Here is a 126,949-nt window from a genome sequence, read left to right as displayed (position 1 = left end):
GCGGCCATAGCCGCCACCATTTGCATACGCCTTTTTTTTTTTAACCCAATCGTTTTAGGCTACGTAAAAACTTACATAGCCTATCACGTGGGTGTAAAAAAAAACACCTGCAAATGGCGGCGGCGGCAGCCAGTCGGAAGACCAGCCGCTGCCGCCAGAGCCGCCACCGCCCAGAAGATCCGCCCCAGGTAAGTCTCATCCCGGGGGGACCGGGGGGCAGGCTGTTCCGCCACAGATTTCGGGGGGCCGAATGCACTGGCATTCAGCCTCCCCGAGATCCGTGGCGGAATTCTCTGCCATCCCTATGAAAATGTCGTATGTCAAAAGGTGAGAATAACGTGGCCGTATCTGCCTGTTCCCTCCATAGGACTGTAATCAGACGGAGAGGAAGAGTGAGGCCGTGTGTGCTGGCACCATCTTCACCATCCTTCCCATTCAAGGGAACGTCTCTAAAAGGGAATCTGTTCTGTACGCATAGGCTTTCCCCAGTGACTGAGATCTTCGAATGTGCAAGTTTCTCATTCATGGAGGGAGAGCTATGCACATCTCACAAGCTCCACATTACGTACATTCCCGCCTGGTGTGTGGCCGGTGGGGGGAGAAGTATGTGCGCTTCCCCTCTATGTTATTTCAATCTCATGAAGGGAACACTCAAATATGCTCTATATATGCCTTTGAAATGTTGTTTCCAGAACAGGTCATTTGCTTAGATATTAATTACTTGCGCTTTTAAGGGAGCAATCCTATAGCCACTAGACACTGTCTAGAGGGCTGTAGGATATGCTCATTTCTGGGAACCGACCTCGGAGCCCGTGCTCTGAGGTCGGTTCCCGGAAAACCAATCGCCCCCTTTGTCTGCGCTGACTTGGAGGCAGCGTGGAGAAGCCCCGTCCTCCATGCTCGGAAGAGGAGTGCGGAGCGACTGCAAAGGGGCATTCCAGGGCAGGAAGAGCGGCGCTGCACATACAACACATCCAATGTGTCGTATGGCAGCTTCCTCTCCTGGTCGGCCCCCCCGCCACTAGATAGCCAAAAACGGCTGTCTAGCGGAAAATAGCAAGGCAGGAGAGGCGCGGAGGGAATGATCCCCCCCATGCCTCTCCTGCCTTGATTTGGATAGGCGGTCGCCTCCAAGGTCGGAGGCAGCCGCCTATCTAGTTAGGATTGCACCCTAAATGTGCTTTTTCTAATACAGGCATTTGGTGAGATCCGAGGGACTGCAACCCCTGTAATAGCCAAGACCTTGTTACACCATGTCTCTAAAGGCCAAAATAGACCCGACCTGGGGGATCCATAATCAAATCTCTCCATGATTTAATTATAAAGTCACCTGTGCTGGAAAAGTGAATTATGTCCTCCATTTTTCCGTGCTGAGCTAATATATAAGCATGATACAGGCACCTGTACTTTTCTCCCACTGTAAGTAAAAGATCCAGAAAATGGGTGGAGGTGGGAGAGAGGACAGGACACATGTAAACTAATGCAAACTATTCTCTACAGTTAAAATTCCCAAGGAGAAATGAAGAATGCCACTCATTCAGATGCCCCATCCCTTTAATGTACAGTAGCAATTACTCTTCTGACCATATTTCTATTTAGTAGTCACTGTGCCCACATACTATAGAAATTTATAAAGGTAAGAACATAAGAGCCCTCCTGGATCAAATCAAAGGCCTATTCAGTCCAGCAACTATATTTCCCAGGGCCCATTTCCTGATTTTGCCCATCTAGCAGTGGTGCTTCAGAGGGGGAGGGAAAGAGGCTAGGGTGGCTAGCAGAAACATCATATGGCCGATGCCCGTCTCCTCCCCGCCCCCAGGAACACCTTTTCCAGTCTCTGCACTCCATTTCTGAGTGTGGAGATGTAGCCAGAATCACACTGGATACGAGGGGGAGGGGAGTGCAGTTTCTGAGCTCCAAGGCTGGAGCCCTGTTTTCAACCACGGAGCCAGAGCCCAGAAACCGAACAATTCTATGTCCCCGCAGATGCTGTCCAGGGAACATAGGATTGCTCCCTTAAGGGGAGCAACCCTAACCCTACGCATGTTTAGACAGAAAAAAGTCCTACAACACCCAACATTCCCCATGTTTGCCAGACTTTTTTCTGTCTAAACATGCATTGTATTGCACCCTAAACTGGTGACCATCACATCTTGTGGTAACAAATGCCATTGACTCTGCATCCTGAACAGTATCAACTGTGCTTTTTGCATGTTATTGGTTATTTGGCCTCACTGACTCAATGTGGGGATGGATTTATAGTGCTGAGGATAACAATACATGTATCTGATGAAGTGGGTTCTAGTCCATGACAGTTTATGTCACAATTAATCTGTAATTGTGGCACCTTAAACACTCTAATTTCATGGTGAAATTGGTACTTCGTTGCTTTTATCAGTCATTGTCTTTAACAATGGGATCTGGCTGCAATTTGCAAGCTGCCTTCTAAAATCAAGTACTAGACATGCTATGAATTTTTTTTGTTATTTGTTATTTTATTCAAACACATTTAGAGAAATGAATTCAAGCACTTTTGCGAGAGAGTTAGTGCTGTGGCATGTATTACTAGAAATCCTCAAATATCCTTCAGAAATGACTAGGAAGTAAATGTAAAAAAATAACCTGAATTTTAGCTCTGGGGTAAACCTGGACAGTTTGCAGCTCTTAAAAAACTGCATGGCTAAGGCCAGTTCAGATAATACTATAAATACACATATCATGCGGACAATGAAGAACATGGAGAGTAGAAAACGTCTCTGCCAGTGCCATACACTTCTAGACTGTCCATGCAAACAAACTAAATTTGTGAACGTGAATTTCAAACAGTATGTGCCACATGGAAGAGTTTTGAACAGGAGACATGCAGGTGAGTTGGGGGGGTGGGAGTAACATACGAATTTACCCTAAGGCTGTGGTTCCCAAATTGACCCTCTTGAAGGGGATGCAAAATAATTGGAGAGAGTAATTTCATTGAAGTTCGATGGAGTGGATCCTGGAGCCACAGACCTTTTGCTGTTGCAGCCACCAAAACTGTTATTTATGCTAACCACAGAAGTTGCAGAAAGTCACATGGGAGCTCCTGGCAACATCTTTTCTTGCTTCTTTGCTGGGCTGCAAGACAGATTAAGGAGGCTGTTGATGCCCTCTTCTCATGCCAGGGTAGGATTAATGCCCCAATCTACAGATCCTTACACATATAGCAGTGGCCACGCACCAATTCTGTACGTTTGCCTTGCAAATAGATGGCTGCCAGTGCTTTGGGGAATTTAGGAAATAGAAGAACTTTAGAAAGGGTAGGGGCAGGGGATGGGACAAGTTGAAAAAAAGTAAGACACATTGTACTATTCCTTTCATTTTGCTAGCTGGGAGTCTGAGAGCTCCATCTAAAAGGAAGTGTTTGCCCATATGGACTCAAAAACTACATCTGATTGTAGTGAAACTTTCAGGATTTGTTGTACCTCTGTCTGGGATGGTTATAGGCATAGTGAAAATGTTGTCTGCTATCAGGTGACAAATTTGCAAGGACAAAACTATACTCCTTCAAAATCTGCAGGTATACCACAGCAGGCTATTCTGTTTAGGATGCAAATGGATGCAAAGGTGCATCCCATTAAGGAGCTGAAATGATCAGATAGATACAGCGGGTGGGAGGGAGCAAGTTGTTCCGGTAAGAAGAATGTTGGCAGCTGATGTGGTGGGAGGCGGAGAGAAGGAAGACCGGAGAAGAAGGGAGTCATGGCTGACAGGGAAACTCAAGACAGTCTTCAGGAGATTAAGAACAAAGCGTGTTAATTATAATTACTTTAAATGTGTCTGTGATGTTGAAGCCTGCAGTACCACATTCAGTCATTACATGGCAGACTTAACCAGGAGATAGTTTTGCAGTTAGTTGGTTCATACAGTTTGAACCCAGGAGGAAATAGTTTGAGGGAAAGAGTTATATGCCTGCCCCCTCTCCTCTTCTGCTGGGCAGCGCCCCCCCTCCAGGAATGGACAGACCCCCTCCCTCAAAGGGCTATGGGGGTCACCATGGCAGAGGCTGGGCCTAGGGGCCAGGGCAGGCACAATGTGTCCAACTGGCAACTGCGTAGGTTTGCTAGAAGACTTCAGTGTATCAACATAATGGCTACTCCCACCTGTGCGAAGCTGGGTCCATTTGCTAGTCATAGAATAAAATTGGCTGATTCTGGCAGAATTTTGAGACAAGGCTGGAACATTATGGCATTTTGTTGAGCTTCAGATGAGATGAGAATCCATTACAATGAAGAATGCTGGCTTTGCGAACCTAAGAAATGGTGCATTCTTTGTAGTCAGCATCCCTCAGCATACAGGTTTCACTTTTGTTTGTTCCATTCATTTCAAATAGCTTGATGCTCTCATGCTTGACTGAGCATCAAATACCACCAAGCTGAAACCTTCACAGCTGATGCTGACATCTGGATGGGGCATGAACCTATGAAACATCACATAATGTAATCATAGAAATGTTTTCCTGTTTCATGTGAGCATCTGTAGTTTATTCAATAGTATAATAATTAGTAATAATAATTTCCTTGGCACTTTTAATGCACAAAATGCATTACATCCCTTATGACTCTTTGTGTAAGGATGATGATGAAAATGTTTCAATAGAATTAAACTTGGCAATGAGCATATAAAAACAAATGATCATGGGAAAAACTGCACATAAAAAGGGGAATTGGAGACAGATGTAATACTGATGCAAGGAACTTTAAAGCAAAAATGGGGAGAATTGGAGTGTTTGGTACTGAAATAAAAATATTTATAGTGGGCAAATCAGAAACATGGTGAACAGTGGGAATCCATTGGTAATGGTTATCTTTGGATCTATAGATAACTATAACATCCATAGAAAGTACATGGATAGAACGAGGGAGGATATTGTATAGGCCAATAGGGATACAGAAAGAAAATACTTGACACACAGCATAAATAATTTGCGATATTACGTCACCCTGAGATTCTAATGATAAAGGGTGGGATACAAATGTTTTCTTGATTCCCCTTCATGGATCACTGCCTTGTTGTGGCGAAGGGGCTTGCGTAACTCAGTGAAGCCATAAGCTATGCTGTGCAGGGCCACCCAAGACGGACAGGTCATGGCAGAGAGTTCTGACAAAATGTGGTCCACTGGAGAAGGAAGTGGCAACCCACTCCAGTATTCTTGCCAAGAAAACCCCATGGAACGTATCACAAGGATAAAAGATATGATGCCGGAAGATGAGCCCCTCAGGTCGGAAGGTGTCCAATATGCTACTGGGGAAGAGCAGAGGGTATTTCCAAGTAGCGCCAGAAAAAGTGAAGCGGCTGGGCCAAAGTCGAAAGGACACTCAGCTGCGGATGTGTCGGATGGTGAAAAGAAAATCCGATGCTGTGAAGAACAATATTGTTTAGGAACCTGGAATGTCAGATCAATGAATCAAGGTAAGCTGGATGTGGTCACACATGAGATGGCAAGATTGAACATCGACATCTTGGGAATCAGAGAACTAAAATGGACAGGCATGGGTGAATTTAATTCAGGTGACCATCATATCTACTATTGTGGGCAAGAATCCCTTAGAAGAAATGGAGTAGCACTCATAGTCAACAAAAGGGTGGGAAAAGCAGTACTGGGGTACAATCTTAAAAATGATAGAATTATCTCAGTACGAATCCAAGGCAAACCATTCAACATCACAGTAATTCAAGTCTATGCCCCAACCACTGATGCCGAAGAAGCTGAGGTTGATCGGTTCTATGAAGACCTACAACACCTTCTAGAACTAACACCAAAAAAAAGATGTCCTCTTCATCATAGGGGATTGGAATGCTAAAGTAGGAAGTCAAGAAATCACCGGGATAACAGGCAGGCATGGCCTTGGTGTACAAAATGAAGCAGGACAAAAGCTAATAGAGTTTTGCCAAGAGAACACGCTGATCATAGCAAACACTCTTTTCCAACAGCACAAGAGACGACTCTACACATGGACATCACCAGATGGTCAATATCGAAATCAGATTGATTATGTCCTTTGCAGCCAAAGATGGAGAAGCTCCATACAGTCAGTCAAAACAAGACCTGGAGCTGACTGTGGCTCAGATCATGAGCTGCTTCTTGCAAAATATCGGCTTAAATTGAAGAACGTAAGGAAAACCACTAAACCATTCAGGTATGACCTAAATCATATCCCTTATGAATATACAGTGGAGGTGAGGAATAGATTTAAGGGATTAGACCTGATAGACAGAGTGCCTGAGGAACTATGGACGGAGGTCCGTAACATTGTTCAGGAGGCAGCAATGAAATCCATCCCAAACAAAAAGAAATGCAAGAAAGCCAAGTGGCTGTCTGATGAGGCTTTACAAGTAGCTGACGAAAGAAGGGAAGCGAAAAGCAAGGGAGAAAGGGGAAGATATATCCAACTGAATACAGAGTTCCAGAGAATAGCAAGGAGAGACAAGAAGGCCTTCTTAAATGAACAATGCAAAGAAATCAAGGAAAACAACAGAATGGGAAAGACTAGAGAGCTCTTCAAGAAAATTGGAGATCTCAAGGGAACGTTTTGTGCAAAGACGGGCATGATAAAGGACAAAGAAGGCAGGGACCTAACAGAAGCAGATGAGATTAAGAAGAGGTGGAAAGAATACACAGAAGAACTATACAGGAAAGATCTGAATGTCCCTGATAGCCATGATAGTGCGGTCACTGAACTCAAGCTGGACATCCTAGAGAGTGAAGTCAAGTGGGCCTTAGGAAGCATTAGTAACAACAAAGCTAGCGGAGATGACAGTATTCCAGCTGAGCTATTTAAAATCCTAAAAGATGATGCTGTTAAAGTGCTGCATTCAATATGCCAACAAATTTGGAACACTCAACAATGGCCGCAAGACTGGAAAAGGTCAGTTTACATTCCAATTCCAAAGAAGGGCAACGCCAAAGAGTGTTCAAACTACCGCACAATTGTGCTCATTTCACATGCCAGCAAGGTGATGCTCAAAATCCTACAAGCTAGGCTTCAGCAGTATGCGAACCGAGAACTACCGGAAGTACAAGCTGGGTTTCGAAGAGGCAGAGGAACTAGAGATGAAATCGCCAACATTCGCTGCATCATGGAGAAAGCAAGAGAATTCCAGAAAAACGTCTATTTCTGCTTCATTGACTACGCTAAAGCCTTTGATTGCGTGGATCACAACAAACTGTGGCAAATTCTTAAAGAAATGGGAGTACCAGACCACCTTACCTGTCTCCTGAGAAACCTGTACGAGGGTCAAGAAGCAACAGTAAGAACCAGACATGGAACAACCGAGTGGTTCCAAATTGGGAAAGGAGTATGACAAGGCTGCATATTGTCACCCTGCTTATTTAACTTATATGCAGAGTACATCATGAGAAATTCTGGGTTGGATGAATCAGAGGTCGGAATTAAGATTGCTGGGAGAATTATCAACAACCTCCGATAGGCAGACGATACCACCCTAATGGCAGAAAGCGAAGAGGATCTAAAGAGCCTCTTGTTGAGGGTGAAAGAGGAGAGTGCAAAAGCTGGTTTGAAACTCAACATTAAAAAAACGAAGATCATGGCATCTGGCCCTATCACTTCCTGGCATATAGAAGGGGAAGAAATGGAAGCAGTGACAGATTTTACTTTCTTGGGCTCCAAGATCACCGCAGACGGTGCCTGTAGCCATGAAATTAAAAGACGCTTGCTCCTTGGGAGGAAAGCTATGGCAAACCTAGACAGCAAAGTAAGAAGCAGAGACATCACCTTGCCGACAAAGGTCCGTCTAATCAAAGCTATGGTTTTCCCAGTAGTAATGTATGGCTGTGAGAGCTGGACTATCAGGAAGGCTGAGCGCCGAAGAATGGATGCTTTCGAACTGTGGTGCTGGAGAAGACTCTTACGAGTCCCCTGGACTGCAAGGAGGTCAAATCAGTCCATCCTAAAGGAAATCAACCCTGAGTGCTCATTGGAAGGACAATTACTGAAGCTGAAGCTCCAATATTTTGGCTACCTAATGCGAAGAGAAAACTCTCTGGAAAAGACCCCGATGCTGGGAAAGACTGAAGGCAAAAGGAGAAGGGGACGGCAGAGGATGAGATGGCTAGATAGCATCACCAATGCAATGAATATGAACTTGAGCACGCTCCGGGAGAGAGCACAGGACAGGAAGGCCTGGCGTGCTATGGTCCATGGGGTCACGAAGAGTCGGACACGACTGAACGACTGAACAACAACAACAACACCACAAATGTTTTAAATAAATAAATGAAATGTGGCGATGGCCTCCTACATGGCTTTAAAGGGAGATTATGCAAATTCAGAGATAATAGTTCTATTGATAGTTATTAGCTGTGTCATGGATCCTCCATGTTCAGATGCAGTGTACTTCTGGATACTTGTTACCACAGGAGTGGCTGCTGCCTTCATGCCCTGCTCATGGGCGTCCTTGAGGCATATGGCTGGCTGGCCACTGTTGGAAACAGTACCATAGATCCTCAACCTGATCCAGTATTGCAGCCCTGTTCTCATTCATCCTTACAACAAAGTTATTCATGTTCACTGAAGTAAGGTTAAAGATTCTTATTTTTAAAGAGAGGAAGTAATGGAGTCTGAGAGAGAGTGGCTTTTCACTCATTTTCTAGTTTTCTTGTGAATAAATGATACACTATCTACTACCTTATTGTCAATGCAATTAGGAACCTCTGTTTTCTTTTTCCAGAGGGGTAGCTGTGTTGCATCAAAAACAAAAAAAGAGTCTTGTGGCACCTTAAAGACTGAGAAATATATTCTGGCATAAGCTTTCATGGACACTTGCATTTTGCATTTCAATTCCATCTAACAACATAGTTTATATCTCTGTTCTCCCCACCCCTCCCAAGCCAGCATGTGTATATAAATCTGCCAATTTGCATCTGATGAAGTGGACTGTGTCCATGAAAGCTTATGCTAGAATACATTTGTTAGTCTTTAAGGTGCCACAATGCCCCATTGTTTCTATTTTCTTGTCCTTTAATCCAGGGCCCTGAAATTATCTAATTCTAACAGATGTTATTAAAGTGTGAAAGTCAGTTCAGTTTAGTTACTGTGCAGAACCAGGATAAAAGTTAAAGATAAAAGTTAAAAGAAACAGCCAGTACAAAGTCCACACACAGCTCCTGCAGCTGTGTAGGCTTGACTGGATCAATTTTGTTTTCCTGAAGAGATCAGGGGCTGGAGGTTTACAATGGGAATAGAAAATTCCATGTCCTTTTAAGAACGTTGGTGTCACATAAATAGCAAAGGAACGCAAGTGTCTCCTTCTGTGTACAGCAGAGTTGGGGAACATGTGGTCCTTCAGATGTTGCTGGACTGCAACTGTCATCAGCCCTAGCCAACATAAGATGGCCACCAATGGTGAAGGGTGATGGGAGTTACAGTCCAACATCTGGAAGGCCACGCAGTCTTCATTCCTGGTGTGCAGGAAACAAATCCATTAATTACCACCAACATGCAAGTTAACAGTAAAAATATTGTACAGTGTCAAGAAGAAGGAGTGAGGGAGACAGGAGCAGGCAAAGGGAGCATCAGGGCCTGCTCCAGCAGGACTCTCTCCCCCAGGACTAACTGGCATCCATGGCCCTGTGGGGTAAGAAGAAGGAGTGAGGGAGCCAGGAGCCAGCAAAGAGAGTATCAGGGCCTGCTCCAGTTGGACTGCCCCTCCTTTGAGAGATGAGAGGGGGAAGCAGGGCCATCCTACCAGCCCTGCTGAAAGTCTACTTAATTCCACCCCCCTTCCCTTCTTATCCCCTTTTCCATGTCTGTCATGTCTTTTTTAGATTGTAAGCCTGAGGACAGGACTGTCTTCTTTGCTCATTGATTTTAAGCTGCTCAGGGAGCATTTTTGGCTGAGGAGCCAGATAAAAATGTTAATTGATTGATTGATTGATCTGATTGGCCTCTGAGAACTTAGCAAAGGGACACACACAAAGCCCTGAAAAATTAGGCCCAGGGAAAGAGTAGATCCACATACTTTGCTGTATGTCAAAGCAAACATTGAAAACCCTTAATTGCAGCAATAAGAAAATGCTTGGTTGAGTGTTGCATACACAAGGGTGTTTCACAAGAACCTCCCTGCAGATGAAATGGTTTGTTTAGAGCCTTTGTCTTGATGCAATTCAAGAGGATGACGACATTTCATCTCTAAAAATGAGTGCTCTGGTTTGTTTAACTCTGTGTGTGAGAGAGATCGATTCTGAAATGGGAATCAGCAGCAGCTAGGACACCATTAATGAATGGTTCAGATCTTTTCAGAAATGTCTACTTCATTTACAATAAAGGGAGGAGGAAAAACAGGCAGTTCTATTATTCAATTGTGGGTTTTTGGTTTACTTTGGGGGGAAAGAAGTTTTGAATTGCCCATTCAAAACTTCATATAACACCTTTAAAACTGCATACTAATTATATATATATAATCTGAAAAGCCTAATTTTCATGCTACGTTTTCCAAATTAAAATAACCTCAAAAGGCAAGACTGTAAAAAAAAGAGAGAAAGGATTGTATATTAGATTATTTGTGGCATTTGGTTAACTTTAAAAAATTCTGCCAGTTAAATCATCAGCTGCAAAACAAAGACATCTGTTGTTAAGATCAACATATCAGCAGCAATTTAAATAAGCACAGTGTTTTAAACAAATGGATTAATTCCGAATGGAGTTTTGTGCTCTGTAATTTAGTGGGCTGGAGGAAATCACATCCTTTATTTTTTGCACAATATCTGAATTTGAGCTGATTGCTTGTAAAAATGCATAATGGTATTTTGCCCAGTTTGTTTTTATGCATTTAGTAGATGCAAGTTTAAATGCCATCATTTTTATAATGTTATGGCCAATGACTGAGACAAATACACTGAACTGAAGTAAATGCCATAACAAAAAGGGAAGATAACAATTGTACTGTATTTCATGTCCATTCCAGCAGGCAGACAGCCTAGGCAAAACTTGCTAAAAAAATGGGGAGGGGGAAGGCCCACCCAATAATTTCCAAGAGAGAACCTCCTTTATTCCTCAGGGGTTTGCAAGACCAAGCTTGGCATTTTGAACTTCATGTCATTTGCATCTCCTCCTTTCTTCAGATGCAATTCTCCCTTGTCCCCTCTGTTGTGCTCCTGTGCAGTGTCTGACAACAGCTATTAGGGATGATAGGATGGAGCAATTACATCCAAGTTATCTCAAGAATAAGCTGATGAGACATCCTGTAAGCCATACTCATACCATGAGTAAGCATTAATAATATTGCTGACACTGATGAACTGAAGTTAAATGAGGCCACACAAAACAAAGATGCAAGGCAAGGCTAAACGCAAACCAAGACCCTGATGCTGGGAAAGATTGAAGGCAAAAGGAGAAGAGGATGGCAGAGGGTGAGATGGCTAGATAGCATCACCGATGCAATGAATATGAACTTGAGTACACTCCGGGAGAGAGTGGAGGACAGGAAGGCCTGGCGTGCTATGGTCCATGGGGTCACGAAGAGTCGGGCACGACTTAACGACTGAACAACAAACACAAACCAGGGCACACTCCAGGAAACCTGATTTTCCGTGCCAGATCTCAGAGCTTGAAAATAAAATAAAAAGAGTGCTATTGAGCATGTGCAGAGTGCTCACTTTTTCCCTCCACCTGAGTAACCATAACCAGCATTTGCATATCTTGGGTAAGGCAGCAGAACTTCCATATTAAAGAAAACAACAAGCCTGGGCAGCAGTACTTCTATTTTCACTCATTGAGGCCTAACGATGTAGAAGTATGCATTTCTGGAAAACTGAAATTATTTAAGGTTGTTTGTGTTCCTCACACAAAATCATCCCTCTCTTAACTGGAAGATCCACTGTAGCATAACTTGCTGTGAGCTCCACCATCTGAAGAGAGTTCCTAAACTGTTTCTGAAAAGAATGAAACCTTTTATTTTTTAAGCGTCCCACAGCTCAGAAACAAGATCAGGGCCAGTACAAGCATCTACCATACCAGGGCATCTGCCAGGACCTCAGCACTCTTGTAGGGACCACCACTGTTGCCTGCCTGAGGCCTTCCCCTTTTCTTTTCTTTTTCAGCCCAGTGGTCTGCTCAACATCAGCCAGCTCTCACAGCATTCCAGTAATGTGGAATTGGCTGCAACTTGACTAAGAATCATTCTGTACAATATGATGAACATTTAGTTAGAATAATTTCTATCACTTTATAAATATAATCTAATTTTCATTGTAACTTCCTTCCAGGTAAGTTTTCTTAATTCCTCAGCCCTAGTCTTACACACCAGGATGCATTACATAATGTGTGCCGGTTTAACTAATTTGTGGATCTGGGCTTCAGTTTTCTTCAACACAGGTTCTCAAACGCTGTAGTAAGCCTCTGTTGTCTGAGGCTCTGATTACCAATGGTGGTGTGTATCAAAACCTGCTTCCTGTGTGTCACATGGAATTACAGCTTTCCTGATTTCCATCTAGGACAGTGTGTGCAGGATTAATGATGAAAAATGACATTGGATCTTTTAAAGCCTTACAAGAAAAGGAAAATTATCCCTTCTACTCAAGAAGTCAAGTCTGCAGGCATGCCTAATTAGCCTTGTGAGTTTGGAATCAAGGATATGCTTAACAGAACACAGACATCTCTCTTTACAGCAGTAATTTTATGGGAGTATAACTCAAAGTCTCCTTTCTACTTTACTGGGCCCTTAGGTCCTTTTTGTGAAAAGCTTTGGTCAGATTAAGGGAAAGATGCCAGAATTTCTGACAAAAGTTTGGCAACACTCCCCACACACATGCTACAGCTGTCCTTGTTTGCCAGGTACAGCCCCTATTTTCTGCTCTTTCCTTCAGGATGTCTATTAGTGAAACCTCTGATTGGAGACTGGGTGCATGTTTTCTTTAGCATACATGCATTATGCAAATACATGTGCATGAAAATTGAAGTGCCCTGCAGTTCACAGCTTGCCTTTTCACACAGCAGCTGCTATGGCGTGTGCGTTTGTGTAACTATAATTTTTATATATTTCAGTAGAACAAAATAAATATTGTAAAAATATAAATTGTGTTTCCTTGGGCCAATCTACATGGGGTGTTTATTCTGGTTCTACTGCGTCCCCAAGATGATAGTGTCAGATGACACAGAGCCTTCTCAGTTGCAGACATGCTTTTTCAAGCTTTAAAAACCGTGTTATTACAAACTCATTTTGTGATGGACTTTCCCGTCACGGCACCTTGAGTGCTGTTTGAGTGTTTGTGTGACCTGAACTTCCTTCAGTGCAGGCTGGGGGAGAGCAGCTCTGATTAATGGGATGGAAAGTGGTGTGCATCATTAAAGGGTGGGCCTGAACGAGCGTAAGATGCAAGAGCAGATGTTTGCAGAACATGTCTACTTGGAAGTAGCTCCTCCATTGTGAGTGGAGGGGGAGCCTGTTGATTCAAAGCTGTGCACCTACAAACAAGTGTAGCTAAGAAAGGGTGGAAGCACTTAATTGAGCCTGTGCAGGTGAGGGGGGGAACCTCTTGGCTGGGCAGTTAATATACACAAAAGACAACATGCTAGTCGCTCTGTGCTCTCTGCGCTCAGCACCTCTTGTGTTCCTGCTCATTCTGCTCAGTTTCTGGGCAGTGGTGGCTGCCTGCCTCATAAATGTGTGTATGTGCGGTTTTTCACACATACGTTTTTTTACTCTTAAGTCCTCCACTTCACTTCATTGAAGACCTGAGGGAGGAGGGGAGGGGGAGCAAGCTCATTAGCTCACTGGACTCATTGGCTGTCCCACACCTATGCAATTGATGACATTCATTTCTACTTGCGGGACTCCACCCACCCAACCCTGAACTAATGCAGCTTCAGTTTCTGTTTGCCCTGCAAAAGCAGGTCTTCTCTGGAGGAATACAGTGCTTTACTGGGTTGCATGTGCTGCAAAAAGAGCTAATTTGTTTCAGTGGAAATCCTGATTTTGCCCAAATCGCCTCAGAAAGATCTCCATTTAGATTGGCCCCTTGTCTTGTCTAATTTTTCCATGAAGTCATTTAGTTAGTGGTATCAGTTCATTACGTACAAGATTTCACTGGCTACACCAGAAAGATTTTTCAGTTCCTAGTGGAGCATATGGGGAGGAGCTGTAGCTCAGTGGCAGAGCACCTGCTTTGCAGAAAGGTCCCAGGTTCCTGAAACGCTGGAGATAGCGGGAGTCGGTGTCAATGATACTGGGATTAGATGGACCAATTGTCAGACACAGTATAAGGCAGCTTCCTATGTTTTTATTAATTAAAGCAATAAAAGCGTACCAGGTTTCAGTAAAATGGTAATGTATTGATATACCTTGTATTACTCTGCTGTGGTGCGTTAGCTATTCTGACAATGCTATCAACCATATTTTGCAAGCCAAACTTGAATTGTGAAGCTCAAATGAAACTTCCAATGCTGTACAATTTCAAAGCAGCCTTCCATTAGCATGAAGATGATGACTTCGTTATGACTTAGTGGCTATTAGAGATGTGCACTGCCTGCCCACTTAATCGAACCCCAATTCAGTGCTTTGGAAAATGGCCCACTTTTGCTCAGGCTGATTCGGATTCCCCTCCCCCCCCCCCCACACACACACACACTCTGCCCTGGTGATTGCCATTCCTGTGCACTACTGGGTTATGTGTGTTCCAATCTAGCGGTATCACAACTCTTACTGGTGGGAGCGGCTTCAAAGCTTTAGTGTTTTGCAAACATTTTTCCCCACCTTGTCCTGACCTCAAGTGGAAGGCAGGATAAGCAGGATGGAAATCCGTGGGTTTCCAGCATGCATTCCCTCTCTGCCTATGACTAGGGTGGCTGGTTAGCCCATGTTATCAAGCTATTTTTTTAATGTTCATCTACAGCTGCTCAGCTGTGAATAACCACACCATCTTTATTGCATACGCATTTACCAGACATGTTTTTTTTTTAAAAAAGCAACCTGAAACGGCAGTATGACCTCCTACATCTCCCACAATTGCAGCACTATACTGTGGCTTGTGGCATGAGCTTGCACTATAAACACACGTGACTTTTCAGACTCCTCCCACAATCACAACACTATACATCGGTATGTCGCACTTCACCATGTTATAAACACAGCGGATACCGCGCAGCATTTGTTAACGTGTGACCACATGGCCACAATTGCATTTGAAAAAAACAGCAGCACAGTGGTGCTTCAGAAATGAACTGTAGGCATGCACGACAGATCCTAACAGACACCTTTGCGTCAAAGGCTATGCCCAGCTCAAAAACAATATTCAGTAGATGCGATCTTCCGTCTTGTTATGGAAGCAGGAATGTATGCCACATTCTTTGCATGTACCTTGTTCCTTAGTGCTGTTTTCCTTGTGATCCCAAATTTAAGCAAAATTAACTGCTTTGCTAAAATATTCTCAGCTAAATTAAATAAAATCTGGAATTTTATTTGTATATAAGACCTATATAAGAAATGCATGCACATCCAGTTGAGGGATAAGATTCCTTGGATTTGAATTGTGTGTTTTTTCTGCATACTGTGAACAAGTCTTCTGCTCTACAATCCCTCTTAATTTAATTTTACATCACTGCAAATTGCTGTTTCCAGGTTTATATCATATTATGAGCTCCACAAAAAATGTAATATTTGTCCTATTATGTACACAAATCTCATTACTGGGCTTTTTCTTCCATCTCACAAACATCAGAGATCATTTTATTCTGAATATTATATTACCAGGCTGCTTATGGCACATTTAAAAATGCTTAGAAGTTGAGTCACACTGGGTTGGGTCAGACTACATTAATTGAACTCAGGTCTCATTAAAATCAATGGTTCAAGTTGGTCACTGCTTAACTTATATCCCATTGAATTCAATGAGAACTAAGTATAACGGTCTGGATCTAACCTGTTGCGTTTTAAAATGAGTAACTTCTCATTAGTGCTTTATCCAATTAAAGAAATCTTTGTTCACAGTGCAATCCTATATCTACTCAGAAGCAGGTCCCATTGAGTTCAATGGGGCTTACTCCCAGGTAAGTGGGTATAGGATTGCAGCCTTAATAACTTTCACTGATTACTCAATTAATTGAGTAAGCATGGCCTCAGTTGTCCATGCTCTGGTAACCGCCAGGTTAGACTACTGTAATATGCTACACATGGAGCTGCCTTTGAAAACAGTGCCTTCTAAATTACTAAGGAGGGCTGTGTGCTATGATCATACTAAGCCTGTGGTTTGCCAGCTGCACTGACCCCCAGTTTGTTTTCATGTGTCCTGCTTATGGTGGCACAGGGACAAAGTTCTAGGGATTTAGTCAGGGTGAATTCCAAAGGCAAGGTCAATAGGTAGTTCAAGGTTCAAACATACAGAAGTCCAGAAAAGGGCAAAGGCAAAAGGCAATCCAAAGTCCAAATGCAGGAAGTTCCACAACAGAACTAGGTTATCAGAGGGAAAACACAGTATGTATATAGGAGCTGGTGTACAGATTATTATTCCAGCACTCTGTGCCTAAATGGAAGGATTTAGAGGCATTAGAGCTCCACCCAGAGTTCAGCCATAGGCCATTAGTGCCACCGGAGGACTGGTCTACTCATGAGCACACCTCTACTCATGAGGAGTCCCTATCCTATGGAGGGCAGTTTTGCATCTGGTAGCCAACGGAGCCTGCCCTGTTAGGCATCTGTGCTCCCTGGGGCTTGGTGGCTGCTCAGCATTTGCCTCTGGGTCCCAGAGGGGGCTAAGCATGTCTTGGAATGGAATGCGGATGTGGGGTGGGAGAGAAATCTTCTTGCCAATTATGTTGTTGTTGTTGTTGTTGTTCAGTCGTGTCCGACGCTTCGTGACCCCATGGACCATAGCACGCCAGGCCTTCCTGTCCTGCGCTCTCTCCCGGAGCGTGCTCAAGTTCATATTCATTGCATCCGTGATGCTATCTAGCCATCTCATCCTCTGCCGTCCCCTTCTCCTTTTGCCTTCAGTCTTTCCCAGCATCAGGGTCTTTTCCAGGGAGTTTTCTCTTCGTATTAGGTGGCCAAAATATTGGAGCTTCAGCTTCATTATCTGTCCTTCCAATGAGCACTCAGGGTTGATTTCCTTTAGGATGGACTGATTTGACCTCCTTGCAGTCCAGGGGACTCCTAAGAGTCTTCTCCAGCACCACAGTTCGAAAGCATCAATTCTTCGGCGCTCAGCCTTCCTGATAGTCCAGCTCTCACAGCCATACATTACTACTGGGAAAACCATAGCTTTGATTAGACGGACCTTTGTCGGCAAGGTGATGTCTCTGCTTCTTACTTTGCTGTCTAAGTTTGCCATAGCTTTCCTCCCAAGGAGCAAGCGTCTTTTAATTTCATGGCTACAGTCACCGTCTGCGGTGATCTTGGAGCCCAAGAAAGTAAAATCTGTCACTGCTTCCATTTCTTCCCCTTCTATATGCCAGGAAGTGATGGGGCCAGATGCCATGATCTTCGTTTTTTTAATGTTGAGTTTCAAACCAGCTTTTGCACTCTCCTCTTTCACCCTCAACAAGAGGCTCTTTAGATCCTCTTCGCTTTCTGCCATTAGGGTGGTATCGTCTGCATATCGGAGGTTGTTGATAATTCTCCCAGCAATCTTAATTCCGACCTCTGATTCATCCAACCCGGCATTTCTCATGATGTATTCTGCATATAAGTTAAATAAGCAGGGTGACAATATGTGTACACAAGCACAAACCAGCTTGTAGCAGTTACCATTATGTTATCTGTTGGAAAGCATCGGGCAGTAAGGCAGCCTGAAGGCTCTGCCATTAGTAGAGAATCCACTAGGCTTGCCAAAAAATACCAGGCTTAGCAAATATCTCCTCTCCCACGCACACCAAATATTCTTCCAATCCTACTGTTTTGCATTGTTAACTGCTATATTTAACTGAGTTATGTATAGCAGCATTTATGAACCCATACTGAGAAGATATAACCTCTCCATCCACATTAGTAAGATGTGGCTTAGAGCAGCCTTCCCCAACCTGTTGCGATCCAGATGTGTTGAGCTACATGGTCCTGCTGGCTGGGATGATGGGATTTGTAGTACAGTGCATCTGGAGGGTGTTGGATTGGGGAAGGTTGGTTTAGAGTGAAAATAAGTGGCAACTGCCACAAGATGCCACAACGTGGAATGCTCCTATTCAGGGTTCCAGTCAGCCATGCCATCTTCCAGAACACTCAGGGTTCACCTAATCCTGTGATAGCTCCCTTTTGTGCCTGGGTGGTGCCATTTTGGCTACATAAGGATCAGCACTCTGAGAATGAGTTTGATCTTAGTATGTATGTATCTATATATTCCAAGTGGGACCTGCAAGACAACGTACCAGCATGGAATGCTACTGTTCAGGACTCCATTCCAATCCTTCCCATGCCTTTTCCTTGTCCCCCAATTCCCCACTAAGCATGCTTAGGCCTCATTGGACTGGTTTTTTTGGGGGGGGGGGGTCCTAAAGCTTTTTCTTCTTTTTCACTTCAGCAAACGTTGGAGTTTGCTGAGCTGTCCCGTTTGTGCGTGGGTGGTGCTGTTCCGGCATCCTAAGCAACAGCCGTCACAGAGTTGGGTATCAGACAGAGCAGAAATTATATGTGCTGGACCACAACAGCCCACACCAACTTCCCCCAACTTGGTGCCCTTCAGATGTGTTGGACTACACATCCCAGAGATGCTAGGCACTGGAGGGCACCGGGTTGGGGAAGGCTTCCCGCAAACTATTCTGCAAAAATCACATCCAGGTCTTTCTGTGAAGGGCTTGGGGGTTTGTAGTAGTTAGACAAACTACTATATCCCAGCCTCGAAGCCTGATGGCTATGTGCTACCTCCAGCATGAGAGGCAGTATGCCTCTTATCTATCTATCTATCTATACCAGTTGCTGCGGAACATGGGCGAAAGGGCACTCACGTTCTACTTGCGAGCTCCACACGGCAGCTGCTTGGCCACTATGGCACAGAACGCTACACTAGATGGGCCCTTGGTCTGATCCAGTACGGCTTTTCTTTCACCCCGCTGCATCGAGCACAGCCGGGAACGAGCAGAGCAGCGCCTCGCCCGCACATTTCCTTTAAGAACAGGGCGGCTTTCGCTTTCGATCTCTTCTGTTTCCCACCACGGGGCGGGGCCCCGTCTAGAATAAACGGTGCTAGGACGGCAAGGGCGTGATAAACGCTTATATATTACAGCAACGTCGCCCGCATTGCCTTACGCCTGCAATGCATAATTTGCGGCCTGCCTTCTGCCTGGCGACAACTTGCTCTCCAAGGACCGAGCGAGGCGGAAAAAGACGTGATTGGTCCCGAAGCCCGCACCACTCGGTCGCACTCAAGTGGTCGTCGGCGCCGGAGCTCTCGCGGCGGGGAACGCAACTCGGAGCCTGGGAAGCGCCCGAGGCGGGGATCTCTCTGGGAAGGCAAAGCCTCGGTCGTGGCTCCTGTCGCCGCTGCAGCTTTTCCCTCGGCTGCTGGAGGATGACGAGGGCGCCGCGGCGCTCCTTTCCCACCTGCTGGGTGGCTCTGCTGCTCGGCGCCGTCCTGTGCTGCTGCGCGCACCCGGCGGCCTCTTCAGGTAAGAGAGCTGGCACGCGGCCACGCGCTTGCCCCGGGACCGAGCCCACCCGATGGGAGCGGGGCTGGGCCGCCCTGAGCCCCCGGTGAGGCGCGCCCAGTGGGGAAGGAGCAGTCCGGTGTTGGCAAGTGCCTGTCAGCGACTGCGCACCCCTGTGGGTTAGGAAAGCGCAGGCTTGGAAGCTTGCGCCGTGGTGGTGTACATTGGGAAGCGGAAGGAGGGGGATCCGCGTGTAAAGTTGGGGGGGTGTTACGGGTGGTTGCTGGGGAGGTGGAGGGAAGCTGCTTCGCGGGAAGGCTTGTGGCGGGTGAGGTGCAGGTTTCAGAGGGCGGGAGTTTTGATGGAGAAACCAACTCCTTTCGCAGAAGAACCGAAAAGCCCCTAAGAAGTATTTCCATGGTGGGTGGAATTTCCTTGAAGGAATCTCTGGTGAGCAGAAAGCTGAATTATGTATTTATTACGTTTCTATACCGCCCAATAGCCAAAGTTCTCAGGGCGGTCCGCCCTCCCCCCAATGCCCTTTCCCACAGAGCGCAGGACAGGGCTCAGACTTTTTCCCCTCTCACTTTCATGTTCCGTATGAGAAGAGAAGTTTGGAGCTGTGACTTGACAGAATGTTTAGCTCCGGAACTTGTTTCCGTACCAGGGCTCGACCCAGAAGCCCGCGAAGTAGTGATAAACGCGAGGACATGTGCAAAGTACCTTTCCCCTGAGAACTGCGTAAAGACTGCCAGTCTTGAGCACTTGGACCGAGCTCTCCTTTCCACCACCAGGGCAGTCTGGAGTTAGATCCAGCGGCGCTTCCTATCCCTTAGCAGCCGCAGAGTAGGCAGGGCAGCCAAGGGCTACCTTTCGGTTTTTATTCTGGGCTGTTGCATAATGCATTGCAAAATACATTTTCACACCCCTTTCTCCAAGAGTCGGTTGGTTATACGCTTTGCAAAGCCACTGTAATGGAAAACCTTGCACAGCATGATTCGGGGGCCAAAAGGTTGGCTAGTCTCCAGTTCCCACTCAGTTTAATGTAAAGAAAGGAGTGCAGTCCGTGGGCGGGAAGCAAGGGAATTCCACAAACGACTGAGCTATAATAGAAAAGCTGGGTGGGAAGAGGCCAGAGCCAGGTTGATTGCTTTGTTTCCCTCCAGGTAACAAGGAATTGGCTTGAGGTAGGCTTGAGGCTTCCCCCAGTTCCGCCTATGTGCTTTTTGAAACACTTCAACAGGCACGACTTCCCTCTCATCGCTATATTTCCATGTTACAAATGGCTGGTGCAGCTGTTAATTTCTACCTGTAGAGCAGTGATTAAAGCCAGTAGCAAGGAAGAGTCTTGTGACACCCACAAAAGCTTATGCCAGAATACATTTGTTAGTGTTTTAGTGGTATTATACCCACATTATACTGATCAGGACAGTACAATCCATGAAAGTGAATGTTGTGCAAAAAACTTAGTAAATTGTTAACTCTTTCTTGCCTTATCTCACACCTGCCCCCATCTCCAGTGTAGTGGTGCAGCACAGCACAAGCTTCGGAGGAAGCTGCTGTCTGGGCATACTGTGGGGGAATGGGGAGGCATTTGTTTAATTTTTCAAGTAAGAACAAGTGGCCAACTCAGCATTAGGAAAGGAGCAAATGTGGTGGTAAAAACAGATTATAGCCAGCCTTGGCAGTGTTAGGACATGTCCCCATGAAGTTTTTACCAGTGCTGAGATGTGTTGATTAATCAGATCTCAGTATAAGCCATAAGGTAGCCCTACCATCTGATGCATTTAAAGAATGATGTTGCAGTGGAGTCTAGGCTCCCAGGATCAAAGTACCAAGACTTTTTGATTAGCAGGGGTGATGATACCCTCTGCTAAACCCACCCCCACCCTTTCCCTGTTCATTCTGAATTTAGCAGTAATCCTCATGATAGCAGGGGAGTGCAGGCTGAATGGATTTTCCCAGCAGCAGTGTTTTGTTCCTTGTTGTAATGCAAAGTATTTTGGGATGGCTTAGTCTTGAATGGGCAGTTAAGACCCATTACCTTCACAAAAGACCTGCTCCTGGTGGAGATGAAAACTGCTAGAACTGGTTTGTTGATATAGATCAAGACAGCTGCCTGCATTTTGGGGCTCTCCATGGGGGCTGTCACGATGAGCACCTGCTGTTCAAAACTTACCACTACACCACTGGTAAAGGACAATGCATAGCCTGGCACCTGGAGGCTGTTTTCTACTTTGGGACTAGCAATAAAGCCCTGGATCTGTAGTGAGTGAAACTTGTTTGTAGACATGCCCCAAGAGCTTATTTTATTTTTTAAGAATTAGTTTTGCAAGAGTTATGGTTCTTGGATATAATATGTTGCCACTAGTGATTATAGAACTAAGTAGTTTAATGATGAGGTTAATAAGTTTAATAATGCTAAATAAAGTACCTGAAAAATTCAGGTGCGAAAATACTTGGTAGAAACTTGCCAAGCCAGTCATTAAACTGGCTCACTCCCAATTCCAGAGCCAACAATACAGCCTGGTAGCAAAAGAAGTTGCTTGAAGTTATCATGAGTTTCCCCTACGTTAAAATTTAGGGACCTTTGAAAATCTCCAGGAACGCTTCCTCTGAGAGGGTGAAAAATACTTTGCAGGGTTGCAGCTAGGCTGTACTTCAGGGCCAGCTCCCAGTACATGGAGCTCATTGCCACAATTTGTTCAGGTTTCCTTCTGTCTGTAACTGTCATTTCCAGATGCTTTGCAGCCAGAGCCCCCAGCCACATCCTGATAAGAAAGAGGACGACTAGTTGCTTATTTCTTTCTGGCAGGAAGTGACTGGTGCAATCTGGTAGAACAGGTGCAGCCTGGTGGGAAAGGAAGAATGATTAGAGAAAGAAACAAACAAAGGAGGGCAGCTATGTTGGTAGTTCTTGCACACATATACCCAAATAAACCCCGCAAAGAGATGTTGTGATGCCACAACTCTGTCTATCGAGGAACAACCCAAGGCTTGAAATTATAACTCATAAATCTTACCCACAGACAGATCTGTGTTTGCCAGAATCAATTCCCACATTTGCAGAAAACATGCTTCTCCTAACATACATACCTAACAATTCTCATATTGAAAAAAGATTTGTATCTATTACAGGCTTTTTCCAGTGAACTTAAGTGAAGTGGTACTCAGTTACAGATAAGAAAGACAGTCTGGTTAATAACAGGGTTGCTTTGCTCTGCTTCTCTTCTGCATTGAAGCTGTTAAGACTGGCAAAAGCTTTGATCCCCCTGCTGCTGGAGATATGCCCCAGGTGTCTCTCCTGGCTCAAGGCTGGCAACACGGGTATGACAGCTGCCATAGCAGCAAGCTGTGTCATACTGCACGGTGTTAGGCAGCTATGTGTAAAACCCTTGCAGCATCTCCTCTAGCCTTAAAAGTGACTGGCTCTTAAAAGATGAGAAGCAAGAATGAGGGACTAGCACATGCATGTAACATCTGTAGGACCACATAGCTCTACCTCCATTGCAGGCAAAAATTTGGGGTGCTTCCAAATGGAAAGCTTCTGGTGCTGCTAGTCAAAAGAAATTGTGCAACTACCACAAAAGAAGTGGTGGGAAGACATGAGAGAGTTACAAATGGGAGGCAACAATATCTGGGCACCCTGTAAAATTCCAAGTTTGAAGCACAATAAAAGCCTAGTCTAGAAGCACTCAATCTCAGGCAGAGGCCAACCAGATGATGATGATACTTTGGATTTATATAGCAATTCTCCTGACAGTTCAATGCACTTCTGATAAATTATCTTGCTAATCCTTGCAACAGCCCTGTTGGATAGATCTGTATTATATTATCTCCATGTTGCAGAAGAGTGAGTGAGAATGAGTTCACCTAATGTTCATGGTTCAGGTAAGAGGTTCAGGTTTAGCTGGGAACTTATTGGCTCACACCTCACGGTTTTAACTACTACTCCAGCTCGCAAATGCCCAGAAAAGCTTGCCAACCGGCCATCACCTGATTTTTTTTCCCCCAGCATTCAGTAATTAGTATACTGTGTATATGTGAAGTTAGGATTTTGTTTTATTGTCCTTATATGTATCCCTTGCCATTCTTTACATTGAATCTAATCTTCTGCTGTTCAGTCATCCATTTTGAAGTAATCCTTCTGGAGTTCTTTAGCTTGCTAAGAATTTCAACATTCTCAACAATCTGTTATCATTCCTAACTCCAGATCCGTTATGACTAAGTTAAACAACAAAGATTGTAATAGAGATCCTTGTGAGCTCCGCTATTTATATCCATCCAGTAATTGTGAAAGGGGTTGCTTTATCCTTGTCCTTTGCTTCTGGTAATGAGGTATCAAATCCATAAGAGGACATAAACAACGAAGAGTCTTGTGGCACCTTAAAGACTAACAAATTTATTCTGGCATGAGCTTGAAGTGCACAGTGTTCACTTTAAGTTGCCACATACTGTTGTTTTTACTGCAACAGACTAACATGGCTATCCCTCTGGAAATAAGAGGAGCTGTTCATCTACCCCATGACTTCTAAGTTTCTTTAGGTTTGTGGTGAGGAACTTCTCAAAAGCTTTTTAAAAATACACAGTAAAGACCTTTCTTGCCACTGTTGGCTTAGTTTACTATTTAAATGCTTGCCTAGGGGCAGGTGCTGAGCCCCTCCTCCAAGTGTAAATTGCATGGTGGAATAAAGGTGTTTCCTTTCTTTACTAGACCAGAACTTGTTGGCATATTAGTATGCAAGCTTTCATGCCATACAGAACTCTTCACCTGACAAACTGAGTGAAGTGATACTCTCCAGTTTGCAGTTATCATTTCATGAGTTCATGGCTGAGATGAGATGGTAGCAGGGGACTTCCTGGCTCATACAACTCACAATTTATACTTTGTCTTTAGACTTACTACTGAGGTGAAGCTGGCAAAGTCTACCATGTTTCCATATTTAGTGTAACCCTGAAAAATCCAGTGTATTCCTGATATTTACCGGCATTTTGATCACTACATAACAGCCATGAGCAACTAAGTTGGGTTGGTTTTTCCAGCTCTGATGTAAACTGCTCAAATGACAACCAAGAACTGGACTGTCTCTGTTTACCCTGAGCGGTTCTTTTTCCAGAAAATCATGAGGTTCCAATGCATTTGAAGGCAGAGGCAGTTTCTAGGTTCCTCTGCTGACATCAGCAGTAATAAAAAGAAGCCCATTGTGACTGAAATTGGATCAGGTCCTTACTGTCTGCCAGAAGTAGTCTACCAGCAGAATAAAGAGTTGTCATGTCAAATAGGGTTAACACAGCCCTTGCTTGTTTAACATTTTACATCTGGGAGCGCTGAGTGGTTCAAATGGTGCTGAACTACAGTTAGTTAATCAATTCTTGGCTTGCTAATTCTGTGTAGGCCATAAATGGTAAATGCTTCTATAACAGGATTAAACCTCATGGGATGGAATCAAAAGGACTCAGGATGTGCTTGGTGCTACCCCTAGGCTAGGGTTAGTTATAGCTACAAGTGAATTTCTATTGGACTTCAGTTTCAGGGAACAACAGGGGTGAAGAGATTCTTATGTTCCAGAGGAAACTGCACTCCTTAAAATAAATCAGTATTTGTCTTTGTTTACATGAATGTCTTTTTCAGAATGCATTGCCAGCTGCTTTATTGCAGGTCTTAAATCTTTTTACAGTTTTTATCTTTTTGTATTTCCTTTATTTAATATTAATGGAGTATGGCATTATATTATACACAATGTCACGGATAATATTTTAATCAATTTCTGGCTGTTTCAAAAGGGCATTTAGTTTGCAGAAGGTTTTTAAACTAATGCCCTCATCCATTGCAAAATAGAAGCTGTTATATGAAGGCTTTATTGCTGCAATGCTCCAGTACAAAGAAAAAATGCAGATATTTGAAGGGCCACCATATATAAACCAAACATAAAGCTAAGAGAATAATTGCATTTCTAATGAAACAGCTGAACTCTAGGCCAGGGAACTCTTTCAAATCCCATGCCTTTCTGGCAAGTTAGACGAATGCTGACCATTATTATACCCACGCTCAGAATTATCTATGAAAGGTTGTATGGGGGTATAGTTTATTTATTTATTCGAGTGTTCAACAACCTGCTCCAGCACTGGGTGACAATCAAATGGAACTTGAATAGGATGTTTCTGCTAAATGCATTAAACATAGCACAATTGTTTTCTTCCAGCAAATTGCTAGAGGCATGACTCCAGGGAATATGCCATGAATGGGCTGCAACTGCACAAACATGCTTTTCTCTAGCAAGAACCTTTATATACAAAACACAAGCATTCAGGCTCATAAAAGTCTGAATAAATATTTCAAGTCCCAGTTAACGTGCTATTTTTGATGGTTTCAAATAAGGTCCTGTTTGTGTTCCATAGATTTCTTTAACAGGACAATTAACATTATTAATACAACACTGTGGGGGGTTTTTTACAAAAATTTTTTTTACCAATCAAAGCATGTAACAGACTCCCATTTTCACACACCACAAAAGAGAGTTCATTTCAATATAGGGGACCATTTCCATGGAATTTGATAGATGAAGATGTCATCTGGGGCAGTTTTTTCCTGTGCAAGTTTGACAAAAACCGAAATCTTAGCATAGGGTTCTTAGATTTGTGCATCATAATAGTAACTTCCATTCCAAAGAGGATTCCTGGTGCAATCTGGGATACATTCATGAGGATCTGAAGTTACCTTAGAGTCTACAGCATATACTCAGAGATGCTTCTGTAGACTATTATAAACAGTGTCTTTTATGTAGCATCAAAAGTGGGTTAATTGATGGAGGGAGCAATCCTATGGCTACTAGACAGCCATAAGATATCTTGTTTTCCCGGAACTGAGCTTCCCCCGCTTCTGTGCTGCCTCAGAGGCAGCGCGGAACAGCCCCATCCTCCACACTCACAAGAGGAGTGTGGAGTGGCCGAAAGGGGGCATGTCTGGGGGCATTCCGAGGCAGGTGGGCAGAAATGCCTGTACGACACATCCAATGTGTCATATAGCAGCCTCCTCCCCCGCTCAGCCCGCACGCGGCTAGACAGCTGCAATCGGCTGTCTAGCTGAAAATGCAGGACAGGAGAAACGCAGAGGGAACTATCCCCTCCATGCTTCTCCTGCCCTGTTTTGGATAGGCTGTCTCCTCCGAGTTCGGAGGCGGACACCTATCTGGATAGGATTGTGCCCTTAAGCTCTAGAAAGGCTAGTTTATGGAACTGTGTAACTTACCAGTTTGTGCTAAATTAAAACGTTTCCCACTTAATGTTAAGTTGGAGTGGGGGTGGTGGATCGGGCTTTAAAAAAATAATTAAAAGTTCTGATAATTATATAACATGTACAGATACAGTCTTTCTAACCCATATATTTTATTCCGATAAACAATGAAAGGATACCATTTCACAGGAAAAATAGATTCCATATGCTTCGTCCATTTCTTTGCTGGGTCACATTTATCGTTTTATCCTGGGTCAGGCTTAAATAACAAATTTACCTTACACTGCAATCTAGCAGTAAAATCTACTGGCTTTGGTGGAACTTGCTTCGAAGTTATTTGTTCAGGATTACATCCTAATGAACTCGATGAGATTTAATAAATTGAGGCTCAATCCAGGCAAGACAGAAGTCTGCCCAGGTGACTGGTGTTCAACCTCTCCCTAAAGGATCAGGTTGCACTCCCCTTAAAGGATCAGGTTCACAGTTTGGGGGTGCCATTTGATTCAACATTGTCATTAAAAGCATTGGATACTACTTCATGTCCTGGTAATCTCTTTGGATTACTGCAGTGTTGTTATACATGGAGCTGCCATTGGAAACAATCCTGAAACTTCAGCTATTTCAGAATAGGACTGCAAGATTATTCAAGGGGACTGGGCAATTTCAACATAGTACACCAGTGCATTATGATCTGCACTAGCTCTCAGTCAGTTTTGGGGCCCAATTCAAAGTGCTGCTTTTTATTTTCAGAGCCCTTAATGGCTTGAGACCAGGTTTTCTGAATGATCATCTTCTCTGAATGCCCCTGCCAAGTAATGTGCAACTGGTGGCTACTGGGGAAAGTGTATTTTTGGTGGTGACATCCCAGTTATGGAACAGGTTCCCCAGAGAGGCTCACCTGGTATCTTTCTTACACTCTTTTTGGTGTCAGGTTTTTAAAAAAATTATGAACTTCTAATCACTATATTTTAGATCTGTTGTGTTGTTGATTTACTGATATCTTGTTGCATCTTAATGTTTTATTACTGTAAGCTGTACAGAGAACACTGTTTTGGGTGGCATACAAATGCTGTAAATAAATAGAAATCCTTACAGTCGTTTAGGAAGGTGTTCTGTCGCAGAAGACCTTTGACCACGATACCCTACTGATAGTATTTTCCAGTAAGCATTCTGTAATATGTTTCTGCTATAATTGTGTCTCACTGCAAATCACAGAAGAAAAATACCAAAGCATATGCCTCTTTCTATGCAGATAATAATGCCTTCGCCATCCGTCATGAAGAAGCCAACAAGTGCATCCAAGTTAAAAACCACCAGGTAATAGCAGGAGACTGCCAAGAGACGAAAGAGACCTTATGGACATGGGTCTCCCAACATCGACTGTTTAATTTGGGATCCCAAAAGTGCCTTGGACTAGATAGCACCAAATCCCAGAATTCCTTGAAAATGGTGAATTGTGACGCAGACCTTCTTACACTGTGGTGGCGATGTGGTGATGCCGCAATACTTACCGAATCTGAGAAGAAGCTGACTTTAAAGAATGGGGTTGTAACTACAAGCATTAACGCTTCCGATATCTGGCGGAGAAGCAATTCCAGTGATTTTATTTGTAAACTTCCATACCATGGTATGTATTTTATTTCTGTCATTTATTTTATTGGGAGAAAGAAGGGATTTGAACATGGGTTTTATTTAGTAAATATATAGGTAAATACTGACTTGCCAGGAGTTCAGAATTAAGGGTGGCTTCACAAATTACACAATTCAAACTGAGTTTGCCATCAAGTGGTCATTAAACAGTGAGCTGCAGCCATTCACAGCTCATTGATAAGTATATGCACATTTGGAAATGTGTTTTTTGCATTCATGTTTCATTTTTAAGTGTACACTTAAATGAATGCTCCTAGGCATTCATCTAACAAATGCAATGTGTGAAGTGACATGGAATCTAAAGAACAAAGTGATATAGATGATGATAATGATGATGTTGTGCTGGGATCCAGATGGTCCTGTGGATGTACACCTAATGGAATGTTGTTTCAGAGCAAGAATACAGAACGTTGTTGGGCTGGGGAGCCAGAGTGCCTCCCCAAGGCTCTCTGTGAGCCAGATGATGTCAGTGTGGCCCTGCCCACTGATATCATCACTTGCCCATTTTCACTGACTTCGTGTCTCCCTCTTAGCATGAAGAAAGGCACTCAGTCAGTGCTGAGCATCCTAGGAAGCTGACAGGAACTTGCAAGTTCTGCTTCCTAGGATGCTCCAGAGACATTCTATGTACAAGGCATCTCTGGCAGGAAGTATAGACCTGTTCCTAGGACATTTTTTCCTTTTTTTCGGCAGCTGTGGATGCTGGGGATCTGGGGGCTGCCAGACAAGGTTTGGAGGACCATACTTTTTGCGCCCCGGATTAGTTTAATGGCTGCATGTGGCCTGCAAGTAGTTCCTTGTCACTGACTTATAAGAATGTTGATTTGACAAGTGGTTAACTAGTGGCCTGGTTCAGACATTATAAAAGAACAAGCTGCTCAAGCATTTCACTCTTCTCCTTCATGTGTGATGGGAAGACATTTAAAGGTTTTTCTTTGGGTTTTGAATAAATTATAGCTACCTGTACTGTCCAAACTCAGTACCGACCACTGTACTGTGAATATTCTAACTGTGGCTAGTTCCAACGGAAGAGGATCAAACCATAGTTTCAGATGATTATTTTATTAAACCATTGTTTCAGATCCTGGTTTATAATAAACCACGTTCCTAAGTTGGGCCCTAATGGGAAACTGCAGGTTATTCAAAACTAAAAGGGAACGTGTTCAGTCTCTTATCCTGATGTACAGAGGAGACGTAAAAAGGCGGGGGAGAGCCTAAGGTTCAGTGTGACCTGTTCTCATAACTCTAAACTATAGCTTGTTCTAAGTTTTATATTTTAAGATACAGTCCTATGCCTATCCAGACAGAAAAAAATGCTGGGACTTGTAAGGTCTAAACTTGCATAGGATTGCATCCTTAGAATAAAAGATCCAGCATGATGGAATGGGAAGTTTGCTGTCAGGCTTGGATATAGAAAAAAAAATACCTGGGTTTTAACCTACAACCATGAAGCTTAGGTGGCAGTCTGTGTCTCGCCTAAACCTATTTCATAGGATTGTTGTGAGGCTAAACACTCCTAAAATGCAGGATACAAATATAATTATTTCCTGCTGATACAGATGTCCATCTTGCAACAGATGTGCCCAGCATATTGGAAAGGATCAAGTCAATAGGTCTCTTTTTTTCCCTACCTCTATGATTTTACATGCCCTCTCCCCCTGGCCCCAGTTATCTCAAGAAGGCCAACAATTGTGTAGCAACTTGTAGTTCCTCATTTGTCAGGCCAAGTGTTTGGGTAACATGTATTTTACCCATCCACCCTTAAATGGCCCCTAGGGCCAAGTGATTCAGATGTCCCTGGCGGGCAGGGCTCATCCAAACCTAGATGGAGGAATGCAGGAAGCTCCCTTTTTTCAGCTTCTTCCTCTGCTGGCTGTGGCAGTCACAGAAGTGTCCTCTAGGTGCCTTGAGCGCCATTTTGGGTGGTACTGTGGGCTGTACGTTTAACTAATAAATAAAATAAATAGTATGTTTAGAAGTGAGTGTAGTTTCATGAAATCTGAGAAACAATTACTAGATTTGGCATGCTGATCAATTTATTGGTCAAATATTGACCACCTATTTTTTGACTTGAGGTAAAATATTTCAAGAATGCTTATGAGTTGGATACAAAATTTGCCTCCTGTGGATGGAAGGGCTCCTTCCGTCCACTGCTGTCTTCTGATCCAGTGGAACATTGCTACTGGCGGAATGGGGAGGAGGCAATTTTTGCTGATTCACCCTCCCTCTGAAGTCCCCATGCCCCTCAAAAATCTGCTCTGTGGGGTTTGGACCCTCTGGAACAGTAAGAGAAATGGCACTGGGGTCCATGGGGGGCGGGGGGGGTCTGCAAAAATTACCTTTCCCCTTCCTCAGAGAGAGTTCTGAGCCGAACTCCGCTCCGGTGATGTTACCACCAATTGATGGAACCAACCCACTGGGAGCTTACTATTTTAATGTCATGATGGTTCCATTTGTTACCAAAGACTGCTTACCAGCACTCTTGCAAACTCTCCCGCCACCTGAGGCAAGAAAGCACACTTATGTCTGCTGGCTGCCATTGCCGCCACTGCTCCCTTTCACCCTCTGTGTCTGTTTCCCTCCTCCTCCCCACCGCCTTCTGGCCTGTCCAGTCAGTCTCCCTCTCCCCCCCATGTATCCACCTCCCTACCTACTATATTACTGCCACCACTACCCGCTCTGCAGAGCAGCTGAGCTCTCTGAAGAGCCACAACGGCTGGAAAAGCAGCCAGCTTTCCAGTGCAGCTTTTCAGACAGGTGGCCACATCCAGCTGTCTGGCTTGAGGGGTTCTTCCACAGACCCATGCATTGTAGGAGGGGGTGTCATTGGAGATTGCCTGTAATTGTTGTGAACTGCCCAGAGAGCTTCAGCTATTGGGCAATATAGAAATGTAATAAATAAATACAATAATAATTACTGTGGTAGTGGCGCTAGCAGCAGCAGCAAAGGGAGAGAGCCTGGTGGTGGCAGGTCCTCCTGGTGAGGTGGGGGGATAAGCCTGTAATTTGCCCCTCCACCGCCTGAGGCAAGGTTTCACCACACTTCATGGGAGGGCCAGCCCTGCAGTTTACCATCTAATCCTGCAGCAGTTGAGTACAAACCTGCGTACTTTGTATAACCACAGGCATCACCGAGCCGGAACACAACCAGTCATCAATGGTGCAGTGTAGGGTGTTGGACTCGGAAAACCCAAGTTCAAATACTGTCTGAGCTTTGGAATTTAGTAGGTGACATTGGGTCAGTATACCACCCTGGGCATCTTGGGGTAGGGCTGAATAAAAATGTAATAAAATAAATACTGTGTTACAATTCTTTCTAAAGTTACTGGGTTAGATCCAGACTAAATGATGATTTAGTCATGACTAAAACAAGTCCTTCTGATTTATTAAATGGAACTAAAGCATGACTAACTTAGTTTGGATCCAACCCAGTGTTATGGTTTCATAATAACAGCTGTCCACTATTGGTTTTAAGTAGCATATGTATTAAACCTGTTGATAATGATCATGTTTGTGTCCTCATAACATTAATGCTTTAAGAATAGTTAATTCAGACGGCTGACATAATCTTTTTTGACAAGTCACATACCCAACTCTCATGTTAGCTCATATCAGTTTTATAGATGAGGAGCTGGTAATCTGAGAAAAGGTGGCTTGCACAAGGTCACAGATGGCTGATCTAGGATTTCAAGTGAAGCTTCCCAGACCCAATTGCAACACTCTGGGCTCTGCACCACATTTGTGAGGCTTGCTCCTGGTATTAGATCCTAGTAATGGTTATTTTAATAAGAAATTAATTATCGCTTCAGTCCTGTACCGATTTACCTGAGAGTAAGCCCACTGAACTCAATGGGACTTGCTTCTGAATTGCAAGGTGCAGATTGCAAAGCAGGCCAGTAGATTCTCAGGAATGACAGAAGCTTCATGGGAGAAAGAAAAATAAAACAGCATGCTTGTTCCATCGTTCAACTGCTACTGTGGTTTTTTAATTACACGCCGTGTTTTATTTCTAACGCTGTGCTTCCTAAAAGAAAAGAAACAGGCAAAACCTGTCCTGTAAAACCAGAAGGACCAGAAATGAAAGTACCATAATTACTAGGTTTTATGCTCTTATCAGACCCCAACCCACCTCATGAATTAGTACCCATGAAATAGGTGTTAGGGAGTCTTGTCAGTTCCTTTTTATCTGGGCTTTCTATATGACTGGTTGCACGGAAAGCACTCGTAGTTACATTACATGTTACAAGACAGAGTCTTCATGAATTTGTGGTTCTCACTGAGGAAAACATTGGACATGTCTGAACAAATAAATCAAGGCAGCTTTTGTCTTTTTCTCTGGTTGCTGTGGTGAAACTTGGTTGATGTGGTTCACGTCACGCAGCTCTTTCTAAGCATATTTATCTTTGTGTGTTTATGTAACTAGGAAGAATTAATGCCTAAATGTGCTTGTTTTGCTGTTCCTTTCCTGTTCTTTTTTTTCCCTTTTGTATCATGTCTATTAGATAGTTCCTGCTCATGGGCGTTCAGTGTTGTTTTTAATCTCTGTACATCTAAATTTAGGCAATTTATAAATTAATAATTCCTAGTGAATCCAAAAGGGCTGCTGTTTTATAGAGTTGTGCTGGCTGACATTAACCAGACCACTTCAGGGTATTTATTTATTTATTTATTTCTATACTGCTGAATAGCTGAAGCTCTGGGCAGTTAGCAAAAATGTGTATCTATAATGGCTTGATCCCCACTGACTACAGTGAAACTGTTAGACTGATCCTATAGTTCCACTTTAATGGCAGCCCTTCCGTGAGCAAATACTTTTTAAAAAATAAGTACCCTCAAACCTAAAATAGTAGTGATGAATTGCCATACAGTTATACATATATTTCTGCAAAAATCGTCTGAAGGTTCTCATTGAGGGGGTTGGACTCAATGGTCTTATAGGCCCCTTCCAACCCTACTATTCTATGACTACTGTTCTATGAAGGAGAGAGAGCCTTTCTTTGCCTCCTAGAAAGAAATCAAAACCAGTCAAAGGGGCTGAAACAGGTAGTTGCTAGTTTTGCAAGCCAGAGGTTACATAGCACAGAATTCTTGATGGGTCCGCAAACCGAAATAAGTAGTGCTGAGCTGTTATACAATTCCACGTATATTTTCTGCAAAAATCCCCTCAAGGAAAGCCTTTCTTTGCTTCATAGAACAAGTAAAACTGGCACACTGGCCACGTTTGCATTCCTGTTGAGCTAGATTGAAACAACTGGAAAAGTTTATGTGGTTGAAAAAGAGGCAATCTCTTTTCATCAGCTTGGCTGTTCTCCCTTATCAGTTACATTCACTTTGAGGTTACTCCTTTCCTCTTCATGGCAAGGCATATTTTCAGTTTCAATTTTAAACAAATATGCTGTCTGATTTTGTTTTACTGCATTGTTTTGATTTTTTTAAACAGAGGAAATATAGGCAAATAAACAAATATATACAAAAATACATTTCCACCAACCAAAGAACTTGTCTGGTTTGCCTAGGATGGAAACAGTTTTGAGCTAACAGCTGGATTTTATATTTCAAATCAACAATTGATTTGTTCAACAGTTGTTTGAGGCTTTCTTCTCCCCAGTGGTCTGAGGGGGTACTGAAACCATCACATCACCTGGCAAAGCCCAGTTTGAATGTCTGCAGACCCTACTCCATATCATCTTACTTATTTATTTACAATATTTATATATCGCTTCACATCCAAAGATTTTGGAGTGGTGAACAACAAAGATAAAAGAATAAAACACTATGTTAAAACAATTGCAACATTTTAAAAGAAACATCAAACCTTAAGACTCTGACTGTGCAGATATGCTGACAACATTCTCTTTCTCCTCCACTGTACCTACTAACCTACTTTTTGTAATATCTTGCCTGATGATCTGAAGATCTCCAAAACTTGAACATTTTTTGTGATCTGTGAGTTGGCCTAATAAAAGTATTGCGCTATATGGATTTTGAAATAAATGAGATTCGTCTGTGAATGGCATACAAGCAGCCCCCTTGTGCTAGAACTGTTGCCAGCTATTCTTGTTGTTTCCACCACAGAAACCCACATTGCGGTAAACAACAATAGGGTAGCACTTTCCAGTAGTTGCACAGCTATGCATTACTTAGCACTACAGCTGTGTTGAAAGCTTGATACGTCAGAAAGTCATGAAACTGCTCCAGGAAGGAAGGTCATATGAACAGTGGAGTCCTGGAATTACTGGCAGATAAGCTTTAAGAGGATAACCTTTAAGAGTGGTTTTCACTATCATAGCTAAAGCCTGTTCCTTTTTCTTTCAAGCAGGGCAGAGTCCCCTTACCAAGGAGATCCCGTAGCCCAGAGATAGGCATCAGGGAGCCTGTGGGCACCAGTGTGCCCTCAGACACCTTTCTTGGCACCTACCAAAGGGCCCTAGCTGCCCTACTTTTTATTGTTTATTTTTTAATAACAAAAATCCTTACTGGCAGCTGGGATCGCTTCAAAGCAAAGTGAGAGCCCCTAGTTGCTCCCATCTTCTTTTCCATGAATGCCTCTCAGCCTCACATGGGGCTCAAAGACTTTCTTAGGAAATGAAGATTGAGGATGGCTGCAGGTCAGTGCTTTCCTCTGCAGTGCTCTGATTTTGTGGTGGTGCCCAGGACGGTTTCTCAAATTACCAAATGTGCCCCCAGGCCCTCAAAAGGTTGCCTAACCTCTGCCCTAGCCTGAATGCTTGGTCTCAGGAAAGCCCTCTTCTGGGCTTGTGGCAATTTCTCCTTAATGCTTCCAATCCAAATATCTGCAAGGAGTAATTGTTGTGAACTGCCCAGAGGGCTTCAGCTATTGGATAGTATAGAAATGTAATAAATAAATAAACTCTAGCACTGCAGCACCACATGAATACCAAAGTACATCAGCTGCAGTTCTAGCACTGCCTGCTGCTATTACTACCAGCTATGCTTTCGCACAAGTCCAAGGGCAACTCTGTGCTGGATTATATCCATTTTAAAAACTGAAAATATGCCTTGCCAGGAAGAGGAGGGGAATGACCTCAAAGCCACTGGGGTTGATAAGGGAGATCAGCCAAGCTGATGAAAAGAGATTGCCTCTTTTTTTTCAAGCCCTTAAACTTCTCCAGTTGTTCCAATCCAGCTCAAAAGGAATGCAAATGTGGCTAGCGTGCCAGTTTTACTTATTCTCTGAAGCAAAGAAAGGCTGACCTTGAGGGGATTTTTGCAGAAAATATATGTGGAATTGTATGACAGCTCAGCACTACTTATTTCGGTTTGAGGACCATTCAAGAGTTCTGTGTTGTGTAATCCTTGGCTTGAGCAAATCTTACTGTATTATATGTTTGTTCATTTTAAATGTTTACAGGCCACCCTTAAGGGTAAATGCCCTTTCAAGGTGGTTTCCAAAATTAAACACCAGTGACAAATGAAATTTCTCATAATACAAACAATAATAAGAAAAAAACAAAAAACATCAAGCCTGCAGAATACTAAAATCCAATAAAACCATCAGCAGTCCAATAAAACCCATCTCATGAAAAGCCACAGAAAATAAATGGGTCTTTAATGCTTTTCTAAAAGCCTGTAATGACGGGGCCTGATGAACCCCACCTGGTAATGCATTCAGCATATTGCCCAAAAGGTTCTATTAGTTTCTACATTTCGCTGTAACACAGAGAACCATTCTGTCCAATGCATAGTTTGATAAAGCAACATAAATTAGTTTGTGTTGTAGTTCAACCATCCGTGCATACAGAGAGAACTCAGTAAAGCTAAATCTTTTCCCAAAATATTATGTCATGCTACTGTATGGTTAAAGTTATACATATTGCATAGATGATGGCTTGCAGTTGTTAAGTTTTTACTTCCAAATGACCCAAAGGATATTTTTAGTATTGCTTGATTTTACCATGCTTATATATTCCGATATAATTTTCCAAATATTAAATACATTTCTGACTGTTTTTCTCCAGAGATTTATACCAGGGATGGGAATTCCAATGGAAAGCCATGTGAGCTCCCTTTCCTGATGAATAAGACATGGCATCATGACTGCATACGCAATGAAATATTCAAGGATGGTGAAGGGTGTTCAACAACATCTAATTTCAATCGAGACGGAAAATGGGGTATCTGCTTAAAACCAGGCAAGTAGCATCCTAAAACAGCATCTTGATAAATTTATTTGAATATACTATTTATTTTTTGCATTGCATAGGCAGAAATTGGATGAGCAGGATTTCACATCTACTAATAGATTTAAGATTATGAATATAATGCTCTTGTAGTTCTTCATTGTACAGAGGTAATCTTGGTCAGTAGAGCTGACCTGGGATTTGGGGTTCAGCCTGTATTGGGTGGGGTAGCACTCCCCTTGAAAACATAGGCTTGTAGTTTGGAGGTTCTTCTGGACCTGGCTTTGACTTTGGATGCCCAGTTCTCAGCGGTGGCGAGGAGTGCCTGTGCCCAGCTGAGCTTCGTGCACCAACTACACCCAGTCCTGAAGAATGCAGATCAGGCTAGAGTGACTCATGCCTTAGTTACATCATGTCTGAATTGTTGTAATGTGCTCTGCATAGGACTATTTGAAGAATATTTGGAAACTACAATTGGTCCAGAATGCATCAGCCCAGTTATTAATAGGGAGCACGATGAAACAGTAGCACTGGCTTCCAATCCCTTTACGGGTACAATTCAAAGTTCTGGTGATGTTTTTAAAAGCTCTGAATGATTTAGGACCAGAGTATTTGAAGGGTCGCCTTCTCCCATACAAACCTGCCCACCTACTGAGACCATCTTCGGAGGCCCTCTTGTGTGTCCCAACAACCTCTAGTATAGCTGGGACTAGGGAGAGAGCCTTGTTGGTGGCTGCACCTAGGCTTTGGAATTTCCTTCCAAGAGAGGCTTGTCTCGCTTCCTCACAAATGGGTAGTGGTGGGCTCTCCATTGCTGGAGCTATTCAAGCGGACTATACAGCCTTCTGTCAGATGTTTTAAACTGGATTCCTGAACTGAGCAGAGGGTTGGACTCAATGGCCTAAATGGCCCCTTCCAACTCTATGGATGACCTTCCAAACATTGGTGAAGACCTTTTTTAGGAAGGCCTTGTGTATGTAATTTTAACTGGTTGTTTTAATATTGTTAATATTTTAAATATTTTTGATTGCTGTTGCATTGTGCATATTTTTGATGGCTGTTGCGTCTGCGTCTGCTTCTGGTTTTGTGTTTTAGGTTATGTTACTGGGATAGATGGTTTTAATTGATAAATTATTTGTTGAGCCACCTAAATAAGGCAGGATATAAATGTTTTGAAAGAAAGAACCTAAGAAGACTTCTAGTTTATGGTATAAAAGATATTAGGAAAAAATGCCATGATGTAGGGCCTGGTTCACTTGTACTGCATGTGGAGATGTGAAGGCTGAGGAGAAAGAACAGAAAAATTCAGGGAAAAACTCCCCCCCTGGACCATTTTTGGGTTTTTTTCTGTAAAATGAGACAAATTGAACAGAAATATTTTCTTTAAGAATTTAAGACCAAGTATTTATATATTGTTACCCAGCCTTTCCTGCCTCCAAAATGTTTTCTAAAAACTATTTAATAAGAACATTTCTTTAAGACCAGAGATGTAAATTTTCTGGAAATAATGAAACCATGGGAAAAATACATTTTTTAATCCTCTCTGTAAGATTCCCAACATAGCAGGTTCTTTCATTCCTTATTAAAAGTATTGATCTGAAGTATATTTTACCGATAGACCTTTATACTCAGTTTCCCAACATCTGAGTACAGTCACCATTGTGCATTCTTGACAGTAAATGTGCATTCTTGACAGCTTGGTTTTTGTTCTATAGAGTCCTGTGCTTCTGATGCTATAGCAGTCATTTAATGTAGTTCTAATCTATTCAGACAATAATTACAAATTTACTGAGTTTCCTTTTAAAATTTTAAAATATAATGATAATTTTATGAGCAAACTAAATTATACCTAAAATAACTAGGAGCAGAAAGACTGTTTTATATTCCAAAAGCAGCCCTCCCCAACCTGGGGCCCTCCGGATGTTTCGGACCACAGTGTCCAGCATTCCAATTTTTCTGGAAAAAAAACAAGGGCAGCGGTTCCTTGGCCTCAAAATTTTACATCTCTGCATGCATGCACACATGTGTGTTCACTAGTGGGACTGGGGGGGCAGAAAAAATCAGGCTTAGTAGATCCCAGTTTTTGCCCTCACCCCTGGAAACACAAGCACATTTGAAGACAACACTAGGAATGACTGTTGACGCGTCCCATATCCCCCTCCACTTGTCTTGTATTTGCATGGCACAGGGGGAGGATGCTGGGTGGAGATATAGGAGGTGAACATGGGCATCCTATTCACTGCAGTGCCTTGTGCTACCAGTTCATGAACCCATTCTCTCATGTTGAGGGATGGGGTGTTAGGAAAAACATAGATGTATTGAGCCCTGTGGGACTTCTCAACTGTGCCTGCATGAAACCCAGGTTTTTAAATGATATATTTGCCTTCACCAGAGGAAGGTTGTCAAAATACATGGGAGCATGATGCAGATTCTGGAAGCTGCTACCAGGTAAATACACAGGCTCCACGTTCTTGGAAAGAAGCATATGTCTCCTGTCAGAGGCAAGGTGGAGATTTGCTGAGCATCACCAGTGCATCTGAGTTACGCTACTTTCAAGGTAGGTTTGACTGTGTATAGTGAATTCCTGAAGAAAGCTGGCATTGACCTATAAGCAATAAGAAACCTTGACAATAGGAGTAGTTTCAAGGTAATTTCTAGTGCCTATCTCCCATGGAAAAAGAGAATGTCTTGCATATAGTAGAAGCTCTCTGTTCTATAGACCTGAGTTATTCAAAATGCCCGCTACCCAAATTTACTTCATTACCACTGAAGACAAAGATGCCCACAGGATCCTCTGGACCCCGATCGTGTTCTTAGTTTTTCCTCCTTTCGCTTTTCACCACCTTACCACTGTATGCCCTCTAATATGTACTTGTCATGGTTCTTCAACTGTGCTGAATTTCACATTATGAATAATCAACCATTTCCTCTCCCTCAGTAGCTGGAAAATGTAGACTCCTTTTGAAGAACCCCATAACAAGCTCTCAAGGCCAACCTAGATCTAAGGGTGTGAGGGTTCTGCATAATCCTGTCTGACAAACAGGGGCAGGCAGAATTCTGTGCAGAGAATGTTAAGCTTTGCTGATTACAGGAGTCAGTATTGCATAGTAAATAAAGTGTTAGACTTTGGTTTAGGGGAATTGGGTTTGGTCTAGGAGATTTGGGTTCTCAGGTTCCTATTCAGCTATATTTAGTGAGCTTGAACAAATGACTATCCCTCAAGCACAGTTCACTATTAGTAAAATGAAAAGTATGAAAGTTAAAATCGTATATACATTGTCAATAATCTGCAGATTTTTATCTCTCTTTCTGGATGGCTAGTTCAGAACCTTATTGAATGTTCAGATTCGTTCATAGGTGAACAACCCTACTTATCCAAACTGTCCCCTCCCCAATTCATTCAGGTAGATCAAGGTATATAGTAGTCAACCTTCTACAGAACTGTGTTGAAGCCTGAATTAAAAATAATGCTTTGTAGATACAAACATTCTGCATAATCCATGTTAGGCAGGGATTAAGGGAGGATTTTTATGTGTGGTTTTGGTTTTATTTTCATCTGGGTGGTGCTTCTCTCGGGTGCATGTCCAAGCAGGTTAAATGTGCTTATTTTCAGTAAACCATCTACATATACCACATTACCTGCTTTTCAAAGAGCACTTCACAGACTCAAATAAGACCAAAATTGTACAAGGATTTACCCTTGGTGTGTATTTGCCAAAAAATGGATCTTTGATTATTGTGACAGTGTCAAATTCCTCTTTTGTAATTAGAATTCTGCAACTTGTAAGGTTCCATTTTCTTACAGTGCAATCCTGTGCATGTCTACTCAGAAGTAAGCCCCATGCAATTCAATGGGACTTGCTCCCAGGGTCTGTGTGTGTGATAGGATTGCAGCCTTAATCTCTTGTCTTTATGTATTTTGTCTCTGGGGAAGAGGCAGGCTTTTTCCAACAGCTAGTATGTCGCAAATGTCTAATGACATTTTTGGGAGTCTCACTAGCAACTATTATATAGTACCTGTGACATCAATACTGACAATCAGTGCAGCTCTCCTCCATACTTAAGTTCTTTTGTGAACTTTTTCAAAAGTTTTTTTTTTTTTTTTTCATTGTTCTTAATTTAGATGCTACGTGCTCATATGCTGTGCTATATGACTGCTGGAGTACTTTGAAAGGGGCAAACACCAGCAGGGCTATAAACCATCCCCATATTATTTCCTGCCATTTTCTTGACTAGTTTTTGTTAGGCTATGTGCTCCCCTGCTTCCAATTTACAAAAAATGTAGCAAACACACGTTAGCACCTTTCCCCCCCAAACAAGAGTACATCCTATTATGTGGTAATGGGATTGCTAGTGCTGGATTGGGGATAACACAAATATATTGAATTCCTTATCTAAAGACCCTATGGGCAAGTTCTGAAGTGTGAAGGACAGCAAGGTTTTATCAAGGATATATATTTTTTTACTTCATAATATACAAATTAAACATAAAATATCTATATTACTGTTGATTTGCAATAATGAACTAGAAACCACAGGCACATTAGTCCGGAGCGATAGACCATTGATCCAAGCATGGCAAACAAGACTAAAGATAATGAGTAGTATCCAAGTGTGCCTTAGCCCTATTGACATTGCACTAGTGTAAACCAATGCTTGTGCAACATAACTAGCACTTGCTAGGGCAAAGGAAAACAGCTATTTGCCGCTGAATTTCATCAGCAAATTGCCACTTTTCCCCATTGCCCTAGCAAGTGCTAGTTACATTGTGTAAGCATTGGTATGCAGTAGCGCAGTGTCATTAGCATTAGTGCTGGGGCACAGTTGGATGCTGCCCACTTAAAGGATATTAGTTCAGCATTAATCTCAACAATTCTTAGCATGTGGACTTGCCCTTCATGCAAATGTAATGTGGGTATTACTAAATTCAAGATGAGAATGAGCTTTTAAAAAAGAACCATTTTAATATGAAAAAACCAAGAGAAGTAAGCTTCCAAAGTAAACATATGAACTATCACCTCTCCTACCACCATATCTCAGTCCCCACACAGCTCTCACAAACAACTGGTATCGGTCACCATAATTCAGCTGTTGTCTTCAACCAGACAGGAGGTTTTATGGGAAGCAGCAGTAGCTTAGGTAAGCCTTGTGCTTCCTACAGAGGCATTCCTATCTGTATTAATATAAAGATATGGAAATTCAAAATGCAGTATACATTTCTAGTGGTAACAAAAGGTAAAAAACAGGATTCTTCAACAACTTGAACAGATATATGTACAAACTCCAATTTGTACATATTTACAAATTACGTGTTTAAAATCGTCCTTTCCAGAGCAATGTTAAAACATTGATTTATCTCTCATTAATATTTGCATTAGCCCGGATCTGTGGCAATGAGCATGATATTCTATCCCCATTTAATGGATGTGAAGGGCAGTAACCTTCCTGCTGGTGTGGATAGCCTCTCTGTGTCATGCTGCTGTTTGCAATATTCATTTTAAATGGCATTGAGTTGGCACTCCAGCATCATTGTAGCATGACAGGCACTGTTAACATTTTTAAAAGATTTAACTTCATGAAATTATGTCAGAACGGAGAAATTGCATCACTTATCACTTGAGATTTCACAGGCACTGTCTAATAAATTCACGTGACATTCTTGTACAACCACATTCCACACAGCACTCATAACACCTATGGAAATACTGGGTGTATTTTCCCAGTGCCAAAATATTGGCGTTTGGATTCTAAAAACATAATATCTCAAGCAAGGGAAAGCAACCTTGAAATAAGATATTTGGATTGAGTATAGCAGATAATTCACAACTTGTGATTTTGTTTGAAAACATATGATTATATTGACATCTGATATTTTAACCCTCTAGCTAAAGATGACATTGCAGACATGTTTTGGATTGGATTAAACCAAATGGATAATTTTGGAGGCTGGCAGTGGTCAGATCATACACCACTGAACTTCCTTAGCTGGAGTCCAGGTAACTGTATTTGTCAGTCATGTAGTGCGATCCTATGCATGTGTACTCAGAAGTCCCGCTGGGTTCACTGGGGCTTTCTCCCAGGAAAGTGTGCATAGGATTGCAGTCTTATTAAATAATTTTTCATAACACATGATCTAGAACACTATATTAAATCTTCTATGGAGCGTACAGTTTTGGAGCCATTTTATAAAAGAGGGAAGAAACAACCATGATATGCACTTCAGCTCTTCCTTCTGAGTCCTGTAATTAGGTGAACCTATGATTTTATACTTTATTATTTTAAATGTCTTTATTCTTCTACAGAGATGGAAGATTCATCCCCACTAGATGGAACTGGCTGTGTAGCTATGAATGCTGACAATGGTTACTGGAAGAGTTATGCTTGTGAAACTGTACTTCCTTATGTCTGCGAGAAACAATTCAACAGTACTGAGTTGGAGTTTCCAGGTAAATTGGGATTGGGTTGGGTTTCTGGCAGGTAGTTACATAGGAAAATAGCATAATATTTACAGCCGTTGTTGCTGTTGTCTGTCACTATTAAGTAACGGCTGCCTTCTTCAAGCAAAGTTAGCTATGAGAGCTTGTTTGCAAGAACAATAGCATTCCAAAATGTCCTCAGCAAAACCAACGAAGACCCAAACCCTTACAAATGTTCTTCACAGTAGAAGATAATGAGATGCAAAGAGTAGGAGGAGAGTGCAAAAATAGTTAATTTTGTCCAGCCATAAAATCAGAGGAAAGGTTTTACGGGATTTTCAAAATTGCCAAAGAGTGGGATCCTATTCACAATTACTTGAAAATAAGTTCAAGAGAGTTTGCTCCCTAGCAAGTATGCCTGGGATTGCAGTTTGCACATTTACCTGGCAGTAAGTCTGATTGTATTCAGTGGGATCTTTTCTTTCTTTTTCTTTATTACATTTCTGTATTGCCCAATAGCTGAAGCTCTCTGGGCGGGTCACAACAATTAAAGCCATAAAGTACAAGACAATGAAATACAATATAAAAGTTTAAAACTACAGTATAAAAATAATAACCAAATAGAAGCTAGCAGCAATCCAAAGATTTAAAACACAATACCAGATATAAAGCAGAAACTGAAAAACTGAAATTATTTATTAAATATGTGTAGGATCAGGCTGCATGAATACCTCTTGGGTTGGGATTCATTGTTTGTGTTAATGCAAGATAGAAAGCTGATCTTGGGCAGTGCGAGGGGTAGCATTTTTAAAGAGAATATACATTCTTGCCAGCATTGGTGTAAGTGGAGGGAGGAAGGAAGACAGACAGACAGACAGAAAACCAGATTTAAGCTTCACTTGTGAAAACAGGATGACAGTGCTTCTGTGCCAACCGGGGGGGGGGGGGCACAATCTTCCATTCACCCATTCAGTGCACCTAAACCCTCCAGTCCATACACTTCAGCCTGCACGGCCCTCTTTCCAGTCTTGGTTAAGAGCAAAAGTGGAGACTGCAGTGTATGTACTGCCCCTAAAATCCAAGGTCTGATGTTAAACATGATTCATCCTGCACTACTTTATGCCTTATTTTTAAAATGCATTCCAATGTGGGTGCAAAAGCAGATTCTGACCTGCCTTCTACCCGGGCAGACTATTTCTCCATCTAGCCCAGTATTGTCTAATCTGACTGGTGGCAGCTCTCCAAAGTCTCCGGCACAGGTCTTTTATGGCCCTTTTAACTAGAGATACCAGGGTTCAAACCTGGGACTTTCTGAGTGCTCTGCCGCTGAGCTGTGGCCCTCCCCTACTGTACGGTCAGGTTTGTGCCATGCTCTAGTTTACCTTTGTTTAGAAATTGTGATTTTTATGCCACCGCCGCCACCACCCAGTGTAGATTGCCCAGCAAATAATTCACGTATTCTCTTTATTCTCAGGAGTTCAGAACTATGCAGAGACCCAGTGTGAATCTGACTGGTATCCTAACAATGGATTTTGCTATATGCCAATGAGCACCTCTGCTTCCTGGAAAGATGCAGATCACTCATGCAGTACAAGTGACAGTAACCTAATCAGCATACATTCCTTAGCAGATGTTGAGTTAGTTGTTACAAAATTCCACAATGGTAAGTTTGGCTAAACATGGGCATGAGTAGTCCTCTACATTTTTTGGCCTAAGCGTCTCTCTAAATTTATGGCTGAGTAACGTAGTGGAAATTTGGTTTAGATTAGTGACTGTTACTGTTTTGTCCATGGCCAGGTTTTTTACCATTCAGGATGACGGACTTGACAATAAAAAAAATTAATACATGATTCAGCCAGGGTAAAATGCACTGTGCTGGCTACATCCCTTTAAATCTCACTGTAACTATGAGAAGTCTTAGAATTTTTCAGTACATTCTAGGGGGAAAGTGTTCTTATTTGATTACATGACTGATGGTTCTAGTGTCTTGTTCAATTTTCTGTATTGCTTTTTGAATTGCTTGAAATTCTGCTGTTAAATATAGAAACAAAAGACAAAGTGTGGACAGGGTTCATCAGTGAGGATGTTCCTGCCTTGTTTAAGTGGTCAGATGGTTCCAAAGTGGTGTTTACTTACTGGGATCAGAATGAGCCAAAAATTCCTTCCAACAGCACTTCCAACTGTGTAGCCTATTCAGGAAAGGTAAGGAGCTTCCGTGTTCGTTTGTTGACTTTTATAATTAACTGCTTTTGGAAAGTGCCTTTAAGAATAGGAAATAAAGCATGTGAATTGCTTTATCATATATAAGTAACTTGTTCTTACTTATGGAGGAGGACATAGTCACAGTGCAATCTTAAACATGTTTACTAAGAAATAAGGCCCTCTGATTTCAGTGGAACTTACTCCCATGTAAATGTGCATAGGATTGCAGAATTAAATGCTAGCAGTTTTCCAATCCAGAAAAGATAGACGACAGTTTCCACAACTGCATTTTATTGTAGTAGCAGAGAATAATAATAAACTTCAGAATAAACACACAGGGCCTATCATGTGTGCTCGCTCTCGCGCTCTCTCGCTCTCTCTCTCTCTCTCTCTCACACACACACACACACACACACACACCTGTCTCACACAGCTATCTGTCAGTTTTGGTGAGGCAGCAGTTTTCCCATCTAGCATGTGGTTTTTGTAACGCATGGTAGATGAAAAGGAGGTGCCAAGGTGCATGAGCAACAGTGGTTCATTGGGACTTTCATACCCACATTGAGCAGGGTAGAAATCCTCCTTAGAGGAGCAGGAAATGGTAAAAGCTGAGCATTGCCAAAATTGGTCATCATTATATTATAGACCGAGTGATTTAATGAAAGGTCAACTTAAAAAAATAGTCTTGAGGATTTCTAAAAAAATACCCTGCTTTCTTCTCTTAATAGTTGGGTCGATGGACAATCCTACCTTGTGATGATAAACTTAAATATGTGTGCATGAAAAGGGGAAAGGTTGTGGATGAACCAAAATCTGTTAAAGATTGTCCTTCAAATGGGGTAAGGATATAGCAATAATTCTATTTTAAACGAATCTTGGCGGTTTTATTTAAAATGCTTTGCTACTGTCTGCCCAACATTTTTGCCATTTGGAATTTCAGATTCAGTAATAATAAATACAAAACATAGCCTAGAATTATTTGGAATTCTGATATTTTAAATAAAAGATTAAACACCTGTCTTTTTTCTAGTGTCTGAAAGGATGCTTCTGCATTTTAATATCCAAATTGACTAATTTCTGAATGTAACCATGTTTAATTTCACCATTCTTTCTCTGTAAAAATGTAATGGGGGTAGCTGTGTTAGCACATAACAGTAAACAGGGATCCCTGGCTTATCCTGACTTACTGTGACTGAGCAGTGTGTTAGTTCACACAGCCTGTCCACTCTTGCTTTGCTCCTCTCTTTGCGCAAGTGGGTAAAACTAACCAGGAAAGGAAAGCTTATTGTCACATCCGAACCCAAGATTCTAGTTCCCTGATCCCAAGCAAGCCAGGAGCAAGCACACTCCTTATTCGAAGTAAGCCAGAAATCCTGGTTTATCATTATATGTGAATGTGGTAATTGAACAGGACATGATGCATTTACCTATGAGTAAAAGAGTATCATTGTCTAAACTAGGAATGGAAGAAGCATGGAGACTTTTGTTACAAGATTGAAAAGAATGAAGTATCATTTGGAAAAATATGCAATCTCACTATAACAAACAGGTATTGCGTAGTGTTGTACTTTGTATGAATTAAACATATGATTGGTGTGCAAGCGATAAGACTGATTTGCAAAGCATGAAGTATTTCCTACATGTATGAATGTAAAAAAAAAAAACCTATATCTTTGTGAAGTAAAGTGTTCATTCCCTTTAAGTTAGGTGTATTCATGCATTTGATGAGGATAGTTACTCATTAACATTGAAGTCTTGACTCTTACAGATTTGAACAAGAATTCATAAACAGTTTGATTAGCAAGCATAGCAAAGTTGAAGAAAAGTACTTCTGGACTGGTTTGCAAGATATCAACTCTTCAGGAGAGTATAGCTGGGGAAGTGTCACTGGAAATAATGAAATGCTAACATATGCAAACTGGGGTAATTTTCAACCAGGTAAAATCTTGAAATTAGTGAGGTTTCGCAATATAACCTTGAACAATTTTGAGTTTCTGAAAACATATAGTTAATGTGGATATATTTTAAAATCAACATTCCAGACCTGCGTGGAGGATGTGTGGCTATGTCAAGTGGAAAGAATCTTGGAAAGTGGGAAGTCAAGAACTGCAAAACATTTAAAGCTTACTCTATTTGCAAGAAATATATTGGACCAAAAAGGCAACCAGACATACCACCTAAAGTCACTGACCCTTGTCCTGAAGGGTGGCACAGTGGATCAGGTCTTGCCTGTTATAAGGTAGTATATCATTCCTATTAAACGTCCTAATTGATCTAGCTTAATTTATTGAGCACACACACATGCAATAACAGTATTCATGTTCTTGTACTATGTATTTAAAAACTGAAGAACATCCTAATATCTCTCTTTTTCTTAATTTTTTTCCTGGTCGAAGTTTTCGTTACATCACATTATTTGATAATGTAATCAGTTTTTTTTCTAAAATTGTATTTATTTAGTTATTCAGTGACTGATCAACCTCTGAGCAAAGACACTGGCTTGGATCCTGAGTTGCCCTTCTGTGCATGGAAAGCATCCTTCCATTTCCATAATGGTCTTTGACCCAGCTCCTGCTGGTGTGTGGAGGGAAAGGAGATTTTTACTGATTGTCGATTACCCTTGCAGCCCACCACGCAGCCTCCCACATATTTCCAGAGGACCCCTAACCCTCTGGAGCAGATTTTCAGGGGGCTGCAAGGGGTAGGGGAAATCGGCAAAAATTTTGCCTCCCCCCCCCTTGCATCAGTGGGAGCATTCTGTGAGTGGAATAATGCTCATGGGATCTTGGAATCCAAGCCAAAGAAATGCAAGATGCTTTCTTAGCTAACTGTTTTTGTGAATAAGACAGAACGGAATGAAATGTTTGCATATAACCAGACTGAGTGGGCTTATTGGCCCATCAAATAGCTTTAAAAGAGAAGGCACAAAAACTGAAAATCGATAATGGGTTGAATCAGATTTTTTGTTTTCTTTTATGAAGTTCTTTCATCAGGAAAGAGTGTTGAGAACCAGAACATGGGAAGAAGCAGAGAGATTTTGTGAGGCTCTTGGAGGACATCTTCCTAGTTTTAGCCACTTGGATGAAATGAAGGAACTCCATAAGATACTGAGAGAAATCATCAGGTAATATTCTTGGGATGCTGATATTCTGGTGGAAATCAGTTGATGTCCAAATCTACCTTCATATTTTTATGTCAGTAATGCAACGTTTGTGATAAGGAATCTGAAATAGTGCCAAATTTCTTAAAATACCTGGTGGCCAAATAAGTGGCCTTAAATCATATTCTGCAAGGGAGGAAAATGTCAAAATGCCTGTCAACGCCCCCTTGTACTTTGGCTATGGGAAGAGGGAGGAAAGGGATCCATTATGTCCAGATCTATGCCTGGGTTCTAAGGGACTGCATTGTTAGTTCACCATGTCCATGGGGCATTTGAATTGTGCTTCTTAAAGAGCAACTTTTTCTACCATATGTCAGACCACTTTTAAAACGAGGGGGATTTTCAAAAGTCCTACTGAGTAATAGGGATGTTAGAGAATTCCGCCACGGATCCCAGGGAGGCCAAATTCCAGTGAATTCAGCCCCCTGGAATCCGTGGCAGAACGGAGCAACCCGCCCCACCACCCCACAAAAGCCCTGCGAAATAGAGCCTACCTGGCTGCGGCGGTGGCTCTGGCGGTGGCTCCGGCTGCTGCCGGGCTGTTGCGGCCGCAAGTGGTGGCCGTCGTAGCGGCCGCCATTTGCGTCCCTACGCTGGCCTGTGATAGGCTACGTATATATTTACGTAACCTATCACGGCTAAAGCAGGGGCACAAATGGCCCCTACACAACAGCCCGGCAGTGGTTGGAGGCCCCGCTGCGGGTTGGCCCGGCCGGCGGCTCTGCGGACTGGCCGCAGAGTGGAGCCGGCCATGCAGGATTCCCGGGGGGAGGGAGGAACGGATCGCCTCCCCCCCATCGAGGATTCTGGGGGGAGGAACGGATCTCCTCCCCCCATCTGCGGAGCCAGGTAAGCGGGGGTTTGTACACCCCCACTGAGTAACAACTAAACAATAGGATAACTAAACAAACAGGGATAAACACATCCAGCTAACCTAACTGGATCTCTTTTATCCAGATCTCTTACATGAGCAATATTTTACTATCATTAGTCCTGCTCTCTCACCCAGTTCTCCAATTCCAGCAGCTCTGACTCTTTCCTCTAGGACTCTGGGTGGGCTGGTTTGCTTGCATTGTGCAATTTCAATTACTTTTTGAAACAATGGATATTTGTTTGTTTAATCAGTGTGTGGGGGGGGGGGCGTGGAGAGAGAGATGGGGTGGAGAGAGAGTGCGCTACAAGGTGCTCCCTTCAAATTTTTTGGAAGGCTCTATGGCAGTGTCAGCTAATATCCACAGACTGTACACCTTTCAAAATCTTTATGGCAATAGGTAGTCTTGTCAAATTCATCTGTTCTGTCTTTCAGAACAGATACGTTCTTGCCTAGAATGGGTATAATACACAAATAAGCAAAAATATATTCCTATTTCGGTGTTCATAATTCTTGAGATTATGACCATGTAGGTTATGTTAGTAAAATTTCAGAGGAAATGTGCTTTTACTGTATTTTAATATAACTACCTTCATTAGAATTTTGAATTTGCATTGCTGCTATCGATAGAAAATAGAGTAACAAAAGAGTTTTTTACAAAACTAAACAAATATTAACATAAACATAATAACATAATATTAACAAAAGTTTTAATATGTCGTAAAAGTAAACGGTTTTGAATTAATATCTATTTCAAAGCTGAGCCCTGTGCAGATGTTCAAATCGTGTGTGAGGTAAGGAACTGAGACTGCAATGCCCTCCACCATGGCATGTGCACCATCTCATTTTGCAGTTATGTAGATTTGACTTTTGAAGAGAGACCTACATGCCTAGACCCCAGTGTATGTAGGCCAAATCCACACAACCATTATGCCTCCATTTTGTAATATTCTAAGGAATATGCATTGTAGTCTGGAAATGTCAATTCGAATACAGCTCAATGGGAAGCTCAGTAGACCAATACAATAACTATTAACCACCATACTAACGATTTGGAAGTCTGACGGGGTTATTGTCTTCTATGATGATAGCGATCAAATACTCAAGGATTAAAATTTTAGAGTAATTGTGCTGAAAAATGCCCTTGCATTGAAGTGCTCTCTTATTTACAGTGATGACAGATGGATCTGGGTTGGACTAAATAAGAGGAATCCAGAATCTCTAGGATCATGGCAGTGGAGCGACAGTAAACCTGTAAGTTAAATTGTTGACAACACCAGTAACAGAACCTCAAATCCTAGTTGGGAGAATTTGGGTGGGGTGTGAAAGAAATTGGACAAATTTTTAAAAGCCTATTTCACACATGCAAAATATTCTTACAAGCATGGCAGTCCATGGGTTAATTAACCCAGGATTGCCTTTTATGTGTGAACCGGGTCTTAGCTGTTTTTGCTGCTACAGACTAATGCGGCTACCTTTCTGGATATTCTTAACATGCTTTGTCAGTGGAAATATTTTTTAAAATCTAACCCCCTTGCCATTTACTGTTGCTTTGTACAAAAAGTAATGGAGGCCCAGAAGGAATTATTTTGTTTAGAAATAATCTAGTATTTCTTACACGTGCAGGTGCTCCAAGGAACATGTGGAAGTTCCTATCCACAGGAACTGCTTCAGTCATTTCATGGGAGGAAACAGATCTACAGGCACATACAGTTTTGCTCTGTAAAATAAATGGGGCTCCCATATTTATGGGAGCCTTACACGTTCATAGGAGTTCATATGGCGCTCCGGATGATAATCAGCGTCTAATTTTAACTATATAGCAGAATGTGATCTTTCACTTCTTCAGCAAAGGACTATGTTAATATGCATTTTTGGAATATAGACTTTTGGTGCAATCCACCAAAGCACAATTCTACTAATGGTGATTGGGGGATATGATCTCCCCTGCTCAAAATTCTGACATTATATAGCGAGGCCACTAGGGTACTGCAGCTGTTGTTGCTACAACTTGGTAATTCATATGAATAAAATACAAGTATGTAATAATCTGTACATCTCTTTTATCTCTTTTCTTTGTGTAGGTGTCTACTGTTGTTATGCCCCCTGATTTTAGAGAAGATGACTATGACACTAGAGACTGTGCAGCTGTCAAGGTGCATTGTAACACTTTTGATAATTAAGGCTTCAGTGCCATTTTTCTGGTATAAAGGTGGGGTACAAATTAAATAAATAAGGCTACAATCCTATAGACACTTATCTAAGAATAAGTCACGTTGAAGTCAATGGGGCTAATTCCTGAGTAGACATGCATAGGATTATACTGTAACTTCTAAATAGAATTATGTGGAAGTACTTTGCTTTAATGAATTCAACTCCATTGATATATTACATTTAGAATAATTGCTGCAACTTTGTCAATGTGAAGTGCCATTTTTGGATTACCAGTAAGTAAAACTTAAGACGTTTTTGGTTTACTAGTAAGTTGTCAGTGAATTCTCCCAATTCTTACTACCATGGACATGCTACAGTACACTCAGTGAAAAGCAGCATCCTCTTTTTTCCAACTAGTATTTTATTTCTAAAAATATAAAATAAAAAATTAGTATTAACAGTGCAAAGGAATTATACAAAAAAATAGAATTTGATAACCATATACACAGCCCTGTTCGGGCATTACTGTACCCACTTAACCTTACCATTACGCACAGCACGTCACTCCCACCACAGGCATCCACACATATAGCGCATATATGTAAACCGCCCAGAGAGCTTCGGCAATGGGGCAGCATATAAATGTAATAAATAATATAATATGTCTGAAAAGGGGAGGCCCATGCACATACAGTTACAAGTGTACAGGCCTCCACATAAGCCCAAGCCCCAATAGTTCATATATAATTATTATACACATATGTACACATATATATTATGTATATATGCATGGATATATGTATGTATGTATTGTTAAAACATAAATAATGTTGACATCCTGTAAAATTTACTTCGGAGTAAAAATACTTAGGATTGCACTTAACAGTGTATTTCTATACATTTCTGCTCAGAGGTAAACCCTGTTGAGTTTAAGGGAGTTAATCCAAGTTAAGTGTGTATAGGATTGTAGCCTACGTATGTTTTACTTGTAAAGATTTGTGCTTTATCTTGCCAAAACTCAATAAATGGTTATTATCCTAACAAAAAAAGATATTCTGGTGAAAAACAACTTCTGGAGAAGCTAATTGTCAGGAGAAAAGAGGAGGTAAAAGGGTGCTTAATGCTTGTCAATTTTCTGCTTCAACACCATCTCTCCCTCCCCCCCCCCACCCCCCAAACACCCTTTTCCCCAGTAGGGTTTAAAAGGTATATTTCTAAGGGTAAAAATGCATCTGAAACACTAAATCCCACTGTCCCTGTAGCTTACCTGCTGAAAACTGATCCCTTTCAAAGCTCCTTCTCTACAGCTGACTGGGTTTAAGCAGAAGTGTTTGCTCTTAAGCACAGACACAGACAGGCCACCAAGAAGCTGTACCTTTTAACCATTGAAAAGTCCAGTAGAAAGAAAAAGAGAAATGACTAACAGTTGACTTAGGCAGCAATCCTGTGCCCACTTATCTGGGAGTACGTGCCATTGAGCATAGTGGAACTTGCTTGATAGTAAACATGCATGATATTCCACTGCATGTGCGGGAACTGGTACTTAATATACCTACATATTTTCATTGTTTTTATCTTGCTGTTGTGCAGACTCTTAAAGCAATACGGCGATCAGTGTGGTCTTTTTACCATTTTGGAGACAGAGAAGATTTCTACTTAAAACCTTTCCATTGTGATGCAAAACTTGAATGGGTGTGCCAGATTACGAAAGGTAAACTTCAGTCATGAACATTTACAACCACTGCTGTGCAGTGGTTCCACTCCTTTCTCTCAGGACAGCTCCAGATGGTATAACTCGGGGTTAGTCATTCCTTGAAAAAGGAACTATTATGTGGAGTCCCTCAGGGTTCCATTCTGTCCTTGATACTGTTCAATATCTACATGAAACCGCTGGGAGAGATCATCAGGAGGTTTGGGGCTGAGTGTTATCAGTATGCAGTATGCTATCAGTATGCCAAATCTATTTCTCCTTAACATCCTTATCCAAGGAAGGTATGACTCCTCTGAATGACTGCCTGAAGTCCGTAAGGGGCTGGATGAGGGAGAACAAGCTGAAGTTGAATCCAGGCAAGACAGAGGTGCTCATTGTGAAGGGTACTAACTCAGGTATTGAGGTATGTCAACCAGTTCTGGATGGGGTTGCACTCCCACTGAAGGAGCAAGTTCGTAGCTTGGGGGTGCTTCTTGACCCAGCCCTGCTCCTGGCACCCCAGGTGGAGGCAACGGTGAGAAGTGCCTGTTATCAACTTTGGCTGATATGCCAGCTATGCCCATTCCTGGAACATGTGGACCTGGTAATGGTGGCGCACGCGCTGGTAACCTCTAGGCTTAATTTCTGTAATGCACTGTACTTGGGGCTGCCTGTGTATTTAGTTTGGAAACTTCAACTGGTACAAAATATGACAGCCAGGTTGGTCACTGGGACATCCTACGGAGACCATATTACTACGGTTTTAAAATCTTTACACCGGCTGCCAGTTTGTTTCCGAGCAAATATAAAGTGCTGGTTCTTACCTTTAGAGCTTTACATGGTCTAGGTCCAAGGCTAGGGAGCGTTTTCTCTCCTACATCCCAGCCTGCCACCTAAGGTCCTCTGAAGGCTATCTGCTGTGGCTGCCTAATGTGAGATTGTTAGCCACACACAAGAGAACCTCTTCCTTTGCCGCCCCTCAGCTGTGGAACGACCTGCTGGTTGAAATGCACCTGCTGACCTCTGAAGGTTTTTAAGCAGGGATTAAAGACGCTATTATTCCAGCAGGCCTTCCCTTTTTAGAACTCTTGTTCCTTTTTCTGTCTTTTGTGTACTGTTTTTAAGCTGTGTTGTTTTATTGTTGGATTTTTAAAAAATGGTTTTAGTTCAAAGTTGGTTTTAGATATGTTTGCATATATTGTCCGTATGCTTTTATGTAAATGGTTTTTAAACTTTGTATATTGCATTTTAATGTTTTAACTTTTGTAAACCGCCCAGACTGCTTTGGCTATGGGGCAGTATATAAATGTTGTTTTGTTGTTGTTGTTACTATTAATAAGATGCATGTTTACCTAGATGTGAGTCCCACTGTATTCAGTAATGCTTACCCCAAGGTAAATGTGCATAGGATTGTAGCATTAGGCTTAGAAATGTCTTTATTTTCATTTCGTTAAATATATCAGCATGAACTGTGGCCCAGATTTCTGCGATCCTGATGCACAGGGTTCTGAATTTTTAATATAATTTTCTTTCAGACTGGAGTTCTTTCCATCGAAGATTGAGGGCTTTTTTTGCTTTTTTTGTTGTTGTTTTTTTGAACAAGTGATGCTGAAATCAATTTTTGAATTTTCCATGTCTAATTTACATTGACTAGAGAATGTGCATTCAATATAAAAACTGCTCTTACACTTCCTATCCCACATAACCAGCATACATCAGGAGAACCAGCCCTGCCACAAGGAAAAGTGGGGCCACTGTAACATGAAGCAGAATTTGGGCAGCCTTGATTATTTGTTGTTGTTGTTGTTATTTCATTTCGATACCACCCCATGGCCAATGCTGTCTGGGCAGTTTACAATGATTCATTAAAAAAAATACAACACCAAATTACAAAATATAACATTATGATAAAAACAGTCCAAAAATGTTTAATGTACAAAATTTAAAGCAATTTAAACAGCTAAAAAAAATTGAGCAAACATTTTTTTCATAATAGACCTGTTCAAGACAGCTGACATAAATGCCCCATTATATGCCATTAAATGCCTGGGAGTAGAGGGCAGTCTTTACCTGATGCCAAAAAGATGACAGTGTTGGTGCCAGGCAGGCCTCAGTGGTGAGCCCTCCTAGCTGAGGGGACACCACTGAGAAGGCACTCTCCCTTGTTGTCACTTTCTGAGCCTCCCTTGGAGGCAGCAGTCATAAGAAATGATATATTTTTAGTGTGAAGAAAGTGTGCTGATTGGGCTCTCTGCCTTAGGTGATGAAAAGTTTGAGGTCAGCATTATCAAATGGTAAATTCCATAGTGAAAGACTTTCTAGTGTGTTGGAAACAAGACTTTAGTGAAGTTGCACAATGGCTGCTCAAAACAGCAGCCTGACATTGAAAGCTGCCTTATACTGAGTCCGACCATTGGTCCATCTAGCCCAGTATTGTCAACACTGACTGGCAGCAGCGGCTCTCCAGGGTTTCAGGCAGGATTCTTTCCTAGCCCTACCTGGAGATGCTGGGGATTGAACCTGGGGCCTTCTGCATGCCAAGCAGGTGCTCTGCCATACTGAGCTACAGCCTGCTGATTTTCTCTTCTCTGGCCAGTAATGTGTGGTAAAATAGAATACATAGCATAATGTCATTGTGCTCTTTTCTGAGAGGCCCTGACTTCTCTACTCCTTTGGCTGCTCCTTGCAGGGCCAGGGAAACTTGGGACTGTGATTACATCACATCACACATTTATCCAAGTCTTTGCAAGAGCTTTATTGTGTATTCTTGACCAAATAAAGATTTGGGGAGTATAACTTTGGCAGCAAAGAGACGTCTCTTTTAAGTAAAAGAAAGAGAAAGTTGTCCTTAGGCTACGGTTGCTTTTCAGAACACAGACATTCCTACCTCAGCATCTTACCGTTGTTTAAAAGCTGTTCAAAATTCCTATATATCTTAGTTTTTACTCTCTTTTCTTTGAAATTGTAGTTCTACTCATGTTTATAAATTGTAATACTACTGTACTGCTTGCACATTTCTGGTAATGAGACAAAGCAATTCCACACTCTTTGTTTAATGATCCTCTTGAAAATTTCTCCCCCACCCCTTCTGACTAAGAGAAAATCAGCATGGCCAGTTACAGTGTCATCTTCTCTTCTCAACAGGTAGTACTCCAAAGATACCAGAGTGGTATAAACCAGGTAAGCTTTCCTACACATACATTCATTAAGGCAGTACCCATGCATGGAGCTGTAAAGTGCCAATGGTTTCAAAATGAAGGCTTTGGCAGCTGGGCCTAGGCACCTTACTTCCTGTACCCTCAGGGCAGCTTGCAACCAGAGGGAACTGTTGGCTTGATCATTGCTACACTGCAGCACCACTGCTTCAGATGGCCAGAGGGTGTACTGTAGCTTTCTGCCCAGCTGGGATCAGGTGCCGTGAGGACCAATAAGGTTCCGTGAGGCCTTATGTAACTGCTGACTCTGGCCTGGTTTGACAGTTTGAGCAACTGCTCATTCAACTGAAAACTGATTTGCTGATTCCCTGCTTTGTCTCCAACTGAACATCTGCCTAACTCCAGACCAGCAGTCTTGACAGAGACTGTGTTTAAGGGGGTGCACAGACAGCAACGTATATTGCACATTATGTAATATAATGTGTGATATATTATGTAATATAGTGCATACTATATCAACCACCTCTTTCATAGCCCTAGCAGGAATTCTGTACAGAATATAAAATGTAATATATATCCCTGGCCACCAATAGCCAACTGAAATGTGAAATAATCTTATACTACTTTGTGAAGACACTTGGATTTGGGCTTGGCACATTTTCAGGGAAAGTAGCAGAACAGTCATTGAGCAAGTCTCTCTGTAGTCTAATTGGTTCATGGAGATTAGGTTTAAGGGCACTTTCACTTGCTGTAATAGAACATGAGAAGTCTAGGTGATGTCTCAGGTATGTTGAACCCAGGTTGTTTTATAGGTCGAAACCATCATGTTAACCACTTGCGACATACAACCTCCTAACTGCATTGCTCATAGAATTACTGTCATTGGCCTTGATTCACCCAAGGGTATCTGCATGGGCCTTTTTATGTGATCTGAATGGACTCCTTCATCCCGTTCTTTATCCATAGGGCTCATGGGCCCTGACTGTAGCCCATGCTGCTCTTCTGATTGACTGCATAGCGGAAGGTGGTTGTTGGGGCCAGCACAGCTGTCCTCATATCCTACCTGTGTTTGGGGATACCAGGTCAGGAATTGGAGAAATTACTGTGTGGAGCAGCTGCATGTGTTGTGTCAGCAATGACTCAGTGCTGCTGCAATGAAAGCCTTGGAATACTGCTCTTGGGGAAGCAGACTCATATTGTTCTGCTGTCAAGTTGTAATGTTTGCTACATTTATGTCAGCCTTTTTAGACACCATTAATTCACTCGGTCTCATTGTTGCAGGACATTGGCCACAGTTAGTTGCATGTTCCAAAGCTGTGAAGTTCAGGGGAGGAGAGGGTTGTTTGCGCATGTAATGTTTTATTCAGTATAAATGTCTGTATATGGCTTTCTTTCTTTGCAGATGAAGTTGGAATTCATGGACCAGCACTGAATATTGATGGATCTGAATTCTGGTTTGTGCCAAATAAGCACTTGAGCTATCAAGAAGCAGCTGCGTACTGTGCTAAGAATGGAAGTGACTTGGCTTCTGTGACCTCTTTCACACAACTAATGGGAATTCAGAACAGAATAGCTAATGTAATTCATTACTTTTTACTTTGGATAGCTTTCATTGTAGAAACACTGCCTGTGCCAAAATAGTAAAACCTTTCCCATTGCTATTAATAGTAGTAGTAATAATAATAACAACAACAATAATAACATCAGCATCAAAGGCTGCTTAGGAAAACCTGTGAGAAGTTTGATGCCCATGTCTGGGAGCAGATAATATCCAGTGTGTTTTCCTGTATTCCATCTTGTCCAATTTCCCCAGTTTTTCCTCTAATATAACAAGGGTGCCAAATAAGCTTAGAGGTTAACCAGTGAATGCTGAGTTCTCATTGATTAGAACTGTGTTTCTTGGAGCTCATTATTTAAGACCAATCTAATAACACCCATGTCTCCAAAGTGTAGGGAAAGGATTGGGAGCAATTAACAGAGCTAATCTTGAAAACCTTACTGCCTGGAGTGCAGGAGAAAGCTCATTTCAAGAAAGCTAGGGCTCATTAAACATTACACCAGGCAGTTTGCCTAATATTGATTTGGGTAAGCAATGATCAAAGAGTCCCAATTGTCCTAGTGAATGAGTTGCCACCACACAGAGTCGTCTGTGTAGCAGATAGTTGTTTTATAACAAGGAAATATTGCATTGCATTTGAAAGGATGACAATTAAAATAGTTGGTTGCATGCTTTGAGCCTCTTGCATATTATTGCGAAAATTATTTATTTAAAATATTTCTTGGCCACCTTTCAGGGCAGAACCCCTCCTAAGGCGGCTTACAACAATAAAATACATAAAAACTGTTAAAATATTAAAAGTGATAAAAACATAAGAACAGCAATAAAAGCCAACAATAAAACCAGCAACAATGTTAACAGCAGCAGCAGCAACAACAGTAGCAGTCATATCAAGAGAAAGTCAAGGCCTTCTTAAAAGTCTGCAATGATGGAGCATGGCGGACCTCCGATGGCAGCTTGTTCCAAAGATGTGGGGCCACTGCAGAGAAGGCCCACTCATGTGTGATCACCCACCTGACTACTCTCATGGGTGGGCAAATTAGAAGGGCCTCTCTTTCTCGAAAGAGAAATCAAGAAGCCTGGATTGCATGTAGGATGTGTTCTTAATTATCTAATCATACAGAAGGCACTCAGTTGCATTGTTTTGCACTATACTTTTCTGCATTATAACCATAATGAAGGATATATGGTAGTCTGCCCTTGAGGTTAGAGAGACATGTGTGTAACGATCATAATTTATAAATCTATAAAAAGGAGTTCCTGTTCTTACCAGGTGGAGTTGCTGAGAAGCATTCTTGGCCACCACTACTGTTTGACAATCTGTCAGCAATGATGTTGTCCAGAAGTTTGATCAAGCCTCACTGATAAATCGTGATTCAATCTTAAAGCATGCTAGCTGTTTTTTTTTTAGTGAAAATGGTCCATGATCTAAAATGCCTCATAAGCTTGTATATTTTAATCATAAGCTCATAATTATGATTATGAGCTTACGATCTCATAAATAGTTTCAGAATGGTTGATTTCCAGATAATACACTGCTGTAAACCTCACACTTGCTGTTACTGCTATGGTAATGGACATTCTGTTAGGACTGTGTTGACGACTAGGATCTGTTGAACATCAGAGCTAGAAAAAAACTTGAAATATTACCTCACCTTACTTCCCACACTAAGCTTTGTTCATGTATATAAACATCTCACTCCAGCATAGGGGTGAACTTACCTTAGTCTGGGTTGCATGCCATTTTCACATTTTTACACAGAATGGTGGCTCAGCAAGGGATCAGGGATCCCCATGTTTGCATGGCTAGGAGCATGGATCAGCTTCTGGGGGACTGAGCTGGAGAGAAATCACCAGGCCTCAAGCCCCAGCCGGACACCCACAACATCCCTACTCCAACATTACATTAGACCTGAGCCTTCCTATTTATTCAGATTGTTTGTTTTAAACTCAAGTACACAAGATTCTACACTTTCACCTGGAAAATTGCTCCACTACCTGTTACATCTGAAAAATATTTTCCAATATTTAGTCTATGAGACGTAATGTTGTGTTGGATGTTAACTTCTGTAAACTGCCCAAAAAGCTTTGGCTATGGGGCGGTATAGAAATGCAATAAATAATAACATGTCTTTTTGCTTTTGCAGTTATCAGATGAGAGGCAGAATTGGTGGCTGAAATACATACCTCCTGTGCGTCGCCATCATCCATTGTATGTAGAACCATCAAAGTCTATGTTATTCTAAAGTTCTTTTGACACTCACCTTAATGATCTAGTAATGTGAACCTGTTATAGTTATAGGTTAGATACTGAAGCTATGAGTCTCAGGATGTATTTATTTTAGTTACGTTTTAAAATTGTATACCACCTTTCAGGCTGGTTTCCACAGTGGTTCACATACAAATAAAAAACAGTGGATTGGATACAACCTTTTTGGGTCATGGGTGTGTTTGGCAATTTGTGAAACTGTCCTTAGCATCACCACAAAATGGCTGCCATGAAAGGCATGGCAAAGGACAAGTGCCTCAACAGACAATCTTAGCAGTCCTGATTTGCAATTCTAATTTGGACTGCATCCCAGCATCTCTTATTTGCATTGTCCCAATGCAGATTTGTAATTGCGTGAACAGATTTTTTCGAATAAACAGTGAGTGCAGGGCGCCCTGATTTGGATTGGCACTGCAGCAGGTACAAAGTGTTAAAGCCCTCGTGCTAGGGTCCCAATCCAGATCAGGGGCCCTGCACCCACTGTTTATTCTAAAAGAAATCTGTTCACACAATTGCTATTTGCATGAATGGTGTCATGTGTAGTTTGGCCTTTAGTATAGCTGGAGATACATTTAGAAAGCACCCTAGGTGAGAAGATCAGAAAGCAATGGTGGGTGGACTTTTTTGCAGGACACTTACAGATGATGTAACACTATTAGGAATTGAAAACACAATAAAGCAGAGAAATAAAAATCTTGATAACTTTTATCCAGTCTGTAAGCAGAAAAACAGACAAATGTAAATAAAAATAATACGTATAATGCAAATAAGGAGAAAATATCTAGCCCTTCAACTATTTTTGGTTTATGTTGTTATGCATGGAAAAGTGGGGAGTAAATTTAAAAGTGAAAACAACGGGTTGGGTCTAGACATATTCGTATTTAGAGTTAGATGCACTGAAATTAATGCAATTTAAGTTAGTTAGGACAGCTTCAGTCCTGTTGATTTTAATAGGTCTACTGTAAGTATGACTACATCTGGATCCAGTCTAAAGATTATAGAGGATCACGAGCTTGCAGCACAGACCTGTGTATGTCTACTCAGAAGTAAGCCTCAATGACTTCAGTGTGGCTTCCTAGTAAGAATCTGTTGGATTCCATCCGTAATCTTGAATGCCATAGTGTGGCATTCAAGACTGTTTTCAAGACATGGAACGTAACAGAAACCTCATTATTGAGTAATTGAATTACTCTGCTCAGTAGCTACAGAAAAAAGATGCCATCTCCATATTTTTACGGTGCCAACAAACCTCTTGTACATTATGACAGATGCAAGCTAAGGAAGCCCACAGAACTCAGTTGTTACCTAGCTTTCTTGTATACCAATAACAACTGAAAATGCTAGTTATATGCACCAATTTTTTAAAATATTTGATTTCTTTGTTGTGCCTGGTTACTCGGTATTTTCATACTATCATGAACGACACTTCAGGGATTGTTGGCATGTTTCTTATCAAAGCTCGTACAGAGGTAAGGTGGCTAATGGTCTTTTTAATACCTTTTTTCCTTTTTGCTTACTTACAAACTTAAGAGTTTTGCTACATGAGAACAATTTGTTTTCTGTTAGACTTTTTTGTTTTTAAAAGCCATACTCTCTTCCCTGCTTTGTTTTTAATTTTATGGAGACAGAGCTGCTTCAGATATTAAAGACAATAAATACAGAGCTGGCAGTGCTTGTTTGTAATGTCTGAGGATGGTCTTGCATTCAGAATTCATGCAAACTGTAGATGTGAATGTAACTCATGCAGCCTTCATCTATAAGGTCATTTTCTAACATTACAAATAGACGACAAGAGACAACTGGAGAAATGGCTGTGGAGGTGGCTGGCACAACTCGGCCATGGAAGCTCACTGGGTGACTTTGGGCCAGTCACAGACTCTCAGCCCAGCCTACCTCACAGGGTTGTTGTTGTGAGGATAAAATGGAGGAAGGAGGAGGATCATGTACGCTGCCTTGAGTTCCTTGGAGGAAAAAAGGCAGGATATAAATGCAATAAATAAATAAATAAAATATAGCCACTCTGTGATTGCCAGTTTTCAGAATGCAATCCTGTCTCCTGAAAGCCTCAGCCTAGTTGGCCTCCTCTTTCCTATACCACTCGCATCACAATGGGGGCACGAGCAGTGTGGGAAGGGACTTGGCTGGGGCTTGCAGAACCTGGTCCAGCAAGTCCCAGCCAAGTACAGGAGAACACCTTGTTATCGCCGATCTCTGATCGGAGATAATAAAGTTATTCCCCTCTGTGCTGCTCACCCTTGTTACCTTGTTTGTGCTGCTTGACTTGCGCCGCTTGCCCTCCAATCATATATCGGAGATAACATTGGAATTCCTCTCACAGGTCAGGGGGTGGGGCTTGGGGAGGAGGACGGGCCTATGGAAGGGGTGCAAACCTTAGCAGCCCAATTGGGCAACCCCGCAGGCTGGAGGTTACCTTCCCCTGATCTATTCTGGCAGCATATTTCCAATATTCTTCTTCATGGTCTCTGGGCATCACATATGGGTTTCCCACCTACACAGAACCTCTGTCTGAACTTTCTAGAGCTGGGATGTTTAGGCAGGAAGCCCACCCTACCCCCTCCAGCACATGCCTAGGGCGGCGCTGTTGCCTTTCTCCTCAGTTTTTAACTGTAGTTCTGTGAATGGTCATCTGTGCAGTCACACATCCTACCCGGCTACAGGTGTTTGGGTATAATTTTCACTATTTTTCTCAGTTTGGGGTTGTTGCTGTGGCACTCTCAGAATAATTGGGGGGAACGTTTGGAGCACCACCCCCTAGGCATGTGCAGGAAGGGGTAAGGCAAGCTTCCTGCCTAAATGTCTCGGCTCTAGAGAATTCTGACAGAGGCTGTGCACAGGCACAAAACTCATACGTGTGACTGTACAGATCACCACTCAAAGAACTACAGTTACAGGTAAGCAACCTGTCCTTTCAAGCAGAAAGAGGTATTTCCCAGCCCTGCTACCTGAGTTTTTTTTTTTTTTTAACTTAATGTGGGTTAAATTTGGGACCTTCTGCATGCAAAGTATGTGCTCTAATTTTGAGCGAAGGGCTGTCTCCTGTTAAGTGTGGACAGGCCCTAGAATAAGTTTGTTCTAATACAAATATAGTAACAATGTGGTCTAATTGGTCTATTTATGATTCCTGCAGACAGCACAATAGGCTGCAGTTCAAAACTCCCTTTCATCTGTGAGAAATACAATACATCGCTGCTGGAGACACATGATCCAAGTTATAAACCACCTCATAGAAAGTGCTCTGAACCCTGGCTTGTTTTTCTGGATAAGGTATGTATGTGTGTATGTAAGTATAGATAGGGAGGGAGGGAGGGAGGGAATCCTTATAGCTTTGTATTTCAAACCATAATATCTATTAGAAGATTTCTAATAGATCTTCTAATATCTGCTAGAAGTCCCCAAACCAATTTGATGGGTATTTGCAAGAGTGTAGAGTGATTTTGAATTGAACAAAAATAGATTTTTGTAAGGATTTTTTCCACTTGATTTTGTACTATGCAAACTACACCTTAAACTAAGCATCAAAGCTATTGTGAAATAAAGTCAACATAATACTGACATGGTGCTTTAAGAAAAAAAAATCCTCTTTCAGTGTTTTCGAACGGTGCCTCCTCGGGATTTAAACTTCAGAAAAGCAAGTGAACATTGTGAGTCGTTCCATGGCTTCCTTCCTTCAATCAAAACCCAAGCTGAACAAGGTAAGGTGATACATACCATGCTTCTGGTTGTCTTCTAGAAAACTAAGTAGTACATTGATACTTTGAATGTTTCTGGAGGTATGGTAGGCACCAAAGTTCTACAGATTTGCTAAAGGCTGCAATGGAAATAAGAATAAATACTGTCCCCACCCCTTTTGAATCAACCAGATTTGTTCTTGATATATAGATACAGGTGTTTATCTCAGACGTTTTTCGTATGTGCATGTATATCACTTGGCTTCTCAACACTTGATAACTTGAAGCTGAATGTTTGAACTTATGCCATTGAAAAGCACTGTGTATGAGATGATATGAAAGCTCCGTTTCTGCTTCTAAATCTGGGATGGCTGATCCGCACATGCAAGTTTCCACTTGGTGCAGCAAAGGAGAATGCTGCCTGTCCCAGGCAAAAGCGAGGGGCATATGTATGTATACATGCCAACTGAAGGTGTATCTGACGGAGTTGATTCTAGGCCATTAAAGTTGTGCCATAATAAATTAATTAGTCTTTAGGATGCTACGTGACTCTCTGTTGTGCTCGCTGAGAGAAATGACTTGTCTGCTGATTCTTTAACCTAGTTCAGACATAAGCTAAACTATATTTTATTGGTACATGGGTGAGACTGCGTGCCAGGGGAGGAGATTGGAAATATCCACTTTAAACTAACCCTAGTTTCTCACTGACCCAGGTAAGACAACATGCTGGGCCCACCATGGGTTGTTTAACCCCCTGATGAGCCGCAGCACATACAAGCACAATTTTGAATATGCAACCCCTGAACAGGATGATTGGGGGGTTGCCATGTCATGTGAACCAGCCACCATTGCTTAGTTGTGGGCTAAACAGTTTGTAGCAGGATTATGTGAGGGTTGTTTAATCCTCAAATAACCCACAGTCCCTAGGTTTGCATGACATGGCATGCAGTTGAGGGGCAGGGGCATATTCAAAATGGCATGTGGCTCATCAGGGGTTAAACAATCCACGGTGAGCCCAATGTGTCATGCAAGCCAGGCCACTACGTCTGAACCGAGAACTGCCTCAACACAGTTCTTGTTCTTCTTAGTGGTCATCTGTGAACTCACATATATGGGTTATGCGCCTGTGCGGAACAGTCATTTGGAACATTCTAGAGCTAAACACAGTTTTAGGCAGGATCCCCACCCACCTCCTCTGTGCCCACTCCAGGACTGGCTCTTGCTTGCCTTTCAGTTCCGTTTCACCTGCCGCAGCAGTTAGCAGCATTTGGAATGTTCTCTCATCTCATGGCAAAAATTCTCAAAAAACTCCACTGAGCCCTCCTGGGATGCTGAACAGAGTTCTCCTCCTCCTTTTTCTTCTCTTCCTTTCCTGTTTCCTCTGAGTTTTTTCTCCTCCTTTACTTTCATTGCCCTTTCATTGCCTTTACAAGGCCTTCTTCAAAAATTGCACCCACTTTGGCAGGAAGATACCATTAACTGAAGGACATTCCGACTGACTTCTCTGCCTTGAAAAGGCACAAAGGGTGGACTCCTGTACCTACTGCCAGGCCTTTACGAAGCAGGCCAGGAGAAACAGAACACCACACTTCCAGGCTCTGTTGTGGGAACAAGCCCTCAAAGCAGCAAATTCAGCCACGCTGAACCAGCGTTTGCATGCTGCCTCCATGTCCAATTGCAAGAAACCAGCTCCTGCTCTCTCTCAGTGTCTTCCAGCACACACTGTGAAGAGTGCTTCAGGGCAGCCATCCCTGGTATCACGAGAAGAAGCCCCTGCTGTACCAACAGCTTTGGCTGCCCCCTTGGACCGACAAATGGAAACCGTCCCGTAATAAGCACCCAGCTAACCCTTGGGCACTGGGACCAAGAATCAAAAGGACAGGTTCTGGATAGAGGCCAACATCAAACCCAAACCCACACCAGTTCCGAGCCAGCTGACATCGGCACAGAAAGTGTCTCAAACTCTTGCGCGATTGCTGAGGCTGATCCTAGAGGAATTACAACTCCTATAAGACTATAACTCCCCAGACGATATCCAGTGTCTGGGTTCAAAGGGAACTTTTTTTTGCCAGAACTGTACTACCACCCATTTCGAAACCATTCTCCAAGGAAATATAGATTCCCTTGGACCTGACAGATCTCACCAGCTTCCTCAGCTTCTTCGGGAGGTTTTCTTCATCACCATCATGATATGCCATGGGAGAGCCATAGACGCCCTTGCTTCTACAGGTCTCCTTGTTAATATAAGGACTGTTCACCAGCGGAACAGTATCATTACGAGAACAAGGAGAGAGACTACCCATATTGTTATACCTATCTCCAGCATTAGCGTTCCCCTCACTTTCAAGAATGAGCTAAAGCAACTTCTAACTGTGCAACACCTTTTCGCACAGTATCTAAACCACCTGACGCTCAGCTACCGGAACTTACTGTGGTACTGGACTTTGCAAGCCTGCCACTTGCTCTCCACCCTCCTCTTCCAGCCAGTTTCTTTCAGGACATAATCTTGAAAAAGCTTCCAGAGCTTCTGGTCGCTACACAGTCATCACTAGCGCTGCATCTTACCCAGCCATCGCTCACCGCTAACACGCAAACACCAACTAACAACCCATCTTCAGTGCAGGATGACTTTTCCTCCGACTCATCTTCCATTCTTCTGTCTGGGTGTCAGCCTTCTCACCAACCAGTGCTGTAAGGAATCAAAATCCTCTCTCCCCGTCAGATGCATCAGGCCATATGCAATACAGATCCTCAAAATGGCAAAACCTCTTGGACTAAAGATTAAAGTCACCTCGGTCTCAGTCATGGATCCAGTCTTTAAAAGAGTACAACCAGACTTAGCTCCACCAGTTACCATCCCGTTGCTTCCAGCATGGCTACACATAATCAAACAATCCTGAGCAAAACCCTCTGCTATTCCACCCACGTCTAGAAAAATCTATATAAGGTCAAGAAGAGGACTGTTCCTTCATATTCAAATATCCCACACCAAACTCCATAATTGTGGAAGCATCCTGCTCACAGAGATTCAGAGGGACAAAAGTTAGACTTGGTGAGGTGGAGAATTTACTCCACTGCAGCCCTGTCACTCATGGTGCACTATGAGGCATGTGTGGCAGCCTACTAGCAGTACTTCTGGGGAAAAGCAGCAGCCTTCTTCAACTGTCTCCCGGAAGATGTCAAGAGTCTGAGGATGGTATTCCAAGCCTAAGCTCACAGGCTAGCAGGCCAACAAATCAACGCAGCCCGCCACGTGTCTGATTGCTGCTCAAAGGCCGTGGCAACTGCCATTTCATTGAGTGCCTGACTCCATGCTGCAAGACTCCAGCAGGAAGCTACATCGAGAGTGGAGGACCTTCAATGGCAAAGGCCTTTTCAGCACATCCACAGATGATGCCCTCAACCACATATACAAAATGAAAACATCTGCCCAGAAGATGGGTATGGGATCCCAATCTTCAGCGACCTCCACCAGCTGATCACATTCGTACTGGAAATGCAAATGGCCACTTTGGCACCAATCCGACTCAGGCCTGAAATGAACTTCCAAACAAAGCTTGTACTCCTTTCATTCAAAGAACAAATACCACCACTCCACTCGCATTAAACACCCTGACCAAGCCAAACGGCATCTTTGACTCCTACAGAGGAGCCCAGCCACCGGTTTCCTTCCACCAGAACAGACTCAAACTTTTTCTCCATGTCTGGATATCCATCACCACCGACAAATGGGTGCTTTCTATCATCACCTTAGGCTATTCTGTTGAATTTGAAAATACTCCCCTCCCCCAGGAATCTTCTGCTGTATTCACCCTCCTCAGGTTTTAAGAGAGGAAGTCACTACCTTCTTGAGCAGGGGTGTGATAGAACCCCCCCCCCCGCCGCTCAAAGGACCACTGGTTTCTTCTCCAGGTGTTTTAGTCCTCCAAAAAGAGGACAGTCTTTGACTTATACTTGGCCTTCGAGATGTAAACTGCTACATCCACCCCCCCAAAATTCACAATGACTACAGTCTCTTCTATCCTTCCCCTCCTGCATTGGGAAGGCTGGTTCACAACAGTAGATCTTTGCAACGCTTACTTTCACATCGTTATATACTCTGCTTCTTGCCCTTTTCTCAGATTTACCTTGGACAGCAAACTCCTCCAGTTCAAAGTTCTCCCTTTCGGCTTAGCCATGGCTCTGAGAGTCTTTACAAAGTCCATGGTATTAGTGGCAGCAAGGGATCATCGTCTTTCCATACATAGACAAGTGGCTGATCATAGACACCTTTTACCACTGGCTCAGCGCCAACATCAGCATAGCCTTGTCACTTCTGGAATTGCTCGGCCTACAGGTCAACAAAGAAAATCCTGTTTATCCCATCTCAAATTCAACAATTCATAGCAGCACTTCTCGACTCCACTTGAGCCCATGCCTACCTACACAGGACAGAGCAGACATCCTGCACCATTTCGCACGAGAACTAGTAGCTACCTGCCAATGACAAGCAACCAGCATCCAACACCTGCTCAGGCTCATGGCCTCCACCACCTCAGTAACTCCATTAGCATACCTCTCTATGAGACCACTCCAATCTTAGTTCCTATGACTCTTCAACCTGGACACGGACCCCCAGACTCATCTCTTAACTCTTCCCAACTCAGTCAGGCGTTCTCTACACTGGTGGATGGTTCCAATACACCTGAAGGGGGTTCAACTTCAAGCCCCCCCCCCTTCATCCCTAAGAATTACCAAAGAAGCATCCCTTCACAGCTGGGGAGCCTCCTGTGGTTCACTCACTATCAGAGGACTTTGGTCCTGATGAGAGAGAACCCTACACATCAATCAGCCCAAGCTTCTTGATGTTGCCAAAGCCCTATGGGCACTCGAGTCCTGTGTCAAAGGGTGATCTGTCCAAATTGGAATACCACAATTGTTTTATATATAAATAAGCAGGGCAGGATGAGATCCCTTCTCCTCCTTTGACTTACTCTCAACTTCTAGGACTGGTGCATTTGTTGCCACATCACTCCCATTACTATACACCTCGCAGGAATGTGCAACACTCTTGTCAACTTGCTCAGCAGGTCATGAACCAGCCCTCTCTGACAATCACATGAGAACACTTCAACATGTGAGGCATTGCAGCCATCAATGCCTTTGCTACAGTACCAAATGTGACATGCCAATCTTTCTGCAGCAGAATGAGTCACGAACCCAGTCTCTCTGAGATGCTTTCCTTCTTCACTGGAGAGGCACTCTGACCTGCACATTCCCCCATTTCCCTCTAGTCATGTGAGTGTTGAACAAGGTACGGAATGATGGAGCTCGCTGCATCTTGATAATCCCATGGTGGTCGCAGCAAACGTGGTTGTGCATCTGTTCCTCAGAGAAGATGATAGCCAAGAAACTGCATCCATGCTTCCAGAATCATGTCTGTAACTTTCAGCTTCTGAATCAGTGCTAGGATTTCTAGTACTGACCCTTCTTTCCACTTTGATGCCTCGCTTTCTTTATTCCTCTGCTGAGGCGGACTCAGAACTGAGAGGCAGGCAGGAGCCATGCCTGGAATATGCGCAGAGGAGGTGGGCAGGCCTCCTGCCTAAAACTCTGTTTAGCTCTGGAATGTTCCAAATGACTATTCTATGCAGGCACATAACCCATATGTGTGAGTTCACAGATGATCACTCGAAGAACCACAGTTACAGCAAAGCAACCTGACCTTACAACTCATTAGTGCAGTGGTTCCCAAACTTGGGTCCACTTGTTGGACTATTACACCCAGAAGCCCCAACCATAGGTCATGCTGGCTTTTCTGGCAGTTATAGTCCAGCAACAGTCCAAGATTAAGAACCATTGCATTAGTGTGTGCATCACCTTGTGGATTTAATCCCCCCTCAGCTAGGTCCTCAGCATGTGGGTTTGGGCAAGTAACTGTCTCTCAGCCTCCATTTCCCATAAAATGGGCAAAATACAAGACCTAATACGCAGGATTGTAGGAAAAGGTTATAAAGCAGTTTGCCCATTTCTGTGTTGTAATAATAATTCCACCATCATTGCCAGTGAGTGAACAACGGCACAGTGGTATGTAGCGCAGCTCTCAATGTCAGAGAAGCAAAGTACAGGCATGGTGGTGTATATGTTGAAGAGAAGGAAGGTGAAATTGAGATAATGTGGTCTGCCCCATCTGTTCTTGCAAGTTAGCAAATTCAGACACTGATGGGCCGGGGATCTTTTTTGGGTGTATCTGTTGGGCACCAGTAGAAACTGGCTTTTCATAGAAAATCCATGTCAGGTATAGTGTAAAAGAATCTAAAATGGGTAGAGAACCTCAGGCTGTGGGCCAAATCTGGCTATCCTGGGGTTCCAGTCCAGCCCTCCAGGGTTTGCCAGATGGCTGTGCCCCCTTTTCCCTGACTGCTTATCATTTGGTGGTTTTCCAGCCTTTGCACATGTTTCCACATTCTTAAAAGGTGGAAATGCTTCTTCCAAACATAAGGCTTAGTTACTGGCAGTAAGAAGGTAAAATACGCTGGTATATTTGGCATCTTGGCCCCATACCTTTGACCCTGCCCTCTACTGGAACGCAACCCCCCAAGAGTTTCTCCTAAATTGAATTCAGCCATCAGACTGAAAGAGGTTCCTCACCCCTGATCTAAGGGATGAAGTAAAAGATGAGAAAGCCTTGAAAGCAAATTCAAAATTTGCTTCCATTGATGGCTACAGACTAATCTACCAATATTGTGCTAGTAACCTTTAGTGCATGTTCTGTACAAGATGATTTATAGCCTAAAGAAATGATTTAGCATAGGTACAGGAGGCATTTTTTTTTATATATGCAAGCAGATTTAGAGAAATTTATTCTGGCTGCCTAATCCTATCTTCTGCCCAACAGATTTTATAACATCCTTGCTTCCTGGTAAGCCCCCAAATATTTGGATTGGTTTGCAGTTTCGGATTCAGACACGTGAAAACAAGTGGGAAGACGGCAGTGCATTAGAATATAGCAATTTCCACCCATTGCTTCAAGGAAGGCTAAGGAAGGTTCAATTTGATGTAAGTTGTTGAGAATGTTCTTCTGTTGTAGACTTTATTATAATTTTGGTTAAGGGAGAAAAGGACTGTATTTATTATCAACTTAGGATAGAGAAAGAATGGGATGTACAAAAAAAGTAAAATCTATCAAGCCTTCTTAAGTATTCAGTCTGTAACTGAGTGCCTTCCTTTACAGCAGGAGTGGGCAACATATGGCCCATGGGCAGCTTGCACCCCCCTAGCCTTATTGTGCCCCACCACCCCCCAAATTAAAATAGCCCCTTTTGCTACTGGCCCACTGTGAAATTTTGGCAGGCTATTTGGTATGTGGTGCAGGACTGCAGCCCCTGGCAGAGTCCCAGGTGGAATGCTTCCTCTTGAGCCCTGGGAGTTGCCCACCCCTGCTGTACAGAAACAGAAATATAGAATAATACAAATGTGTGATATTTTCTTGGGTTAAGTGTAGTTTCGAGTTTAATTCTGTCATATTATGAAATAATCTTAAAGCCCTATAAGGAGAGACTGAAAGAACTGGGTTCAGAGGAGGGCAACAAGGATGATCAGGGGACTGGAAACAAAGCCCAATGAAGAGAGACTGAAAGAACTGGGTATGTTTAGCCTTGAGAAGAGAAGACTGAGGGGAGAGATGAAAGCACTCTTCAAGTACTTGAAAGGTTGTCACAGAGAGGAAGGCCAGGATCTCTTTTTAATCATCCCAAAGTGCAGGACACGGAATAATGGCCTCAAGTTACAGGAAGCCAGATTCCGGATGAACATCAGGAAAAACTTCCTGACTGTTAGAGCAATATGACAATGGAACCAATTACCTAGGGAAGTAGTGGGCTCTCCCACACTGGAGGTGTTCAAGATGAAGCTGGACTTGTCAGGGATGCTTTGACTTGGATTCCTGCGCTGAGCAGGGGGTTGGACTCAGTGGTCTAATAGGCCCCTTCCAACCCTACGATTCTATGTATAAAGAAATATTACAACAGTAATTTTTAAAGTGCAAAATAATGACAGAGAGAAAGAAGATTATTTAGAGACAAATCTTTTATCTACTTTAGAAAGAAAGTAACTATCCTTTCTTCAGTATCGTTTCACATCACAATGGATATAATGCTAAACTATGTTTTAGCATTAAGTGCATGAGCCTCAGACTCTGTCCCTTCCCCACTTCTTTTCCAGCACAGTAATTCTAAACTGTGGCTATTTTTAACTGGTTTATTCTAACAAGCCTACTTCATAAATCATAGTTTGAAGTGGCTCATTTCAGTAAACCATAGTTAAAACTTAATAAGTTTGTCTGGGTCTGGACAGAATGCCGAACTGTGGTTAAAAATGGAAGCAAACTTTTAATGACCTCCTCTGTGCGGTCATGCCTGTAACAGAGGAGCTTCAGATGTGCTGTCTCTCTGACACTATGAATTTTAATGGCGTTTCCCTGACACCTTGGCTTATGAATCCATTTTGTTCTGCAAGGCAAAGCCTGAGAGCTGCCAAAAATGTTGTTACGGCTTTGGAATCACTGCAGAGGCAAGGGAGCCATAGAATATGTGTACTTTCCCCTTATTTAAATTAAAGAAGGTTGTTCCTTGCATCTGGGGAAAGCATGCAAATGCCTGCTGACTAACCTACTGGAGTGTCTTTCAATTGGCCAATCAAAAGCCCTGGTGGGGAAGAGTGGTCCAATTCTGATGGAGCCTCTCTGACAGGTCAAGCACTACCTGAGCACTCTTAACTCCTTTTGTTTTGAATATTGTGCTGCACTACTCTATATAACCAGCTACAGGAAAAATTAATGAAGAGGCAAGAAATCTCCCTCTTTCAGTGACAGAACCAAACTATTTCCTTTGTTTCAAGCCATCCTCTGAGCCATCAAGATCTTTGTTCCCTTTATTGCAAACCGTATAAATGCCTCGGGGTTTAGGCAGTGGGTGAGAATCCTTTCTGCTTGGGCATCCCTCATGTTGGTGTGTCTCAGCTTTGAGAGGAAACCCAGGGCTCAACTTAAATTTTAATATCATTGCTCAACTCCTTCCTAGCACAATTCCATTCCCTACTCTGGTGCCTCTCCCATGTTTTCAGGGCCAGAATTCCCCACTCTCCTGCTCCCTTTGCCCAGATAGATCCATTTGATCCATATACCCTGAGAGAAAGCTTTGCCCCCTGGTAAAGCACCCCATTGAGTCAAGGGCCAGGTTCCATGCAAAACACAGCCTGCCAGCCTATGCCCGTGTTGTCAGTTCTGAGCTTCAAAGGGTGGAACTGGTCTCACAGGAAGTCCTAGAGTACTGGGCAATTATTACTAAAAAGTAAATTTTTGAATCTAATTAGAAACCCCAAGGAGAAGCACCATTGGCAAGGTTCTCCATCTAAATCTGTTTTTAACTAAAATTGTGGTGGCTCCAGCATACCTAATAACAGCTTAGCTTCTATTCGGTCTCCCCATCATTACTGCAAGTGCCAAGTTATCAAAAGCAATTTTGGGGGCTGTTTCTTGATCATTTGATACTTAATAGTGCCAGAGCTATTGCCTCATTTTTGGAATTTGGAACTAAGCTGAGAAGCCGGCAGGTAGTCTGTCCCCACAGCATTTTCTTAATTTTTGGCAACCAACACAGAAGTGAAGTCCTTTGGGATCAGTTTCCTCTGAAGTTAGGTAATTATAGATAATCCTGCTCTATTTTTTCCCTTTTCTCCTAAATCTATTCATTTCTGCCACTGGAGCCCACTGTATTCACTGGCACCCAAGCTTCATTGATCATATATCAAGGCACATGAGGCAGCCACCATGCTGAAGCTAAGGAGGTATGGGTCTGGTCAGTGCTTGGAGGGGAGACCACTTGGGAACCACATGTAGCCACCTTGAGTTCCACAATGGAAGAAAGGTGGGATATAAATGTAATAAATAAATAGCCTTCCAATCCTCGGGTCTGTCATTTCCATAGTGCAACCTCCCTCCTCTTATCTGGTAATCTTTTCTGTCTTTTAGGTTAGGCCTATTAGAACTGGTATACTGACCCACATGCTAGGGGATGGATATACTAATCAAGCCAATTTTCTCCTTTGTAATGAATGTGTGTTTTTGAGAATAAAAATCTGTAAAAATAATGTTTGTGTTTTGGGACTTTGGGCAGTCCAGGGGCCAATTTTTAGCCGCTGGGAGCCACACTCCTGCTGCCATCACCGGCAAAAAAAATGGGAAGTTTGCCTTCGAAATTTGGCAGCAAACTGCTACAGAGACTCAAAAGGACCATATTTAGCTTGAAAACAAGCTAAATTTGGCACTTTGGAGTCCCTGTAGTGGTTTGCCACTAAATTTAAATGGCAGACTGCTGATTTTGGATTGCACCCTTAGTCACATAGTTTATCATTACATACAAACAGAGCCAATGTATACTTTATTTGGATAATTCTTAAAGTGCAATATGATTACGTATCAGTGATCAAAATAGTGCTTCATTATTTTTTATAGAATATGCTGGGATTGTTGATTAAATGTCTGTCACTTCATCTTCTGGGTGTTGTTTTTTTTTCAGTTCTTGAATGAGGAAGCAAACAACCAGTGTGGTGTTTTGCTGAACAATCCCAAGTCATTATATGTCGGATCTTGGAATTTCACTTCATGTGCTGATATCAAGTCTGTGGCCATATGCCAAAAGAATCCAGGTAAGGGTCAGAATCCCGAATGAATATCCATGTGTTCATGAGTTGAGAAATCTGTGATCCTGGCAAACACATGACCTCTGTCTGCATACAGCCTCTCTCCTGAGAAACTGCTGCTATATCATACTTTACATGGCAACCCCATGTACCACAAATGTCCCAAGAAATGTTTGCCATAGTAAGCACGTAACATGTGATGGAAGAACACATGTCCCCAGACCCCAAAGAGAGAGAGGAAACATTGTTGCTGCTAAAGATAATATTGTTTGATGAATGATACCATTTGTCCTGCTTAATAATTTGGTTTCTTCATTAGAGGGTGTAGAAAACCAGACACAGCAAGAGCTTAATGTCACCATGAACTATCTAAATGTCACATACACCATAATTCTGAAGAACCTGACGTGGTTTGCTGCACAGCAGGAGTGCATGCAGAATAATATGCAGCTGGTTAGCATCACAGAACAATATCAGCAGGCTTTCCTTGCTTCTCAGGCTGCCCATCATGGTTACCCACTGTGGATTGGACTCTCCAGCAAAGACGTAAGGCTCATTTCACTCTCATTCAAAACATACTGTTGGAATACTAAACGGGGGTGCGAGGAAATGTACTGAGATAATTTAAATGCTATGAGTAAAATGTCAGCCCTTTTTTTGCTCGTTCTGTCTCTGGGGCAGCAGCATGTTCATGAATACTTGTTTAAAATGCCTGATGATACACAACGGGCACTACACGTTGTCAGCCCTTTTTTTGCTCGTTCTGTCTCTGGGGCAGCAGCATGTTCATGAATACTTGTTTAAAATGCCTGATGATACACAACGGGCACTACACGTTGGACAGAAAGTTAAGTCCATTCAGACCAGCTGAAGGACCAAATTATGCCCAACTTGTTCCAGAACCGCTAGGATTAACCTGCAAAAGTAATTGTGTACCCCATTAACTACAGATTGACATAAACAACCACTGGGTTTTTCCCTTAAATACACAAGTTCACTTATACCCACAGATCTTGGATATAATTTTATACGAAATACAGTGAAGGCACATTTTACATTTGTATCCCACTCTTTCTCCAAAGGGCTTATAGTGTCCTCCAGATGTTTTGGACTACGTGTCCCAGCATTCCCAATCATTGGCCATCCTGGCGGGGGCTGATGAGAGTTGAAGCCCAAAACATCTGGAAGGCACCAGATTGGGGAAGGCGTTCATAGTATATTTTAAGGATAAACTAGGGGTGATGCTAGTGATGTAGTACAAAACACCCTCCAGGTGTTTTGTACTACAGTTGCCGTAAATCCCATTCAGCATGGCCAATGATCAGGGATTCTGGGAATTGCCATCCCAGCCATCTGCAGTCACAAGGTTGCCTACCCCTGAACTAGCCAATATGTGAAATATGTTAATATAAGTGGGTTTTTTTACATTTTACATAGCAACCATTGTACTCGCATGGGTCAGTACTATGCTGTGCACAAAGGGAGGTATTAACTCTTTTTTTCTACACTGCAGTCCTGGTAAAAAATCACACACGCACCCAAGCTGCCACTCACTACAGGCACCAAGCTGGCATTAGTGCCACTTGTGACTTCCCTTCTGTGACAAATAGCTTTGGAGGAGTTCATGAGAACCATGATGCAAGGGGGATGGATTAACACCTGTTCCCTGCATGGCATGATTCCCCACGCACACAGTTGCTACTTAGATTTTTAAAAACAGATACATGCAATACATTCAGGATTTGAACCTGAGTCTCCTGTATTTGTGACCAGCACAATCCATTGAATCACGTTGGCTCGTTCATGAACAACTGCAGTGTACCTGTAACACACATTCATTAAGAACTATGGCCCCTTCAGGAATTCAAAATGAATGGCTGAAGGGGACAGCAATGCCATGCATATTCGCCTCACTTCCCATGTCCCCACCCTTGTGAAGGGGGCTTCAGACTTTTGTGTGTTCAGCACAAAGCTCCAAAGGATGCTTCTAAGCCTGTTTAGCTGAACACACGTGGAAACTTTGTTCATAGAATCATAGAATAGTAGGGTTGGAAGGGGCCTATAAGATCATTGAGGCCAACCCCCTGCTCAGTGCAGGAATCCAAGTCAGAGCATCCCCAACAGATGGCTGTCCAGCCTCATCTTGAATGCTTCTAGTGTGGGAGAGCCCACTACCTCCCTAGGTAATTGGTTCCATTGTCGTATTGCTCTAACAGTCAGGAAGTTTTTCCTGATGTTCAGGCGGAGTCTGGCTTCCTGTAACTTGAGCGCATGATTCCGTGTCCTGCATTCTGGGATGATCAAGAAGAGATCCTGGCCTTCCTCTCTGTGACAACCTTTCAAGTACTTGAAGAGCACTATCATATCTCCCCTCAATCTTCTCAAGGCTAAACATGCCCAGTTCTTTCAGTCTCTCTTCATTGGGCTTTGTTTCCAGTCCCCTGATCATCCTTGTTGCCCTCCTCTGAACCCTCTCCAGCTTGTCTGCATCCTTCTTAAAGTGCAGTGCCCAGAACTGGACACAGTACTCCAGGTGAGGCCTACCCAGTGCTGAATAGCTGAATGCACAAGGTTGGATGCTTCCTCCCATGGGGGAACTGGGGCGGGGCTTGCATGCATGGTCCTACTGCCCTTTTTCAGCATTCATTTTGAATGCCTGAAGAGGGCTTATGTCAAGTGAGGACTATTTCCAAATATTTAGCTCTGTACAGACAGTAGTCTATTGGTATAACGTAGTCAAGTTGAGAGTTGCCTTTCTGTTTTGTTTTTTCAAGTTTTATCATGCTAACCTTTCGTTATGGTTATACCACTAGGATGGAATACATTATCACTGGTCCGATAAAAAACATATTAGTTTCAGTCGCTGGTCCGAAGAAGATGGAGATTTAATTGACAGTTGTGTGTATTTGGATAGTGATGGATTCTGGAAAACAGCGGATTGTTACACAGAAAAACCAGGAACAATTTGCTACTTGCCAGGAAGTAGGAATCCTCCAATTACTACTGCTTTGAGAATGCTTTTGTTGAAATATTTTAAAAAGCAAAAATGAAAACATTTAATCATATTCTAGAAAACACAGTATTTGGCTTCTGTGTTTTATTTAAAATATCCTATCCATAGCAACAGGGCACCATTCATACCCAGTACTGAAATAACTCTGGCTTCCTTCAAACTATTGGTTTGTGAATTGGGAGTAATCCTGGGGGATGTCTCTCTTTCCTCACCTCTCTGAAAGAAACTGCACCTTCCACTCCCATGTGTGGTTTTCAGCATTAATCCATGGTTCCCTTATAAACCAGAATTTGAAATCATAGTTTGAAGTGGTCTTGTATACTGTGGTTGTGGGTAAATCTGGCTAGTGTTAATTATGGGCAGAGTCAAGTAATGCAGAGCCATAGCTAAAGCAAGTAAGAGAAGGGATGTGGGATTTGCTATGGAAAAGAGAGGGAGGAAGCATGCATCCCAAAATGTGGCTCCTAATTTGAAAACCATGCTTTGCAGGGAACCAATATAATATCTGCACCAGTACAGAAACATTTTGCAAACTGAGATGGGTAAAGAGGTATGAATGTGGGTAGGGAATTGCACAAATAATTTTACAGTTATAAACAGTAAAGACTGAAAACTTTCCGAAGTGGGAGTGTCATTTCCAAAAGGATCACCATAATGGAGGTCATGCATTAATGACTGCTATGCGCTTATTAGGCTGGAGTTGAAATGACATGGGAGGAGCTGGGCATTTGGGGGAGAAGCCAGGGAGACATTTCTAGGAGGACTGGGGAGTCCAGAGAGATCTAGTTCGTATATAAGGTGGTGCACTTCCATACATTTTGAGATCCAATTTGGATGATACCATATGCAGAAAGGGAATCACAAGTCACTTATGCTTCCCTTTCCCATGTTGGTAAATCTGTAATATTCCAAACAGAACTCATACATCCCTCCTTCCCTATTATGGAGTGATGCATGACGTCTGTTGACACCTGAAGCTGACACATTTTGCTGTAAGGGAAGATGTGTGAGTTTTGTTCAGATGATAAAAACATATACAGGTAGAGAACAGGAAGCACAAGTGACTCAAAATCCATGTCCCCCTCCCCCAAACCTTCAGAGGCTCTGAAAAATACTGAGCTTGCTCTAGTGTTTGGCACAATAGAGCCTAGATGTTGCTCCATCTACCTGAGAAACACTAACAATGCTGATCAGTCCAAATTGGACTCACAAGAGAGGTCTGAAAATTCTGTCCTATGCATTCAATTTTGCATTCCCATTCCTAGCAGCCAGACATACTGAATTTCCATTGACCAACAAAAATCAGATAGCATTGATGACCATACTGGTCAGTGACAAAAAATCCCATAATTTTCAGTTGATGAGAGTTGCATCCTAGGTCAACTGATTATATTCTATATATATTGTAGGAATTAAGTAGTGCCTTAAAGAAATGTGATTTATTTTTTCAGATGAAACTGAAAAATCAGAAGTATATTATGAATCTATTAAATGTCCACACAAGATCAAGAATACACCATGGATGGCTTTTCGAAACAGTTGTTACACGTTCATGATAACAAAAGATAGATGGAAAGGATTGAAATCGGATGAAGCCCACCATTTCTGTAGGATGATGAGTAAGCAGTTCCTGTTTAAAGCTTCTTCTGAATACTGAAAGCTTTCTTCTGAAAGCTTCTGAATTGTCTACGTACAATTTTGAATAACATTGTTATGCCTGAGAGCACCTCTTAGTCTCTCCATCTGATCATGTATAGCCATGTGCAGAATAGTGTAGACCGGGCAATCCATGGAGACTGCTGGCAGTCAGTTCCATTATCACAGACTTGTTTTTTTCTAGACCTGAAGTCATGGGAATCATGCAGCTGTCTCCGAGTAACCAGCCGGGTCATGCTAACATTTGTCCATGCAGTTGTACATTATAATTTGGAGAAAACAAGCAGTGATCCTGTGTGTGAACAGGAACAGAGTTATCTGTACAGCAGTGGAGGTTAAATTAAGTTTTGTATGTCTCTGGAGAAATAAATTATATGTATGGTTCTCTCTGGCCATGTTTTCAGTCTGTTCACTGCAAATGTAGAAGACATTCCAATAAAGACATCTGTTGCTGTCTAGATTTACAATTTGCTAGCATGAACCTGGGTGGACCTCTTCTTTTGTTAGGTTATGTTTAAGAGAACTGATGAAGTGGGCTATAGTCCATGAAAGGGGAAGGGGTGCAACACAGTGGCGGGAATGGAAAAGAATCGTGACGTGGGAAGGGGCATGATGTGGCAGCAGCGCATATGCTCTCCTGCCACAGGCGACAGGAGAGCTTGTGCCGGGGCTGTTGAAAAGCCTCTGCTAAAGCTTAGTTACTGGCAGTAAGGGTTTTAAGCTAAAATACGCTGTTATTTTGGCATGCCTCCTTTTACATTGCCCCCACGCACAATGAGACCCTCAAAAGCTTCTCCAAAATGGAATTTGGCCCTTACGTTGAAAGACCCTGCCATACACGAATCTGTCCTCTTAATTTTACTCAGAAGAGTTTGGTGAGAGACTTTGTTGAAAGCTTTTGGGGGGAGTATCCGATGGAGCCTTTCCACCTCCTTTGCTTCTGTTTGCGCAATAGGTCTTTCACGCTTCTAAAAATCCCAGAAATGAGCTTTGCTCACCTGCCACGTTCCGGAAGGAGCATTTCCGCTCATTTCAGATTATTTGTAGAAGCATGGAATCCCCATTACGGAAATGGTTGTTCCCACAAGTGCATGGGCACAATAGGATTGTATGCAAGTCCAAGTACGTAGGGCCTAAGTCCAAGTACGTAGGGCATACCATATCACCCCTATATACATGCTTGCTGATGCTCTAAGAGACCTCCAGAAGGTTGGTGAGGCAAGACATCCGTTTGCAGAAGCCATTCCGATAAAGAGCAATGAGTACAAAACATGCCTGTATCATATATGGTACTGCCAATGTGTGCACGATGCCAGCAAAACCACCACCTTTCTCAATTATGACATAGTGTCTCGTTCCAGTAAGGATATGAGGCTCCTTGCCTTCAACCATTTAGCAGCAACACTCTTTTAACTACCTCCTGTTTCACATCTCATTGGCCAGAGTAGCAGCTTAAAAAAGAATGTTTTGCTGGTGTGCCAGTCTGGCAAGCCTTTTCATACAGACCTAAGAACCCGACCTCTTTCACTTAATATTGTCATTTCAGATTCTTTTTTTTATTTAAGAACTAAATGGCTAAATCTTGGTCAGTCCTTCCTCAAAATGAATGTTATGAACTGTGCATGGAATCCTGCCAAATTAATTCAGTGATTTTACTTTTTGAATTGTTTTAACAGATTCAAATGCCTCTCTCTTGAATATCAGGGATGAAGATGAAAATGATTTTGTTGTTGAGCAGCTTAGTACTTTCAGCGGCCTTGTTCAGTGGCTGTGGTTGGGTCTGATTTATGAGGCTGATGGTAGGTTTTCAGTTATTTGTATCTGTAAAGCCCTGTTATTACATGTGTGCCTTTTTAAACGTACAAAGAGACCAAAGCTACAGTGACATTATTTGCAGCCAAATTCTATTTGTAGAGGGAAATGAGACTGAATTGGTATCAAGGTTATATTTAATTGAATTGAATTGTCAAATAAAAGTTAATGGGAGAGATTCTCCAAACTCACTTGCTTTGGAAAATTCTGCCGTTATTCAAGGTTATTTTGACTGTAGCAGTTAATGACAACTTACAGAAAACACAGGCTGGGTAAACGTTTGAGCCTCCATAGTAGTTAAATGAATTTGTCATGATTAATCTGAGTCCATAAGAAACGGCAAATGTCTAATGTTCCTGGTGTTCGAAGTGCTATTTGATTATTGTTCAAGTACAGCAATTTTTCATTCCCGAGTCCTTCAGTACACACAATACACGGTGTGATTTAAGATCACTTAACTACTTTAAACATCTTGTACGAATGCTTATCTGAGTGTGTGCACGTTATTATGTATGTGCGCTTATTAATCTAATTTCTTCTGGAGTTAATTTTGAAATGGGGAAACTCCAAGAAAAATGTGTCGCAAAAATAATGGGTTGTATCCAGTGGTGTCATTCTCCCAGTGGAATGGACACAGCTGGCAGATTGAATTCCCACTCCCTACACACGCACCCCTTCATGCTCCCCAAATCTACTCTGGAGGGGGAGGAGGGGAAGGGAAACTCCCACTGCATGAGCAGAAGGCAGCTTGTGTAACATTGGGTTTAACCCAATGAAACCTTCAACAAGCCATACTACATCCAAATAGGATGCAATAGATACATCCCTTCTAGACCAGGTGTCTGTGGATATTGATACTCAGGTAATACTAATATTGACCAGGTGTGGGTTATTTTCAGCACTGTTATATTTTTTAATAGAATCAATGGTACTCGGTATGAAAACTTTGTGTATGTTCCCCACAGATAATGTTCTAAAGTGGTCTGATGATACACGCCTGTCGTACAATAACTGGAGAACTGGGAGACCTTATATAAAGAATAATAATTTTGTTGCTGGTGTTAGCCTGGATGGTTTTTGGGATATTTACAATTACACTCATACCTCGGTACCCTTTCAGTTCAGTCTACACAGTGTCTTCGTCTGTAAAATAGAAATGGGTAAGGAGTGTTTCTAATTTGGATTGAACTTCCAAACACCTACTGACATTATCTTACATATATCTAGATTCAAGAAAATGAAAACATTTAATGATTGTTTTAATATTAAAATAGGGCCCAAAGAAGACAAACCACCACTGCCTACGGTAGTACCCTATAAAAACATCACATACTGGATTCTTCAAAAACAGCTCAGTTGGTATGACGCATGGAGAGAATGCAAACAAAAAGGAAGAGATTTAGCCAGCATACACAGTGAATCCAATCAAATATTTCTGGAAGATGTTGTAAAGAGGGATGGGTTTCCGCTGTGGATTGGTTTATCCAGTCATAATGTAAGTCTGATCCGTGCTGTCATGGTTGTTATTTGTGTATCCATACCCCTGTGCAGTTGTCTTCAGAGGTTTTTAGTCCGTTTTCCACTTTTTTCTTTTGTCAATAATATATTAGTTTTGCCTCCACATTGAATATTTTGCTTGCATATGAATACATTTTTAAATTTCTTTTATTTATTACATTTTTATACCACCCAGTAGCCAAAGCTCTCTAACACAGAGCTGCTAGTGGGGATGCGAAGGACATGAAGGAATAATAGATCGTAGTAAAACTATTTTGGCAACATGTTCGAGTCAGATCAGATTGCTGTCGTATTCTCCTCCCCCCCCCCCCCCCGAGAATGGCCTATCACTCAGAATGGTGTGAAAATGACAGGCAGCTTGTCCTATACATATTTACTTAAGAGTAAATCCCACTGAGTTTGATGGGTCTTACCCCAAACATGCACAGGATTTCAGACTGTGTGTCCCAATCTCTAATGTACAGAGAAGGCCTGAGAGATCACCAGAGCTGTGAATAACCTATAAAATTCAAAAGACAGAAAGGGTTTAGCAGGCGCAGCCAAATTAGGGCGCGGTGAAAGCCTGTGTATATGTGTGTGACTGCACGTGCGCTTGTAGATCTAGATAGTTGGCTGAGGCTGCCTACAACTACCTACATGTAAAAATAGAAATTGTCAATCCATTGAATGGATTTTCTGCACAATCACAAGTGCTACAAACTACAATAGAAAAAGGAAAATGAAATTCTTAGGTCAAATCTTCATATGCGGCATGAGGTGCCATATTCTACATTGTCCTAGCTTTTTTGCTCCTGTCATTCCTCAGAAGTCAAAACAAATCTTAATATCCCATATAATTCCCTAAAGGTCATTTTTATTTTCTTATTTCAAGCTTCAGGCCATCTCTAAATACGCTTGTCTCTTTGCAGTTTTAATTCTGCAAATTTCCCTTCATAAACTTTCCAATCTTTTTCATACCCATTGTTCCCTGCAAGGAGGGGTATTGTTGTGTCTCAGCCCATGGGGCTTGAACCCTAAATTTATTTCCCAGAGTCCTTAATGTCCCTCCACATGGCAATTAAAACTCAGAAAAAAACCTTCCATTGTCATCAATGGAAAGTTTTTGTCAAAGCTTAATTACCACGTGATGGCGCAATTTTCAGGGGGGGCTCACAGCTGGGGAGGGAAAAATTAACCTTCCACTTCCTGTATACTGCGGTGCCCCCCGAAATTCTCTCTCACACACACACACACACACACACACACACGGGTGGAGGTGATTTTCCTTTAGGAGAGAGGGAGAGAGATGTGGAGGAGAAAGAGGACAGAACTGGTGGAGATGGAGAGGGAGAATTGGGGGAGAAAGAGAAAATATGCTTATTGTCCTCCTCAAAGGTTAAATAATCTGGCCAGGACAGTCTTCTTCCCATAACTTAGGTGTGTGCTGGATCCTGGTCGTGTGTGTGTGTTGTTGTTGGCTGCTCTTGATGTCCATTGTGGCACATGGAGGGGTAGTGTGGGGCTTCCCAGCTTGTTTTGCTCTTGTCTTCGTATGTTTGTGTGTGAGTTGGAGGGAGAGGGGAAGGTACAATTCCCCACCCTGTAGATAGAAAACCCCAGAAATTGCAGAACAGAGAAAGGGAGAGAGCCATTTTTCCACCACCCCTTGCCTCCACTCCACTCCTCTTCCTCTTTCTAGACTTCTTCTACACTGCCCAGACCTTACTTTATCCTTCCCCTGCCTCTTCCTTTCACCCTCCACCTCTGCTTTCCTTCCTGACCTTCTTCCTTGCCCCCTCTCCTCTATCTTCTATGTCCCGCTCCTTCAGCCATCACTCCTGCTCCCACCACGCACCCAGCATTTTGAACAGAATCACATGCCACTTAATTTTATTTGGAGTTTAATTTATAGGGGCCGCGGTGGCTTAGGGGGCCGCGGTGGCTTAGTGGTTAAGACTCTGAACTGCAGACCAGAAGGTCAGCAGGACAGCAGTTTGAGACCCGAGTGCTGCGTGACGGAGTGAGCTCCCGTCTTCAGTCCCAGCTTCTGCCAACCTAGCAATTCGAAAGCAAGAAATTGCAAGTAGATAAATAGGTACCGCTTCAGTGGGAAAGGTAACAGCGTACCATGTACCTCTGTGTTCAGTCATGCCGGCCACATGACCACGGAAGCGTCTTCGGATAGCGCTGGCTCTTCGGCTTAGAAATGGAGATGAGCACCACACCCTAGAGTCAGACACCTGGTTGGGGACACCTTTACCTTTAATGATGATTGACGAATGAGGATAGTTAACTGAAGAAGAATTGATTAAATTTTGAGCAGACTCTGGGTGGGAATTAAGAAATTAATTGGGGGTGACCCCTTAATTCGTCCTTGGTTTTTGCTTTTGGCTTAAAAAGGTAAAGGTGCCCCCATCCAGTCGTGTCCGACTCTAGGGTGTGGTGCCCTCCCCGTTTCTAAGCCGAAGAGCCAGCGCTGTCCGAAGACGCTTCCGTGGTCATGTGGCCGGCATGACTGAACACCGAGGTGCACGGAACGCTGTTACCTTTCCCGCCGAGGTGGTACCTATTTATCTACTTGCAATTCCTTGCTTTCGAACTGCTAGGTTGGCAGGAGCTGGGACTGAAGACGGGAGCTCACTCCGTCACGCGGTGCTCGGGTCTCGAACTGCTGTCCTGCCGACCTTCCGGTCTGCAGTTCAGCGTCTTAACCACTAAGCCACCGTGGCCCTTTGCTTTTGGCTTATGTTCTGTCAAATATTTGAAATGCCATTTTGGTGTAAAAGTTGCCATTTTTAAGGGATGTGCATAAAAAGGGCTCATTAAAAAAAAAACCACCACCCACACTTTCTGTGCATTTTTTCAGCCTATTCACAGCTATTGTGAATCACTTATAATTTAAATTGCTTGATCTGAAATAATCTAGGAGTAGAGTGGAAATTAATTTCAAGAATTTCTTTTATTTGGGGTGGTTGATGGGGGAAACTATTTGGCTTGTCCTGCATTCTGTGAAATGTAAATAAACCCTAATAATCATTTCTATGTTTACATATATAGAGATACAAATTGGCATATTCAGATTTTATACAAATTTGTGTCCTATGGGCCTGTACCCTGAACTTTTCAATGCCAAACATTGTCTCTGTTCGCAAGAGACATCCCTGCCACCATTGTATTTGATTATTTGCAGCATGACATCAACACTGGTGCAGTCTGAATCTTATTGCTCCTTTTCCAGGGAAATGATTCTGATTTTGAGTGGTCTGATGGAAGCACATTTGACTACCAGCACTGGGAATATGAACATTCACATGCCCCTGGAAATTGTTTTGTCTTGGACACTAAAGGATTCTGGAATCGTATGGAATGCACACATCCTGCTGATGGTGCTATTTGCTCTCCCTCAATGAGTGAGTCTGCCGTCATGTGCCATTTGACATTTTTCCATGTACCATATGACTTTCAGGGCTATAAACCCAAAAAAAGAATTATGAGAGTGATGTTCTCCCACCCACCCCTTGCTAAACACATTTCCCTAGAAGGAAATCCTACTGGTTTCAAACCCTCCAAGTAACACGGTAAGGATCACAGACTTAGATTTTATATATAGCTTAAACGGTTATTTGGAGGAGAATCCACCAAAATTAGTGTGACTGGGGGCACAATCCTATGGGGATAAGTAGCCACCTCTGAACTCAGAGGCGACCACCTGCCCAAAGCAGAGCAGGAGAAGCATTGGGGGGATCATTCCCTCCATCCTTCTCCTGCTCTGCATTTGCGACTAGACAGCCTATTTCAGCTGTCTAACTGCAGGAAGGCGGAGTGGGGGAGGAGGCTGCTGGATGACACATAGGATGTGTCATACAGGCATTTCTACCCTCCCCACCCCAGAACTCCCTGCTTGGCCACTCAGTGCTCCTCTTCCGAGCGCGGAGCTCGGGTCTGTTCTGCACTGCCTGTGAGGCAGCACAGAAGCAGGGGCAGGTCAGTTCTTTGAGAAACAGCCTCGGTGCGCGGGCTCCGAGGTTGATTCCTGGAAAACCAGATATCCTATGGCCATCTAGCTGCTGACTAACAGCCATAGGATTGCTCCCCCCATTTATTGTAAAGTGCCCCAGTCTAACACAGGAGATATGTGTGTAGGCAGCCAGTTTATGTTTACATGGCAGTGCTCATCAAGGCCCTATTGAACCACCTGGATTAGTTTTTTAAGCAGATGGAAACGTACATCCCCATCTATCAGGTACTACATGTTGCATGTGCCTAAATTTATATCAGTGGTCGATGTGTTTAGATTGTTTGTTCTGGAAGTAATCATAATAGCTTTCTCTAAAGACTAGCTACTAAGAGTAGAATTTTAATAAATCATTTTAATAAATAATTTACTTTAAATCAAATATTTCTATAAAACCATTGGACAGGCACCTGAAACATACAGTGCAAAGAGAAAATGATAGTTCAGCCTCATAATTCCAGACCACTCCTTTATGGTAAAATGGTAGCTCTCCATTGTCCTCTGTTTAGGATTTTTGTTTAGATTTTTTATTTTTCTGATTGTTTTTGTTTCCATGGCAATACTTGCAATGCTGTTACTGAAACTCTTACCGTTTTCAAAGTTTTTCAGGACATGCATCTTCCCATACATATTTCTGAGAGGAGACCTCAGAGTGAGCATACACAAAATGTATACTGATTAATGGGGTGTTCCTGTCCTGTTGTTGTTCAGTCGTGTCCGACTCTTCGTGACCCCATGGACCATAGCACGCCAGGCCTTCCTGTCCTGCGCTCTCTCCCGGAGCGTGCTCAAGTTCATATTCATTGCATCGGTGATGCTATCTAGCCATCTCATCCTCTGCCGTCCCCTTCTCCTTTTGCCTTCAGTCTTTCCCAGCATCAGGGTCTTTTCCAGCATCAGGGTCTTTTCCAGAGAGTTTTCTCTTCGCATTAGGTGGCCAAAATATTTGAGCTTCAGCTTCAGGATCTGTTCTTCCAATGAGCACTCAGGATTGATTTCCTTTAGGATTGACTGATTTGACCTCCTTGCAGTCCAGGGGACTCGTAAGAGTCTTCTCCAGCACCACAGTTCGAAAGCATCCATTCTTCGGCGCTCAGCCTTCCTTATAGTCCAGCTCTCACAGCCATACATTACTACTGGGAAAACCATAGCTTTAATTAGACGGACCTTTGTCGGCAAGGTGATGTCTCTGCTTCTTACTATGCTGTCTAGGTTTGCCATAGCTTTCCTCCCAAGGAGCAAGCGTCTTTTAATTTCATGACTACAGTCACTGTCTGCGGTGATCTTGGAGCCCAAGAAAGTAAAATCTGTCACTGCTTCCATTTCTTCCCCTTCTATATGCCAGGAAGTGATGGGGCCAGATGCCATGATTTTAGTTTTTTTAATGTTGAGTTTCAAACCAGCTTTTGCACTCTCCACTTGCACCCTCAACAAGAGGCTCTTGAGATCCTCTTCGCTTTCTGTCATGAGGGTGGTATCGTCTGCATATCGGAGGTTGTTGATAATTCTCCCAGCAAGCTTAATTCCGACCTCTGAGTCATCCAACCCAGCATTTCTCATGATGTACTCTGCATATAAGGTAAATAAGCAGGGTGACAATATGCAGCCTTGTCGTACTCCTTTCCCAAGTTTGAACCACTCGGTTGTTCCATGTCCGGTTCTTACTGTTGCTTCTTGACCCTCGTACAGGTTTCTCAGGAGACAGGTAAGGTGGTCTGGTACTCCCATCACTTTAAGAATTTGCCACAGTTTGTTGTGATCCACAACAAATGTTGTGTTCCTGTCCTAGACTTACCCATTGGTTGTGGATAACATCACTCAAAAGTCTCCTTCCACCAGATATTCTGGCATTGTGCCAGTTTTGCCAGTGTACCCATTATGCCAGCAAAAGTGGGTGGAGTTGGAGGTTTTGTGCATGAGTATTCCGTATGTGGAATCCTGTTCTCATTCACAAGTTGGTGCTTCTACCTGCGATACATGTGGCTTAAATAAAACAGTCCAGTTGAAGTCAGTGGAGAACCCCACACACAGCATGCCTCAACCCCTTCTCCTGAGGACCCTCTACCCACTAGGCTATGGGTTTTGTCTGCCTGTTGTGAGTGGAATGACACTCCTCCCTTCTCTGTTTGCCCCTTGCTGTTTGCCTGGCAAAAGGATGAACATTAGCAGGCTGGTACTGTTTGGGGCACCAGGAGATTCAGTTCCACCTGAGAGGAAACATGGAGCTTGTGGCTTCTCCCAAACCCCACTGCACTCCCTTTTCGTAAGGGAGGCATTATGGCATCTCCCCTGCCTGCGGGGTCACGTGTCTGGGAGGCAGCATGTACTAGGTTCCATTACATGTGTTAATTTGTACGTTCCCTGCATTAGTAACACAGAGACATTATAAATGGTGCATAGTCTTGTGGTTGAAGCTATGGGAGTGCATAGCTGCTTTATATCTTGTTCTGCTGTTTTGATTTTTGCTTTACTGCTGGGAATGCCTAGGATTGTGACTATCATTACACGGGTGTTGTACTGGCATAACTGTAGCATAGTGGCCACTGGCCTATCAAGACCATCAAATTGCTCGGTTTGGCTGCAAAACTCAGTGTAATTTTTAAACTGTATGCAGCTTTCCTTCCAAGTAAATGTAATTAAACTACCGAGTTTTACAAGAAAATGCCCACACTCCAGAGATGCCTGAGTGCAGCAAAAGACTGGATACCCACCAAAGCGCTTGAACACCCCCACTACTGTTTCTTCCTGCCAGACAAATAATCAGCACTGTCAGCTCTGACACAACTCTCTTTGCCTTTGAGAGGGTGAACGAGTGTCTGAGCAGAGACTGGCACCTGCTTCCTCTTCCCTTCCACCAGATAATCAGTACTGTGGCAGCTGATCTGTTCACTGTTGCCTTCACAATGCTAGAGAAATGAATATGTACATACAGCTGCAAGATGGAAATGTGTTGTGACTCCCGCTTCCCTTGTAGTAGTGCTTTTGTGCACACCCATTTCATGAGATCAGGACGAACAGGTTTATGATTAAGATGAAAGGTTATGACCCTTCACAGTTGTTTATTAAATCAAAAGGACTTGCGCACTCCTAACTGCATATTGCATTGTTTCCCAAATTGCTATTTCAAGCATTTAAGAAATGCAGGGAGGCCCTTTCAGGTCTTGGGTATGCGCCCTGCATTTTCCATCCTTTTGGCCTCAATGGAAAATGCAAGGAATTGCAAGCCATGCCAGGCCATACAGTTTGCAGGCTGTACAGCGCCATGCACTTTGTAGGATGGGAATGGGGAGAAAAACCAATGTTAATGCAGAAATCTCCATACAACAGGGGACCTTGTATGCTTCCAAATGAGTCATGAAAGAGTCCCTGGGAGTTTAAAAAAAAAAAAAACCCTTTCTTACAAAGATATGCAATTACACATCAGAGAAGATAATTGAGTCTAAGAATCAACCGTCATAGCTGTGCTGTGTTTTAAACTTCAAACAACATGCCTGTTAAATGAGTAGGAGAGCCTCATTATGTGTGAATAACGTTGATGACAGTAGTTGCATTTTCACAGAAATGTGGTCAAAGCAAACTGAAATTGCGACAAAATGTCCACGACCTACTGGTGGATCATCACAGTGGATACAATATAAAGATCATTGCTATGCATTTGATATGGAATTTTACAATTTCTCAGCATATACTGCGGATGCTGCTAAAGACATCTGCAAGAAGCTTGGTATGTCCAAATTATGTATCGTCTCATTGTTTAGAAAGAGACCATAATATCCCTTGAAATGTTTTCAATGAGGAGTTATGTTTTCAGTATTATTGTGTTCTAAATATATTTTTATTAAATTTTATTCAAGAAAAGCATAATACATAATTAAGAGTAAAAACGATTTTCCAGTTTTATTTTAAATGCTGTCTTTTAACTATTACCATAAATATTTTAGGAAGTTTGAATAAATGAGTACCTCAAGATGTTTTTTCTCTTTTGACCACTAACATTTTCCCATTAGACCCTTCTGCAACACTTTTGACTATTAAGGATGCAGAGGAAAACATGTTTGTGAGTACGCACTTAAGAGAACATTATTTCATCACTGGAAGAGTATGGCTTGGAATGCAGCTTAAGGGTAAGGAGTGAGTAACTAAGAAATATATGTAACATATAACAACAAAAACTGTACAAAGCGTGATAAGCAGACTCTAGGTGAACATATTTGAGTCCACTGAAATCAAGGAGACTTACGGCGCAATCCAGTGGGAATAGGCAGCAGCCTCCGAACTCAGAGGTGACCGCCTATCCAATACAGGGCAGGACAAGCACGGAGGGCATTATCCCCTCCGTGCTTCAGCCGCCCTGCATTTGTGGCTAGACAGCCGATTTCAGCTGTCTAGCCACAGGAAGACGGAGCGGGGGAAGTGGCTGCCGGACAACACATAGGATGTGTCGTACTGGCATTTCTGCCTTCCCCGCCCCAGAACGCCCCCGTTTTTGCCGCTCTGCGCTCCTCTTCTGAACGCAGGGCCGTTCTGAGCTGCCTGTGAGGCAGCGCAGCAGGGGGGAAGGTCGGTTCTCCGGGAACTGACCTCAGAGCATGGGCTCTGAGGTCGGTTCTCGGGAACCAACGTATCCTATGGCTGTCTAGCCGCTGACTAGTGGCCGTAGGATTGCTCCCATAAGGATGTTATAATGGTGTTAGTAGTGAAAAGAGATATTTTGCTATAACAGCTGAAGTCCAAAATGCTGGAAGAATATTGAACTATTTACATAGAATACTTTCTTGATCTTAGATGGAAGCCTGCTCTTAACCTGTTAAAAACTGAGTGTCATTTACAACGAATGTGATTGAACTGAACACAAACAGTTTTAGTTAGACTGAAAATTGTCTGGCTTTGCTGCGTGGATGCATTTGTTCATCCCCTAGAAAACAAGCAGGAAAAAAATCCAACAATACAAAGAAACTAGATTGTAATACACCTTTTCAAGGGTACCACTTAGGTAACCAACCCCTTCCAAGGCTGTCACTGACTAGCGGCCATAGGATTGCTCCCTTAACTGCATTAATTAGTTCCATTGATTTCAATGAGACTGAGCTTTTGTTTGGATTACGTTCATGGAATTACCTGCATTACAACTGCTCAATAAAATGTTCAGTAATAGAATACAAATACATAATGCGTATTGTAACTTAGTACATTTTCAGTGATCTCAATTTAAGTAAAGAGAAGAGAAATTTGAGTCAAAACTAGAGGCCAGGGGCCATTATTTCAAACCAATATTTTAATTTCATCCTTATCAGCTCTGCATCTGCTTACCATATGCAGGTCTAGAGAGACTATCCTTTCTCCCACTTTTTCTCCTCCTCTCACCTGTTTCTCTACCCTCATGCCCCTGCACCAGTTTCAGACCTTCCTTCCTTCCTTCCTAGGGTTCCCTGTTCTCTGCGTTCACAGCACGTGCACACACACACACACACACACACACACACACAACCCTGCCAGCACTGCAGCCTTTTAGGTCTTGAACTGTCCAGCCTGTTGCAGCTGGAACCCTGTAGGATCAGCGCAGCTCAGCCAGTGGCCTCCAGAAGGTCTCTCCTGCCTGCCATCCCTCTCTGATCCTAGAGCAGCTCAGGCAAATCCCTGTAAGAGTTTTCAGCACCACAATATCCTTTTGTACATTACAATATAGATAACGAGAGAATACGCATAACAGAACTATTATGAAGTCCTGTAGAGTATAAATATTCAGAGCAAAAACATATATCAAATAGCAGTTAGAACCAGGAAAGCAGAGTAGTCTTGTGTAGCTGCACAGCTGTGTAGCTAATAGTAGCAAAGATATAAACCCATCGTTTTCTTTGGTATACCTAAAGTGACTTCCTGTGCTGGCAAGCTGGGCAGCCAGCTGTGCCCTGTGGCAATGCACCACCAAACAAGTCTATAAAACTCAGGTGTACAGTTGAAACTATATAGAAACTACAGCTGTCAACCCCGTCTTACCACAGTTGTCCTCGCATTGCCCATCCGTGAATCATGGCATGTGCCAGCATCAGAGTCCTTGGCTGGCTGTGGCAGGTCTCCAGGAGAGCTTTCCTCCTGCTGCATTCCTCCTGTTATTCATCATTGGCTACTAGTCATGGACCCTTTTCCTCTAAACTTTGGTGCCAGTAGGAGTACAATAAGTTGTGATTTCCTCTCTGCAAACATTCAGTTGGGTCAGGCATAGGCTGATGTTTTGATACGTTCTGAAATAATCCGAGTATCAGTGAGTGTCTTTGTGTTTTCACAGGTATGGTTCCTTCCTGCCTGCTTGACCTCATGTTGACCTTTGTCACTCTGACCTGGTTCACTCAACCGTGGGTTGTTTGGGAGAGTTCAAGAGTGAGTGAGTGTGCAAGCTCCCCACCACTCGACCACTTCCACTGTGTTAAACATCCTAGGGACACCCTGGGTTGTCTTTGGGTTAAAACCCATGATTTGTTATTTCTCCCCCAACAATCCAGAGTTGTAGGTTCAAACATCACAGAGAACAACCTAGGCATTTGCTCCTGTGTGCTTCCAAACAACCCATAGTTTGTTAACCTTGGGTTGTTTGTTGTGTGCAAACCAGGTCACAGTGTCAATTAAAGTTCTGTAGTTATACACAAGCAACTCAAATATTTTTTTACCTGCCCTTGTTCTCTGAATATGGCACACAGATAGTAAACTTAGGGCGCAATCCTATTCATGTTTAGACAGAGGAAAGGCCTGCAACTCCCAGCATTCCCCAGCCAGCCATCCTGGGGAATGCTGGGAGTTGTAGGCCTTTTCTCTGTCTAAACATGCATAGGATTGTGCCCTTAAGAAGCTGTATTAAGACAGTCTTCAAAATATCAGAATACACTCTCTGACTATTAGGCAGACATCAAGATCCTGAGTTGACTTTTCAGGATGTGAATAAATAATAAATTGCTGTTTATATAACCTGTAATAATTATAACACTTTTTTTTTTTGCTGAGAAACTAAGGAAGAAATTCTTGTGGCTTTTATTTATAGCTCAATCCTTGAACTGGCTTGATGGCTCAGAGGTTAAATACACTAACTGGGCAAAGGGAAATGAAAATGCCAATGGTGAATGTAGTGTTATCTTTACAACAAATGGAACCTGGTCCAAGATGGACTGCAAGAATGGCCAAAGCAGAGTTGTGTGCAAAGCTCCTCAAGGTGTGTAGGGTTTGGTTTTAATGGACTATACTTTTTTAAAGAATATACTGGTACATGATGGTGTTAGTAGCATGGTCCATCTCTCTCCAGGAGCAGCTGCATACCTGGAAAAGAGTCACCATAGAATTTAATAGCACCTTCTTCCTTGTCTTTCTTCTTTCCTGTGCATGCCCAGCTGTGCATTGCATGTAACACACTAGCTGTTATGGGTGGTTCCAGACAAGGCTTTTGTCATGCAATTGCCCTGGCTCATTCATGGAATTTTATGGGAGGTCCAGACCACTACATCTTCAGTTTGTAACCTTCCTGTGTTTTTCCACCACGTCTTCCATCTTTTTTCTTTACATAAAAAAATCTGTCAAGGAGGGAAAGGTGCAATGTTTTATTTATTTAGGGCATTTTTACCCCCATTCCTCAGCCTAAAAAGGCTCCCCGAGTGGCTTACAAAGGCTAATATTAAGACAGTCCCTGCTCTCAGGCTTACAATCTAAAAGACATCACACAAAAGGAAAAGGGATTGGGAGGGAGGAGAGGAGAGGAGAGGAAGGAAAGCAAAAACATCGCTGACCAATATATTGGGCTAGGTTGGTCTCACCCCTGTGATGATGTTCTTGGGAGGCCGGAGGTGCAGCCTCCCAGCAGCCCTAGATGAGGCCAGAGTGTGCAGGCCCAGGAAACTGTCAGTTGGAGCTGCGTGTTCTTTCTAGCAGGGACGGGTGGAGCAACCTCTCTGCAGCTCCTCCCCCTCTGGACGATGTATAGGACCAGGCTGGTCTCCCCACTGTGATGATGTTCTTCCTAGGAGGCAGGAGATGCAGCACCCCAGTGGCCCTCAGTTCTCCAGCTGATGGATGAGGCCAGAGCTATATAAAGTTCTTTGATTCTTAGCGCTAGGAGCCCTCCTTCGGGAAGCACCACCTATGCAACAGGGTGAGGCTCTGGGGAGAAGAGAGATGGCTGGATGCCCATAAGTAAGACATGCATAGGCCTCACCCTATGATCAGCGCACATGCAGCTAAGAGCCAGCTGCAAGGGAGAAGGACAGGAGGGGTTCCATTGGGTTATATGCCAGTTCTCTACTCCATGTGCAGCTACACCTGTGCGGAAGACCGGTCACCCTTTTAGCTCTTTATGTAATGGTTTCACACACTGATCTGGTTCACATGTCACCAACAAGCCACAGTTAACAAACTGAGAGTTGTTGGAAATGCAGTAGGAGTGAGCAGTTCTGAGTTCAAACTCCAGGTTTTTCATCCCTCAACCCAGAATTCCAGGTTCTGACGTCATGTAAATAACCCAGAGACAGGGCATCCCTGGGTTGTTTATCGTAGTGGAAGTGGGTGCAACTGGGAACCAGTATGCACACTAGCTCCCACTGCATTTCCCACAAACCGTGATTTGTTAACCATGTGTTGTTGGCGTCATGAGAACCAGGTAATTGACCGTAATAGTTGAGGTATTTACAAATGAATGAATTCTAATAAAGTGATTAAAATATTAGCTGCTAGCAATTTGACGCTTTGATGGTGCTAGTCAATGGACAGTATGATGAAGTTTAGACTGGTTCTTCAGTTGACTGCCATAACTTCCATTAAATGGCCTCTTACAAAAAATATTTTATAAATCTGTTGACCACTTCCCACATTACAATTTAGGTCTGATTTAAAAGTGATTCTGGGCATGTAAAAGACAGCTATCCATGAGGGGTTTAAATGCCTCTGGGATCTCTTTCATCTGCAGCATTAGTACACTAGCAAAGCACGCACCCAGCCTGTGGATATCTAATATGCTGGTTTTACACGTAATGGGACTCAGAACTCTATTTAAATGTGATGCTGGCCACATGCAACCCACCCAGGTAGGTTTGTTTGTTTTTACATGCCCAGGGATCACTTTTAAATCTGGTCTTATGAATACATTTCTGTCAGGCATTCAGTCCTGAAAGTGGGCATGTAAGAGGGAGCGTAGCTCAGCAGTAGAATACCTGTTCTGCATGGGGAAGGTCCCAGGTTCAACTCCAGCATCAGGGGAAAGACCTCTGCCTGAGACCTGGAGAGCTGCTGTTGTCAATCAGAGTAGACAGTACTGAGCTAGATAGACAAATAGTCTGACCTGGTGGAAAGCAGCTTCCTGTGTTCCTTTCTTGGGTGACAGGCATAGCAAAGGCAGCCTAATCGCCTAGTCATAGAAAGTGAGCTGTGGTTAGCACAGTCTTCCTCAACCAGGTGCCCTCCAGATAGGTTGAACTACAGCTTCCATCATCCTATAAGCCAGGGATGTTGGGAGTTGTAGTCCAACACATCTAGGGAACATCAGGTTGGGGAAGGCTACATTAGCAGATGCAGGAGTCTGTTTACCACTCAGCGGCACCAGATTAGCCTTCTAAAATCAGGAGGATTATGTCCTGTTGTGTGAATCTCTAGCTGAAATTGCCAGCAATCCCTTCCTCTGACCAGCAATTCCAGTGATGCCGTGAGCCAGCATCTGATCTGCGGGGCAGCTGGCTTGAGCCCCACAACACCTTACAATTTCAGAGTGCAATTGCATGCAGAGTATAATGTCAGAGACCCTTTCCAGCACGTTAAGGGCCATGTACATAAAATTGTTCCCATAAATGAGAACAGTGTGTCATCCACATAGTTATTGGGAACAATGTGTCATCCGCATATCTCCATGCATGCATGAAAACCCTGAAGTGGATGACCTGATGCAAGGTGCCCTTACCACTTAGGATAGAGAGTAGAGGTTTAAGCACAGGTTCAGCCAAAACCGGGCTTGCTCATGCACATCCCTGCCTTCTACAGAGCTTTTGGCTTGCAAGCTGGGCAGAGACCTGGTTCTTTTACTCTGTAAATCTCCATGCACATTGATAGAGCTATTTTAATAACAATAATACAGAAGTCGGACAAAAGGAGGAGCCCATCTACTGACAGAGCCCATCCCCCCCCCCCAATGAGTAGGGGCTCCCTGTGCTTCTTGACAGGTGAAAAAGAAGAAACACCTTTCCTAGATGCAAAGAATACTTCACGTTCACAAAGAGCTTTTCCTGTTGAAACTAGGAGGAGGTGATCAGGGAACTAACACTTCATGTGGCAATTAGTATGAAATAGACTCGTGTAACTCCTCTCGAAGTAATATATGATTTTCAGTTAAGTTGCTCTGGAACAATAGTTACCCGTGTTTGTTGTTCTTTTTCTTACAGTCACTAATCAAATGGGAGGCGCAATAGCTGTTGCTGTTTTAATTATTGTGGTCCTCCTTGCCGGATTGATGTGGTTCCTGTATAAAAAGAAACGACTGCAGTGGGGTGGATTCTCTTCAGTACGCTATGAACGGGGGATGTATGAAGACGAAACTGATACCATGTTTACTAGAGATGGTGACTGAAGAACAATTCCTGCTGGTTTTATTTAAACTTTTTCTGGAATGGGCTATTTTGGGATCTTTTTATAGGTTTCGCTGTGGCAAACTTATACCAAGCGTCTTAAGTAGCAGGGACATTCTGACCTGGGTACTGTATTTTTGTTCACTGTTCAAGGTTTCTCAACAGCAAAACCTTTCCCCAAATTTAGGAGAAAAATGTGCTAATCTGTGTCCTCAGTTATTTAAACTCCAGTCAAATATTGCACTTTTCTTGGTCTTTGCACTTGCATTTGCAAGTATGGTGCATGGTATGATCCTGATGTTGAGATTGGGACATGTTCCATCTACCCATATGAAGTGCAATAGTAGATGCCCAGAGAATTGTTTTAAATGTAACTTACTGAACACAAAATATATAATGTGACAGCTTGTAATATAAAACACTCTCCATTTTACTTAACTTCTATTGGGTACAGAGTTGTTGTTTTTTAGAGCCTTCGGTTGAAATTATGGCCTTTTTCAATTAAAACTCCAAAGATTCCTTCCGTCTTGGTCAAAGACAGAATTTTCACTTTGATTCAGATTCTTTAATTATCCGTAAAGCATGACTCCTCATTTTTAGTTATTTTTAATTATATCAACACAAGTATAACAATTTATTTAACAGGCTGCATTCTTCACAGGTTTTTAACCTGAATAAGCCATATACACTAGATATAAAAGGAACAAGAAAAATTGAAATCAAGAGCTAACTGAAAGGTTCAAACCCCTAGTGTAAATAGTTCTATTCACTCTCCCTGGTTTAGTGAGTGGAAGCTAGATAAACATAAATTGTGCTGCATGTTGAGAATGTTTGACATTTGTGCTTATTTTTATTACTTTTGCCATACTTGGATATTCCAAAAAAGGTACTAGCCTTTTCTTTATTAATACATTAAATACATTGACTGGAAACTAAATAGGCACAAGTCAAAACATTTCTATTATGCTCATACTAGGGTTAACATATTTTGTCCTTCTGATTATACCTCCTTGCGCTGCATTGGATTAAGTGATTTCCCTTCCTCTCCATGCTGTCACAGATCCTTTGTATTGATTCTTTGCTACCTATGAAGGAAATCACCTGATTTCATGTGGCGAGGCTATGCACACTAACCATTCCACATGTGGTGACATGGAGCAGTTTAAACCAGCCTCCACATTGTGGCGATTACATGATGTCTCTCAGCCCTTAGTGAGCTTTAGAGCAAGAGTAATTATATGATACTTACAACTTGAAATGTAGCACTACGATATGTCTGTCATTTTAAGTCAACATAAAGGACAGCATTTATTCTTATTGTAATTCCATTCATCTAACAAAAATACACCAAGGAAATACTTAATTGTTTTGATAATACTACTGATTTTTTTTTAAAGGAATGCCGTCAAAGATAATAGTTTAAAAAATTATTGGTTTACTGCTAAGTTAGCTCTTTTAAAAGGTGGTTGGATGCACATATTTTGAACTGTCGTGATACGCAGGCTGTTAAAATATGTTTTTTAAATGCTGTGTCCATGATCCAGAGTCCCACATGGCAGGAGTTTCCCATTTCATATATGAGGGGAAATATGCTTCACATGCAATTAGAAAAGAAATGCAGTCTGTGTGCATATCAAATTTCTTCTCCTATATAAGAACAGGAAACCCTTGTATGCATGACATTCTGTATTACAGATCATGGTCCAGTAATGTGCATACTATGCATAGAGATGAGAGCATGAAATTACACAACCTTGCCCTAACTAGCAAAAAAAAAATCTGTTTAGCAATGCAGCCTTCTCTGCGGAAATGTTTCTGAGAGTTCCTTTTTAAAGACTAGAACATTTTACATGATAATGTATACATAAGTAGGCCTTTGTGTGTACTGCAGTTCTTCTGGACTGGCATCAATCTCTCTGCTTTTAATCTCTCTTCTTTTCTTGGGGTCTTTCTGCATAATCATTTAAAATATGCCACATTTGCATTTTAGCCATTGAGGGATATTTCCACAAGTAACTTTTCAGTGACAATAGTACAACAACAATCTGTTTGTACATAATACGGGAACACAGCTTGCTGTGAGAGGAGCCATAGTTGTGCGACTCTTTGCATCTTTTTAGAAAAGGGAATATATGAATACATATGTGTGCTGGGTCAGAAATCATAAGAGACTAGTAAAAATCCCAAACTAAAATGGAAGCTTCACAAAATGGAAGAGGTATGGAGAGGGGAGGTTGCTCTTCCTGCTTTTCCTCTCTTTTCTATTCTTGGGGTCTTTCTGCATGAGAGATGTACCTGAACTCTGCCTATGTCAAAAGCAGAATCCAATAGGTGCCCCCGTGATACTTGCGCAACAGCATTTCATGTAGCAGTCACAATGAGTTGTATCCAATGCTAGTCTTAAGTCTCATTCATTTCAGTGGGTCCTCTAAGTAGGACTAACATTAGATATAACCCAATAACTCCGTGCTAGCTGGGGAGAGCCCTGCAGTTTCCAAGGTACTAAATATTGTTCTTTGAGTACTTGGAAATTATGATAACCTTGCAACAAAAGTGCTACTCGAAGGGACTATGTGCAAGAAATGGGCAAAAAAAAGATGTGTATTATGCAAAACCTGATTGTGCAGAAAGGCCTGTAATATAGTGCCTATATAAATAGTCCAGGTGAGACTGCTGAATAAAAGTGATGCACATGTATATATCCACAGTCAAAGAAAAAATGCACTTTGCCTTTGTTGAAAGCATGATTTAGATAAATTGCCATTAGCCTGCAGGAGGATGTAGGGTTTTGCCCCATGCACTGTTCTTTTGTGGGTGCAGTAGTAACCAATGTTTGGGGTAATTTTCAATTCTCTAAGTAAGTGTGCTCAACATTGCTGAATTTATGACTATTTGCACTCATGGGCTTCTTTTGATGTGAATCTACAGAGTTTATTTTAAATATATTATCAGGGTTGTTTTATTATGCAAGGTATAGATAAATATGAACAAAAAAATCCAGTGTTTCTATAAAATGTTTATTTGTATAATATTCTGAAAGATATAAATTTTGTAAGTTATGTTTTTAATTGTGTGGGGTTTGTGTGGGTCTGTCCCTCCCCCAAGTTCTTGGACATGTTGTGAAATGTCATGTGAATTAATACAAATGCCTTACTCTATCTAATTATCCTTACCATTGAGAGTTCACAACGAAACCTACCTGTGGTCTTAGAAATAGCAATAGATCTATAGAAAGCTACAAGGGTTGCTAAGTTAGATTTGTACTTGAAAGAAAATTATGTTGACTTGATTCTTTTCATCTTATTAAAATGTTTTTGTACTCTTCAGTATTTAAAGAAATAAAAAAATGTCAATGTTAAGAAAGCTAAAAAAAAAGAGTCTTATATTATTCTTATGGGTTCCTTTTAGAGGGGAAGAAAAACATGAAGTCGGTCATAAGGGGAGCATAAAATCAAAACAAAGACTTGAATAACAAGGCAGGAGAGAGTCTGTGCCTGCTCCAAGTGGCATACTGTTCCCTATGCTTGATAGATGATCAGCACTATTACCCTGAGATCACTGATCATCCATCAGGTGGGAAGGAGCCCAGCACATGCTCCGCTTCCCCTATTTAAGAAGTAACTGATGCAGTCAGAACTGACAGTGCTATGGGAAATGCTGTAGCTCAGTGGTAAAATGCCTGCTTTGCATGATGAAAGCCCCAGGTTCAATGCCAGGTATTTCCTGGAAGGGCTGGGAAAGACTTGTCTGAAAATCTGGAGAGCCACTGGCAGTCGTCATAAACAGTGCTGAGCTAGATGGACCAATGGTTTGACTTGATATAAGGCAGGTCCCTGTGTTCATCTGGAGCTTTATCCAGTTCTATCCCTCCACTCAAAGAAAGCTATTTTCTCCAGTGGAGGCTTTTTGTAAACCGAAGGGCAGGGGGGAAGCGATTTTTGCAAAAATTCACCCTTTCTCCTGCAGCCCCCTAATGTTATATCCCATGCTGTTTCATCCCTCAAGCCTCTGGAGCAGATTTGCGGGGTGGGGGGACGAATGTAGGGGGTTGCAGAGGAAAGGGGGAATGAGCAAAAATCACCTGGATTGAAGAGTAATTAAAATGTATTGTAGCCCACTGCATTTTGGAGCAGTAGCTCCTTCAAGGCCAGTCCTATGCATCCAGATTCTGAAAACAGACTTAAACAGCTAACATAAATAGCGAGTGCCTTTCTTGCAGTATGCAGCTGCTGTGAAAAAGGCAAATACCATGTTAGTCATAATTACGAAAGGAATTGAAAATAAGCGGCGGTATCTAACAGTTGTCATCCCATTAGTGCAAATGACGTTGAGCTAGTGGAAACTAGGTTCTAAACTATGCGCAAGAGAAGAATCCAACTGAAGTTGCATGTGCACAAGCAGTTTTGCATAACTTGTGTAATGCATTGTACAATGCCTTGTGCAACCGGGTTGCACAACTGCTTTGCACCCATTGTGAAACTGGTTGCGCATTCCACTTGTGTAACTGGTTACGCAACTTCTTTGCATGCGTTGTGCGACCAGTTGCACAAGCATAATGGGCAACTGCTTGTGCAATGGAAAGATTTAGCTAAGCTTTAGGTTTGCGGAATGTCACTGTTACTGCCCCAAACTGCCAAGATCATACTCCCCTTACAAAAATCTATGGTGTGACCACATTTAGAATACTGTGTACAGTTCTGGTCACCGCACCTCAAGAAAGATATTGTAGATCTGGAAAAAGTGCAGAAAGGGGCAACTGAAATGATCAAGGGGCTGGAGCATCCCCCCTATGAGAGAAGGTTGCAACAGATGGGATTGTTTAGTTGGGAAAAAGCCAAGTAAGGGGAGACATGATAGAAGTGTACAAAATTATGCCTGGTGTGGAGAATGTGGATAGGAGACATTTTTTCCCTCTCTCATAATACTAGAACCTGGGCTCATCCCATGCAGCTGATTGCTGGGAGATTCCGGACAGATAAAAGGAAGGGCTTCTTCACACAGCGCATAGTCAAACTACGGAATTCGGGACCACAAGAGGTAGCGATGGCCACCAGTTGGGGTGGCTTTAAAGGGGGTTGGGCAATTCCTGGAGGAGGCTATCAGTGGCTCCCAACCCTGATGCTTCTCTGCTACCTCCAGCAGTCAGAGGCAGCACAGTTACGTGCACTAGTCGCTGGGGAACATGGGCGGAGGGGTGCTGTTGCACTCATGTCCTGCTTGTGGGTTTCCCGTCAGCTGGTCTGCCACTTGTGAACAGAATGCTGGACTTGATGCACCTTTGGTCTGATCCAGCGGGGCTCTTCTTATGTTGCACCATTAGGGAATTTTTAACAGAATTTAGACAAATAAGGTTGCCCCTGAGGGAGCATGCTGTTCCGAAGTGCTTTGGGCTGCAATAAATTTTAATTGTTGGCACTTCTGAGAAGTAGTTTGTCTTTTTGCATTCTTTCTGTTTTTGGTGCCTCCTTTTTGTTTTTTGAAAGCATGGAATTTCTTTAAGACGAAAGGTGCTTTCAGAAAGTCAATTAGTGCTACCAGTCAAAAGTTGTTGTGCAGCTTTTCTATAACCTGGTGCTTTCCAGACATTTCAACACCCATAGCATGGTCAATGGTCAGGCTTACTGGGAGTTAAAGTCCAAAACATCTAGAGGGCACCAGGTTGGGGAAGGCTGAGCTCTATTCCATCTTTCCCTTCTTAACAGATTGTTTCTGGCAAGAAAAAAGATGGAAGTGGTGGGAAAACACGGGTTGCAAATAGATGATGCCATCTGGAGCCATTGTAAAATTCCATGTTTGAGGCAGGGTGATTGCTCAATAAAAGCCCCATCTGGAAGCACCCTTAGAATACAGCAGCCAGAGGATATCTGTCTGTGAATGGATGTAAATTAGAAGTGTATCTGTGTTTTTAAAATAAATGTTATTTTAATTTGACAAACCTGTGCAAAATATTTTTACTAAAAAAACTTGTTCAGTTGTTTTGTATTTTAAGAACAGTTTATGTGGGGGGGGGGGATGTTCAGATTAGTGTGTTATTTCTTCAGGGCCCAGATTGGTCCTGCACTCCCTCCCTTTCCTTTCCGAATCAGCAGGCCAGCTCTGTAAACTGAAAGGTTTAGAAACCTCATTCTCTTCCTTGGAATAATAAAAAGGAGAATGGTTTTTAATGGTGGTTGGGACCTCATTGCAGATAAGAATACAGACGTTCGTAAAAGCAACCTGCATCTTGGGTGCTTTTATCATGCAGGAGTTGCCTAATACTTATAGTGAAGTAATCAAATGCAAGTCTCTTTCTTTAGCATCAGACTCCAAGAAATGGAACCTACAGCATGACCATGATAATGAAGGAGTGAGACTATGCAGATAATTGCTTTGTTCTCTTCACGCGCGCACACACATACACACACACCCCTGCATGGAATTCTGTGGGATAAAATGAATTGGCTGCAATTTAACTGGGCACAGCTGAGTGGTGGCTCACACTGGCATCATTTCATTCCCATCCCAGTGTTGTCACTCAGTGTAGCCCATTGCTTACTTCCATGCATTGCAACTCAAAAAGCACTGGAAGACATTATCCGGTGTTCATACATTGTTTAACCCACCATGAGCTGTGGGGTGCAACCCCCCAATTGGGGGTTGCCATGTCATAAGAAGCCTGCCACCATGGGTTATTTGAGGGTTAAACAACGCTTGCATAACCCTACAAACCAAGGGTTATGCAATGGTTGTTTAATCCTCAAATAACCCACCATGGCCAGGTTTGCACAACACAGCAACCCCCCCAATCAGGGGTTGCATATTCAAAATGTCACCCAGCACACAACGTAGCTCGGTGTGGGTTAAACAACCCCCAAGAAGCCCACCATGCCATGCAAACTGGGTCACATGCAGTAAAACATGCCCCACTTAAGCTAGGTCATTCACTCTCTTATCAACAGGGACCACATGAGTATACAGTCACACTGGTTCCTGCCCCCTGCAATCTACAGGTTCTTTGTCCACACATAGGAAGGTTTTCATTGCATGGTTAATGTCAAACACAAAAATATGTGCCATGTCTTTTTGCATGTACATTATTTCCTCTTCTGGACGACAATTAATGTACATACCTTCATTAACTCCTATTGTTTGAGTTTTCCCACAAACCCTTATCACTGGACACTCAGTATAACAGGAGTAAACCTGACTGATTTCCTTTGAGCATTTTCATATTTGAAGCAGATATTATAAACATGTTATTTTAAACATTCTAGGTATGAGTTATTGCTTCTTGCAAAATAGACACAATTTAATTCAAAATTTAATGCACTTGTTAAGTCCATCTGGTGGGATACAGATTGAGGTGCATGCAACTAGAATGCTGGAAGCCTAACTTCCTGCACCCTCCTCCCCATCCATCTAAAAATACAACACAGGGTTGTGGGACATGGCTGCATGGAGTAGAGGAAAGGCGGGGGGATCACCCAACTTTGGTATGAACAAGTATTTCCTTTTCTCTGTCCTGAACCTACCACTATCCAGCTTCTTTGGTTAACCGTTCTAGTAGGGGGGGGGGGTGTCTTTTTCTCTATGCTATCCTGTTAAATCATAGTTTTCTTAAGGCTGCAGTTGTCAACACACTAGGGGCTAAGTGAACACAATAGGATTTATTTCCAAATCTTCCCCAAATTTAAATCCATTAAGGATGACAGATGCTGACAAGATGGCTGAATAATAGGCTGCCTTTGAATGATCTATAACATCATCAGATCAAGAAACACCCAGTCATTTCAGAAATAAAACTCATTTAAATTGTTTTACAACTGGTTGCTTTATTTAACTAGAAATGGAAGCTTCTAAAATTTAATTCATTTTGAGCAAATTTTATAATTATTCATTATACTTCCTATAGTTGACAGTGTAAGCTGTCTTTTTCAATCCAATTGTACAAACAACATCTCCATGATAGCAGCTGGAAGGAACAGCTTCATACTTTTTGTCTTAAACAAAAGGCTCTCCATTTAACACATTAAGCATTCATTAGAAAAACCATTAAATTCTTAAAATACAGGCAGATAACAAAGCTGGAATTTCTAAGGCTGAAAGGGCAACATGACAATGCACAGTAGCAATTGATTAAATTGTTCAGTTCCATAAAAAAAGATATCCATAACCTCTTCATTCTTTTCTTACAAAGAACATTCAGGGTAAATTCATATAACCAACAGGCATGTAGTGATCATTGGAATGCAGGTGTAAAATCATTGAGCTATTTGGCTGTGATAAGACAGTCTGCTATCAACTTAACCACGCATGGGATTGTGGGTTTGAACACCACTACAGGCCAAACTAAGACTTCAATCCTGTGAACATCTGGTGGAAGTAAGTCCAGGTAAGGATCCACAGCAAGACTTCTAAGCAATCGTGCATCGGCTCAGGCTGTAGCAGCAATGGGTAAATGATGGTATTTAAAAAGTCTGATCCTGTTCATGCAACATAACCACAGCTCATCACTGGATGCAACACTTTCTATTACTATGTACACACTGGGCATGTGAAACCAGCTATTAAGAACCTGAGCTAGTATGTCTGTGTTTTACTATCCTAAGAAAAACAACTTCGACGTAATTTAAGACAAAACATTTCATATTTTTAAACCACCTGACCAATAAATTATTATTGTTAATATTAATATTTATATCCTGCCTTTCTGCTATCATAAAACTAGGCACCGGCCAGATCCAGCCCTAAAAGATTGCTGCCTAGTGTCCTCCAGATGTTTTGGACCACAACTCCCATAAGCCCCAGCCAATACAGTTCGGATGATGGGAGTTGTAGTTCAAAACATCTGAAAGGCACGAGGTTGCCTACCAATATGTGCAGTGCATCACAGTTAGCTCAATTTTAGTTGCATATTCAAAATGTAATTGCATAACAAAGCAGACCAAACATGTTTCCTATCTTATGCAGGGTTAGGCAGTAATCATATGGACACTTAAGAGCTAGTGAAAACACTGAGACAACCAAATACAAATGGTTAGGAGCAGGCTGTAGAATTGATTACTTCAAACAGAAATACAATCCAGCCAAAATTAGGCACTGTGCAGCCTAATCTTCCTATTCATGTTCATTGTAAATAAGCTCCAGTGTTCACTGATGCCTACTCCAAAGCAAGGGTGGAACAACACAACAGTTGCAGAGTCTATGTCTTCAAACAAAACTTGCCACCAAACACCTGGATACATCTGGGAGCGGATGTGGCAATTTCAAGTGGGAAATCAGTGGGCAAGTGGGGGGTGCTAAACTATTTCTCTCATCACCACTCTTCCTTGTGCTTCCCTTTTTGGTGATTTTTCACCCAGCTGACCTTATTTCTTATCAGACATCAGCTGGGAGAAAAGTGGCTGGGGGAGAGAGAAGCAGGGAATGGATGAAGGATTCAGTATTCCACACGCACCACTTTTTCCACTTGAAATCACCCTCTAGCCTCTTACTTTATAGGGGGTTGACAGGAACCCATGTTTGAAGCATGGGCCTTCCGCCATCTTGCACAGTTCTGTTCTAGGATGTATAGGGTTGCAGCTTCTAAAGTGCCATTGTCATATCAACAGGAGGTGATGGTGAGGTCTTTGCAGCTTTACAAATCTTGCTATACTCAAAGCGAAATTAGACGTAGTTCATAATTATTTTAAAATATGGGTTAGATGCAGAACTGGTTAAGAGAAAGATTTTGTTGTTATGTAATCAGAACTGGATCAGGGCCAATAGGAAGTAATCCTGCCCAAAATAAACACTTTCAATCTCCATTGATTTAAATGGGACAATTCCTACTACTGAAATGAATAGTAATAAAACGTTAATTTTGGTTGGATTGTACACATTGTTATAGAAAATGGATCCCGTCCATATATCGCTGGTGCATTAATGAAACAACACTGATACCCTCTTCTGGTCAATGTGTGCATAACTGTTAACTAAAGGAGCAGCATTTTGTAGGTATCACTTTAAAGACTGGTATATTCCTCCAAAAATGTACTTGCCTATCAGAGGAAAACACTTCCAGGTAAAAGGGATACTTAATAATGAGCACATTAGCCCCTGACTTGCATATGTCTTGGACGGAGGAGTAAAGGGACACTGCCCAAAGTTTGATCCTTCCCACCAATGTCACAATAACTGTGTTATAATTATACTGTAATGCTTTGTAGTTGTTATGTTTTGTATCAGTATACTAAATTTACTGGATTTATTGGACCACTGGCCAATTTCTAGTGAACCAACAAGTAACTGCTAATTGCTGAGATTCTTTGCAAAGAACTTTGATCCAGCATAATGCTTTTGATATTTTACGTTCATGAGTGTGTACTCAGGATCTCTTACCACAGTTTTGTGCCTTAACTGTTAAGCAATTTTGAGTATGCACTAAGAACATAAGAGCCATGCTGGATCAGACCAAGGGTCCAGCTAGTCCAGCATTCTGTTCACACAGTGGCCAACCAGCTGCCCATGAGAAACTTACAAACAGGACTTGAGTGCAACAGCACCCTTCTGTCCGTGTTCCCCCGCAAGTGGTGTACATAGGCATACTGCCTCTGATACTGGAGGTAGCATATAGCCATCAGGAATAGTAGCCATTGACAGCCCTACAACTGTTTAAAATACTTCAGTGGAGCACAGAGATTCTAAGTAGAAAAAGGAGACCACATCAAAAGTGAAGTTGGCCCAGCCCTGGAATATGAAATGTTGAATGTATTTTATTTATTTATTTATTTATTTATTTATTAAATTTATTAATCACCCATCTGGCTGGTCACCCAGCCACTCTGGGCGATGTACAGGGCATATAATAAAACAGTTTAAAACAATAAAATTCTACAATAAAAACATTTTCTAAAATACCCTAATTTGTTCTGATCCTCTAATTTGTGTGATTCATGAGCATCCAGATGATTAATTTACTTCAGGGTTGAGAAATAAGTGGCCCTCTAGATGTTGTTGGACTGCAACTCCCATCATCCCTCACCATTGGCTATGCTGGCTAGGGCTGATGGGAGTTGCAGTTCAACAACCATCCCCAACCTGGATTTAGTTAGACGCACATCTTGCAATTAACGTACTACTATTCCCACAGTGGACTGGAAATAGAAATGTTAAGACAGGCCAGCTAATTATGCTCAATTGCTCAAGGCCCAGTTTTGCAATAATGAAAAAAAAATATTTAAAAGGCCTATATGAGAGTTATATCTAATAACTAATACAACGTACATCACATAGGCTTCTTCAGCCCATTCATATTACTGATTTTTGCAGTAGAATAGTAAACTATCCTGCATTTTAAACAATCAGGGCTTGGATTCAGGATCACATGACTACTTCATTATGCATCCAAGTTCATTATCCATTAATTCAATTAATCTAATTGTACTGGCTTATAGCACAGTTGCAGCCAGGACCAGGCTCAAGATATACTTTTGGAATGTATTAAATCACTCAAAAATCTCTATTTGTGGTAGCACCCCCGAAGACTGACGGCAGTGCCTGGCAGTGACTGCCATGGGATACAAGCCAACAGGGGCAGCCTTTTTATAAAGCTCATTGAGTGACTTTGGGGCAGTCATCGACTCTCAGCCTAACCTACCTCACAGGGTTGTTGTGAGGATAAAATGGAGAGGAAAAGGATAATGTATGCTGCCTTGGGTTCCATGCAAGAGGAAAAAAGGTGGGATATAAATGTAATAGTGATAACTTTAAACATCCTCCCAGCACCCATGGCAGGTGGTTACACTGAAATACCACCCAGGAGGACGCACGTTTCTGATGGAGAAGCATCACAGTTAAAGGAGTCCTTGAGTGAATGAGTGAGGAACAGCTGAATAATCCCCCTGAAAAGTACTTAACTGTTGTCATTATCGGCTGTTTCAACTCTAAACAGGAGAACCAAGCAGGGAATTCCAGCATCTTCTAGCAAAGCGCTGTGTGCCTTCAAACAGCTGTCGCAGGCAGAAACTGAGAGAGGGCCAAAACGGACATAACATTAAATCTGTGTCTAGCAGCCAAGTTTTTTTCCCCTTCAGTTTTATTCCAGAGTATGCGCTGGGTCCAATCCGGATCTTAAAACACACGCACACGCCCCTACCCCCGCCGCACGCTAGGATCCGGATCCAAATCGGCGCCCCTGCACCTACTCTAAAGTAAAAAAGGAAGACGTCGCTGCTAGACGCACCGCTTCGGCCGTGTATGTTCTGGCCCAGAGCAGAGCCCCGGCACCGAGGCGTGTGCTGGGCCCGGCGCTCTTCCCCTTCCCTTCCGCGCCAGCCGGAGCAATGGCCGGGGCTCGCCCACCAGGCAGCGGGTGACGCCTGCTCAGCCTCGGGCGACGCGAACCGGGCCGGCCGGAGCTCGCTGGTGGGGCCATGGGCGCCCCCTCGCCGTCGGCCCGCGCCTGCCTGCTGAGCGGCCTTCTCCTGCTCGCCGCGTCGCCCTGCCGAGGCGCGGACGGTAAGGCAGCGGCTCCTCCCTCGCGCCCGCCCGCCGGCCGCGTCTCTCGGGAAGCAAAGGCGCCGCGCCCGGAAAGGAGGTGGCGGTGGCCGGGGAAGGGGGCGCGCGGGGCCCTCTGGCCTGGCCCCGCGTGCCCCTTCGCGCGGGCGGGAAGCGCGACCCCGCCCGCGCGCAGCGGAGAGGCGCCCCCTCTTCGAGCCGTGCGGGGCCTGCGCGCACAGGGCTGACAGTGCGGTCTCCCGCGGGAAGCGTGGTGGGGCGAGCAGCGCGGTGGCTCGAGCTTGGGAGGCCTGGGGTCGGAGTCTGCGCCCAGCCCTCTCCTTCAGCCTAACCTGCCTCACAGGGTTGCCGTGAAGGTAACGTGGGGTCTGGGTGCTGCCCTGGCCTCCTCGCGGAAAGGGGGGGATAAAAATAATCTCCTTAATCTCGAAATAAATAAATGCCTAGTCCCGAGTAAGCATGCTAACTAATTGCAACAAGGCCTACTCCAAAGTCAGCATGAATAGGATTGTTGTCTTAATCTGAGCCAGAGCTCTGCCCCAGGGTCTGTTACAAGCCAAGTTTGTAGTGCAAGACTATTCATGTCTACTCAGAAGTACGTCCCATTGACTTTAGTGGTTCTTACTCGCAGGTAGTTGCGTAGAGGATTACAGGCTTCCAGTGTAAACCGATGTGTCTGCACAGAAGTAAGTGCCATTGTTTTCAAAGATTGCAGCCTTAGAATCTCAGTTGGACTTCCACATTTTTTTCTGGCAGAACTCCTGTGTCTCTTAGCTGTTCCCATCTCCGCTGGAGGGGAGCTTTGCTTGTATATTGAATTCCTGATTCTCCTGCAGCTGTGAAAGGCACAGTTGCCCTGCTAGGAAAGGTAGCAAGCAGGGAAAGGGAGGGAATGATAAGTGAGTGCCTTTCAGAATATACAGAGTGTTTTATTTTCAGCAATAACAACCACGACTTCTATTTCATTTAGGAGTAAGGGCGTTCCCAACAGAGGACCATAACTTTCATGCAGGATTGAGTGCTGATATCTTTCTCATTAAAAAAGAATAAAGTAAAGCATATAAAATATTAGTTGTAAAGCAAGAGATAGTGGTAGGATCAAAGTCTAAAAAAGAAAGAAAGAAAAAGTCAAATCTCTGTCCTTAGTTTGTTTTCTCCTACCAAGTTTTGGCAGTGGGATTTCCACTAGCATGAGCTAGTGGTTTCAGCCTTTGTGGGATAAGGGCCACTATAAAAGGAGGGGAAGGATGTGTGTTCAATCATCAGATAAATTAAAATATATTTGTAAAATTGCCTATTCATAAGCCTTGCTTTAAATTTTGTAATAGAGCATAAACTGGGAAACCTGTAATTTGAAAGATTATCTTTTATTTTACAAACATGTTCCTAAGCCTTTTAGAAACCTATTTAGGACAGATTCCCATTAACTCCATTATTGACTCTTGGGCAGGATGGAGAGTGGGGGCAGAAATGTATCTGGTTCATCTGTCCAGAGCAGAACGAAGCCAGGAGTTTTGCAAAGATGAGCTAATATAGCACACGGCCACATGTTTTTTGGGTTTCATCATCACAGGAATCAAAGCAAATAAGATAATGGGCAAATTAATTTCCTGTTTTCTCTGTAGGAAGATGAGAAAGTTGCATTATGCTGGGAAGTTGTTTTGTTTGAACTCCATTTGGATGGTTTGCAGCTGTTGAGACATAGGTTGCAAAGCAAACACAGCCTCCAGACACAGGGCCTGAAAAGAAACCCTTCATTGAGTTGAGATCTATTTTTGTAAAACTTGTTCACATTAATTCCTGAATCTGGCACTAAATTAGGAGCATGTATAAGAAGCACTATGTGTGTCGTCCTATTTACATGGTGGGAACATCTATATGCGGTAGCTATAATGTGCCTGTTTTCAGGATCAGGGCGTAATTGTGAAATGGTTAGTAACAATGCAGAATTTAATTAGGGCGGGGGCGGGGGTGGGCAGAAGGTAGATTATTTGATTTGCAGTAGATGTGCAAGGGTTTCTGACTGCCAGTCATTTTCAGAAGTAAGCTGTTAGAATCCCTGAGGTAGGATCCAGATTTAGGCATGTGCAATTGAGCTGGTGGAGGCAGAATTCCCTGCATCCTCCTTTCCAGCCCCCTAAAAATGCTACACCAGGGATGGGTGACCACTTTCAGCTGGAGAGCCAAATTAAATTTCAGAGAAGCTCTTGGGGGCCACATTCCAGTGGTGGGAGGGGCTAAAGGCAAAAGGGGTAAGGTCAATATCCCAGCATGTTCTAGCTTGAAGCCTTTACTGCTGGTAACTAATATTTAGGAGGGGCATCTCAGCCTTATAGAATGGGGAAAAAACTGCACAAAGGCTGGGAAGCCACCAAATGATTGGTGATTGGGGGGAAAGGGGGCATGCCTATCGGGGGCTTAGGACCCCGGGAAGGCCAGATTTGGTCCCCAGACCTGAGGTTCTCCACCCTTGTACTTCAGATGGTATGGGGACCCTGCTGAATGGGGTCAGCTGTGGTGTGGGGAGAACAGGGGATCCCTGGAAACCAGGCAGAGGCAGCTTCCATGAAGGGAGCCCTTCTACCCACTGAAGGCAGATCCTAGATGCAACCTATGATCTGTAGTAACTAGGACAGTCATGTGTCCTACTTTAGAGAGGATGGTCCACTATTTGAAAGGCCGGATGTCCAGTCCAAGTCCACTTTAAAGATAAAGAACCATACATGGAGTGGGGACCTTGACATTTCCCATCCACAGGACCTGGACAGCAGACTGAGCAGGCACCTACCTGGTCACAGTCTTCCCTGCTATGGTGAGATGGATTTTATTCACATATACAAATTTTATGCAAATCTCTGTCCCCCTTTGTTGTTGATACATAAGTAGTTGTAGTAACTCAGCTGTAGATTTGTCATCACAGTCTGTGGCACCTAGAATGTGGTAGGAAATTGGCTTCACCCTCTGATACAACAGTTTGTACAAATTTCCCTTCCATTTACCTCTCAGCCTCTAAATTTATGCAAATTTAGAGGATGGGAAGTGAATGGGGGGAAATGTGTGCAAATTTAGAGGCTTGGAAGTAAATGGAGAGGAAAGTTCTGCAACAGCAGCTTTGAGAAAGAGCTGCAAAAACAGGGGCAGGGGGAGCCAATAACTCCTCTTTCTGGACTTGATGGAGACTCAGGAAAATGCTGAAAGGGAGGAGGATACTGACAAATGTCAGTCCAATAATCAGAGGATTTCATTACCAAGTAGGAGATAGTGTTCCCCCGCCCCCTTTGGTACACTTAATTCGCTTTTTTTCTTTTTCAGTGCTTCTGAACTGTGTAAATGGGTTCCTCCTCTGTCTTACTATTATTTTTTCCCCAGTCCTTTGCAACCATGTGCAAATTTGCCTATTTGCTTTAATTTCCTTTTATGTTACCTACTCCATTTCAGCACTCCCTTTGACAGCTGAAACATACAAGGAAATTGACAATGCAAGACTATACATATCAGACAGCTGAATCTGCTCTCTTGCACCCTTGCAAAAGACCAGGGGAAATTTAAAAGAAAAATATGACCCCAATTGTGCAAATTTGAAGATCCACCCAAAACAAAAAATCCAATTTGTGTAAATTGCTGTCATTAAAAACAGCAACAATGGAATCTGCATATTGGATTGACTTAGAATCATAGAATAGTAGGGATTGGAAGGGGCCTACAAGACCATTGAGTCCAACCCCCTGCTCAAGGCAGGAATCCAAGTCAGAGCATCCCTGACAGGTGGCTGTCCAGCTTCATCTTGAATGCTTCCAGTGTGGGAGAGCCCACTACCTCCCTACGTAATTGGTTCCATTGTCATATTGCTCTGACAGTCAGGAGGTTTTTCCTGTTGTTCAGCCAGAATCTGGCTTCCTGTAACTTGAGCCCGTTATTCCTTGTCCTGCACTGTGGGATGATCGAGAAGAGATCCTGGCCTTCCTCTCTGTGATAGCCTTTCAAGTACTTGAAGAGCGGCTCAGTCTTCTCTTCTCAAGGCTAAACATGCCCAGTTCTTTCAGTCTCTCTTCATAGGGCTTCGTTTCCAGTCCCCTGATCATCTTCGTTGTTCTCCTCTGAACCTTTTCCAGCTTGTCTGCATCCTTCTTAAAGTATAGCGCCCAGAACTGGACACTGTACCCAAGATGAGGCCTAACCAGTGCTGAGTAGAGGAGAACTAGTATTTCCCAGGATTTGGAAGCTATATTTTTGTTAATGCAGCCCAAAATAGCATTTGCCTTTTTTGCAGCCACATCACATTGTTGGCTCATATTCAGCTTGTGATCAACAACAGTTCCAAGATCCTTCTCGCTTGTAGCGTTGTTGAGCCAAGTATTCCCCAACTTGTAACTGTGCATTTGGTTTCTTTTTCCTAGGTGCAGAACTTGGCATCTATCCCTATTAAATTTCATTCTGTTTTCTGCCCAGCGCTCCAGTCTATCAAGAACACTTTGAATTTTGTTTCTGTCTTCCAAAGTATTCGCTATCCTGCCCAATTTTGTGTCATCTGCAAATTTGATCAGCATTCCCTGCACCTCCTCCTCCAAATCATTAATAAAAATGTTGAAGAGCATTGGGCCCAGGACAGAGCCCTGCGGTACCCCACTCGTTCCCTCTCCCCAGTTGGAGAAGATCCCATTGATGAGCACTCTTTGAGTCTGATTCTGTAGCCAACTGTGGATCCACCTGATCGTTGTTTAATCTAGCTCACTTTTAGCTAGTTTATTCATCAGGATATCTTTGTCAAAAGCTTTACTGAAGTTGAGGTATATGATGTCCACAGCACTCCCACAGTCCACAGGGGAGGTTACCTGATCAAAAAATGAGATCAGATTGGTCTGACAGGATTTGTTCTTGACAAATCCATGATGGCTTCGAGTAATCACGGCATTGTTTTCAAGGTGCTTCCAGATGGATTCCTTTATCATCTGCTCCAGAATTTTCCCAGGGATTGATGTCAGACTGACTGGTCTGTAGTTCCCAGGTTCCTCCTTTTTACCCTTTTTGAAGATTGGGACCACTCCAGTCATCTGGCACTTCCCCCATCCTCCATGATTTCTCAAAGAGAATAGACAGTGGTTCTGAGAGTTCTTCTGCCACTTCCTTTATTACTCTAGGATGCAGTTCATCTGGCCCTGGAGATTTGAACTCATTCAAAGTAATTAGGTGTTCCTTGACCATATGCCTATCGATCTCAAGCTGCAATCCTGCCCCTTCAGCCTGTACTTCGCCTTTGCCAAGGGGGTCATAGACCCCCTTTTGGGAGAAGACTGAGCCAAAGTAGGAATTGAGCACCTCTACCTTTTCTTTGTCATCTGTTATCATTTTACCATCCTCACTGAATAGTTGAACCACCATTTCTTTCCTCTGTCTTTTACTATGCACATATCTGAAGAAAGCCTTTTTGTTGCTTTTAGCATTACTAACCTCGGCTCGTTCTCAACTTTAGCCTTCCTGACACCATCCCTGCAATTCTGTGCTACCTGCCTGTACTCTTCCTTTGTTACTTGGCCTTCTTTCCACTTCCTATATGTGTGCTTTTTTGTTTTCAGGTCATCTCTAAGATTTTTGTGAAGCCACATTGGCTTCTACTGTTGCCTTGCACCTTTTTTTCTTGTTGGAATTGTTTGTAATTGTGCCTTTAGAATTTCCTTTTTTTTTAAACTCCCACCCATCTTGGACTCCTTTTCTCATTAGAGTCACTTGCCACAGGACCTTCCTTATCATTGTTCTGAGTTTATTCAGATGGGCTTTCCTAAAATCCAGGGTATGCATTTGGCTACCCTTGGCTTTTGCTTCCTTTAGAATCAAGAACTCAAGTATAACATAGTCACTTTCCCCCAGAGTTCCCATAACTGCTGCTTCATCTCTGTTGGTTAGGATCAAGTCAAGGTTAGCCGATCCTCTAGTTCCTTCCTCCACTTTCTGTAGGAGGAAGTTATCGACAGCACAAGTCAGGAATTTCTTGGAGGGGTCATGTTTTGCAGAATATGTCTCCCAACAAATATTGAGGAAATTGGAGTTCCCCATTACTACTACATCATGCTTCCTTGAAAGATTGGCAAATTGCTTTTCAAAAGTTTCATCCTTGTCTTCTCCTTGATTGGGTGGCTGGTAGTAGACTCCGACCACCATGTTCCTTTTATTCTTTGCTCCATTTATTTTAACCCAGATGCTCTTGATGAGGCTACCAAGCTCATCCTCCTGTATTTCTGTGCAGAGATATGTATTTTTAACATATGGTGCAACTCCACCTCCCTTTCTGTTCCTTCTGTTATTTTTGAACAAGTTATATCCTTCAGTTGCTTTATTCCAGTCATGGGAGTCGTCCCACCAAGTTTCAGTTACACCTATCAAGTCACAGTTTTCCTCCCATATTAAGAGTTCAAGTTTGTTCTGTTTGTTTCCCATATTCTGGGCATTAGTATATAGACATCGAAGACCATGTGCTTCATAGTCTGGCTTTCTTCCTACATGTTTTTGAAGACTATTATTGGGCGCTATTAGAGCTGTTCTCTCCATTGTGGTGCATGAGCCTTTGTCCATTGTTGCCCCCAGCTTTACATCTCCCTCCTCTGTAGGATCAGTTTAAAGCCCTCCAGATGAAGTTCTTTATGCTGTGGCCAAGCATATTCTTCCCAGCCCTTGTGAGGTGCAACCCGTCCCTTGCCAACAGTCCATCTTCCAGGAAGAATAGCCCGTGGTCCCAGAATCCAGATCTCTCGCATCAGCACCACCTTCGTAGCCAGTCATTCACCCAGAGTATTTTTCTTTCCCTTGCTATCCCTACTACTGGAAGGATGGATGAGAAAACTATCTGGGCTCCAAAGTTCTTGAGTTTCCTTCCCAAAGCTTCAAAGTCTGACGTGATGTCTTTGTAGTTCCACTTGGAGGTATCATTTGTTCCCACATGGATGAGAAGAAAGAGATACCTGTCAGTGGGCTTTATGAGTGTAGGCAACACTTCAGTCATGTCTCTAATCCGTCCTCCTGGGAGACAGCATACCTGGCGAGTCCATGGGTCTTCGCAACATACTTGGGTTTCAATCGCATGCAGCAAGAAGTCTCCCACAACTACTACTCTTCTCTTCTTGTTGTTGTAGGCCTTGGTTTCATTGGTTGGCCTTGGTTTGATTGCCTCTGCATGACTGACCTTCAGCCTCTTGCTCACTCCTATGCGGGGTCCCCTGTAATTCTTTCTCTGCAGGCTGTCCTCCAGTCTCATCCTCATGTACCTGGAAATGGTTCCATATCTCCTCTGCTTCCACTGGTGCAGAGTGGGTTCTAGTTCTTCTGCTCCTGTCACCCTTTTCCAAGGAGTATCATCTACTTGATTTTTCCTCGCCTCAGCATTTTCCTTTTCTGCTTAAGCTTGCTGTTGCTCTTCTAGCTTCTGTATTTCACTTTGCTGCTGCAGTTCCACCGTTCTGTCCAAGAGCTCTTCGTCTTCCCTTATTCCCTGGAGGATCAACACTCGCCGCTCCAGTCCTCTTACTTTTTCTTCCAGCAGCGTGATCAGCTTGCACTTGTTGCACATTAAGGCCATGTTGATCTCAGGCAAGAAACAAACACTGCATAGATCTTGCAGGTTACCACCACTGGAGAGTCTTTTCCTTCCATAGTGTCTATTCCCTTTATGTTTCTAGCTTTTTGATTGGACTGGGATAGCCCATGCTTTGTCCTCTGTTCACTGGAGGTTAACAACAGAGTCCCACCGATATGGAAGCATGTGTTCAAATATTTTTTGTTGTTGTTAGGGGCCTCCCTCTTGACCTCTCTTGGCAAACTCCCCTGTTTCACTCTGATCACTTGCTCTCTGGGAGCTTGCTTGCTTGTATAGCCCCTAGACCAGTTGGAGCAGCTTCCTCTGCTCTGCTCAGAGATAGGAAACAGACTGAAACTCCCCACCCATACAGCTGCTGGGAGTACTCAGGTCATGCCCCCTCAATTCCATTGGAGCTTTCAGGAGCACATGGTGAGCATACGGCGACTCAGAACGGAAAGTCTCCTGGGCTTACTCCAGCCCACTCACTGAACCAGAAAAATCCATTGAGTTTTCACCCCCTAAACAGAATTTTCATACATCCTTAATCTCTCCAAACTGGGAGAATGGCCATCAAGATGGCAAATGCAGTTCAATGTAAGCAAGTGTAAAGTGATGCACGTTGGGCAAAAAAAAATCCCAACTGCAAATATAAGCTGATGGGATCTGAGCTAGCGATGCCTGACCAAAAAGATCTTGAGGTTGTGTTGGACAGCTCAATGAAAATGTGAGCTGTGTGAAAACTGTGTGCCCAGTGTGAAAAGAGGAAATTTCATATTAGGCATAGTTAGGAAAGGAACTGAAAAGAAAACTGCCAAGGTCATACTCCCTTATACAAATCTATGGTGCAACAATATTTAGAATACTGTGTACAGTTCTGGTCACCACACTTAAGAAAAGACATTGTAGAGTTGGGAAAAGTGCAGAAAAGGGCAACCAAAATGATCAAGGGGCTGGAGGAACTTTCCTATGAGGAAAGGATACAACATCTGGGATCATTTAGCTTAGAAAAAAGGCAAGTAATGTAGGAGTATGACACTAGTTCATAGCCCCTGTAACTAGAGAGTCAAAAGTATGGCATCCTTTGGGCTTCTCTGCATGAAGCTAAAATCCCACAACTTTACCAGAGCTTCTACTTCTGGATTCTTTGCAGGATTGGCTCCTTTCCACATTTTTTCCCCTTTTTTTTCTTTCTGGACAATTGTTTCATTATAAAACCACTAGATGGTGCTGTGATATTGCTGCAGTGAAGCACCATGTCATCAGTACACCCTAGATTTACCATGGTTCATAGCAGGAGGAGGGAAAATGCTAGACTTTCATTATCATAAAAAAAAGCAATAAAGGTTGCAAAGAGTGGGATGTGCTCTAGAAGATGACAACATTGTGTATAGGACCTGCAAATTTCTGTGACTGACCAATTACAAGCACACTATAAAAGTCTTGTGTAGAAATGGCCTTTCTCAAAAGCAGAATTATGTACACAGCTTTAAGGTTGGAAAATGTTATTTTCAGCGCACTTTCATCCTGAACCAGAGATCTATGTGTGCGTCTGAGAGAACATAGATCCAGTAGTGTAGGTAGGTACTTAGTCTTATCGGGGGTGGGGGATGTTCTTTAAATGGTAATGTGTATTACTGGAAATGGTTTTATGGAGGCCCTCTCTTTAGATGGTAATGTGTATTCTTGTATTTCAAAATGTGGCAAGCTAGCCCTGCTACATTTGGGAATGTTCCTGCTCATTCTGCTGACTTTCCCAAAGTCCTTCCTAACAGCATCACTGCTTAAATCTTTTGCTTCTGCTGACTCCCTCATGTTTTGCAGAGGAACATGCAGATTCACATGTTCCATGCACACACTGGATTTTCTCTGAATTGGGGTGTGTATGTGTCAAGGATCCACTTATGACCTGGACTCCCTGAGCAATCCCTTAAGGATCTCTCGCCTCCTTAAGGGTGTAATCCTATGCATGTTTAGACAGAAGAAGATCCTACAGGTCCCATCTGCACCCATCTCAGCCTACAGGAACCACAGGATGTGCTGATCCAGCAACCTCTGCTTGTAGCCACGAAGTTGTGAAGGACTGTTGGCACACATGGAATTTACAATCTGGCAAGTCAGTAGTGACCCTTCTATATGAAGACTTGCAGTGGCAAGCCAAAGCTACATCTTACGAATCATAATCAAGGACTGATTTGTCTGGAGTTGGTATAGACTATGCCCCACTCCCAGGACTGCCAGTAGCTAAGATGATTGTTAGGAATTACCCTCAATAGGTGGTGTTGGGCCTGCCACATTCAGGCTCTATAAAACAGATGTGATTTGTCTGTTATGAGGCAAACAGTATAATTCGATGAAGTTGAATACTTTGACTTATCTGGCTTATCTGCACTATGGACAAGTAATTCAAATCGAGACTAATTGACACAGATGAGTGTCTTCCAGTGGTTCTTGTTTCCACCCACAAAACTCAGCTGAGGTTATTATTTCTGTACAATGTTCCTAAAACATATTATATTTGTCTTGGAGAAGAAAAACACAAACATTTTCAGCTTACCTCTCTTTACACAATTCATTGTGGCTTGGAAGAGGAACAAACAGTTCTCTTAAAGTGAGCTGAGATTGTCTTTAGAGTGTAAAACTGATGCTGGTTCTCCAAAGCACTGTTAGTTCCTATAAATAATATGGAATCAGGACTGTTTCATTCTGTTTCTAGCTTGCATGTCTGACTTCATACCAAGTGAGTAGTTCTAATAACAAGAGAGAATAGCAAAGAAGGAAGACCTAAGCTGGTAATTTGATATGAATCTTTTAAGGAAACTGTGTATATTGAGTCATTTAAACATTTTATTTTTAAAGGAATTGTAAGACATATGAGCTGCAGCTAAGATAAGAATTCTTGGCAAAGCTGGTAGGTATTAGGAAGCCGTGGACACAGAGCTTTACCCAGCATCCTTTCTGCTTGAAGGCTAGTCGCAGGTTGGCTGGTGTGCAGCATGATCCTGATTTGATTGGCACTATCACCAAATCCAAACATTAACATGCTGGAGGAGCTCAGGCTGAAGAGCTTATGAGTATAAAATGGGACCCTTGGCTAAAGTCCAGCAGAAACAGCCCAATATATTTTTATGCCTGAAGTAGAAAATCCAGGTGGAACCCCCTGTCCCGCCCTGTAGTAAAAACATAAATGAAATAATTGGACAATTGCTCCCCTCTAATGGTACGCCAAAAACTCTTGCCCAAGGCAGGATTCCTCACCCGGCCTAATGAGAAGGCTTTACTTTTGAGGAAGTGGAGAAAAAGACTTCGCCTCTAGCCATGTCTTTAACATGCAGTTTGATCCCTAGATATAAGAAGGAAGAGCTTAAAGTTGGCATGTAGCCAAGAAGAAGCCAATACAGAGATTTAGGGTGCAATCCTATCAGGATAAGCAGCCATCTCCAAACTCGGAGGCAGCCACCTATCCAATACAGGGCAGGAGATGTGCGGAGGGGATTGTCCCCTCCACACTTCAGCTGCCCTGCATTTGTGGCTAGACAGCCAATTTCAGCTGTCTAGCTGCGGGAAGGTGGAGTGGATGAAGCGGCTGCCAGACAACACATAGGATGTGTCATACCGCATTTCTGCTTTCCCCACCCCGGAATGCCCCCAGGAGCTTTTGCCACTCTGCACTCCTCTTCCGAGCACAGGGCTGTTCTGAGCTGCCTGCGAGGCAGTGCAGGAGGCAGGGAAGGTTGGTTCTCCAGGAACTAACCTCAGACAGCAGGTTCCAAGGTTGGTTCCCAGAAACCGACGTAACCTATGGCTTTGGTGGGGGGATGAGTTGTTTGTAGTATGTCCCCTAGAAAGCAAGCAGGAAAAAAAAATCCAGCAATACAAAGAAACTAGATAGTAATGCACCTTTTCAAGGGTACCGCTTAGGTAACCAACCCCTTGTAAGGCAGTCAGTGGATAATGCAAAACAGACTATTCCTTACATTAGCAGCACCGGTGGAAAGTCTGGGAAGCACTCAAGGTAAGGGAATCCATTTAGACCACATCTGTATCATTAAACCAGCCTTCCCCAACCTGAGTCCCTCCAGATGTTTTGAACTACAGCTCCCATCAGCAGCAGCCCAGTGGTCAAAGTTGATGGGAGTTATAGTCCAAAACATTTAGGAAGACCCAGGTTGGGGGAGGATGCATTAAACAATGAGTTAGCTAGCATTTGGACCCCTGTGGCTCCAATCCTACATATACTTATGAGAGAGGAAATCCCATTGGCACCCAGATAGAGGTGGGTGTGGGGAAGTAAAAATATATACTAGAGTATAATGTGAAGAGAAAACTCCCTGGAAAAGACCCTGATGCTGGGAAGGATTGAAGGCAAAAGGAGAAGGGGACGGCGGAGGATGAGATGGCTAGATAACATCACCGATGCAATGAATATGAACTTGAGCACACTCCGGGAGAGAGCGGAGGACAGGAAGGCCTGGTGTGCTGTGGTCCATGGGGTCATGAAGAGTCGGGCACGACTTAACGACTGAACAACGACGACAACTGCAGTGTTACACATTTCGGGCATAATCTAGAGCCCAACTTCGCTAAAGTGAAAAGCCTAATTAAATATGGCGATCTGTGATTAAATTGCTAATTTTAAGAAATAAAAGCTGCAGGAGAGCTAGTGTGGACTGTGTTGCGGGGGGAACTTAATCCTCTCCCCAATACCATTTTTTTTCCCATGAAGATGTCCCCCTGCCCCAGCTGCTATTTGCCACATTACAGAAGAAAGTGATTGAAGAGCTAGTTTGGCCCAGCTTAAACTTTAATCACTACTCCCGTTCATTTCAAATTGGATTTAGGCATGGCCAACTTTTCCTGGGTTATACACATTGAAAGCTCCTATTTTTAAATAAACATCTGGAGCGCTAATTGCATTTTGTTTTGTTTTACTTCGCAAAGCGCCTGGAACATCAGCATGTTGGGGCTGGCTGTATAAACAGTACTGTTAGTAGAAATGAGCATGGAAGTATAGTAGCAGTGATTGTGATTGTTCTCTTCCCCTTGTAGTATGTCCTTCTGCTTGGATTTCATTTGGAAGGAGCTGCTATGCTTTACTTCCAGGACCATTGGAGACCCACAGTATTGATGATGCCAGGGAGTACTGCAGAGGCAATGGTAATACAATTGATCTCTCTTTAGCCCCAACCCACTCCATTTTGATTGATTTATGATTAGAGGTGTAACATTTCTGGAAATTTTGAGGCCATGGAAAAAAATCAATTTTTTCTAGGTTTTTTTTTTCAGAAAAATTGAAAAATAAGCAATATTTGTTTTTAGTGCAAACCCGAAAGGACACTCAGCTGTGGATGTGTCTGGTGGTGAAAAGAAAATCCGATGCTGTAAAGAACAATATTGTTTAGGAACCTGGAATGTCAGATCAAAGGCAAAAGGAGAAGGGGATGGCAGAGGATGAGATGGCTAGATAGCATCACGGATGCAATGAATATGAACTTGAGCACGCTCCGGGAGAGAGCGCAGGACAGGAAGGCCTGGCGTGCTATGGTCCATGGGGTCACGAAGAGTCGGACACGACTGAACAACAACAGATCTAAAGTCACTTTGCTGCTTTAAGACATCCTTCCCCAGCCTGGTGCCCTCCAGATATTTTGGACTTCAGCTCCCAGCAGCCTCAGGCAGCATGGCCAATGGTCAAGAATGCTGGGCACTGTACTCCAAAACATCCGGAGGGCACCAGGATGGGGAGGGCTGCTTTAGGAACATAAAGCAGCCTTTCTGTTCCTAAAGGTGTTTTATGTATGACTTAGTTTGCTCATAAAATTATCATATTTTAATTCTTTAAAAAGAAAACTCAGCAAATTTGTAATTATTGTCTGAATAGATTAGAACTACATTAAATGACTGCTACAACATAAGAAACACAGGACTCGACAGAAGAAAACCCAAGCTGAAGAATGCACAATGGTGACTCTACTCACATGTTGAGAAACTGAGCATAAATGTCAGTAATATCAATAAAACATACTTTAGATCATTAATTTTAGTGAGGAATGAAAGAACCACAGAGGTTCTTACAGAAAGGATTAAAAAAATATTTTTCCCCATGGCTTCATGATTTCCGGACATTTTACATCTCTAGTCTTTCTATAAAAGTGTTCTTATTACATAGTTTTTAGAAATCATGGCTGGGTAATAGTATATAAATACTTTGTCTTAAATACTAAAAGAAAATAGTTCATAATCCAAAGCTGTTCAATTTTTCCAGTTTTTTTTTCTGGGCCTTCACATCAATACTTATGATACAGGTAGGCTGTGGCTACATGTGGAAGAGGCTACTGTCATTTTAACATCATAATTATTATATGTAATTCTGATAACTATGATAATACTAGGGGTATGCACCAGCCTCAAGATTTAGTTCAGACCCTGATTCAGAAAACAGCCCAATGACTACAACTTCTTTCTGTTTGGCAGAATGAGATGAGATTTGTAGGTGCAGTAGCTCCTTGTGAAAGGATGCCACATGCTACATTTCAGTCTAAGAGGTCCAGGTGTTTTTGTGCTAGTTTCCTTTAAAGTACAGGTCTTTAAAAATTGAATTGCAAAGAACTTCTTTAATTTCTTGGCAGAATTGGATGACGTTTGCAGCCATAGTTGCCTCTTCTGTGAGGATCAGGTCTTCCAGGTTTCAGATAAATAGGTGCAGGGGGTTGCTAAGAGCACCCGTTACTATTTTGGGGTTCCCCCAAAAAGATGAGCTTATTCCCTTAATTTTTGGTGGGCAATTGTTATGAAATTGACATATAGCATAAAGTTAAGAAACCTGATAGTTTCAGAAAAAGAGGTGTAGTGATCTTTGTGAAAAGGGTGGGGGGATCCTAAGATTTGGGGGGCGAGTTATCACTTCCCCTCCTGTTTTGTGTGTGTGTGTGTGTTCATTTTTTAATAATTTGTATGAAAATAGCATGCACCATAGAAGTACCTTAGGCAAAAAAATTTTCAGAAGGATAGTTGCAGGGGCTAGGGATTATGATGGCTGAACAACAGTGTAAGGGCTCAGTCCTATGCATATTTAGGCAGAAATAAGTCCTACAACTCCCAGCATTTCCCAGCCAGCCAGTGGGGCCATGGGATTTTTTTTCTCTCTACATATGCATAGGATTGTGCCCTAAAGCTTTTTTGTTTTCTGGTCAATTGGCACCAGAGTCACAGAACATGCAATAGGAGACGGGTGGGTGATGGATGAGGAGAGGCAGAAGGTCCTAAACATCCAGCATTTTCCAAGCAAGCACCCAATGCTACACCCTCCCAGGTCCCACAGAGTCCACCAAAACTCTTTTAATGTTCCTGCTCCTGGGAAAGAGAACTAGCAAAGAGATATATGACTTCAACATCCCTCCCCTAAAATACTGTGAGTGGAGAGCTCTGGTAGAACCAGTCATTATGATTAGAAGCTAGACCTGTCAGTTCCTACACCCCCTCTCCCTATCCAGGTGTTTTCTGTATATGAAGAGCTTGGAAATCTACTAATTTTTGCAGGCATGTTGTCTGTCCCAATGTCTTTCCAAATCACTGACAAATCTTCAGGAGAGTTCAGATTTGGCCTACATCAGGGGAACCCCGCTTCAATTTGAATATCTTCTGAATTTTTCCAAATCAGCCCAGATTGGTTCAGGATTTGTCACTGTCAGGTCTCCCTTTTGTCCTTGCTGAACTTCAGTAGCCAAATCAAAACACGGACAAGAGGTTTCTATCCATGACTCTTTAATCCCTTTACTTCAATGGGTCATACAGATGCTAATTGTCAGTAACTCACAGTCTACAAAGGAAAAGCCTTCAGGGAGTTCAAAGGGAAATGAGGAAGGTTGAAAGTTGCCTACTGTTTGAGAAAAGGCGAGCATGCTTTCCTAACTTAAGGGGTGGGGGGGATCTCCCTCTGTCTTGTGAGGTGTCTACACGTAGCTGTTCCCCCCTGGGCCAGTCGGGCAGATCGCCTAAGCTCTGCCCTTGCCATCTCTCTCTTGGCCCTGCGTCTGCGCCTGGCGTCGTCCAAGCCCCACCTCTCCCTGTTCACTATCTCTCATAGGGTGTGTGAAGAGGAGTCTGTCCCTCCCTGTCTGGAAGAGTCTGGGAAAGTTCCTCCCCCACGTTTTGCGGTTCCTCTTTGGAATCTGAGCTACTCTGCCACTGCCTATGCTCAGAGTCACCCCTGACAGTCTGAATCTGATGAAGACCTCTAGATAATAAGGGTAATTATAGATCCTAGAGCATGCTCCACCAACCTGGTGCTCTGCAGATGATTTGGATGACAACTTCCAGAATTCTATTGGCCATCCTGGCAGGGGCTAATGGGAATTAGTCCAAAACATCTGAAGGACACACAGTTGAGGAAGAATGTTACAGAGTACTATGTTGATCAACAGGGCTGGTCGAAGACATTTTCCTGCCTGAGGCGGACAAGATGGCGCCTTTCTCTGTCTCTCTCCCCCCCCCCCCCATTCCATTCCATGTACAAAAGCTGGTGAAACTTACTTCAACAATGGCTTCTGGGGACAGCAGGTTAGCTTAGTGGGTGTAGGGCAGGGCATGTGGCGCACACAGCTTTTTCTGCTCCCTGTACCTCAGCATTTGCTGCCTGAGGTGGCTGCCTCACTTTGCCTAATGGCAAGCCCACTCATCAGGAACCACTAAGAAGCTTGTAATGGTCCTTAAGATTCCCTGGAACATGGATTGAAAGCCATCTAGCCCCGTGGTTATCCAAACATTCTGTGACAATCTTTATTGCTCTTCTTCTGCTTCAATTGTTCAACTCTCAAAATCCCCCAAATATCTGCTGATTCCAGTGGAATACACTTCCAAGAAAATTAGTTAAGGATTAGGTGTAAAGAATGAGTGTCTTCACGCTTGAATTGTGCATGCAGCTCACAGGACAGAATGGTGCAAAACTGTCTGCCGTATTATGCTCTCATAAATGACAAATGTGCAACAAATATGCAGAAACAAAATTTCATGAGGCAGTAGTTAAACACATAGGTCAGTATCCAATGCTGTCCGTCTGCCAGGGCAACCTACCTCTAGCACAACGAGGAGCTAGTAGTTGTCAAAGCAACCCAAAATGAGCCAAAACACTTGTTTCTGGAACAGGACAGATCAGTGGAACTCATAGAAGGGAGTTCCACTGACCTGTTCCAATCCGGAAGTGAGCATTTCCACTTGTTTCCAGGGTTCCTTTACAAGCTGCTAACTCCCCATTGTGTGAGTGGTGGGTCCCACTGGCACAACATGATCAGCGGGATTGCGGTGGCCCCATTAGATACTGCTCATACTAAGTAAAGGGCATATTCAGAGTTCTGTTTGCATTAGGTCTGTTTTAAATTAAGATTTGACATTGTTTTTTGTTTCTGTTTTTCAAATGCAGCCTCTGGAGCGGATATTATTAGCATAAATAACAAAGAGGAGAATACCTTTATCCAAAACAGTTTCTGCTCTCTTTGGCATGGACCTGAATATATATCGTTGGGCATGTTTTTTGACACAGATGGTAAGTGACTCAAATCCTGATGGAGCTCTGGTCTGGCTTAGCCTTAATTTTTGTTGGGGAACGTATCTCCATTTAGGACCTCTCCAACTTCTTCACAGAAAAACGTCTCCAATCAAAAAAATTATTTTGAAGCTCCCCAAATGTAAGTAAAGACAAAAGCAAACTCTTTTTCTATAAGTGCTCGTTCTTGGCTTGGGAGCAGTTGCCCGTGTGGTCCACAAATAATTTTCGAGAAGCCTACCAAAAAATATTAGAGAGCTACACTAAGCGCACAAATGAAATACAAGGAGTGAGATACAGCCCCCATGTATTGTATTGACTCGGAGGGAAACTGAAGTGGGATGCCAGCTTGATGGC

The 126,949-nt window shown here is 42.8% G+C and overlaps 2 protein-coding genes across 4 annotated transcripts in view; both read left to right on the top strand.

Annotated features, from left to right (window-relative positions):
- Nucleotides 1–18,497: 18,497 nt before the first annotated feature.
- Nucleotides 18,498–100,376, top strand: LY75 (lymphocyte antigen 75). 2 transcript variants are annotated; one of them, XM_084811358.1, is made up of 35 exons: nucleotides 18,498–19,583; nucleotides 28,049–28,423; nucleotides 36,426–36,599; nucleotides 38,980–39,144; nucleotides 42,473–42,583; nucleotides 42,890–43,033; nucleotides 44,478–44,666; nucleotides 45,048–45,205; nucleotides 45,934–46,044; nucleotides 46,666–46,754; nucleotides 46,974–47,143; nucleotides 47,248–47,444; nucleotides 48,187–48,329; nucleotides 50,409–50,490; nucleotides 51,321–51,392; nucleotides 52,981–53,101; nucleotides 56,225–56,260; nucleotides 57,638–57,813; nucleotides 59,941–60,005; nucleotides 61,455–61,531; nucleotides 63,211–63,347; nucleotides 63,670–63,775; nucleotides 70,629–70,789; nucleotides 74,308–74,437; nucleotides 74,751–74,977; nucleotides 77,245–77,413; nucleotides 78,896–79,063; nucleotides 80,777–80,899; nucleotides 81,878–82,072; nucleotides 82,187–82,407; nucleotides 85,648–85,819; nucleotides 89,984–90,148; nucleotides 90,432–90,548; nucleotides 93,458–93,625; nucleotides 96,828–100,376. In XM_084811358.1, exons 1-35 carry the CDS (start codon nucleotides 19,232–19,234, stop codon nucleotides 97,010–97,012), a joined length of 5,451 nt encoding a protein of 1,816 aa, XP_084667484.1. In that variant the 5' UTR covers nucleotides 18,498–19,231; the 3' UTR covers nucleotides 97,013–100,376. The 2 variants fall into 2 exon arrangements, with proteins under 2 accessions (XP_084667484.1, XP_084667473.1); XM_084811347.1 differs by having other exon boundaries at nucleotides 46,959–47,143.
- An 8,963-nt stretch (nucleotides 100,377–109,339) lies between these two features.
- Nucleotides 109,340–126,949, top strand: part of CD302 (CD302 molecule) — a 24,668-nt gene continuing 7,058 nt past the window's right edge. The window contains exons 1-3 of one of the 2 annotated variants that reach the window (XM_084811535.1): nucleotides 109,340–109,487; nucleotides 122,101–122,208; nucleotides 126,470–126,592. In XM_084811535.1, coding sequence (XP_084667661.1) covers nucleotides 109,403–109,487; nucleotides 122,101–122,208; nucleotides 126,470–126,592 — 316 coding nt within the window. In that variant the 5' untranslated portion in view covers nucleotides 109,340–109,402. Of the gene's footprint in view, nucleotides 109,488–122,100; nucleotides 122,209–126,469; nucleotides 126,735–126,949 lie in introns of those variants that run through there. The other variant, XM_084811544.1, reaches the window with a different exon arrangement.

The sequence above is a fragment of the Heloderma suspectum genome, chromosome 1, assembly GCF_057233095.1.
Source record: "Heloderma suspectum isolate Gila_16-S chromosome 1, 16-S_ref, whole genome shotgun sequence".
In the NCBI taxonomy this organism is placed as follows: Eukaryota; Metazoa; Chordata; class Lepidosauria; order Squamata; family Helodermatidae; genus Heloderma; species Heloderma suspectum.
Note: the sequence above shows the minus strand (reverse complement) of the source record. Positions and strands in the feature narration are given on the sequence as shown.

Coding starts and splice junctions, on each gene's coding strand:
- LY75 (XM_084811347.1), top strand. CDS start 19,232: ATGCATAATTTGCGGCCTGCCTTCTGCCTGGCGACAACTTGCTCTCCA. Junction 46,755..46,958: donor AATCTCACTATAACAAACAG/GTATTGCGTAGT, acceptor TTAACATTGAAG/TCTTGACTCTTACAGATTTG. Junction 82,408..85,647: donor TTGGTTTATCCAGTCATAAT/GTAAGTCTGATC, acceptor CTCCTTTTCCAG/GGAAATGATTCTGATTTTGA.